The following is a 113,970-nucleotide window of genomic DNA, read 5'->3' as shown; positions in this document are numbered from 1 at the left end:
AGCAGGCAGAAGCATGGGGCTGCCATTGGGCCCCCAGGCGGGGAGGCAGCTCCCCCACTGCAGGCAAAGACAGGGGCTCCGGGGCTGAGGCCTAGCCTGCGGCGGCCTGCACGGTGGCGAGAGCCAAGGGGAGAGGGTTACCGTAACCGAGCCAGGACCCGTCCTTCCTCTCCTCCCCACGCCCAACCGGATCCAGCCTGTCACATCGGCCCCCTGGCCGGGATGCCCCTGGTCAGAGCATCCACACCCGCCACATGGCAATGGAGCTGGTCGCCCAGCTGCAGCACAGCCGAGCGCCTCACCACCCCTCTGCCCAAGGAGCACGCTCTCCACACCAAGGTAAAGAAAGGCACCGCAAACCAGGCAAGTTAGAAAAGTCTCTTTTAAGTTTTAAATTAAAATTTCACCCTGGTGAGATGATTGATTTGGGAACTAAATCCAAAGGCAAGCTCTCCACTCTGTTGTCCGCGGCCGGGCTGCACGGTGGAAGAGGCAGGGCGGCTAAGGGGTTAAGCCCACTGGCAGAGCCTAGGCCTCTAACCCCAGCTGGCTCTTAAAGTCCCGCACAGGCCCTGCACACCTAGATGGAGACACGGGTGACACCGGGAGAGGCGACAAGAGCCGGACAGCCACTGACTGGGGCTGGGGAGAGCCTCACGACGGCGAAGAGGGCCCACACCTTCAGCCACCCGGCACCCCTGGGAGCCCCTCCTGCCGCCATCACGTGGAGTGGAGAGGTGGTGGTCCTTCTCCTGATTCCAGAAGGTATGACCTTTGAGAGGAGGCAGCCGGCGGACACCTCGTGACTGCAGGATCACGCCCCCTGGCTTCCAAGCACCTGCGCCCGGGACCGGGGTGGAGGACGGGGTGCTGGCCCAAGGGGAGGCTTCTCTGGCCCTTCCCCGCTGACCCAACACCCCGTCAGCCAGCCCCATTCTCACATACATTAGTTACTTTTATATATTCATATATATATTATAGTTATATATTAAAAAGAGAAAAAAAACTTGCCTGAAGAGAAAACTCCTGAAGGACCCAAGTGGCTCAGGAAGTTTACTGTCCCCTCCACCCACAAAAATTCTCTTATAAAATCTTCCAGTGCGATCTTCAGGAAACCCCGCCCGCCCCAGCTCCCCACCCCGCCCCGGCCCTCCTGTGTCCCCACGACCCCGGACTGCCCCCCAGCTCCAGCCCAGCGCCCGGCGGCATCCAGTCTCATCTCTGGCCATCCATCGCAGCCACGGCTTTCTGCTGGGTGCCCCCCTGCTGTGCTCCAGGCGGCCACGTGGGCTGCGGGTGGTGGAGATGGTGGAAGCTGTGGGCCGTGGGGGAGGAGGGTGGGATCCAGGCGGCCTGGTGGCTGGGCGGGGACGAGGCCCAGAAGGGGCTGAAGTTTGCTGGGGGGGAGCAGGCCACTGCGGTCATGGGGCTATTGCTGTTCTGCAGGCCCTCGGAGGCGCGAAGCTTGGAGAACATGGCCAGCGCGTCGGGGAAGTTAGGCGGTGTGGCAGGCGTGTTGCTCGGGGTACACATCTGCTGGGAGAGAACACTGGGGTTGCGAGGGCTGCCTGCAGCCCTGATCCCAGGCCACTGTCCGCAGGCCTACAGAGCCTTCCCACGGGGCTCACCCACACCGGGCCCTCCTTCCTCCCCGTTTTTCAGTCCATAAGCGGTTTCAGCAGGACAAAAGCACCCCTTGCACCCTGAGCCAATAAAAACAGAAAACTGGGGGCGGACTCCTACAATTTTTGTCAAAACCAAAGTGTGTTTCCTGATGCTTGGGAATGACGCTCTGAGTGTCAGAAGTAGATGGTTAATTCCGGCAGAAGCTAGGGTGTCAGATTAAAGCCAGGACAAGGGAGGCAGCCCAGGACACCGCTGCTGAGCGCCTCACCCTGGGTGAGAAACCAGCTGGCTCCTCCATAAGCCGCCCTCAGACGTTCTGAGGCTGTTAGCCAAGGGAAGGCGGCCAGATCCAGCATCTCCCTCCTGTGCCAACCCCGGGGAGGCTGCACTTGCTTGGTGCTTGGGCCCATTCCACATCCACAGCACCAGCCAGCGGGCCTCGGGGCCTCAGCCTGCGTTCTCTCACTTCTCACGAGGGTGCTAGGTCATTCTGATTATCCTCTCGGTTACAGATGAGGAAACTGAGGCCCAGAGCTCAAGTCACTAGACCAAAACCACACCGCTGCAGGGCACAAGCTGAGAAGCCGGAATCCCGGGGCTCCCAGGTCTGCAGGCCCAAGCTCTTAACCTCTACCCAGCCCCACTCTGCACTTAAGAGTCAAGTGCAACTTCATGCCTGGGCTCCCTGAGGACAAAAACCGGCGTCTCCTGGCAGGCTGCCCTTGGCCAGATGCTGCCAGTGTCTCGGTCCGCTCAGTCCGCTTTTTGAGGGCAGCTGCCAACATCCCAGCATCTGCTGTCTTCTGCCACTACCCTGAGCAGGGACCCCAGCCAGGAAGGGCAGGGGTGGGCTGGTGGGCGGTAACTGGCAGCCTCCCTGCAAACAGCGGGGACCGCAGGCCTCCCAGGCCTGTGGCGTGGGGGGCATGGGGGTGCCACCCCCCGAGCACTTCACCAGGGTGCGGGGAAGAGGCGGCAGAGAACAAGGCCTGCCCAAAGCCAGTTCTGACCCCGCAGCAGCTTCTCCCTTTCCCAGGAAGCCACGGGAGCCCTTCTTTGAATTTCTCCTAATTTTAGCAACACCGGCCCCTCCCCCAGGCACAGGGCTCAGGGAGCAAGATTCTAGGGCTCCTCACCTTGCTCCCAGGGCTCTTTGCCGGGAGCTTCCACAGCTCTGCAATTAAACCCCAGCCCAGGAGGAGGACAGGCCCACGGGAGGGGGGCAAACCCCCTCTGATTAACTGGGCCGGCTCCACATCAGCAGCTGGGGCGCTCCAACCAGCGTCCTCTCCAGGGAGGCCACAGGACCCAGGGCAGGCCTGGCCCCACCCAGACCATTTCCCTCCTCCCTTCACTCTTCCCCGCCGCCCCCCCCCAGGGCTGACTTCTCGGCAGCAGGAAACAATGAATGGGGGGTGGGGGGGACAGGCCAATTGCATCACAGCATCGTGACCGACTTCCCCAGTTCCCCGAGCCAGTGGAGCCTGTCTCCTCAGCAGCCGCCCTGCCACCGCCCCCCCCCCCAACAGCGACGGCGGCCTGGATCTGGAGCAGGCCTGTGCCCGCCTGCCTGTGTGAGCTCGGGCAAGTCCCTTAACCTCTCTGGAGTTTCTCTCTACTTCTATAAAACCAGGGGTTTGGACCAGGTCCTGGAAAAGTCCCTCCAGCTCTGCTTCTAACAGCTACGGATGGAGCTTCCCAGCTCTCAAGCATACCCAGCATCCACTGCACCCTGCTAATGTCCTACTGCTTCGCAACCACAGGGTCTTTCCCCTCTTCCCGGCCCTTCCCGATCTAACCCAGGAGCCCTCCCTGATCTAGGAAGATGCCTCCGGCTGTGTATGTACAGTCATCTATGGGACAACCATTTATCAGTAACTCTTGGTCTGGGTCACTTCTGGTATTTTTATCTAACATTTTCCTTTGATTTATTATCTCTAAAAAAAATTACCAACTCCTTGAGGGCAGGGATGGCGTTCTGTGCGGTGCTTGGTTAGGAGCACTCATGGATACATACACTGATCATAATGTCTGTTAGAAAACCAGCCACAGCCCTTGAGGGAAGCTTCAAAAAGATTACAGTCCCTCAGGATGTGCAGGGAAGGAGCAACAGAACCTAAAAGGACCATCAGTCCCAGCTCTCTGGGGTGAGCCCCTCTGTTCAGGGCAGCACAGAGTGGCTGTGCTGGAAGCCTGGGCCTTTTGAAACGACCACAGTTGGTGGAGCAAACCTCAAGGCCCCTTTGGGAGGAGACGGAGGCAAGATGGAGGCAAGCTCCAGGCTCACACCGGAGCTTCCCATGGTCCGGTACAGGGGAGGGTCCCCTGGAGATGAACCCCTCTTGGGTTTACCAAGAGCCCAGCCTCAACTGCCACAGCCCTGCAGCCAGCATAATTCTCATCATATTCCGATGCAGTTTTGTTTTCTGATTTATACAAACAGCATGGGCTATTCCAAGAGAAAAACTGGTTAAAAGGGTCAAAACAGACCCCTCTCTACGTGTCCTTTGCAACTAGATGAATACAGAGCACCAAAGACAAGACACAGCAGAGGAACCATTTGCAGCTCCTCCAGGCAAGGCAGCGGCTCTGAGAAGGGAGCCACGGGCAAGGACACCAAGATGCCAAAAATGTACTCCAGAAGCCATAACAGATCTCCTGGGGAATCATGTTTTACAATCCCTATCTTGGGGCCCTCCCCCCACCAGCAGGGCTAACAGGTAACTAGAGAGGTAGAGAAGGCATTCAATCCTCTAAAGTGAAAGGGATGTCCTATGCCTGTGGAAAGCAGGGCAGGAGGGCAAAGGCCCAGGCCTGGGGCCAGCTTGGAAAAGAGAAGAAAGCAAATCCAGGCCTGAACCACTTCTGTTTCCTGTGTTTTACGTATCTTCACCTACTGAGATTAAACGCATTCTTGGCTTATCTTGTCAAAAATCTGTAAGTCTTCCACGCTCAGGGTAGGTCTTTTTCCATGAATAGGAAAGAGTGGACATAACTCTCTGGGTAAAGCCCAGCTCTCAGTCCAGGGTGGATTTATCCCTTTCCTGTTCTCTGCAAAGCTGGGTTGTCTGGGTGGGGGGCTGCCACTCCAACAGCAAGAGGGGGGCTCCAGACAGACAGACATTCCAGGTCTCAGCCCCCTCGGGGCCCTTCACTCGGCCCGGGTTCCCCCGACGTCTAGTTGTCGTCCGAGCCCCCCTCCCCACTCCCTGCCAGCCGGCTACTCCGCCGGCCACCCTCGCCGCCCTCCTAGCCCCTGGCCCAGGGGGAGCGCCGAGCACAAGGCCTCAGGTCGAGCTACAGCAGCCCAGGAGGCCTGACCGCAAAGTTGGGCGAGCCAGCCGACCCTGGGAGCCGCTCTTTCCTGGAAGACATTTTGGCTCTTTGTTTACATCGCGGCTCGGCGCTCCCCGGCAACATGGCTGTCACCGTCGGCGCCTGACAGCGGCCCCCGGCCCGCGCCCTCGGCTGGCCGGGTGGGCTGCGGCCGCGGCGAAGCCGGCCCTCCAGCTCGCCGGCCCTCCTGCCGGAGCCCGGCCACACTTACCATCTGGTGGTGGTGGTGACTGTTGGGAATGTTGGTTTCTTGGAAAAACGTGCTCAGGGCGGTCTGCGGACAAACATAGCGGCAGGGCGGCGGTTAACGGAGACGGGGCAGGAAGCCCACCGGCCGGCCCTGCCCCACCGGCCGGGCTCATCCGCAGTGTCCGCGGCGCCGCGCTCGGGCCGCCGGGCCCGACCCCTCGGCCGGCCGGCCCGCGTCGCTCGAGGGGGCGTCCCCGGGCCGCGCGCGGAGGTACAGGGCGGCAGGGCCCTGCGCCCCACGCGAGACCACGAAGTCGCTGAGCGCCTGACGGGGCGATATAAATAGAGCTTCCCTCCCCCCACCCCCCTCCGTGGCGCGCGGCCGGGCGCCCCGGCCTGCGCCCCTGCCCCAGTGCCGGCGGCCGGGGAGCGGGGCCGGCCGGGAGCACTCGCTAGCTCGGCCCGCACGCACCTCGAACTGCCAGTGGGCCGCCTGCAGCAGCTGCTTCGCCTGGTCGGCCGCGCAGCCTGCGGCCAGCACGAACTGGTTGATCATGACCTGGTGCCGCAACTCATCCATGTTCACCGACATGGCTCCGGCCGGCGCCCCCTCCCGGGCTCGGCGGCCGCGGGAGGCCGGCTGCCCTCCGCTCGCGCTCGCCGCCGCCCACGGCCTCCGGACCCTCGCCCGCCCCGCCGCCCGCCGGGCGACTGTTGTGGTCCGGCTCGCGCGGCCGGCCGACACCACAAACAACAGTGCGGGGCGGGGCCGTGTGTCCCAACGTTCGGGGGCCGCGAGCCGCCGCCGCTGATTGGCCCGCGCCGCTCGGCCGGCGCCCGGCTCCCTGGCAGACGTTCGATTCGAATCCTGCGGCCTGCGGGCCCGCACTGTTTCTCTTTCTGCCTGGCCGCGCCCATTGGCGGACGTCGGCTCCGTGGGGCTCCCCGGCATTGGCCGGACGCTGTGTTTTGGCTCGTCCTGGTTCATGATTGGCCACGGCCCGGCGTCTGGGGCGGAGCCGCGCGCGCTGATTGGTCTCCCTTGGACCTGTTTGAACTCAACTTGAAAACCTTGAGTGCCTGCTGATTGGCCGAGACCCCTCTGTTTGCTGTTGTAGGCTTGGGGGTGGTGCAGCCAAGTTCATTCATTACTTCATTGAAGCTGAACATGCTCAGCTGGAAAAGCAAGACAGAGTGGCTTTGACTCACTTCCTCTGAAAGATGTGGTCATCTCGAGAAACAGAATGATCAAAATAGAAAACAGACAGAGCCTTTGCAGCTGCTCAACTCTCAAAATTGTTTATTTTTTTTTAAAACTTTCAAGCTGCTCTACGGTTTTTTTTTAGCTTTTTATTGAAATGTAACGCACCCCCTTCATGCCTCCTTCCAGCCACTACCCACCCCAAGAGCCCAACAGTCTTTCCCTACGTTTTTAGGACAAAAACTTTGCTCTCTGAAGACGAAAACTACTGTTAATGTACACTATAAATACAATTGCAAGGGGGAAACGAGACTTTCTCGGACACTAATATTCCAAGCTAAAAAACTGTTTTTCCTTAAATTAATTGGCCTAACTGAAACTTTAATTTGTTTCTATACAGGTACCGGCTCTCAACCCTTGACATTTAAAAACAAAGTTTATTTATATGCACTGAGCTTCCATCTTCCGGATTAGGATTTAACCTTCAAGGTTTGTGCCTGGGATTTGTGCGGGTGGGGAAAGAACTAGGAGTTTAAGCAGACTGAAGAAAGGCCAGAGAGTTTAGGAAGGTAAACATTGCTAGGAATTCACTGTTAGAATTTCTGTTTCTAAAAAACTTAGTAAGTTCCGGATCTGAAATACCAGTCAAAGAGTATATAATAATTAGTTAAGAGTCTTCAGAACGGGAGGCTAAGAAGAAAGCAAACCATGGTTCTATTTTGACTTTGCCTAAAGTGGATTTAACTCTCCATCTAAGAAAACTTAACCATGTAAAAAAACAGAATATAAATAAGGAAAAAGTTACACCCAATGTCTATGTTCTGATGAAAAACAGCCTCGGGCACTATAATGAGTTTGTCCCATTTAGTTAGTCTTTTTGTTTGTTTGTTTGTTGTTTGTTTTGAACGGAAAGGAGTCAGCTTTTTGCCACGGCCAAAAGACCCATTTCTCTTCCCGTAATTGCACTTGGCCACCCCCAAGTGCTCACGGGCTGAGACCTGGAGTGTGACTAGAGAGTCAAGTACAGCTTGCAGCCCTTCCCTTCCAGTAATTGCAAGGTGAAAACAAAAGAGAGTATCCAGCAGCTGCCATTGCCAAGGGGCCTGGCCCACGAGCAGCCCAGAACAAGGAAGTACTGTCACTGTGGGGCTCCAGTTTTCACAAGTACATACAGTTGTCAAGCATGCCAGGGCCATGAGTAGTAGGATCTAACTGGGCAGAGGCATTTCAGGCTGCAGGAGCCCTTAGGTCTTATTTAAGAAGTTCTCAAGGAAGGCAAAGGTCCTGAAAACACCAAAATTGCCTAACCTATTTTTTTTCTTGGACATCAGCGTGGTTTATTCCAAAGCTTTCTTTAGTTTACCATTTGCAGGGCACAGCTGTAGGCACCTGGCAGAGGCATGGAAGACAAAGCCCCCAAGCCATTCTGGTTATCTGCTGGGAGCATAAAGTCACCCTGGGCAGAGAGAGCAACAGAGTTCTGCCTCTGATTTGTGGCCGTGAGTAGTGGAAATGCTTAATCAGTACTTTGGCTTCTGAGAATCTCTTTAGCGATGTATGAGGATAGGGCTTCCCCTTCTCGGGCTGGGAAACAGGAGTGCCCCCGTCCTGGGAGCGCAGGGAGAATGAATGAGGTCGTGTTTGTAGAGGACTTTGAGCTGCTGGGATGAAAGCAGCTCCCCAAGTGTAGGGTATTATTCACTGAAGGTATTATTATTTTAATCTGAGAGGACAGTGTGCATCAGGTAACACAGAACAATAAAAACATGCCCCTTAATAACGAATAAAACACAGTAGTAGCCTTGGAAGGAACAAAATCCTTGTTACATCAATGATCTAGGCTACAGAACAGGCCATGTTACAAGTAAGAGAAACAACCTCAGCCAGTATTTCCTCCGGGCCGGGATAACAAGGATGTTGTGAATGCAAGTCATTGAGTTGGTGCAGAGACAGGCAACAATAAGTAGCTGGACCATCACAAACAGCTGCCATTTACCAAGCACTTCGTGTGAGCCAGGCACCTTTTGAAGAGTTTACTGTCTGTTAACTCATTTCAATCCTCACAACAATCCAGAATTCCATTTCACAAGCAAGGCAGTTATGTCACAGAAGAGGGGAGGAGCTTACCCAAGGTCACAGTAATAAGTGCTGGAGTGAAGCATTGGCCCAGTGTAGTTCCAGAACCTTGTGGTTAACCATTACACCATACTACCTTCCTTAATGCTGCAGTGTCACCTCAGTGGGGCTCACAAACAAGAGCTATCAAGGGCGCTGGGACTTGCACAGCAGACGCTTGAAAAGTAGTGAGCCCCAGATGGGGAAAAGGAGGCACCAGCTGTCTTGGGCAATCACGGGGGAGGGGTGGAGAACTGACATTCCCAACCTCCATCTCTGCAGTGCATTCCATTCCTATTCCTTTTTTCTTCCTTTCTACCTCTTACTCCCCAACCCAAACAGATCCAACAAAACAGAGAGGGAGGGACTTCCCTGGCGGTCCAGTGGTTAGGACTCCGTGCTTCCAAAGCAGGGGGCGTGGGTTCGACCCCTGGTCGGGGAACTGAGATCCCACATGCTTTGCAGCACAGCCAAAAAATTAAAACAAAAAGAAAAAACAGAGAGGGAACTTGGGGACTCTTGGTACCCAAGGCCCACCACATGCAGGCTCCCCGTGAAACTTGGTACACCTCTGCACACCTTCTCTGATTTGAAACTTCTAATAGTCTTGAGGCTCAGAGAGGGTGAGGAACCTACTCAAAGTCACACAGCCCCTGCTTGATTTATAGTAGCAATGGGATTAGATCTCTCATTTTCTTCCATCCCTTCCTTCCCTCCCTCCTTTTCTCCCTCTTCAAATTCTTATTTCTTCTTTCCCTGCTGTTGCTTCAAGATGCCAAGACAAAAGGACGAGGTGGCCAGGAGAAGCAGAAAGATGTTGAGAGAAGGAGAGGGAGAATGGGAGAGGATGAAGTGCCAGGTAAAGAGACCAAATGCAGACAAGCAGCACCAAGGTGTGTGGGGCAGCTGGGTTAGGCTGCACCCAGGCACTCCTGGAGGTGGGATGGCTCCCTTCTCCTTTCGTGGACTTCGAATGCTATTGCCAGCCCTTGTTTGTTTAACACAACCTATTTTTTTTTTACAACTACTTGCCAGAGCAAGTTTATGCTATTTCTACTATACGATGGGCAAGGTAAACTTTGCCGCTTTTGAAGCATTCGTTTTTTTCCTAGTCTTTTTCCTTAAAGAAGATGGGGGCTTAGTGCAGAAGTACTTCTACTCCAGGCAAATCCCAGTCCTCCTCCGTGATCGTTGAGATTTTGTCTCAATGACAAAACATTATGTCTGTTGAGAATGTACTCTGAACCCAGCTCTGCGCCATTCTTTATTTGGATTACCTTGTTTAATACAACAACCCAGGGAGGTGGGGACTGTGCATATCCCCAACTAACAAAGAAAAGCAGGGTCAGAGAGGTTAAGTGACTTGCCCCAAGTCACTCAGCTAGCTCAGGGTGGAGCTGAGATCTGAACGCAGGTACCTGTGTTTGCTCCCGGAGCTGGTGCTCTTAAATATCACAATCTACTTTCTAGCTCTGTCCAGCCCCTGGAATGCCCCTCATCTTCTCTCTCAGTGGTACTGAAAAGACACAAAAGCTTGTCTGTATTATTGGAAGTAGTGGGAAGGTCAAAGCCAGTCCTCAGGTGATGAGTTTATACTGCTTTATACCAGATTACGTTTTCACCAAATGTCACATGTCCACAAGGGACAAAGGCCATACCAATCCCAGCACAGCTAATGGCAGTTCCCAGAAGGAGCACTGGTGGCCTGTGCTCTCTGCCCTGTACCTGCCAGGCCCGTGATAAGGCAGCCCCACCTCCCGTTGCCAGGTGTGTCTTATGGTAGGTAAGTCTCTGGCAACACTTTCGAAGGGAGGTGGGTCTTTGCCGAGGGGGACAGGAAGGGAGGGCAGGAGACAGCCTTCTTAAGAGGGTCTTCCTTCTCTGGGGGCCTCAGTCGTCTGCTTGGACTCAGGCACCTGCCACTTTCTCTCTATGGGACGAGAATTGATCAGCCTGGAACTGGGCCTCTCTAGCCCCATCCATGAGTCCAAAACACAGGAGGCCCGTTGCTGTGGCAGCCACTGACTTCAAGGTTTAAGATAGCCTTCCAACCTGACACACCTTTTCTTTTTTTTTTTTTTTTGAGAACTGTATCATACACCAAGTTTGTGTATAACCTATGCACAGTTTGAAGAATAATAAACAATCACCCACATACCCAACATAGAACTGAAGTCCAAGACTAGTACCTTTGAAAACCCTTGCATGACTCTCCCCAAATGCATATTCCTTTCCTCCCCAGACACATAATCCTCAAATCTGCATTAAGCATTCCCTCCCTCGCTTTTTCTTTTTTATAAATTTATTTATTTTTGGCTGCGCTGGGTCTTCATTGCTGCGCGCTGGCTTTCTCTAGTTGCGGCGAGCGGGGGCTACTCTTTGTTGCGGTGCGCGGGCTTCTCATTGCGGTGGCTTCTCTTGTTGTGGAGCTCAGGCTTTAGGCGCGCGGGCTTCAGTAGTTGTGACAGGCACACAGGCTTAGTAGTTGTGGCTCGCGGGCTCTAGAGCGCAGTCTCAGTAGTTGTGGTGCACGGGCTTAGTTGCTCTGCAGCATGTGGGATCTTCCCGGACCAGGGCACAAACCCGTGTCCCCTGCATTGGCAGGCGGATTCTTAACCACTGCACCACCAGGGAAGCCCCTCCCTTGCTTTCCTTGGTCATTTAATCCTATGTGTAGGTGTCTCCAGACAAAGGCGATTGTGGGTCTGAGACATTGATCCCATTAAGTGACTCACCTTTCCCCGGGCCCAGTCCCTCTCTCCTCCAACTCTGCTGGGTGAGCTCAGCGAAGCCCCCTGAGCAATATGGATCACTCGCAACAAGGGCTGGCTTTCTTTTTCTCTTTTTCTCATTTTCATGACCTCAGACAGTGACTCTGATCATAGGATCAATCATAGGAGATTGTCCAAGAAGGCTCCTTGGAGGAGGGAGATCTGAGTTGGGAAGGATTTGGGTAGACAGAAAGGAGACGGAAGGGAATTTTTGGAAGTGGAAACAGTGCAAACTAAAGCACAGAGTTACCTTGAAGGCAAGTTTATAGCAAGACCCGTCGGGGCTTCTGTTGGGAAGTGGGGTGGGGGAGACACTAAGCTTGGAGAGGCAAGGGTTGGAGTGGACCTGCCCTGGGCAGCGCGGGAGGAGGGGGCTGAGTATCACTTCCTTTGTCCACAAAAAATGGTACATGCTTCCTCAAGTTGGTGCAGAGACTCCGTAAATTGGTCAGGTAAGGCTAAGCTATGCTGAGGTAACTACAATCCTACAGTCTTACTTCTTACCCATGCAAAGTTCGCTGAAGTTCGGTGACTCTCAAGAAAAACTGCCCTCTGGGCAGTGAGATAATGATCCAGCCTGTAGGAGCTTCCACTGTCTTGTAGCTCCGAATTGGCAAACTACAGCTCTTGGGCTGCCTCCTGTTTTTGTAAATAAAGTTTTATTGGAACACAGCTATATTTATTTGTTTTTGTATCATCTATGAGTGCTTTCGTGCTACAGCAGAGCTGAGTAGTTGCAGTATGAACCACAAAGCCTAAAACGTGTCCTATCTGTTCCTGTGCACCAGCTAGAACTCGGCAATGAGAGGCTTGGAGGGTTGAGTGTCGGCAAGTAAACGCTTTAGCCCAGAAGTAATACACCTCTGCTCACAGGTCATTGTCCAGAAGAATCACATAGCCTCTCCTGACTTCCAGGGAAAAGCAAAGTCGATCTTCCGCATGCCCAGAAGTAGAGATCCAGGGACTGGTGAACATTAGCAGAGTCTAAACGACCTGCATGCGGCTCTTCCACAGGTACCAGGCTGTTGGGCAGTGAGGATGAACCTATTTTCACTTGCTTATCTCTAAATCCCAGAGTCATAGAGGGAATATAAATGGACCAGGACTCAGCAGAATGGAGAGAAATATTGGAGAGGTCTGGAGTTTCCAATGAGATGCTGCTTGAGGTTTTGGAAATTTTCAGAAACACAGGAAGCCAGGGTACATTGGGGGGCAAAAAAGGGAAGGCAAGTCCTGGAGGAGAAGCATTTGTTTAAAATAAAGCCCCTGGTCGGTTTTTTTTTGCAAGTTTGGCAGTGACAGGTGCCCTCCTGTCAGCAACACAGGGCACCTCGGGTCAAATGATGGATGTGCGCTTTTTCCTGACCTCAAGAGCCCACACCACTCTTTGGAGCAAGCAGGGTGCTGTTAATAAACACAGGGCAGTGTTCCACATAAAGAGGAAGGAAGTCTCTACTGAGAATGAGAGCACTGGGTTGTACACAACAGAATTGGGAAACCACCAGAACGCGCCTTGTCACCAACAAAATCCATGCCCATCACGCCCTGGACCCTGAGAGCAGGCAGAGAAATCCCGTGACCTGCCCTTGGGGAGCTGCCAGACCAGAGCTGTCCTACTGCCTGGGGTTTGTACGGAGCCCAGTCATCAGATGGGATTGTGCAAGGACACAGGATGTCTGTCCAGACCTGAAGGCTGTTACAAAGCACAGGGTTCACCAAAGTGTCTATAGGAGAGAAGTTTAAGGCCAAGAAAGACTTCCATAGACAAGAGGAGACGGGGGTCAAAGGCCCTGTTGAAAAATGGTCCTAATTCAGATGCGGAGACGAGGTAGAAGGAAGTGGGATAAGGAAGGCAGATTAAACTTAGAGAGACAAGGAGAAGGTGAGGTGGAGAGAAGTCCCCATGCGTTGCCCTTTTTCACTGGTGCCGCTACAGAGAGAACTACTCTGCTGGCTCCGTGACCAGCAGGCCTGGCACAGGGACAGGTTTTCCCCACGGAGGCTGGTAGGACAGGCCATCTGTGGGGAAGACCTGGGGCTTTAGGCTCAGGTGAACCTCAGGCAGTTTCCTGCTCTCTGCGCCTGGTGGAGTGAGCTTCAGTTTCCTCATCTGGGAAATGGGAACAATAATCCTACTTACCTCTTAGGGTTGTTTTGAAGATTAAATGAGCTAATGCGTTCAAAAGTGCTTGGATGGAGTCATTGTTCAAAATCGATTATTCTTTGTAAGTATTTAACTAGTCATTTATCTAATGACTCTTACCCATATGGGAAACGATGTGGCCAGTCCTTCTGGGGGATTTGAAGAAACCTAAGGCCAGGGGTGTGCTGGCAAGCTGGCTCTGGGGAGTGCGGGAAGCCCTGATTGGCAGCATTTGATGCTTTCTGTGGTTTAAATAGTCCCATTATGGCCAGTTTCAAGCTACTGGCCGTTTAACAACTTGGCTGGCAAAATTCCGAACAATCAGCTCTGGAGAGCAGGCCCCAACCCAATGGGCTTTCTCTCTAGTTAGCAGATGACACATAAATGAAAAGTTAACAATGGTGGCTCACAGATACACAGCCCAGTCCCCAGATGGCCTATCTAGAGGGCCTTTGAGGGTGACATTCGCCTCCAGTGCAGACACTGGGGCTGCCGTGCGTTGGGAAGAAGGAAGGGGTGCAGGCTGGCTTTTTATCTGGCCATTCGGGAGCCCACAGGCACGATGGGGGAGATGTGTTCCTGGCAGTTTGGGTTCCAATGGCGCAGAAAGGGGGTGTCTCAGGGGATCCAAGCCCTGGGCTCTGCCTCCCTCTATTGTAGTTCTATCATCTGCACCATGAAGGCACGGGTTTTTTTTTTTTATGTTTTGGCCGCGCGGTTTGCGGGATCTTAATTCTTTGACTAGGGATTGAAACTGGGCCCCCTGCAGTTGAAGTGTGGTGTCTTAACCACTGGACCGCCAGGGAATTCCCAAAGGCAGAGTCTTGAATGCACATCCTGGCTCAGAAATCCTGGACCCCTGACTTTAAAAAGTTATCTTTTGGGGCTTCCCTGGTGGCGCAGTGGTTGAGAATCTGCCTGCCAATGCAGGGGACATGGGTTCGAGCCCTGGTCTGGGAAGATCCCACATGCCGCGGAGCAACTAAGCCCGTGCGCCACAACTACTGAGCCTGTGCTCTAGAGCCCGCGGGCCACAACTACTGAGCCCATGTGCCATAACTACTGAAGCCCGTGTGCCTAGAGCTCGTGCTCCACAACAAGAGAAGCCACCACAATGAGAAGCCCGCGCACTGCAACGAAGAGTAGCCCCCGCTTGCCACAACTTGAGAAAGCCCACGTGCAGCAACAAAGACCCAATGCAGCCAAAAATAAATAAATAAAAAACAATGATCTTCTGGAATCCAATTGCTTCATAACGATATTTTTATTATTGAAGTTTAGTTGATTTACAATATGTGTTAGTTCCAGGTGTACATGACAGTGATTCAGTTATATATATCTATTCTTTTTCAGATTCTTTTCTCTTATAGGTACTAACAATTTTTTTAATTAAAAAAAAATGTTAGCATTTATTGAGCCCCTGCTGAGTGCCTGGAACTGTGCTAGGGCTTTACATAGCTTGTCCAGCTGAATGTTCAGACAGCTCTTTGCTGTTCTCGTGTTCATTTATAGAGGAGGAAACTGAGGCTCAGAGAGAATGAGGACATTTCCCAAGATGCACAGACAGTAATATAAGAACTGGGCTTTGGACCTTGTCCTGATTGGCTCCAGAGCCTGATATGCCTTTTGCCTTTGGAAGCTGGGGACATCCTGCATATAAGTACATATCAAGCGAGGTATACAGAAAATTATTCACACAATAAGACTTCTGAGAAAAGAAGAGCCAACTGTGGGCTACGGTTCTCAGAGGCGGCTTCATGGAAAAGGTCAAATTTCAGCTAAGTGGGATTGACTTCAACACACAGGTGTGGAACAAGCCAGGTTTTTTATGAGCAAACACATGAGCCGGAATGACAGCTGTTTTCAGGGTACGAGGGGGGTTTATCGGGACACAGAGGGAGAAAAGAGCTCGGGGATAAAATATCTGTCTTGTGTAGGGTAATAGGGAGCCACTAAAGGTATACGGGCAGTAACATGATGACAGGTGTGTATCAGGAAAGTTAAGCAAAGAGTGATTTTTAGAAGGTATGAGAGGAGAGAGGGCCAAGATGCAGGAAAATCAGAGAGGAAGCTAATGAAATTGCTAGGCCTCTTTTCATACACAGATAGCATCTTGGACTATAAAAGGTAACAGTACATGACGAAGCAATATAATAAATATACACCTCATGGCACATAAAAGAGATCTGAGGCTTCCAGCAGAACCACAACAGTAAGTGGTATCTCCATTTATTACTCTGACAGGCTCAACACACGATCTTTGAAGTGTCCCTGATGAAGATAGTAGGTGTCACCTAAATGAACAAGCAATTAGCTCAGGAATAAATGTGTCTTTGTAAACGAAGTCACGGAATTGGCCAATGCTCAGACTTTAGCAGGGACGCACCGTGAGTGTGTATGTGACACTTTTAACCCGCTTGCTAAGAATCTGATCTAACCCTCGGTGGTGGGTCTCACCCCCTTTTCTCATCTGCCCTTTGGCTCCCATGCCTGGGAGGAGATGGATGACTGAGCTGACCTCAGCTCCAATTTCAGGGGAGTAGAGGGAGTGTGCAGGGAGACTCCAGCTGAGAGAAGTTCCCTGGCTTCCTTATGCCAGCTTGAGATCAGGATTGGATAACTTCCATGGCAGGGCGGTTTATCGTGTGTGGGCACTGGTATCACAACAGGCGAACATGTGTTTGTGTTGGATTTCTGAACTTATTCCTTGAGTTGATTTGTCCTCTTATACCGGCTCTAGAAGTCAACCTACCTTGCAAAAAAAGAAACCAAACCAGCAATACGGGTTTCCCACAGCGAGGCCCAGTGCACGAAGCCTGGGATCCCTGGGTTCTGAGCCAGGCTGCCACTGGCCTGGCCTTGAGCAAGTCCCTTCCCCTCCCCAGGCTGTAGCTGCCTCATCGGTCGGGTGAGGGGGCCTGGGCTAGACGGTCTTCCGGCTTCTTTCAGATCTGATGCTCCAGCCAGGACTCGTGTTGTCAAGAAACCCTGGGAGAAGGAAGAGAATTTGTTCTCAGTTTCTCCCTTTGATTTTCTAAGTAACCGCAGTTGAGCATAGAGGTGTGGAGGCTGTCACCACGCTGCCTCTTCCACATTCTGGTTTCTCTGGGTAGCAGGAGACAGATGCTGGGCTTTTTGCCTGCCTGAGTGTTTCCCCAGGAAGAGCAGAGGGGGCAGCGGATCCAAACTGGGCTGAAATGTTAGTGGCGCCTTCTTTCACGCTGATTTTATCACACAGCATGTGCAGCCCCAGATGGGGCTGAGCTCAAAACCAGAAGGGCAGGGAAGTGAAGGCAGAAGCGAATGTACAGAAATGAGCTTACGGGCTCTAGTGTTTGATAGAAACAATCTGGGAGGGACTTCCCTGGTGGCGCAGTGGTTAAGACTCTGTGCTCCCAACGCAGGGGGCCCGGGTTCGCTCCCTGGTCAGGGAACTAGATCCCACATGCATGCTGCAACTAAGAGTTCGAATGCCACAACTGAGGACCCTGCCTGCCACAAATAAGACCTGGTGCAACCAAATAAATAAGTAAATAAATATTTTAAAAAAAGAAACAATCTGGGACTAAAGTAAAGCAAAATAGAACGAACTCTCCTAATTTCTTGAAAGGAGTCCTTGAATGGGATTAATGTCCCAGGTCTTTAAATGCCAGATGCCTGGGCAGCAGGGCTGGAGCCAGAGTGAGGCACCTGCATGACACTAACAGTGAGTGCCAACTTCAAGGTCCCACCCCAGGCACCTCACTCTCCCCACCCAAGCCACACCGGGCAGTGTAAACATTGTCTTTCATTTCTATCTTCACTTGAAAAGTAGATTAAGAAGCTACAAGCCCAACTGTAGTCTGAACAGTTCTCCTTTGTTAGAGGCACACAGCTGAGCAGGAAATTAACAATGAAGAATTCACACTTGGCAAGAAGCAACATGTGAAAGGCCGATTGCTGATTGCCTAATGGGCAAGGTTATTTTCCTCAACAGAGAGCCTTAGGTTGTCAGAGGAACCGTTTGCTGGGTCTCAAAACATTTAGGATCAGCCCCCTCTGTCAGCGTCAGCCTAGCACACTGATCTGAAGCAGGATGTGAAATTCTCTGCTTGTGCTTTTAGCTTTAATCCACTTAAGCCACCGGCCAAGGACTGAGAAGAGAGATGAGGGGCTGTGTGTTGTGATTGGGCCCATCTTTTGGATACTCAGAACAGCCAGGGCTCTAACTTTCCAGTCCCCCTAGCCCAGGCAGAAGGGCCAAGCAAACAGCCAAGGGGCCTGTCTTAGCTCCTTCAGGTCCCCAAGGTATCCCCTGCTCTGCTGCCTTAGGAGCACTGTGCTACGTACAGGGCAGCGCCCATCAGCTCTTCACCTACAGGCTCTCTCTCCCTCCTGATACAGGAATCTGTGCAAATCTTCGAAAGGAGTGGATGTGTTACGAAGGTGGGAAATGCACATCTGAGCTGAAACCAGGACAGCCAAAATGAACAAAATGAAAAGCTCAAGGGGATTAGCTGACCTAGAAATTACTCATCCCTCTGTTCCCCTCCCCACAGCCTTCTCCTTTCTCCCTTCGACCCAAGGTTGAGAAGAAGGGCGAAGACCTGATAAAATACGTGGCTTTTACCTCCCTGCCTTCCTCGGATGCTTAGAGGAAACCCCTGAGACCTTTAAACGCAGGGCTCTCCGCTGGGATTCTCCGGAGGGCTGCATCCACAGCTTGGAAATGGATAGGATGCCTTGAGGCTATTTACCCAAAGGATGCATGGTATTTGCATGTAATTTCCTTATGCACTCTGCGCCACCCCTCCCCAGACCATTTGTTCAAGTTAAAAGTATTTTTATGGCTCTCTTGATGGGAGTCATTTCTGGATTTTTCCTCTTGTCTGTGCCATCTTCTCCCTCAGGGCCTCTCCTTGGCCCAGATCTCTGGCAAGGGAGTCAAGAGGCACCAAGGAAGGACCTGGGAGGAACGCAGTGGCGGCTCTTCCAAGGGTTTGCTTATCTCGCCTGCACCCTGAGCACCCTTAGAGGTTTTCTTTTCCAAAACTGTAACATTATGTGATTATGTTGTGGACGGTGGGACTCTAATTCAATTCACAGAAAGTCTCTTTGAGCTAGAATTTTCCCTCCTTTTCTCTTCTGTCTCATGACCCTAGGCAGCCCGTTATCATTATCGCTTCTTCTTTTTTTTTTAGACTGAGTCTTGATTCACTAACGGCTTCTTCGCAACAGCCAGTGAGGATTGGGCTATTTCACAGACAAGGAAACTGAGGCTCGCTATGAAGGGCTTAGTCCAAAGTTGCACAGCTGCTTAGGGTCTTCATTTGTCCAACTCAAAGTCCAGTGCTCTTTCTCTGCCTCAGTTTCTCCAAGTGTGAAATGAGATGTTAATAGCACGTACTTCATAGGGTCGCTGTAAGGGATGGATGTTTTACTATATGTAAAAGTGTTTAAAATAGGGCCTGGCACATGGAGAGTGTTTAATAGATGCCCACTAATGTTACTGTGCTAGGCCTTGTGTTTTACTATTCCGAGCACTGGATTCATGACTCATTTGTGGGAGGAGGAACCAACTGATACGCTTGGGGAGTGTTATCCAAGATGGGGAATGAACCCGTTTCCCAAGCTCAGAGCAGGCTGAGATGGGACAAGAACAGATCCTTGCAAGCAACGGGATGGAGCTGCCTGATTGAGCCACATCCTGCCTGGCTCTGGCTGGGACAAAGAAACCTGAAGACGTGGGTAAACCCATTAAGGGGATGGTGCCCCCTTTACCAAATGCTGAGGGCAGGAAGGACAAAGTCTTCTGAACAGAGTCTAAGATTATAAGACGTTTTACCCTGCGATGTGCTGAAGGTCTTCTGCTTTGAGGCGGTTCTAGATGACTTGTATTTTCCCTTTACCCAGTAGTTACAAGGTGGGCCTATGTGTGGTGAAAGGAGTATCCAGGAGGTCCCTTCCAAAGGTATGTCCAAAAGCCTTCTAGTGATGAGGGTCGAGGGCTCGGGGGGAAGGCTCTGAACTCCTCCAGGGAGACCTGGTACTTGGGAGAGGCTGACCATCCACTCGTCTGGGCCAGGGGCTTGCCCTGTCGCTCAGGCCCTCCTCGGCATCAGTCGAAAAAAATGACAGGGGTGTGTTCCTGCCGTCCTGGGGACCTTGGAGAAAACCAAGGCAATTGGGCATCAGTATCATTCTCACCAGGTCTGAAGCTGAAAAGAGGGCGATGAAAAGTACAAAAGACAATCAGGAAAGAGACTCTGTGGAATGGCTTTGCAAACCTAATCCAGGGAACTCGAGGCCCCAAACTGTACTGTGTGTGGAGACCCTCTTGAAATCATGTTCTAGCAGTTGAAGTTCTTGCTCATCAGTCCACCCTCTCAGGAAAAAACACCAGACCCACACACACACAAAATAAAAGGTTTAAAACACAAATGTCTGTAATTCAGCTCTGGAGTGACGTCTTCTGCCCGTCCAAGCGTCCCACTGTTGTTGGGTGTGTGCTGTCATCCAGAGGAGCCCCTGCTCTGCCTGGCCCACTCGCGTCCCACTGGGTTGACTCTCCTTGCTCGCAGGTCTTTCCAAAGTTTCCGAAAGGTGCAGTCCGGGGTTGAATGTCTTGATCTTACTTTGGCTTGATGGTCCCCTAACTTCAGGGCTACATGACCTGCCCAAGGGACCCATAAACAGAGAACATGTATAGCTTTCTGCGCTTTGAAAGGAGCTAAGTGACAGGGATGGCGACCTCCTCCTCGCGGGTCCCCAGCACTCAACAATCTGCCTGTCCCCTGGGAGCCCCTGCTCTGGGGGCGGGAACCCACCCGAACTGCCCCGTCTGGGGGACTGGGGGCGCCCCTCTGCGGGGTTTCTGACCATTGGCTTTGGCAGATGCTGAGGGGTGGGGCTGGAGAAGGCTTCCTCCGGGCGGGGAAGCCGCGTGCGCCTTTCGGATGTTGGGGGACAATGGTGACCGAACTCCCGGCCTCGGCCTGGCGCGCGGCGAGGAGGCGGCTCCCGCGCGGTCACCTGACGGGGTCAGCGGGCTCCGCGGGGCGACGCGTCCTCGGCCCCTTCAGCCCGCGGAGGGCCGCGAGCCCCGGGTCGGCCCCGCGAGCCCGGCCGCCGCTCCGCCGCGTCCCGCTGCCCATTGGCTGGCGCGGCGCGGCCGCTCCCGCCCCGCCCCGCCATTGGCCTTGGCCGCCGCGGTCCCCGCGCGCGAGCCGCCGCTGACATCACCAGGCCTGAGGCGGCGGCGGCGCCCCCGGCCCAGCCCGCAGCCCCCCTCGGCACAGGCGCCGCCGCGGGGCCCGGCGGAGGATGGTGCGCGGCGTGCCGGGGGCTCCCCGCCGCCAGAGCCGCAGCACCGAGGCGGAGCCGTCCGCGGCCGGCAGCCGACCCCCGCATCGGGCGCGGGGCGAGCGGCCGCGGTGAGGCGCCGAGGGCGGCGCGGGCGCAGCGGCCATGGGGGCCCTGACCAGCCGGCAGCACGCGGGCGTGGAGGAGGTGGACATCCCGTCCAACTCCGTGTACCGCTACCCGCCCAAGTCCGGTGAGCACGCCCCGGGGCCGGGAGGAGGTCGCGGTGCTCCCGCGCGAGGGCTCCGGGCGTCCCGGGGACGCAGAGGCCGACGTCGCTGCAGAGCGATCTCGGAGGGTGGGAGGTGTTGGAGGAGGTCTGGAGGGGTGCTTTAGGGCCCTTGGCCGGGTCGCCGGAGTGGGCAGCCCTGCCGCCGGGGGACGGGAGCGACCCCCACGCAGTCGGTCCTGTGACAGAGACGTGCGCTCGGGACACTGCGGCTCCCGAGGGGCGGGGTGTCCGCGGCGCGGGCCGGATCCCCGCTGGCCGCAGCGCTGCGTCCCTTCCTTCCCGCCCGGTGGCCTCTTCCCTTCGGGAGCTGAGGGTTAGGTCAGGCGGGCTTGGCATCCGAGGCAGGCGCCTGTGCCAGGTGCTGGCCCTGGTGGCCTCCGGAGTGGGAGGGACAGACACAGGTTTGAATTAGGTTTCTCAGGGGAAAGCTCCCGTCGCCTGCTGGAGGATGGAGGCCGAAAATGCGTTGGCTGTACTGGTGCTTTTTAAGAGGCTGTCAGAAGAAAGAAGGTGTTTAACAGAAATGTTAGGGAATCTAGTATCAGAGGCACTCGGGTTGCCGCTTTGCCAAAGTAGTGGCAAGCCTGGTTTTTGGAATGAGGGTAGCTCTGGGACAGGGCACAGGTATTTAAAATGTAGAGAAGTATTATGTTTGTTTTCAGAATCATTAAAAAGATAAATATCTCCAGCCTCTGGTTTGTAGCATAAATATTGGAAGTGGAGGAGAATTTTGACAGCACAAGAGAGGCTGACTAGTGGATTGAGTACCAGCCAATTCTGAACTGCTGGCGCATGACCTAAGTCTCTGCTCTTTGTTTTTCCTTGCTTTTCTCAAGACTTCTGGGGACCCATGGCTATCATCTTCTCTTTGGCTTAGGACCTGATGAGGATTTTCGTGATCTTGGAGAGATGTCAGAATTGCAGCAGGAGGATAAAGACACAGTAATGAGATGAGCTGGTTTCTCTGCAGTCTGTCCAGTTTGTGCCAGCCGGAAGTAGGGACCAGACAATGAACCTGCACCCTGCAGAGTGTCTGCCAGAGCTGTGTTGCTCACTGATCTGTGCCAGAGAGTGAATCCTTGCAGAGATGAATGTGCTTAAGAGCTGCTTTAGAACAGTCTGAGATAAAGCCGTGCATCATTAGTGTTTTAATAAAGCTCTAGCTGATTATGACTGTATGAAACCAGTGCTAAAGGAAGCATGCATTTTGCTTTTTAGTAGACAAAAATATGCACAAATATTGTGGATTTTTCTTTTCTGAAATCACTTAGCCTTTATTGCTCAGAATATGGAGCAGGTTTTGCTGGCTTGGAGTTTGCAGTAGAATTTGCTGCCTCAGAAGAGTATTCACCCCTCCTTCACTTACGGGAATAAGCAAAGGTAAATCACTGGAAGGCTAGTCCTCAGAAGATATTAATACAAGTATGAATCTTGGATGATGATAATCAAAGGATAATGGACCAAACTAAAACTTTTCTTAACCAGCACCCTCCATACCTACAGTCTTAAATCATCCTCTCCACTCTATCAATCTTTTAAAAGTTTTCCTAATGGTAACTCTTTTTTTTTTTAAAAATAAATAAATGAATTAATTAATTTATTTATTTTTGGCTGTGTTGGGTCTTTGTTGCTGCGCGCGGGCTTTCTCTAGTTGAGGCGAGCGGGGGCTACTCTTTGTTGCAGTGCGCAGGCTTCTCATTGCGGTGGCTTCTCTTGTTGTGGAGCACGGGCTCTAGGCACGAGGGCTTCAGTAGTTGTGGCCCACAGGCTCAGTAGTTGTGGCTCTCGGGCTCTAGAGCGCAGGCTCTGTGGTTGTGGCGCACGGGCTTAGTTGCTCCGCGGCATGTGAGATCTTCCCGGACCAGGGCTCGAACCTGTGTCCCCTGCATTGGCAGGTGGATTCTTAACTACTGCGCCACCAGGGAGATCTCTGGTAACTCATTTTTAATCAGAGCTTTTGCATGAGAGAAATCTTTGTAGCAAGTGGGCCAAATTATGTATGTTGAAGATAAAACACAGAAAATAGGAATCAGAACATTCATGTCCCAGTCAGCAAATCTTGGTGTAGGTGAAAATATGCTGTAGTCTAGAGGCATCTCCTATCCTTCATCTGATCTTTAGATTTACCTGACTCTTTATTGGATTATAGTATTTTATTTTTAAAAATTAATTAATTTATTTATTTATTTGGCTGTGCCAGCTCTTACTCGCCGTGTGCGGGATCTTTGTTGCCGCGTGTGGGAATCTTTAGTTGCGGCATGCAAACTCTTAGTTGGGGCATGTGGGATCTAGTTCCCTGACCAGGGATCGAACCCAGGCCCCCTGCATTGGGAGTGTAGAGTCTTAGCCACTGGATCACCAAGGAAGTCCCTGGATTATAGTATTTTAGACCCAAAGGAACCTTGCAGAGAATTTGGCCCCAGATCCATTCATTTCACCGGTAAGAAAATGGAGGCCCAGAGAAATCAATTGGTAAGGCCAGGGTTACCCAGCAAGTTAGTGCTCTTCTTACGAAAGCCTCTGCCTTTTTCAAGGAATTGAATTTTGAACTTGTCCTTGGTGGTTTGTGGAATGGAGGCTATTCTGCATCAGAATTGAGACAAAACTCAGAGGCCTGACTCCCTGTTGAAGAATCAGACTGGGTTGATTTTGAGGTCTCCCTATCTTGAGTACGGAAAGTAGAACAAAGCAAATAGCAGAGTCAGTTTTCTCCAGGTGACTAAACTGGCTGAGCTGAAACCGCCCTCTGGCTCACTGGAAAGTCTCTGTTACTCCATGGCCTTGGAGTAGTTATTTCAGTAAGCGCATGGTCATTAGTCCCCGTGATGATGGTCACAGTGCCCAGAAGAAATTGCTTTTTCTTTCTTGTTTTTTTTTTTTTTTTTGTGGCTGCTTTGGATCTTCGTTGCTGCACGCGAGCTTTCTCTAGTTGCAGCGTGTGGGGCTACTCTTCATCGCTGTGCGCGGGCTTCTCATTGCGGTGGCTCCTCTTGTTGTGGAGCATGGGCTCTAGGCAGGCAGGCTTCAGTATTTGTGGCACGCAGGCTCAGTAGTTGTGGCGCACGAGCTTAGTTGCTCCACGGCATGTGGGATCTTCCTGGACCAAGGCTCGAACCTGTGTCCCCTGCATTGGCAGGCGGATCCTTAACCACCGTGCCACCAGGGAAGTCCCTCTTTTTTGTATTTTTAAAGGAACCCCTTAGTTTTGTATGCACATTGAACTAGAAACGTTTAAAAAGTATTGAGAACAGCCGATTTCATGTTGGAACTTGGGTTTACAGCTTTTTTTCTTTTTTCTTTAATAGAGATAGGTGAAAATAAAATAGCCTAGAATTATTTCGAATTATTTATTTTTTTGAATAAGTAATATAGTCACATGGTTCAAAGTTTAAAAGAATGAAAAGGCATACAGTGAAGGTCTAGTTATCACTGTAGCTGTTCATCCACCTAGTTCCTCCCCATACACCTCTCGTACCTACGTAACCACTTTCTGGAATTCGTCCAGAGTTTCTTGTGTAAATACAAGCATAGCATGCTACTTAGACTGCTCTGCACCTTGTTTTGTATTTGTTTTGTTTACTTTCAAACACATTGGAGATCTTTTTATATTATTTCCATATTAGAGAGGGTTTTTTGTTGTTGTTCTTTTTTTTAAAAAAACAACTGTATAACATTCCTTTGTGTGCGCATGCTACAGTTTTTAACATAGTCTATTGGTGAACATTTGGGAGTGGGTTTTTTTTTTCAGTCTTTTACTATTGCAAACAATGCAGCAATAATTAACGTTATACTTATGTTCTTAGGTGATTTTTAGCTTTGTTAATAAATACATAAATATTAATCATTTAAATAACAGAAAGTATGATGGGAGTTTGTTTCTGTAGAGTATTTCTACATTAGCGTAGAAAGCTATTTATAGCACTGTTCTGCATTTGGTCGTGCCTTTGTAATTTTTTTTAAAAAATTAATTAATTAATTAATTAATTTATTTGGCTGTGTTGGGTCTTTGTTTCTGTGCGAGGGCTTTCTCTAGTTGCGGCAAGCGGGGGCCACTCTTCATCGCGGTGCGCGGGCCTCTCACTATCACGGCCTCTCTTGTTGTGGAGCACAGGCTCCAGACACACAGGTTCAGTAGTTGTGGCTCACGGGCCTAGTCGCTCCGCGGCATGTGGGATCTTCCCAGACCAGGGCTCGAACCCGTGTCCCCTGCATTGGCAGGCCGACTCTCAACCACTGCACCACCAGGAAAGCCCCCTTTGTAATTTTTGAGTTAGAAACAATACGTGCTTTTAAATCCTTCTCTGAGATCTTCGCTTCTTTCAAAGCCCACGATCATTGGTTCAGCAAAGTTAGGGCTTTGCTGAGGTGGTTGTTTTTATGCGTGTAGGCCTGACTTTTGAAAGGGGTCCCCATGTTGATAAGAGTCATTAGTTCTGTTTTCTCTGTCCAGGAAGAAATAGACATACTATAAAGACAATTTAATCCATTTTAATTCAGTACCTGATAAATCTAGTTCATTTTTCTCTTACATATTTGAGCAAATTGGAAAATAGGAGTAATTCATTTTGCTCAGGTGTTAAGAGGGAAACCTATTATAAAAATTCAGAATGGTAATCAGAGTCCTGAGCAGCTAACATCATCATTTTCCAAATTTTTGTTACATTGGAGTACACATATGCTTGTCAAGTGGGTCTGTCCTAGGGCATACCACATTTCTAAAGCGTGGGTACTAAGTCTTTGCTTATCAAATAGTTATAAAAGTTTCTCTTAGCTTTTAGGGCCATCAATTCAATATGTTTCGAAACCGGGGGCTTTCAAAGATGGAACTTACTGCAGAATAAAGAATTATTTGGTTCTGGCACATTTTGATTGATACGTTAACTAAAATTAAGTAGGTTTCTGAAATTCATAGTAAATACATTTAATACCATAAAAAATGTAAAGGTTCTTCCATTTAATGATGGAGTCATCAAGATCAGGAGTTCAAATGCTAATATTATTATTATTTTTTTAAATAAATTCATTTATTTAATTTATTTATTTTTGGCTGTGTTGGGTCTTCGCTGCTGCGCGAGGGCTTCCTCTAGTTGCGGCGAGCGGGGTCTACTCTTCGTCGCAGTGCGCAGGCTTCTCATTGTGGTGGCTTCTCATTGTGGAGCACGGGCTCTAGGCGCACGGGCTTCAGTAGTTGCGGCACGTGGGCTCAGTAGTTGTGACTCACGGGCTCTAGAGCACAGGCTCTTCAGTGGTTGTGGCGCACGGGCTTATTTGCTCCGTGGCATGTGGGATCTTCCCAGACCAGGGATTGAACCCGTGTCCCCTGCATTGGCAGGCAGATTCTCAACCACTGAGCCACCAGGGAAGCCCCAGTATTATTTTTGAACACTTAAAAAGTGGTAATTCTTCTCCTTTCGAAACCTCCAGTATTTTTGCTTTATTTGTACTTTACTTTATTAAGAGCAGACTGATTTCTTTCACTTCTTGATTTTGTCTTATGATTTGGGGCCTTTCATTTACTTATATGATGGTGGTTGTGTTCTTTTGTTCTTTAGCATCTCTTTTCTCTTTCTGTTTATTACCATCAGTGCACGCTCTTGGGCACCTGCTATGTATATATCATGCGTTGTGCTGTGCACCAGTGTATAGATTCTGATCCTGTGATTTTGATGCCTATGGCAATCAGCAGGATAAAAGCCCTCAGAATCAACTTTGTAATTCATGATGTGGGTCACAGAAGGGAGGATTAACAATATAAGCTATTTGATGGCTGTATCAGCCAGGGTTCTCCAGAGAAAGAGAACCAATGGGAGATATATACATATAATTGGCCTCCATTATTGTGGGGGCTGGCAAGTCTAAAATTTGTAGGGCAGGTCAGCAAGCTGGAAACTCAGACAGGAGTTGATGTTGTATTCTTCAGTCTGAAATCTGTAGGACAGTCTGCCAGATGAGAAACTCAGGCAGGATTTCTATGTTAGTCTTAAAGCAGAATTCCTTTTTCTCCAGGAAACCTCAGTTTCTGCTCTTAAAGCCTTCAACTGATTGGATGAAGCCCACCCACATTATCAAGGGTAATCTCTTTTACTTAAAATCAACTAAGTATAAATGTTAATCACATCTACAAGATGTCCTCGCAGCAACATCTAGATTAGTGTTTGGACAAACAACTGACCACCATAACCTAGCCAAGGTGACATAAAAATTAACAGTCATAGCGGCTTCTTTTTTTTTTTTTTTGGCCATGCCCCACAGCTTGTGGGATCTTAGTGCCCCAACCAGGGATTGAACCTGCGCTCTCAGCAGTGAAAGCACAGAGTCCCAACCACTGAACTGCCAGGGAATTCCCAGTGGCTTCTTTTTTTTTTTTTTATAAATTTATTTATTTATTTATTGGCTGCTTTGGGTCTTCGTTGCTGTGCGCAGGCTTTCTGTAGTTGCGACGAGCGGGGGTCTACTCTTCATTGCGGTGCGTGGGCTTCTCATTGCGGTGGCTTCTCTTATTGTGGAGCATGGGCTCTAGGCGTGCGGGCTTCAGTAGGTGTGGCACGCGAGCTCAGTGGTTGTGGCTCACGGGCTCTAGAGCGCAGGCTCAGTAGTTGTGGTGCACAGGCTTAGTTGCTCCGCAGCATGTGGGATCTTCCCGGACCAGGGCTCAAACCTGTGTCCCCTGCATTGGCAAGCAGATTCTTAACCACTGCGCCACTAGGGAAGTCCCCCCAGTGGCTTCTTATTTTAACAAATTATTCTTGCTAAATAGGTGCTGAGCTCAAGTTTTTAGTTTCTGAAAGAGTGCTTGTGCTGGGGAAACATATTTTTAAAAGTCTAAAAATTGCAGTCTTTAAAAATCATTATTTAAAAATTACTCTCCTTCCTGGACTTCCCTGGTGGTCCAGTGGTTAAGAATCCGCCTTTCAATGCAGGGGACACAGGTTCGATCTCTGGTCGGGGAGCTAGGATACCACATGCCACGGGGCAAGTAAGCCTGAGAGCCACAACAAAGAGCCCACATGCCACATGAAAGATCTCATGTGCCACAACTAAGACCTGATGCAGCCAAAACTAAATAAATAAATAAATAAAAATTACATTCCTTCCAAAATTTCAGTGCTTATCATCTAGTATCAAAGATAGAATGCAGGCATACAGAGATAAATAAGAATACAGAATATACCATGACCAGGGATCTATCTCAGGAATGCAAGGTTGGTTTAATATCTGAAAAATCAATCAGTGTTAATACACCATATTGGTAGAATAAAGAATAAAAACTACATGATCATCTCAATAGATGCAGACAAAACATTTAACAAATCCAACACCTTTTCAAGGTGAAAAACACTCAGCAAACTTAGAATAGAAGGGTACTTCCTCAGTCTGATACAGGGCATCTATGAAAAGCTCATAGCTCACTATACTTAAAGGTGAGATACAGATGCTTTCCTGCTAAGATAAGGAAGAAGACAGGGATGTCTGCTTTTGCCATTCAGTATTAACTGGAGATTCTAACTAGTACAATAAGGCAAAACAAACACATTTTTTAAAAAATTTAAGGCAACCAGATTGTAAAGAAAAACGTGAAACTGTCTTTATTCATAGATGACATGATCCTATGTATAGAAAATACCAAAGATTCCACAAAAAAACCTACTAAAACTAAAAAATGAGTGAGGAACTTTGCAGATACAAGATCAGATCAACACACAAAAATCAATTGTGCTTTTATATACAAGCAATAATCTGGAAATGAAATTAAGGAAACTATTGCCATTCCCAATAGCATCAAAAAGGATACAGTTCTCAGGAATAAATTTCACATAATAAGTGTATGATTTGTACAATGAAAATTCTAAAATGTTGCTGAGATTGATGCTTTAACTAAAAAAGTTTAAAGAGATCTAAATAAATAGACGTTTCATGTTCATGGAATGGAAAACTCAATATTGTTGAGATGCCAGTGTTCTCCAAATTGATCTGAAAATTGAGTACATTCTCTGGTACAATCCCAACAGACTTTTTTGAAGAAATTGGCTGGCCAATTCTAAAATGTATGTGGACATTCAAAGGACCTAGAATATCCAAAACAATTTTGAAAAGGAAGAACAAACTTGGAGGATTTTCACTACCCAATTTCAAAAATTACTATCAAGCCATGGTGTGGTATTGGTACATCAAGAAACATATAGATCAGGGACTTCCTTGGTGGTCCAGTGGTTAAGACTTCACCTTCTAACGCAGAGGGTGCGGGCTCGATTCCTGGTCTGGTCGGGGAGCTAAGATCCCACTGGCTTGCTGCCAAAAAACCAAAACATAAAAGAGAAGCAGTATTGTAACAAATTCAACAAAGATTTTTAAAATGGTCCATATCAAAAAAAAAAAAAATCTTAAAAAAACAGCATGTAGATCAATGGAACAGAATTGCAAGCCAGAAATAAATCCTTATATTTATGGTCAGTTGATTTTGACAGAAGTGCCAAGACAATTCAACAGGGAAAGGATAGGTTTTTCAACAAATGGTTCTAGGACAATTGGATATTGACAAGCAAAAGAATGAACTTAGACCCTTTCTTCACATGACCAAAAATTAACTCACAATGGATCACAGAATGAAAATACTACCCACAGAATGGGAGAAAATATTTGCAAATCTTATGGATGATAAGGGATTTATATCTAGAATATATAAAGAACTTGTACAATTCAAAAAACAAAAAGACAACCCGATTAAAAAAGGAGCAAAGATCTTGAGTAGACTTTTGTCCAACAAAGATATACAAATGGACAGTAAGCATGTCAACAATGAAAAGATGCTTAACATCATTGGCTATTAGGGAAATGCAAATCAAAACTACGGTTAGATAATACTTCACATCCCCTAGGATAGTGATAATTTAAAAAACAAATAGTAAGTGTTGGTGAGGATGTGGAGAAATTGGAATCCTGGTCCCCCGCTGGTGGGAATGTAAAGCGGTACAGTTGCTATGGAAAACTGTTTGGTTTTTTTCCAGATTTAGCGCTACAATCTTTTATAACCATAGAAGGTAGCTGGAAATACTAGATGCTAACAGACGATATGATACATAACCCCTGGTGTAGGAGTCAGCAGGGAGTGTGACAGAGACCACCTGTTTAGACTAAGAGCCTTTCAATGGACTGCTGGATGGATTGGATCTGCTGCTTCAGTTGTGAGCGTTCTTTCATGGTGACAGAACAGGCGAAGACAGGCCTGGAGACCCCACCGGCTCGCCCCAGGGCCTGCTTGGAGCGCACAAACACACAGGGCGCGTTCTTGTCCTCACACAGCAGTGGGAGGTGCAGGATGACCTCCAGGGGCTCGGGTCTGCAGCCATCACAATGAACTCAGAGATGCCTCTGTTGAGGGTTTTGGTGGCCTCACTGGCTCCTTTTCGAAGCTGCTTGTAGTTACGTGATTGCTGAACGAGGTCCAATAGTTTCTTAGTGAGGTGGGCATCTGTAAGAGGGTAGGCCTTCAGATTTACATCAGCCTCAATCACGGCTCCAGTTCCATGGTGTTGTCATTGGTCAAGGAGCACAGGTGATGTCAGAGTTGGAGCCCTCACCGCTGCAGAAAGCTCTATGGAAAACAGTTTGACAGTGCCTCAAATGTTCATTATAACTCAGCAATTACAGCCATATGTTACACACACATACATAATATATATATGCCCAAGAAAAATGAAAAATAAATCCACACCAAAGCATGTACATGAATGTTCATAGCAGCACTGGTCATAATAGCTAAAAGGTGGAAACAACCCAAATGTCCATCAACTGGTGAATGGAACAACTGATAAAATGTGGTAAATCCATGCAATGGAGTGTTACTTGGCAACAAGAAGGAATGAAGTATTGATATTTGCTACAGCTTGGATGAAACTTGAAAAACACTGATGTTAAGTGAAAGAAGCCAGAGGCAAAAGGCCATATATTGTATAATTCCATTTATATGACATGTCCAGAAGAGGCAAATCCATAGAGACAGAAAGTAGATTAGTGGCTGCCAGTGGCCGGGGGAGGGGGAAATGAGAAGTGACTGCTAATGGGTTTCTTTCTGGGATAATGAAAATGTTCTAAAATTAGATAGTAGTGAATAGTTGCATAACTCTGTGAATATACTAAAAAACCATTGAATTGTACACTTTAAATAGGTGAATTATACGATATGTGAATTATAGTTCAATAAGACTTTTTTATTGTTACTTTTTAAAATATTTATTTATTTATTTGGCTGCTCTGGGTCTTAGTTGCGGCATGTGAGATTTTCGTTGCGGCATGCAGGATCTTTTAGTTGTGGCATGCGGGATCTAGTTCCCTGACCAGGGATTGAACCCGGGCCCCCTGCACTGGGAGAGTGGAGTCTTAACCACTAGACTACCAGGGAAGTCCCAAAGCTGTTTTAAAAATGGACCTAAATTCAAGAGCTAAAACTATAAAACCCCTAAAAGAAGACATAGGAGAAACTATTTATTTGTTTCAGATTGGGCAGAGTTCTTTGATACAGTGCCGAAAGCAAAATCCATAGGAGAAAAAACTGATAAATTGGATTTCTTCCAAATTAAAAATGTTTCTACTTCAAAAGACAACATTAAGGAAATGAAAGGACAAGCCACCTTCTGAATGAAAATATTTGCAAAACACATAAAGGATTTACTTCCAGAATATATCGAGAACTTTTTACAGCTCAATATTAAGAAGACAACCCAATTTACAAATGGACAAAAGAGTTGAATAGGCATTTCACCAAAGAAGATATAGGAATGGCCAATAAATACATGGAAAGATGCTCAGCATCAGTAGTTATTAGGGAAATACAATTAAAACCACAATGAGATAGCACTTCAAAACCACTAGGAGAGCAACAATAAAAAAGACAATATCAAGTGTTGGTGAGAATGCAGAGAAATTGGAATCCTTGTGCATTGTGGATGGGAATGTAAAATGATGACAGCCAGTTTGGAAAAGAGTTTGGGAGTGTCTTAAAAAGTTAGGGACTTCCCTGGTGGCACAGTGGTTAAGAATCCACCTGCCAATGCGGGGGACACGGGTTCAAGCCCTGGTCTGGAAAGATCCCATATGCCGCGGAGCAACTAAGCCCACAAGCCACAACTACAGAGCCTGCTTTGGGCTTACATTGGAGAAATACAAACTCCCTAATTGTATGTCAACGAGGGAGTTTTACTGGCTCTTCAGCTCACCAATCCCTGCCTTCTTCTGTCTTAATGTCTCTTTTCCTCTTACCTCTCCTTTTTTGGACTCTTCTCTTTATTATTTCCCCTGAGAATAAAAACAACTTACTGGGACTTCCCTGGTGGTCCAGTGGCTAAGACTCTGTGCTCCCAACGCAGGGCGCCCGGGTTCAATCCCAGGTCAGGGAACTAGATCCTGCACGCCGCAACTAAAATCCTGCATGCCGCAACTAAGACCCGGCACAGCCAAGTAAATAAATAAATAAAACAAATTACAAAGTAGTTTGAGTGCCATTAACAAGCAACAAAAGCACCCATACTTTTGGTGTGCCATTCTCCATTCTAAGTAGCTCATGAATGTATATTCCAAAAAAAGATCAAGCTTTCCCTAAGAGGAGTTCTGGTGCCAACTCTTAAGATAAAATGCCTTTCATTCCACCTCCTTCCAGAAGAAAAGGTTATTCACTGAGTTTGAGGCAAAGAAGGGATACCCAGGTAAAAAGATACAGCAGGTGGTTAAAGATTTGGAGTGAAACTCCAAAGAAAGATCAGAGACAAAGGTTTGGGAGTTGAGGATGGCAAAGGAAGGCCAACATGTATTAATTGCCCACTGGGCCTAGCCAGCTGCATAAATGTTATCTTATTAGATCCCAACAGCAATGCTTGGAAAGAGGTATTATTATCTCCATTTTACAAATAAAGAAGCCAATGCGGGACTTCTCTGGTGGTCCAGTGGGTAAGAATCCACGCAGGGGGCCTGGGTTCGATCCCTGGTTGGGGAACTAGATCCCGCATGCATGCCGCAACTAAGAGTTCGCATGCCGCAGAGAAGATCCCGTGTGCCGCCAACTAAGACCCGGCGCAACCAAAATAATAAATAAATAAATAAAGCCAATGCTCAAAAAAGTTAAATGATTTGTCCTAGGTCACACAGCTGGTAGACGGCGGCATCAGGATCAAATCCAGCTCTGTCTTAAGTCAAAGCCTTTGCTGTGATTCTGTGAGGAAGAGAGAGAGAGAGGAAGAATGAAAGAAAAGGAGAGGATGGGGCTTTTAGAGACAGATCCATGTTTGGGGCTGGGTGGAAAAGTGGGGCAAGAAGAGGAAGACTCAGAAATTAGTGTTGAAGTCTTCTGAGCATTCACAAGGTGAATGAATTGTGGGAAAAGACAGTTGGCCTGGTTGGTATTCCAGAGAAGAGTTTCATGCAGTGGTGGAAACTGTTGTAAAGATTTGAGGGGAAAAAAAAAAAGATTTGAGGAGTTGTTGGATGTGGGGTAGGAGTAGACAGAGGATGAACTGGTGGATGGGTGGATGGATGTGGGTGGGTGGATGGATGGATGGGTGAGTGGTTGGGTCTTAAGGCATGGCAGATGGAACTTGTTTTTGTATTTGTTTTTTTAGTCAGGGAGAGAAGACATTTGTAGAATGAGGCAAGTAGAAAGCCAGCGGAGAGAGGGGAATAGAAATCTTGAGAAAGAACGATGGTTTCTGATGAGATCTGGAGGACATAGAGGCAGTTGGGAATGAGAACCCAGGTGAAGAAGTTAACCTTGGAATGGAGAAAAGAGGAATATCTTCTTGAGACGGCAAGAAAGTATGAATAGAAGTATGGGTAGGTTGTAAGGTGATGAAACTTTTGTAATGGAGAAGGGTTTGGGGGTTTTTTTGGGGGCTGCGCTGCACGCGGCATGCAAAATCATAATCCCCAACCAGGGATCGAACCCGTGCCCCCTGCAGTGGAAGCACGGAGTCTTAACCACTGGATGGCCAGGGAAGTCCCTGGAGAAGGGTTTTGAGGGAGTGCCACAAAGGAAAAGGAAGACGGGTAGAGGGGTCAGGTTTGGGGACTTGAGAATATGGGAAAGATTTGGGTCCATTGATATGTGCCTTGCTCTAAATACTGTAAAGCTGCAGTTGTTAAAACTATATTGTACTAGTTCAGAATAGAATAGAATCCAGATCTAGGTATATATAGCATGATAAAAAGAGCATTTCAAATTAGTGGGGGAAATGGAATAGTCAGTAAATGGTGTTAGTAAAATTTCCTATTTGGAAAAAAAAAAATTCTTATCCCATACAGTCCATGAAGACAAATTCCAGATGTAAAAACAATCAAATAGAAAGAAAGAAAAAAAAAAAAAAAGCAGGCAAGCAACATAAACTAGAAAGAGTAGGGAGTGTTTATCAGTAGGGAAACAGTTAATTCAATCTGGGCACTCATTGGGATTACAGTGTAATCCTTAAGAGTACACACAGGCTCTGGAATAAAAATAGCTGGATTTGGGGCCTGACACTGCCTCTTACTAGCTGTGTGACCTTGGACAAAGTACTTAAACTGTCTGTGCATTCAATTCCTCTTTGGTAAAATTAAAGAAAAAAAATTAGTAACACCCACCTTATAGGGTTTTGAGGGATAACCTATATAATACTTGTTAGTACAGCACTGGTATAGAGTAAGCCCTCAATAAGAGGTGGTTATTATGTAGTCATTAAGAACAATGAGGTCAGGAATTCCCTGGCGGTCCAGTGGTTAGGACTCTGGTGCTTTCACTGCTGGGGCCCGGGTTCAGTCCCTGGTTGGGGAGCTAAGATCCTGCAAGCTGCTCGGAGCGGGCCAAAAAAAAAAGAACAATGAGGCAATGAGGTCAATCCGTAAGTACAGACATGGAAAGATGCCTACAGCACATTAGGAAAAAAAGCAACATGCAGCTCTATATGAGTAATATCCCAATTAGGTTAAATATCAAAATAAAGCAAAACAGAAAACCTGAACATGTTTATATATGTATAGGAAAATCTGGAAGGCTGCAAACTGATTGTTCATAATGGAGTGACCTTTCATAGTGTTGGATTATCACTTTTTAAATTACGTACTACTTTGTATTATTTTTTTTTTGCCAAAGACATGTATTACTTATATAATTTTTAAATTTTGTTTATTTATTCAATTATTTTTGGCTGTGTTGGGTCTTCGCTGCTGGGCGCGGGCTTTCTCTAGTTGCAGCAAGCGGGGGCCACTCTTCGTTGTGGTGCGTGAACTTCTCATTTGCGGTGGCTTCTCGTTGCGGAGCACGGGCTCTAGGCACGTAGGCGTCAGTGGTTGTGGCATGTGGGCTCAGTAGTTGTGGCTCGAGGGCTCTACAGCGCAGGCTCAGTAGTTGTGGCGCATGGGCTTAGTTGCTCCGCGGCATGTGGCATCTTCCCCGACCAGGGCTCGAACACGTGTCCTCTGCATTGGCAGGATTCTTAACCACCACCTATAATTTTTTTAAATAAGTAAAAAACATGAATAACAAAAGCAGCACTGTAGCATTAGAATTGACTTGAACAGTTAGAGATGTTTAAATACAATTTTGTTACTTTCCTTTTATTTTTGTGACCTTAAGCTTAAAGTACGTTATTGAAATGTCATGTAGATGAAGATTTTTCAAATATATGAAAATGTAATAGGATTTCCATAGCCAGTTTTTCCATATTTTAATTTTTTCTTTTTTATTTCCTTTTCTTTTTATTTATTTAAAAAAATTTTTCCCATATTTTAATTTTGTATGAAGTTATTTTTAAGTACAATTCCATTTTCTACAATAATCAAGGATATAACTCCATTGGTCCAAAAGTAGGTGAAGATTAGTATTTTTCACTTATAGGCAGGATATCTGTCTAATTTATTTTACTGTGACCTCAATTTTTAAAAAAATACCAAAAGAAGGGAAGATTGATTACAGATCTTGCAATAAAAACTCCCAATTAGCATGAGATAGTGACTAAAATCCAAAATATATTTTGCTTCATCTTTTACTCTATACAAATTATCACAATTTTATTGATTACTCAGCGTCTTTGAATTTTGTTAGTTTTATAAAATATAAGGTTTCAAAAACCTTAAAATCTTTGATTTGGAATCATGCCATGACAATAAATAAATTGCTATTACCTAGAGGCCTAAACAGTTGGGTTTTTTCCCCTAACCCTTTTTCTGTAGACCAACATATTTCAGTAATATCACAGATTTGGAAAGAAAAGTTATTTTAAATTAGAATAAAATTAGAGTTTCTGTTTGTTAACATTTAGGGTACCCTTTAAATACAGAGTTGTAGAAAGACGGGAAGGAGGTTTAACTGCCCTTTATTGCGTGATGTGATAATACATAGTGGTTTGGTGGCAAATGTCAGAATATCTCACTGGGACAGATATAAATTCTGGAATTCACTGAGCAACATTGAATTTCATTGTGATGTTAGGAATATGCCCTAATATCTTAATTCACTGGATAAATTATTTAAGTTAGTGTATTCTAAGATTTTTCTCTTTGTTCTCTTGCTGAGTAACAAATAGTTGTATTTTTCTTCATGGATAGTTGAAAAAAGAATGTGAATAGCTCCTTAAAAGTTTTTATATTGATTACCTATTGAAATAATATTTTGGATATATTGGGATATTGGAATATCCAACATTGGGATAAATAAAATATATTCAAATTAATTTTGCTTATTTTTACTTTTTAAAAATGTGGCTATTAGATAATTTAAAATTACATATGTGGCTTGCATTTATGGCTCATGGTATACATATATATATTTTTGGCCACGTCACGAGGCATATGGGATCTTAGTTCCAGGACCAGGGATTGAACCCACTCCCCCTACAGTGGAAGCGTGGAGTCTTAACTACTGGACCTCCATGGAAGTCCCATGTTAGCGTATTTTTGTTCAGTGCTGATCTGGAAGAACAGTGCTAGTGTTAATTTTCTTCCCTTGTAAGTAATTTGCTTTTTGTTTGCCTGGATGCCTTTTTTCTTTAATACCTTCTTAAAAATACTGAAAAAATATTGTATTAGCACTGGTCATTCTGGGCCATACCTTATGGGTTTTTTTTTCCTTGATATTTATTTTTATTGTGGTTAAAAATACGTAACATTAAACTTACCATCTTAACCATTTTCAAGTGTACAGTTCATTAGTGTTAAAATCTCTAGAACTTTTTTTTCTTGCAAAACAAACTCTATACCCATTAAACACTAATTCCCCCTTTCCCCTCCCACTCACACCTTATGTTTTAAATATAATTTGGTTAAGAAATTATAGCCAACTAATAATGGAAAGCTTGCAGGTTATCTACTAGTCATGTGTGTTTTTTCCCATTAGCAAATAGGCAAAGAAGTGTTTTAGTGCAGTTCTTTTTCCTCTGCCATTTCTGATTTTAGAGCGCAGTTCACACTAAGAAGCAAAAATGTGTGCAAATTGTCCAGAAGGCATTTTTTTTCAAGGATTGTTAGTGTGTTTGGTGTTCCCATCTGCTGATGTGGCCACTCTAGGTCACTGTGCCCTGATCCACACCTCTGGGCAGCCTGGGCGAACAAGCAGAACGCTTTAGCTAGGCTGCAGATAGCAAGTTTGCTCTCTCTCTAGTCTAACTGGGGTTATTAGCGAGGTGCATTTCAAAGAGAGGGAAAAACAAAATTTCGGTTGTCTTAAGTTTAATTTTCCTTTTACCTGATGAGGCATTTCTATTTTAAGTGCGCCAAGGAAGATCAGCTTTTCCTAGGAACTTGGCATTGACGCTTCTCCTGAAATGAAAAATCCCCTTTTCATTTGTGGATTATTGACCTTAATTTTATTTTATTTTATTTTATTTTTTAAATAAATTTATTTATTTTTGGTTGCGTTGGGTCTTTGTTGCTGCGCGTGGGTTTTCTCTAGTTGCGGAGAGCAGGGGCTATTCTTCGTTGCGGTGCGCGGGCTTCTCATTGCGGTGGCTTCTCTTGTTGTGGAGCACAGGCTCTAGGCACGTGGGCTTCAGTAGTTGTGGCGCACGGGCTTAGTTGCTCCACGGCATGTGGGATCTCCCCAGACCAGGGCTCGAACCCATGTCCCCTGCATTGGCAGGTGGATTCTTAACCACTGCGCCACCAGGGAAGCCCTAATTTTAGGTCTTTGTATATGTGTGCTCTTGATTTCTAATGCCAGGCAAGGCTACAGTTAGCTCTACACTGCTTTCTGGATAATTTCTTTTAATGTCACAGCTCCCCCAAAAATGGCATTTCCAATAGAACACTGTCATCTTTAACACTTTAACCCTGAAGCCATTAGTGCTCTTCTTTTGCTAGGATCAAATCTCCGTGGATTTCATTGTCCCCGCATCCCTCACCTGACTGCTCCCAGGTACTGGAAACTCAGCGTGTCCCACATTGAACTCAACCTGTACCACTCCAGACACCAAACCTGCTTCTCTCGGTTCTTTATTCATGATTTGGGCAAGCCATCCATCCATCAATGTAAATATCTTTCCCTTTTCTAATTTCACCTAATGTATAATAAATGTATAATGTCTAATGTATAAAAAATATATTTTACTAAGGTTCAACAGTAAATGACAAATTCTTTGAGATGGCTGCGTCTGCTCATGGCAACTAGGCACCTCCCCTCTCTATAAATTATGCACATGGAAAATAGGGCTAGTAAGTGCTAGACATAAATAATTGATAATTAAGCTTTCCTAAATGATGAATCGCACTGCTGTATCACTGCAGATGGCTGCCCTGTGTGTTTTCGTTTTGATGGGCAACTTTCAAGGCTTCCTCAGTGATTGCTTTGGTTTTGGCTGCTATCACTCTCAAACAATGTTTTCCTGCTTGTTATTTAATTAAAGAATTGCCTCACTTTGTGGCGAGTGATTTTATCCACGTTGTTTTGTTTAATAAGTGTTTCTAGACTAAAGCAGCTCCATGTGTAGAAAATCCAAAAAATGAACATTTGGTTCAGTTTTTCTGTTAGAACTTTCTTCTCTGTCTTCCTTGCTGTGGCTTCTTCACAGGCTGAAAGTGCTGAATCTCATTTTTTTTAGAGTTTGCTGTAAACCTAAAACATTGAAACATTTACCTGAGCCGTATAACACATAAAGAAGACTTTTGCAGATTCATAAGTTCTTTGTATTAATCCAAGAACTGGGGTATATGAGAGCATCGATAAAGTATGTTATGGTAGGAGTCGTTCACTTTGAACAGCTTGCCTTTGTGGGAGAATTAGATTATAGAAATGTGGCTTAAGAAGCATTTTTTTTGCTGGAAAGGGTGTGGTGAAAAGGGAACCCTCCTGCACTGTTGGTAGGAATGTAAATTGATACAGCCACTATGGAGAACAGTATGGAGGTTCCTTAAAAAACTAAAAATAGAATTACCATATGACCCATCAACCCCACTACTGGGCATATACCCAGAGAAAACCGTAATCCAAAAAGAGTCATGTACCACAATGTTCATTGCAGCACTATTTACAATAGCCAGGACATGGAACCAACCTAAATGTCCATCAACAGATGAATGGATAAAGAAGATGTGGCACATATACACAATGGAATATTACTCAGCCATAAAAAGAAATGAAATTGAGTTATTTGTAGTGAGGTGGATGGACCTAGACTATGTCATACAGAGTGAAGTAAGTCAGAAAGAGAAAAAAAAATACCGTATGCTAATGCATATATATGGAATCTAAAAAAAAAAAAAAAAATGGTACTGATGAACCTAGTTGTAGGGCAGGAATAAAGAGGTAGGCATAGAGAATGGACTTGAGGACTTGGGGTGAGAGTAGCATTGACATATATACACTACTGAATGTAAAATAGTTGGCTGGTGGGACGCAGCAGCATAGCACAGGGAGATCGGCTCGGTGCTTTGCGATGACCTAGAGGGGTGGGATAGGGAGGAGGGGAGGGAGGCTCAAGAGGGAGGGGACATGGGGACATGGGTATGCATATGACTGATTCGCTTTGTTGTGCAACAGAAACTAACAGTATAGTGAAGCAATTATACTCCAATAAAGATCTATTTTTTAAAAAAAAGCATTTTTTTAATTGAAGTATAGTTGATTTACAAAGTGTTCATTTCTGCTGTACAGCAAAGTGACTCAGTTATACATATACATACATTCTTTTTTCTATTCTTTTCCACTATGGTTTATCACAGGATATTGAATATTGTCCCCTTTGCTATGCAGTAGGACCTTGTTGTTTATCCGTTCTATGAGAAGCATTCGTGTAATCATCAGATTTGGAAAGTGTTCCCAGATGGAATGTGCAGTGTTACCTAAGCCTCCCTTGGTGACTTAGTGCCATCACGTCCTGGCACGGTTCTTCCTTCTATCTGGATAAGGCAGATGGGGATTCTGACCCTGACTGCTGATTGCATCTGTTTAGTGTAGAGTTGAAAATATCCCTGCCTCCTGGCTGGTCAAGGTGGGGCAAAGAGAGCCTGTGTGACTGATGTCCCTGTAACCTTGGCCATTAGCACTGCTAATGAATTTGAGACTAGGGTTTGTGTATGTGTCTGTACCTTTCATAGCACTAAACTTGTCCAATTAAACTACATAATCTATGTGGTAGTTGGTAGGTAAAGCCTGGGGCAGTATTATTTAAATTTGTATTTTCCTATTAAGCAATCATTTTGAAGCAAATATGAAAAACAAAGAGCCTTCACTGTGGAGGGTTATGGAGGTATACACGTAGGTAGGTAGGTGCTGAGACTTCTGTGTATAGGTATGAGCTGGCTTATGAAAAATCTAGGCAAAGAAACGTATGTGTGTATGCACGCTGATACCTGCAGTTAAGATTCCTGAATAGGTGGAGAACAAAGAATACCTGCTTCCAGTGTAAGGAAAAAAATCAGGAACAAAACACATATATATGTTCATTAACATATATATATATAACATAGATATGTTCATACATTATATGTTCATGTGCATTGTGGGGCCTTCTGGTCTTTTGCTTCATGGTATCAGGCAGATCATGGTAAAGATTCAATTAAGAATATCACAAGGAATACAGTGATCTATTTTATATTTGGTATCTTGGGTTCTCACTGCTATGATTTTGCTTATTTTGTGCCATTATCCCCAATCAAGAGAAGAAAATTTTCCTAGGGTTAGAAATTGCTCTAATTGTTTGTTGAAGGGTTAACCTTTTTTTTTTTTTCTGCATCAGCTTTCTCGCTTGGCTTAGTTTGACTGGTTTCTGTTTGATTTTTCTGTCTCTCGCCCTCTAGGAAGCTATTTTGCCAGCCACTTCATTATGGGAGGAGAGAAGTTTGATTCAACTCACCCCGAAGGCTACCTGTTTGGAGAGAACAGCGATCTGAACTTTCTGGGGAACAGACCAGTTGCGGTATGATTGTAATCCGTTTACATCCACGCGGGGCTAAGTGGCCAAGTCGAACGGTCTTGTCAAAATAAGTTTGTAATTGCTGGTTCAGCATGTTTGTAGCTTGGTCTGAGTTGAGAGGGGCCCTGGGAGCCAGACCGCAGCCTCTCTGATGGATCAGGGTCTCCTGGCACTAGAGGCCGCCCCGTGGAAAAGTACAGAGTCTGCCTGAGGGCGAGGGCAGCTCAGAAAACCCAGCTCTCCTAGGGATCTGAAGCTCTGCCTAAATGCCACCTCTGCAGACTGCCCTTGCCCAGCCCCTAGCTTGCCCTCGCCTTGCTTTTCGTTCCTCTTCATAGCACTTAATACCATATAAGCGTTTATTTCTCTGTCTCCTCCTGTTTATTATCTGCCTTCCCCATCAGAAGGTACGTTTCACAGGGCAAGGGCTGTCCTACTGCTGCATCCCAGCACCCAGGACAAAGCCTGGGACATTACGGATAAGCCCTTAATAAAGATCTGTTGAATGAATGACTGAAAAAGTTCCCCTTGATATCTGATCTGCTATCAGACTGTCTCTCTCTCCATTCATTCAACTCATTCCATAAATGTTTATGGAGCATTTTCTCTGCACCCAGCCTGAGGCTTTGTAATAATCGCTTCCATATGGCTATTGAGTGGCTGCTGTGTGCTAAGGAAGACCCTAGAGACTTCTCAGGCGTTATTCCTAATCTTCACAAAGACCCACCTGACAGAGGATTTATTACCAATCCCATTTTGTAAGCGAGAGAAGTGAGGTTGGGAGAAAACTGAGGTTCCGAGAGATGAACAGCGGCGATAGCCTTTATGAAGTGCAGACTATGTTCTGGGCCCTGTTCGAAGTGCTTTACAGAAAGTTTTCCCAAAGTCACATAACTAGATCTGCCTAGCCAGAGATCCATAACCTTTCCCCTGCTTCTCATTGCTTCAAAATATCCTGCCTTTCTCCAGAAACTCCTAGTTTAGTGGGGCAGACAAAACACAGGAACAGGAAATGTTTCAATAGCGCTCAAGGTCTGAAGGGATGGGATTCTGTAGGAATAGGGAGTGGGGGAGGGGAGTGGCAAGGGCAGATGCTTCGGTGGTGGTGTGGAGAACGAGGCCTTGGAGGATGGCTGGGTTTTCACGAGGCGGGTGGGAAAGGGGCCTCCCGGGAGTGAGGTGCAGAGCACAGGCCTGAAAGCATTCACGTTTCTGTTGAATCAGCAACCATTTACTGAGAAACTACTGTGTACCAGGTACTGTGATAGGCGCTGGGGATACAAAGCTGAAATGAGCATGGTTTGTTCCTCCCCTGGAACAAATAAGGAAGCCAGTCTGGCGGGAGTGGACCTTTCCTGATGGCGAAACAAGACTGGAAAGGTAGGTGGGGACTCCATTACCTCGAGACGTTTTCCACTCTCTCCTGTAGGCTCTGGGGAATACTGAAGGTTTTTAGGCACATAAGTGCCCTGGAGAAATTATTTGTTTGTTTGTTTGTTTGTTTTTTAGGAAGGTTAATCTGGTGATGATCTTCCATCTGGAGCTTTAATTAAAAAACATTGTTGTTGTTGTTGGTTTTCATTGTTTTCTTCCTTTCTTTCTGGGATGACAATCTCCCCCTTCAACAGCTTCTAATTCTTAGTCCAGTAGTACTTTAGAAAATACCAAGTCCTTCCTGCTTCAGATTCACTTATGACAGCTCAGACTTATCAAATGTCTGTTCTCTGATTTTGCTGCTACTACCTTAGCCATTAGAGTGGAAAGATCTTTTTTTTCTGATTGAGCCAGATAAGTACTCTTCCTCATTCACTGAGAGTCAGCTTATGCCTGGAAAATGCCCTTTCTTCTCACATGGACTCGCTGTTTGCGTCTATTTCTTCCTCCCTTTTTTCTTTCCTCTGGTGTCAGAATAGTTTATGTACTTTTAAAAAGTGTAGTTGTTTTGTGTTTTTTTTACCTTTTCAGGCCATAAAGATGATTTTATTTTATTTATTTATTTTTGGCTGCTTTGGGTCTTTGTTGCTGTGCGTGGCTTTCTCTAGTTGCGGCGAGCGGGGGCTACTCTTCGTTGCGGTGCGTGGGCTTCTCATTGCGGTGGCTTCTCTTGTTGCGGAGCACCGGCTCTATGCACGCGGGCTTCAGTAGTTGTGACTCGCGGGCTCTAGAGCGCAGGCTCAGTAGTTGTGGTGCACGAGCTTAGCTGCTCTGCGGCATGTGGGATCTTCTCGGACCAGGGCTCGAACCCGTGTCCCCTGCATTGGCAGGCGGATTCTTAACCACTGCGCCACCAGAGAAGTCCCAAAGATGATTTTAAAACAAGGGAACACTTCTTTAGGTTCATTTTGAGGTTTATGCCAGCTAACAAACCTTCGCAAAGTTTAACCGCCTTGTTTACACTTCTCTGTGAGCCTGTGAATGACTGAGCTCTTCCAGGAACACAGGAGAGCAGACTTGACCTTCACTTGCAGGCTCTCTCCCAAAGGAGCATCAACAGTGGCCGTTTTGTTGTTGTTTTTAAGAAGTAATCATTAACTATGCTTCATGTGGCACAGAGCAAATGTTTTCAAAAGACACCATGATTTCATGTTAAGAAAGCAAATCAGGGTCACTTCAAAGAGGGAGGTAGAAGCAGAGAAAACAGAAGAAATGTAGCACATTTCCCTTTTCTTTCCCCCTTTCTTAGTTAATAATAATAATAGCTAACATTTATTGAACACTTACTGTTTGCCAGGCCCGGTTGTTCTAAGCTCTCCGTACGTGTTCTCTCGTTGTGTTCTCACCCTAACGAGGAGGGTCCTGATTTGACAGATGAAGAACAAAGAGACACAAAGAATTGAAACAAAGATCGCAAAGCCTGGAAGTGACTAAATCAGGATTTGATCCCAGCAGTCCAGCTCCAGAGCCTGGGGTCCTCTGCCCTTTCCTGCTGGTCAGGTCAGGTGCGCTCAGGACCCCTGCGCATGTCCTGTCTGTGAGTCTGTCTAAGTAGATCATCAAGTGAGGTTTGTGAGATACGGAGAGACAACCATCCGAAAGTAGCCAGCATGGCCATGACATGTTCTCCTGAGTGTCTCTTGACAGAGTCCACATCTGGTGTGTAATTCCACCTGCCGACCTGACCTGAGGAGTTTGCCGTTACCGCACATCAGCTTGTTTAGGGGAAGGCCCATCGATTGAAGGTTGACTGGTCGCTTGAGTTCTGCAGAACTGACCTCTACTCTCTAGTAACGTATCTCGGTGTCGGTAAATGGGCGTCAGGCTGCAGAGGAAAGAGAACAGCCTTATAAAGCCATCCAGCAGCTTCAGGCAGGAACAGCACCTCTTTCCAGAGAGATGGGGACAAAATATGTTGAAATAAATTGTTAGATTAAATTATAAATGCCATAGACTTCCTGGCTTCTGGGTCTTGTTTTTCCTGTCATTTCTGAACGATCAGACTAAGATGAGTACCATTCAGTTATCGCTCAGCCTGTAGTTTTTACTGGAGCTGATTTCCCACTTAGGATAATCCATCAAGGTCAAATGTATTATCAAGTCTTCAGGTCAGATTTAAAGAACCAGAGTGTGTGTATTTATAGAAGGATGGTTGAAGAGAGGTTGGAATCAAGATTGGAAGTTTTACGTACATTAAACTCTTTGCAACCTTGGCAAGTCCATCACTCAGGCTCTCAAATTACCCACTTGTAAAGTGGAGGCAGTTCTGACTTTATAGGAATGTCATGCTTGAAAAATGCGTTGCAACTGCTGGATGCAAAGAGGTATGGAGCAATGTTAGCTGCACTCACTAGGCTTTCAGGTTGTTTTTTTCTGCAGTTACTGATAGTTCTGGGTGGAGAGAATACCCACTGGTTTTTTTGCTTTTTGTTTTTTGTTTTTTTTAATTTATGGCTGTGTTGTGTCTTCGTTTCTGTGCGAGGGCTTTCTCTAGTCGTGGCAAGCGGGGGCCACTCTTCATCGCAGTGCGTGGGCCACTCTTCATCGCAGTGCGTGGGCCTCTCACTACCGCGGCCTCTCTTGTTGTGGAGCACAGGCTCCAGACGCGGAGGCTCAGTTACCCACTGGTTTTTAAGCAACTGTCTTAAGTAGTGAACAGGGCTTCTGAAGGCCTTTCTGCCCTGGTCCCTATATAGAGGAGATAAGATGGTTGTGTTTGTACATCACAGTTGAGTAAAGGCCATTCCTCCCCTTCTTAGGTGGCAGAAGAGCTGGTGCTGATTTTTTTGGTCCTTTATTGCATTAGATCTTATTTTGTTGAGGTAAATTACTGCTAAAACTCTAAATTATTCGGAGGCTTAGTGACCTTAGGATTGTCAGATATCAAGTGCTCTCTTGACTCTCCCGGAGCTCAGCTCTCTCCTGTCATGTGAGAGGAAGCAGCTGAGTTTTCGTTGGGCCCCTAATACTCCACATCCTCTTGTGTGTTCTGTCGCTTCTTCCTCACGCTCCCTGCAACCAGGCTGCACAGCTGGTGTTAAGAGCCAAGGCGCACACAGGTGGGCTTTCCTTCTTCCTCTCATAGAGATGTACCCCAAAGTTGTGCTTAAATCCAGTTGCCATAAACTGAACCCTTTTATACACATATGGGCAGGGAGAGCAAGTTAGTTAAAAGAACTTGGCGATATATCCATTTATGAAGCAGGATTTTACACACATAGAGCTTTGTGTTAGCCATGGTGCTGTTTATTCATTCCGTAAATATCTGTGAGTCATATATTGTGCTCGCAACTGGGAATGCAGAGGTGAGAAGGACTTGGCTCCTGCCCCGAGGAGCTCTGGTGGAGTGGGGTGGGCAGATTGCCCCTGACGGTGATGGATCGTGGTAAGTTCTCTGAGACAGACAGGGCCAGAGTAATCTGAAAGCACAGGGGAGTGGGGATGCCCTCCGCCCAGGGAACTGGCTCTGAGAGAGGAGTCCTGGAACCTGGAGGGATGAGCAGGACTTCCCAGGTGGAGACTGGGAAGGTCATTAAGGTAGAATTAACAAGTACTGCGAGGAAGCACAAAGATGCAGAAGTGCACATCGGGCTTCCAGAATGGCAGGTAGTCTGTAAGGACTGGATCGTGAGGGATGTTGGTGGGAGATGAGGTTGGAAAGACAAACTGGGCCCGTGTTCGAAGGGCTGTGAATATTGTACTGAGAAGCTTATACTTTTCTATGGCAGTAGAGAAGGTCGTAGTCATGAGTGCCTTTGCCATTGACTAGCTTTGTGGTGTAGGTTAAGGTATTGGCCATCACTGAGCCTCTGTTTCCCCATCTATAAAAATACCCATCTTGGGAATTCCCCGTTGGTCCACTGGTTAGGACTCCATGCTCTCACTGCCGCAGGCCTGGGTTCAATCCCTGGTCAGGGAACTAAGATCCCACAAGCCACACGGTGCAGCCAAAAACTTAAAAATTTAAAAAAAAAAAAGTTTAAAAAAAATCCATCTTGCTGGAATATTTTAAGAATTCAAACAATGACAACTATTGTGATTTGATTTCCATTTTAGAAAGTTAGCTCTTTAAATAAACTCACAGTGTAGAGTGAATCAGAAAGGGAGGAGATTAAGGAGACCAGTTGAGAGGTCGTAGTTTTAGTTAAGAATAAAAAGTACCTGAACCAGGATAGCAGCATTAAAAAATAAGGCTGGTGCAGATTCAAAAGTTGTGGGCAGGGGCTTCCCTGGTGGCGCAGTGGTTGAGAATCTGCCTGCCAATGCAGGGGACACGGGTTCGAGCCCTGGTCTGGGAAGATCCCACATGCCGTGGAGAGACTAGGCCCGTGAGCCACAACTACTGAGCCTGCGCGTCTGGAGCCTGTGCTCCGCAACAAGAGAGGCTGCGACAGTGAGAGGCCCGCGCACCGCGATGAAGAGTGGCCCCCCCGCCTGCCGCAACTAGAGAAAGCCCTCTCACAGAAACGAAGACCCAACACAGCCATAAATAAATAAATAAATAAATAAATAAATAAATAAATAAATAAGTAAGTAAGTAAATAAATAAGTAAATAAATAAGATTATGGCTACCCACCTCTACATAATCAAGTTTAGAAAAAAAAAAAAGTTGTGGGCAGTGTGAGTTGAGGGAAGGGGAGAAGTTAAGGCAGAGGACATGGAGGAGCAGCCCCTGGGGGCAGCTACCACTTAAATGGGATGCTCTGCACGGGTTTTGTCTGCAGGTTGGTTTGTACCCAGGCCCCAGGGTAACCAGACCGGTTGGTCACAAGTACCCCGGTATCTACTGCCTTGGAGCCTGTATTCATCTGCCCAGGCTGCCGTAACAAAACACCACAGGCTGGGTGGCTTAAACAACACGTACTCACTTCTCACAGTTCTGGAGGCTGAGAAATCCAAGATCAAGGTGCCGGCAGACTGGGTTGCTGGAGAAGGCCCTCTTCCTGGCTTGCAATGACTGCCTTCTTACTGTGTCCTCACATGGCAAAAAGAGACTGAGAGTTCCCTGGTTGCCTAGTGGTTAGGATTCCGGGCTTTCACTACCGTGGCCCGGGTTCAGTCCCTGGTTGGGGAACTGAGATCCTGCAAGCCTCACGGTGTGGCCAAAAAGAAAAAAAAAGAGAGAGACTGATATCTCTATTTCTGTTCTTATAAAGCCACTAATCCCGTCTTGAGGGACCCACCCTTATGACCTTATCTAACCCTAATTACTTCCCAAAAGCCCCATCTCCAAATATAGTCACATTGGAAGTTGGGCTTCAACATATGAATGGGGGAGGAGGACATGAGTCCATAGCACAGTGTAAAGTCCATGGAAGGAGTGGGCCTCTTTTCCGAGTGTGTGTGTGTGTGTGTGTGTGTGTGTGTCTGTGTGTGTGTGTATTAGATTGGATTTTTTGCCTTTTGTCTGCTATCTTCTTTCCTTCTTCCTTCCTTTATAATTGTACTACAACTGTTTTTGTTTTGGGCATTCAGTTTGGCAATATTTAGTAAATTTTCAGCTGTGGCCCACCTATTTCACTTCTCTGAGTGTCCATGTAAAGGAAAAACATACTCCTGTGTGTTTCCTCTGCTCTCAGTATTCTACTACAATGCTGATTCACTTTTTTTTAAATTTATTTATTTATTTATTTATTTTATTTTTGGTTGCTTTGAGTCTTCATTTGCCATGCTCCGGCTTTCTCTAGTTGCAGCGAGCAGGGGCTACTCTTCATTGAGGTGCACAGACTTCTCCTTGCAGTGGCTTCTCTTGTTGTGGAGCACGGGCTGTAGGTGCATGGGCTTCAGTAGTTGTGGCAGGCAGGCTCAGTAGTTGTGGTGCACAGGCTTAGTTGCTCCGCGGCATGTGGGATCTTCCCAGACCAGGGTTTGAACCCGTGTCCCCTGCATTGGCAGGCAGATTCTTAACCACTGGGCCACCAGGGAAGTCCCTCCGGATTCACTTTTGACACCAGATGTGTATGGGTTTTCCAAACACATCAGGCAGGAATTGTTAAATAAATTATAGTGTATCTATACTATGAACTGGTATTCAGCCAAAAATAAAGTAGAGCTGTATCCACTGAGGTGAAAATATATCTATGACCACATCGTTTACCAAAAAAAAGCAAGTTCCCATATATAATGTAGAGTCTGGTTTCATTTCTTTATTTTATTTTTTTAATATTTATTTATTTATTTGGTTGCACTGGGTCTTAGTTTCTGCAGGCAGGCTCCTTAGTTACGGCTCACTGGCTCCTTAGTTGTGGCCTGTTAACTCTTAGTTGCGGCATGCGTGTGGGATCTAATTCCCTGACCAAGGATCGAACCCGGGCCCCTTGCATAGGGAGCTCGAAATCTTAACCACCGCGCCACCAGGGAAGTCCCTGGTTTCATTTCTGATAAAAATAACAGTGTATAAAAATATATGCGTACATTTATGTTGATATTTACAGGTGCATAAAAATACATGAGCACAATGCATTTTAACCTGTGACGGGGTAACTCTTGGGGGTGCAGCAGTGAGGGGAGGTACTTCCTTCATATTCTTCTATGTTGTTTGAATTTTCCCCAGTGAACATGTTTTCACTTTTTAATTAAAAGCATTTAAATTTTTTCTAAAAAGAGAGAAGGGATTACTGCTGAGCACAGGAAGGAAATAGAATATATAGAGGAGAATATATAGAGGTAGGAACATTAAGGAAATTCATAGAATAATGGTTTTAATTTTTTTTTTTTAATGAACTGAAAGAAGGGTGTGGTCTGCTGAGTGGTTACGGGCTTGTGGAAAATGAGAAAAACATAGGAATAAGCATGGGAAGGAATGGAGCGTCAGACACCTTTGGGTGTCAGGCTGCGATGGCTCAGCCTTAGAAACGTCAGATTAGGTGTTGATGTGGCCTGCTTTTAACAACCTGAGAGTAAAAGGAAACCCAGATTATAAAAGAGCTAAACTAGGGAATAAATATTCATACTTTTTAAAAAATTTTATTTGTTTAATTTACTTATTTTTGGCTGCGCCGGGTCTTTGTTGCTGCTTCGTTGTTTTTCTCTAGTTGCGATGAGCGGGGGCTATTCTTTGTTGTGGTGCACGGGCTTCTCCTTGCGGTGGCTTCTCTTGTTGAGGAGCACGGGCTCTACGCGCACGGGCTTCAATAGTTGTGGCACATGCGCTCAGTAGTTGGTATGTAGTTGGTAGTTGGTATGCGAGCTCCAGAGTGCAGGCTCAGTAGTTGTGGTGCACGGGCTTAGTTGCTCCGCCGCATGTGGGATCTTCCTGGACCAGGGCTCGAACCCGTGTCCCCTGCATTGGCAGGCAGATTCTTAACCACTGCGCCACCAGGGAAGCCCGAATATTCATACTTTTTAAATGCTTTAAAGCTTTACAGACAGCTTTACGTAAGGATTTTTTAAAAACAGCATTTTTATAATACATGTCTCCCTACTTCTGGGCTCTCCCCAGAGGTGACCACCCTGCTCAGTTCAATAAGTGATCTTCTCAGTCTTTTACTTTCAGTTTTGTAAAAAATTGTGACAAAATACACATAACGTAAAAGGTATCATCTTAACCGTTTTAAGTATATAGTTCAGTACATTGACATTGTTTTACACCCAGTCTCCAGAACTCTTTTCATCTTGCAAAACTGAAACTCTGTCCCCATTAAATACTAACTCCTCCTTTTCCTCTCCCCCTAGCCCCTGGCAACCACCATTCTACTTTCTGTCTCTAAGAATCTGACTACTCCAGGACCTCATCTAAGTGGGTTCTTACAGTATTTGTCTTTTTGTGACTGGTGTATTTCACTGAGCATAATGACTTCAGGGTTCATCCATGTTGTAGCCTGTGTCAGAATTTCCTTCCTTTTGAAGGCTGAATAATATTCCATTGTATGGATAGAGCACATTTTGTTTATCCATTTATCTGTCAGTGGACACTTGGGTTGCTTCCACCTCTTGGCTGTTATGAATAATGCTGCTATGAACATGAGTATTACATTCAGTTTTTAAGGCACACGTGCACACCAGTATTGGCCTAGGGAAGAAATGACCATTCAGTTTTAGGAACTTATTTTAATGAAATTATTGTAGGTCTTCAATTTTGAAATTTAACTTGTTTTTATATCCTTCCCCCCACAAAAAACCCTTATTCTATTTATGTTACCTTTTAATTCTTAATAAAGATGAAGAAATCATTTCAAATACCTTCTTCTAGGGAAAGTTGCTTCCTGACACTTAGTGAATAAATATCAAATACATAAACAAAGACTATTTTGCAGTGCACAGATAACATCCTAGTCATTTTTCCAAATACCGAGAGAATATAACCAAATTGTAGATTTTATTCAAGAGTTAGTTTCAACTGTCTCTTGACTCCAGAGATAACATGAAAAAGCTAGTTACTTTTACATGCAGAGTAGGATAGACTATTTTTTAGGTAAATGAAAGCATAAAATATGAGACTTAACAGTATGTGTAACGTTAGCTCCACCTTTGGATAGTAAGTTATAACATAAAAAAGACAACTTTGGAAGCTAGTTGGTTGGGTCCAAGCGTTTGCTACTTGGCACTAAGAAGAGGATATTTAGTGGCTTCTGTCTTAGTTTTCCACCCTGAGAACTCTCTTTTATGGAGATGGGTTTCTGTAGTAGATGGATCATGGGATGGACAGGGGTCCCATTGGTATGACAGAGGCCAGCGAGTCACACTATCCAGGGCAGCTACACTTCATGCTGAGGTCCCAGTGATGAGAGGGGGTGCCCCCAAAGAAGTCAAATCAGCTGATAGGACTGCTCCTGCCATATGTTCCTTTTTTTTTAAATTATCTTTTCTGGAAACAAAACCCAACTGCTTTTAATTTACTTTCTATTGTTGTTTTTTTTCTTTTCACTTTTGTCTTGTGAATTGTGAAATATTTATATGGAAGTATATAAAGCACATATCTACAGGTAAAGAAACTGCAAACAAACACCCTTGGACTCGCCACCCAGATCAAGAAATGGAATATCACCAGCACCTTAGAAGTCCGCCCTATGCCTGACCCTGGTCACATCTGCAGTACTTTGTTAAAATACAGCTTTATTGAGATATAATTCACCATGGCCTTCTCCATGGTAGAGTTACCATCTTTCCCTTTGTAGTTGATAAGTACCTTTGGGAGGATAGTTTGAAACTGCTGCCTAGATTTCTTTTCTTTCTTTTTTTTTTTTTAATGCTCACTGTATTCTTTTTTTGTTTGTGTTAATATTTATTTATTTAATTTATTTATTTGGCTGTGTTGGGTCTTAGTTGTGACATGCGAACTCTTAGCTGTGGCATGCATGTGGGATCTAGTTCCTGGACCAGGGATCGAACCTGGGCCCCCTATATTAGGAGCGCAGAGTCTTAGCCACTGCACCACCAGGGAAGTCCCAGATTTCTTTTTTTTTTTTTAAATTGCTCCTTTCTTAACTAATAGGACACTGCATATTAGATCTACTGCATTGCTTAGGGATATAAGACAAGGATCATGGTTCTGTCTGTCTGGTGTGTAGGCTGCAGGGTATAGTTTTATGGATTAGAGCTATAGAAAGGGGTTGTAATGTAACCTGAAATTATGAGAGAAAAGAAAAAAAATTCTCTGGAGAAGAAACGTTGCTGGAGAAGATGAGGAACAAGAACAGTGTTTAGTAGCTGTTGACCTAGTGTGTTACCTTCCCGATATAAGAATTTCAAAATCAATTTGGATTATAAAATTATACACTGGGAGAAGAAAGGAGAGAAGGAGAAGGAAACAGTTTCTTCTCTGTTCTTATCATAATTTGGTTTCTGTCCTAGTTGAGAAGATAGTTTTCTTCGATAATCATGAGGCCATGCTCACGTTGATCTCCACCCCCCCAATTACATAAATCATTGATTGATTGACTCATTCAGTCATTCCTTCATAAGGGTTCATTTGACTGAACCCCTGTCATCCTCCAGGCTCATGTTCAACACTGGAGATACAAAGATAAAATGAAATCCCTGCCTGAAGGAACTTACTTTATAACCAGGAGATGTGCACGAGTTGGAGGAGGGGCCGAAGAGCAAAGGCACAGAAGCATCTAACCAAGGTGACAGCTCTGCACTACAGACGATTCAGTAAAACTAAAGTGTAGGGTCCAGAGGGTGCAGGGGAGACACAGCAAGAGATAAGGCTGTGGATCCCGGCCTAGACCAAGGGGCCTTGTGTGCCTTCCTGCCAACTTTGGACGTTTATCCTATAGGCATGGGGAACCATTCTTGTGGTATAAACTGGGAGTCATTTAATATACATTTTGAAAGATCACTCAGATGACAATGTAGAAAATCAATTAAGAGATTATTATTATTACTTGTGGGAACGTAAAGCAGAGCCAGTTGTCCAGATGAGAGCTGATGAGGTCTGATCTCAGGTTGCAGTCAGAATAAAGAAGAGGGCCCTGATCCGTGAGGCAGAATCAGTGTCGGTAACCAACATAAGAGGCAGAGTCTAGGCTTTGGTACTCAGGCTGTATCTCCCGGGCCCTCCCAAAGGATACGGCCAGCTCATGGGTTTCCCTGCTTTATGTGGCCGACCCATTCTAGCGTGCCGGCTTCTCTAAACCTTTTGGTCTTTTCTTCCAAAGACTTCTGTGCCAGTTCTGGAATCGCTTAGTGTGGTCCATTGCTCTTCCAAGCTCCTAAGAGGCCCCCTCCCCCAGCACCTATGAGACCCAGGCCTTTGCCAGGGTGTTAATTTTGAGTCATGAGAGGATGTCCTCGTATCAGCAGCTCTTCCTCATCCTGCTTTATATGCCACACCCATGACCAGTACCCTCAGGACCCACACATCCTTCCAGCTCCTGCAAACGTGTGTTAGCCCGGTCCCCTGGGACGTTTGGAATAATAACCCCTCTCTTAGCCGGCCCAGCTGGCCCCGAGTGAGTGATGCAGCCAGGAGGAAGATGGGGGCAGTCCATTATGGTAGGGCAAGCGTTGTCTTGTAAGAGGCTTGTCTTGTTCGAGACTGCTGCCGTGGTCTTCAAGCAAGGGGGATTCCTCTATTTTCCAAGGAGAGGGAGTTGGCCACTTTGCGGGCCCAGAGAATCTGGGGTTCACAGTTTTCAAGTAAATAGATACAGACATCCCCATCTCAGGCCTTAGAGTTCACCCCTTTCCATCAGGGCCCTGACTTTGACGTAGGAGACTTGCCTGGGGAGTTCAGCCTTCTTAGAGCTGCCACCCCTAAACATCAGGTCCTGAGCCTGAGGGAGGTAAGTGTTTTTAGGCTGGCTGACTGTCATACTCGGCTTCAAGTTGCTGGTGGTTGTATCCGAGACTGTCTTTTTCCGTTTTCACTGGGCAGACGGCTCTCAACAACAGCCACCCAGTTCCACAGTCCTTCTCGTGACCATTTCTTCTGCACCTCCTGTACCAGAGACGTTAGACCAGTCAGTGCGTCCCCAGCCACAGGTCGCACTACTACAGCACCCCAGGGACCGTCACCCCACTGATGGGTCCACGTTGCCATCTGGCTGGTAAGCGACCCACCCCCAGAATTCCACCTGCTGAGTCCACCTCCGTAGGCAACTTCTGATGCCACCTGGTCTAAGGCAGACTCTGGAAGCAAACCTGCGCTGGAGATTCTTGTGAAAACTCTTTATTGAAGAAGTGCTCTTTGGAGAAGGGGCATAACGGAAGCCAGATGGGGCAGGGGAGCAAAACTAAGCAAGCAGCAGTGTGGTCTTGGCACAGACCTGCTCCAGCCTGGCCCTTCGGGAAAGCTCTGGCGTACAGCTTGCACCACAGACTCCCCCCATCTCGAGGACAGGGGGCTGGCCTTTTGTACCCCTCACCGTGCTGTCGTGAACATTCTATTGGGCTGGCCAAAAAGCTCGTTCGGTTTTAAGTAAAACTGAGACAGTTTTCATTTTCACGAAGGACTTTATTGAACAACGAACGTACTCACTACCCGAACGAACGCAATATCCTGTGTATTTTGTTCAGCACGTGTATGCGTATTTGTAGGAGTACGCCCACAGTTGGCAGTGCTGGGGCACACAGTATACTGTAGAAGATACTGCCAAACAGTTTTCCAAAGCGACTATACCAATTTTACTCCTATCAGGAGTGTTTGGAGTCCCCAGCACCTAGTATTTTCCATCTTTTTCATCATTGCCATTCTGGTGGGAGTGCAGAATTAACTTCCATTTTCCTGATGACTCATGAAGTTGAGCACCTTTACATATATTTATTGGCTGTTTGAATCCTTCCTTTGCGAAGTGTCAGTTCAAATCTTTTCTCTTAGCTGAGCTGCTTTTTCTTTCTTAGTAAGGAAATAATAAGAAAAACATGAGTCCTTTCTCAGATAAATATATTGCAAATATCTTCTCCTAGTCTCTGCTTGCTTTTCACTCTCTCTTTTTAAAAATAATTTATTTATGGAGTTCCCTGGCAGACCAGTGGTTAGGACTCAGTGCTTTCGCTGCTGTGGCCCGGGTTCAATCCCTGGCTGGGGAGCTGAGATCCCACAAGCCGCACAGCGTAGCCAAAAATAAAAAATAAATAATAATTAATTTATTTTTATGGAGATATAATTGACATAGAACATCATGTTAGTGTGAGGTGTACAATGTGTTGATTTGCTAAATTTATATATTGCAATATGATTACTACCAATGGGTTAGCTAACACCAGCATCAGGGCCCGTAATTATTATTTCTTTTTTGTGGTGAGAACATTTAAGATCTAGTCTCTTAGCAACTTTGAAGCTTATGCCTTTTCACTCTCTTCCCAGTATCTTTAGTTGAACAGAAGTTCTAAATGTTAATATAGTCCAATGTATCAGCTTTTTTCTTATATGGTAGCACTTTTTGTATCCTATTTAAGAAATCTTTCAAACACCAAAATCATGAAGATGCTCTGGTTTTCCTCTAATAGCTTTGTTTAACCTTTCACACTGAGGCTTGTCACCCATCTGGAATTGATTTTGGGGTGTGCTGTGAAGTAGGGGCCAAGGTTCTTCTCCTTCTTTTTCTTTTGTTTAAACTGACCCAGCACCGACCGTGGAGAAGACCATCCATCCCTTTCTCACGGCACTGCAGGGTCGCCTTCGTCATCAATCAAGTGACGGTAACTAGTTTCTCCAGTGAAGAATCCACTCATGTCCAGCCTGGGGGTGGGGGACAGAGGGGAAGGGGTTGAAAGTCTGACGGCCAGGTTCCAGGAGATGAGCGGGGAAGGGGCTGTGTGGTCTCAGCAAGCCTCCGTATGGAGACCTTGACTTAGCCCTGTGTTTTCAAAGAGCTCCCTTGCCCTTGGCTGTGCCCGGTGTCCCTGAGACTGTCAAATCCTCTGATGGACTCTCTGGTAAACATCTTCTCTTAGAGAGGGGACAGGTGGCCTCCTGGCCACCTGGCGTCTGGGAAAAGATCTCAGAGTCGAAATCCTCTTCATTCAGACATTCCCAGCCTCCTCTTTTGAACCTCAGTGTACCCCGCTTTTAGGACGACCCGCTGCCTCCAATTCCTAAGCCTTTCTGGTATTCTGGGCATAAATATGTTTCTGCTGTTTCGAATTTCAGCCTTTTCTGTTCTCCTAAATCAGTTTCCACTTGTCTGTGTGTGATACAGCTTCCAATTGTTTATTTCCTCTCCCATTCTCTCTGTTCTTATGGTTTTACACATTTTTTTCTTTTTTTTCAATCCCTTTGCTGTCATTTCAGTGGGAATTCAGAAGGGAGCAGAAGTCAATACAAGTGTTTAATCTGTTGTGGGCACTGGAGGCCTATCATAAACCTTTGCATTCATTTCTTCAAATTTTCAAATCTGTGCTGATGGGAGCTGGGAAGCACTGTTTGACTTTAAATTCTCTATCATTTCTTCAAACTCAAACATCTCAAAATTTTTTATAAATGTATTTATTTATTTATTTATTTATTTATTTATTTAATTTTATTTATTTATTTATTTATGGCTGTGTTGGGTCTTCGTTTCTGTGCGACGGCCCTCCCCAGTTGTGGCAAGCGGGGGCCACTCTTCATCACGGTGCGCGGGCCTCTCACTGTCGCGGCCTCTCCCGTCGCGGAGCACAGACTCCAGACGCGCAGGCTCAGTAACTGTGGCTCACGGGCCCAGCCGCTCCGCGGCATGTGGGATCTTCCCAGACCAGGGCTCGAACCCGTGTCCCCTGCATTGGCAGGCAGATTCTCAACCACTGCGCCACCAGGGAAGCCCTATTTATTTTTTATTTTTGTTTTTGGCTACATTGGGTCTTTGTTGCTGCGCGCGGGCTTTCTCTAGTTGCGGCGAGCGGGGGCTACTCTTCGTTGCGGTGCGTGGGCTTCTCATTGCGGTGGCTTCTCTTGTTGCAGAGCATGGGCTCTAGGCGCACGGGCTTCAGTAGTTGTGGCATGTGGGCTCAGTACTTGTGGCACTCGAGCTCTAGAGCGCAGGCTCAGTAGTTGTGGTGCACGGGCTTAGTTGCTCCACGGCATGTGGGATCTTCCCGGGCCAGGGCTCGAACCTGCGTCCCCTTCATTGGCAAACGATTCTTAACCACTGCGCCACCAGGGAAGCCCCATACATCTCAAAATTTGATAACTAACCCCTTATATATCTAATATGAAATATAAGATATAATATAATTTATTACATAGAGTAGAAAGGGAATGAGTAAGCATTATAATTTGGGCTTTGAAATTACAGGGCAAGGATTTTCTGTGTGTAAAAATTTTAAATTAAAAAAAAAAGCTGTCATGTGACCTTGTATTGTGCTAGAAGGTAATTTGCAATTTCCCTCGCTCTCGATTTGCCAGGGAGCTCGTCATTGTCCCTTTTTTTGCATTTATACGTTCTCTGTACTCTGCTTCATGTTAGCCTGAAGTTGTGTAGGAAGCTCTTGAGTGATTCTTAAAGAATTCAGTAAAAGTTCAGTATTTTGCTAGACACAAAATAACTCACTGTGCGGTCAAGCCAAATCTGATGGGCCGGAAGAACATTCTACTGGAACTCAAGCTTTTTAGCTTAACAGAATTCTCTTATTAATCTATATTCTATTTCAGCTACAGTAATTTATGTTTTCTTTTAATACCAAAAGCTCAACCAAACCAGAAGGAAATCTGGTTGTGTCTTGTACCATAAGATCGTGGAAGAAGGAACCCGGGTATTTCATAGAGAGACAGTTTAAAATAAGAGGTCGTTGTCTTTGGATGTAGAAGAGCTGCTTCACAGCTCACGAAGACGCGTCCTGCTCTCTGTAGAGCTTGTGAAGTCATCCACGCTGCAGTGAATGTTGCTGCCCTTCGCACCCATCAGACCCTGCGTTCTCCCCTCCAGATATACACGAGAGGCTCATAGGGCAGCTGAACATATGGTGATCTGTGCAGAGTTCAATGAGGCCTTTGGCTATTTTATTTAAGCATGGAAAGAATGTGTCTTGTCATTCTGGAAAGGACAAAACTGCGGGGATGGGAAACAGATGAATGGTTGCTAGACACTGGGGGTGCAGGGAGGGGTTGGCTGCAGAAGGGAATGAAGGAACAATACGGGGGATGGAAGTGTGCTGTACCTTGATTACAATGGTGGTTACAGAGCTGTATGCGTTTGTTAAAATGCATAGAACTGTACACTAAAATGGGTGAATTTTACTGGATGTAAATTACACCTCGATAAACCTGACTTTAACAAAAAAAAAAAAATGGAATGTGTTGGAAAGAAGGAGTGGTTCACAGACATGCCAGTGCTCTCTGTGGCCTGGTGTCCATGTGGCCCAGGGAGCCCCTGCTTATGGCCATGTATCAATAAGAGGCGGTGGACGTGTGCCCCAGACGCCGTGTGTGCACGTGGCAGTGGGGGGGGGGGGCGGTGGTCAACATTGCTTCTGCATCAGCAGCGCTCAGCCAGAGGGGTCAATCCTAGTACCCCAGCAGCAGGGAAAAACTATAATGGAAAAGAATATTAAAAAACAAATGTCTATATGCGTAAAACGGAGTCACTTTGCTGTACAGAGATTGGCACAGCATTGTAAATCAACTACACTTCAATAAAAAGGTAATAAAATAAAAAACAAAAAACACATGGCAATCTGTTTTTTAGTTATTTTGTGAGTATTAATTGTGCCAACCTGCCGTTTAGGGCAAATATCCACAATCCAGATGGTCACCATGGACACCTGCTGTGCTCTTCTGAAGACCTTATTCATATATTCATTCTACACATAACCTATTTTTATCTTTTATGTGTGCTGGTCTAATCACTCTGGGTGATACAAAGATACCTCTAACCTAGACTTTGCCCTCAAGCTTATAATCTCGCAGGAAGCTCAGACACTATATACACACAAAGAGGGAAGTGATAAATGAAGTGTAGACAGAGCTTCCAGAAACTCTGAGAAAGGAACTTTACTTTGTGACATAAGTTTTGCTGACTTGGAAAGTGCTGCTAAACGCTTGAACTTTTGGTTTGTTGTTTAAGGCTGTGTTTCTTAACAAACCAGGGCACAAAGAACTGCTGCGGTTTTCAACAGTGAAACTAAAGCATCTGTGTTGTAGGAATTTCCTCGACATTTCTTTGAAACCTGCTGAAACTAAGTGTGCACACTCTCACCTCTGTTTCCTGTTGTCAGGGGCCGCCCCAGCTTACGGGAAACTATGTGTATTGGTGTTGCATTTCAAAGAAAAATTTGGTTAACTTTTTCAGCTTTTAAAGACATGCATAATGGCCTTAAATTGTAATGAAAGTGTTCTTACAGAATTCTATAAAAGTCAAAGACTTCTGGGTCAGATAGCCTGGTTACATGTAAATAGCACCCCTGAGCAACACACTTATTTCACACAACTAAAATAGTAGCCCTGACTATTACAGAAATGAATCAGACATATGCTTTATCTTTAGAAGACAGGTCTCACAAAGCGAGCTTTGCGGTAAAGGTTGCTATAATTATAGAATAGAATGTAGTCCCATATTTTCCATTTATTAAAAATTTAAATGCTTTTAACGCCAAAGTTGCATATCCTCTGTTAATCCATACTGTTAAATATTTTTAAAAGAAAGAAGGGGAGAGGACTTCCCTGGGGGTCCAGTGGTTAAGACTCCGTGCTTCCACTGCAGGGGGCACGGGTTCGACCCCCTGGTCGGGGAACTAAGATCCCCGCAAGATGTGTGGCGTGGCAAAAAAAAAAAAAGAGGGAGAGTTAGCTCAGGCACTTAATAGAAGTAATGCAAATAGTAAGTACCAGTGGGTAACATTTACAGTCTACAAAGTTGTTTCACAGTTAACAGTTCAGCTGTTGTCTCCCAGCCCCAAACCACCCTCTAACCTGGGCTGGGCAATGCTGGGGCAGGGACTCTTCGGCCAGGTTTCTCCACTTCCAGGCTCTGCCAACGGAGGGCGCCAGAGGGTCTGCAGGGCTGGAGGAAGAGAAAGGGTGGTACCCAGAGACCAGAGTCCCAGCTCCAGGGGGCCTCTAGGCTGATAGCCCCCACCTCTCCCCTTGATTCCCTCAGCCCCAGGGGTGGTAGCCGCTTCCTGAGGTGACTCTGTGTCAGCTCAGTGTCCCCTTGTTGTGTTTTGGTTCTCTGATGCCTGTTTAACCAGTTCGATTAAATTCTCTGTTAAAATACCTGGTGTGGTTTGTTTTCCTGACTAGACTAATACAACCTTTATTTTTATTTTTATTATTTATTTATTTATTGGCTGAGTGGGGTCCTTGTTGCAGTGTGGGCTTTCTCTAGTTGTGGCGAGCAGAGGCTACTGTTCGTTGTGGAGCATGGGCTCTAGGCACGCAGGCTTCAGTAGTTGTGGCGGGAGGGCTCAGTAGTTGTGGCTCACGGGCTTAGTTGCTCCGCGGCATGTGGGATCTTCCCGGACCAGGGCTTGAACCCGTGTCCCGTGCATTGGCAGGCAGATTCTTAACCACTGTGCCACCAGGGAAATCCCTAATACAACCTTTAATCTCACAAATTATAAGGTAGCTATTATCAAGCACCTTTTACTGGTGAGGAAGTAGAGGCTTAGTAGAGCACAGCAATTTGTGTAAAATTGCACAACCACTAATACAAGGGCCAAGACCTACACCTTCCACTTTGGGATCCTTTGCTCTCCATTTCCTCTCAGCACTTTTCTTGCTGAACTTTTTTTTTTTTTTTTTTTAATACTTAACAGAAGAATTGCAAAGGTAGTAGGGAATTCCCGTATTCCCTCCACCCAGCTATCTCTGATGTTAACGTCTTACACAACCATGGAGCATTTATCCAAACTAAAAATTAGCATAGGTACATTACTATTTTTCAAAACTACAGATTTTATTAGGACTACACCGGTGTTTCCACTAATGTCTTTTTTTAGTCCCAGTTACCTTTGGTTGTCATGTCTCCTTCGTTTCTTCCAATCTTTAACAGTTTCTCAGTTTTTCCTTGTTTTTCATGACCGTGACAGTTTTGAGATATACTAGTTAGATATTTTGTAGAACTCCCATCAATTTGGGTTTTCTGATGTTTTCTTGTGATTAGACTAGGGTTATGGATTTGCGGAAAGAATACCACAGAGGTAAGTACCCTTATTACATCATATCAGAGGCACATAACGGTTCATGACATATTCCCAGTGATGGCAACCTTAATCACTTAGTGAAGGTGGTGTCTGTCAGGTTTACCCACTACAAATCTTTCTTTTTCCATAATTTATTTGTTTAGAAGCCAGTCACTAAATCCTCTTGCTGAACTTTTGACTTTCCACTTAATCCTGGGGCTGTGCTTTCTTGGCGGATTATTAAGTAGTGCTTAAAGAATCTTTGAATTGGCCAGGCTGAGAATTATAAACCTAGGAGCCAGACTAACTGTGTTAGGAGATATGACCATGTATTGCTTCTTGGGAAATTATTATCTGTTGTGCCGTCTTTGTTTTGCACTACGTTTAAACTTGGAACTTGGCTCTTTTTAGTCTCAGAAAGCTTATGGTTAATGCTACGACACCTGTTTTTTTCTTGATGAACTGGAATCACTTCTGACAAGCCTGGAAAGATGATCAGAAGCCCAGGGTCTTAATAACATGCAGGAAATCAGTAAAAAGAGGAAGAGCCACAGAGAAATGTTTGCTGAGAATAGGAAAATTGGAGGTGTTGAAGGATGTGGTTAAAGGCGTGAAGATTTACAAGGATGGACTGAGAGGTGATAGATGACTGGTAGAGGGACATAGAGATGTCAGGTAGGAGGTCAAGGAAGGGATGAGGATGGAACACAGGATGAGAGAGAAGCCAGTGACGTGAATCAACCTTGGGATTGGACTCTGTGCATGATATATTGTAAATATTTGTATTTTGTCTCTGAGATTCACCATCTAGAACATAAGAGTTATACTTCTAGCTCTAGATTTCATTACAGACAGACTTTAAGTGAGCTTAGACTTTAATATATTTAATATGTAAGCCAAAGAAATTAGTTCAGTTGGTTTATATAACCTTGGCTACTCACTGCTATTTTTTTAATTTATTTTTGGCTGCGTTGGGTCTTTGTTGCTGCGCGTGGGCTTCCTCTAGTTGTGGCGAGGGGGGGCTACTCTTCATTGCGGTGCGTGGGCTTCTCATTGCGGTGGCTTCTCTTGTTGCAGAGCACAGGCTCTAGGCACGCGGGCTTCAGCAGTTGTGAGGCGTGGGCTTAGTAGCTGTGGCTCACAGGCTCTAGAGCGCAGGCTCAGTAGTTGTGGTGCACAGCCTTAGCTGCTCCCTGACATGTGGGATCTTCCCGGACCAGGGCTCAAACCCGTTTCCCCCGTACAGGCAGGTGGATTCTTAACCACTGCACCACCAGGGAAGTCCTGTGCACTGCTATTAAGGAGTGAGTGAAGAATAATCAGCTCTCAAGACTTTTGGAAGCTTAGCAGGGCAAAGTGAAACAGATTGGTACCTTGTTAAATTAGCTGCAAATTACAGATCTTTTTTTTCCTTAAATATTTATTTATTTATTTTTGGCTGCGTCAGGTCTTAGTTGTGGCACGCGGGATCTTTCATTGCGGCGTGTGGGCTTCTCTCTAGTTGTGGCGCGTTGGCTCTGGAGTTGTGGGGTGCTGGCTTAGTTGCCCCACAGCATGTGGAATCCTAGTTCCCCGACCAGGGATCGAGCCCCCGTCCCCTGCACTGGAAGGTGGATTCTTAACCACTGGACCACCAGGGAAGTCCCTACAGATCTTAATATTAACAATTTAGAAATTAAAAGTATCATACATATGCTATAGGTTTTTATTTTATGCTATTTTGTTCTAATTATGCGGGGTTTCCATATCTCATGATGAGCTAACCAAAATAAAATCTCATTAGGGTTTTTGAGTTACTAATGGCCTTCTTCCTAGGCCTAGGGCTGTATCTGCGAATAGGTAGCTTAGCCAAAGAAACTGACCTTACCTGGGCTTAGAATTCTGTATTTGATTGGCTTATAAACTTAACTGTTTCTGTATTTCATACTATTCTTTTTCTGAAGCTGAGATTCCTAACATAGCAGACTTCAGAGCATATTTTTTTTAAGATTTATTTTTTATTTATTTATTTAATTTATTTTTGGCTGCATTGGGTCTCAGTTGCGGCACGCGGGGTCTTCGTTGAGGCGTGTGGACTTCTCTCTAGTTGTGGCGTGCGGGTTTTTCTCTTCTCTAGTTGTGGTGCACGGGTTCCAGAGCACGTGGGCTCTGTAGTTTGCGGCACGTGGGCTCTAGTTGAGGCGCGTGAGCTCAGTAGTTGTGGCGCATGGGCTTAGTTGCCCCGTGGCATGTGGGATCTTAGTTCCCTGACCAGGGATCGAACCCCCGTCCCCTGCATTGTAAGGTGGATTCTTTACCGCTGGACCACCAGGGAAGTCCCTCAGAGCATATTTCCTTCCAGAAATATGAGAGATGGAGACTTGAAACTCTTGTAATTGATCTTGGCTCTTACAGAGATAGTTTTAGGGGCAGTATATTTCAGGAGGGGCACAGGTGGGCAGCTTGGAGTTTTTCAACTTGAAGACCAGCTTACAGTTTTTAGTTTTTAAAATATAGACTGGGGAAGACTTCTGTCCACTTGCTCTTCTTAATAACTGGCCTACTGAAAACGCCTCTGTTAAATAAAATGACTGGAAAACTAATACTTGGTGGCATTAGAACATTCATATGCTTCTTTGGAAAAAAAATATATGTTGTGTATTTTTTTTTTTATTTAAAAAAAAAATTTTTAACATTTTTATTGGAGTATAATTGCTTTACAATGGTGTGTTTCTGCTTTATTGTTGTGTATTTTAGAATACCTGTTTTGGCTGATACTGGTGCTTTGGGCATATTCTTTACCTACAGTATTAAGCATCTCAAAATCTCTTACTTAAAACTGGATTCTTATTTGTGAGCTGGGTTACCAGTCTCCTGACCAGATGAAATCTGGAAGTCAGGCATCTAGAATGGGGTGCTGGTCTGAAAGGAGTCGTTTCTCTGACCATTAGTCATTATTTACCAACTTGCTGGAGGGAAAAGATGACAGTGTCTGCTTTACTAAAAGCACTTTTTTCCCTTTTAACTCTCCTTAAAATTAGCTGGTGTTAGGCAGAACCCTTTGTATCTAAAAGCAGCTCATCTTCAGAAAGATACTTTTATTGTAGAAGCACAGGATGATTGGGTAGTGTTTTATCCCGATGGGAGGGGCTTTCAATCAGGGGAACAGGAAGTTGAGTAGGTTTCACTTGTCATCAAAGCAGCACACATAGCCCTGGAGGTGCATTTGATGTCAGAGTGTACGCAACCTGTTACCCGGTCTGAGTACTCCTGAACAATATGAGTCAAGACCCAAACCATAAGGAGAGGGAGAAAATGGGTCTGTGATGGTCGTTAACAGAGACCAGGGCGATTTTGTGATGGGTGCTTTTCTCTGCAGTGGATCTTTCATGCTCTTGTTACCAAAGAGAACTGGTTAACTGGGCATACTCGTAGTAGGGTTTAAATATTTTGGAAAGATCAACCTTAGAGGTGATGTCATATAGCCAGAACATTGGTCCCGTGTGCGCCCTGCCAGGGGACCCAGCAGAGGAGTTAACAGACTATAAATAGACTGCCATCTTGGATGGATTCCTTGGGTAACCAAACCTGCACACAGAGCATCTTTGAGTTAAGGTCATCATGTGACACCCTCGTGGTATCTCCCTCACATCTTTGATTTGAGTGAAAAAAATGTCTTTTCACATCTTGTCAGCTTTGTGGTCACCAGTCTTTCTACACGGGTGATTGACTCCCCACGAGGATTGGATGGAAAATGAGTGAAAAGGGGTTTTACTGCTGTAAATATAGCTCATTGACGTTTTGGTGGACAGCAGGCACAATACAGTCTGTCCCAGGGCTACAGCTGGTTAAATAGGCAAATTTGTATTCATTTCACATCATTCAACCAGAGTAAACTGTTCTCCCTGACGTGGATCTAAGAAAATGTTATAAAGTATCACAAGTCTAAATATATCCACTGGTAAGTCTTGGACGCACTACATAGCTGAGAAGAGGGGAAGTAGAGAAAGCTGAGAAAATAACCAGGCATCAAATAAAAAGGAACTGAATTTTAAATATAAAAACCCTAAAATCTATAAAAGCAAGAGCTTATGTAAATGAGTGCTGTAAATGAGCTATTCATATGATCCCAGATGTTGATTTCCATATTAACTATTATTTATTTCTCTGACACAAATATTACATGACTGCAATGTGTAAAATGAGTACTTTTCTCTTTTAGTCATAAATTGCCTAAAAATAATTTCCTTTCTCTTCAGAGGCAGATTTTTGGCATTTGAGGCTTTTTTCTTCTTAAGTAAAAACTGCATTAGGTCATATTCGTTTGTTTTTCTTTTGCATACCCCCCCCCCTCCTTTTTCCTATTAAGTTTCCTTTCAGGGAATGTTTATTGCATCATTATTTGTAATATTGAAAACTGGAAGCAGAGCAAGTGTTCATTGGTAAAAGATTAGTGAATACATGATGGTCTGAGGTAGACGTCTCTAAAAAGGAACCAGGGATCCTTGGAGACATGATCAATTCCAGGGAGGGGACAGAAAAACACAACATGACCCTGGAATACCTTGTGGTGCCAGAAAGTAAGGAAGTGCTCAAAAAGTGATGGGGCAAGTCAAAAGGACACAGGAGCCAATTGAGGGAGTTCCCAGTGGCCAAATCCAGGATGCTGTGTGTATATGATCAGGCCTGAATTTAATAGCAAATGTTAGCAAATTATGTACCTTAAAAAAAAACTTTTTATTGAAATTAATTATTTTTATGAATGGATTATAGTTCCTTTTACAGACCACTGGGAATTACCCGTAATTTACAACTGAAGTAAGATCCTTTCATCTCGTATGCACTGGGACCATATTTTCTACTACAAAAATGTGAGTGCAGTCATAGGGGGAAGTTTAACAAAATACTTGAAATTAGAATGGTTAGAAAATCTAGGATACATGGTTGATATATACATACATATATATGTGTGTATATGAATATATACGTATGTGTACCCCGCCACACACACACACACACACACACACACACACACACGTCCATATCCATATCCGGTCTATCTAAACCGGCAGTTCCACATTTGGCCACCAAGTGGCACTTTGCTGGTGTAAGGAAAACGAACAAGGAAACTGACGAACACCAGGATAAAAGGTCAAAGAGGCGCTAGCTCTGTATTCATACGAGCCTTGATCGCCTACCCCCTGGGGTCCACTGAAAGAGTTCCTCTGGCTGAGTGGGTACTATACTCCCATCCTGGGCTTGAGGTACTTGGGATTTAAACTATTCTGAGATTTAGGCTTATTTCAGCGCGGACACAAGCAGGCCAGTCCTGGGCTGGGGCGGGGCGGCGGGGGGAGGGGGCGCTGCTGGTACCTGAGTGCAGGGCGCCAGATGCAAGCTCTGTTGTGGGCCCCTTACAGGTGGAACTAAGAGAGGCGTGCCTGGTCCATCACCGAATCCAGGCTAGCAAAGCTCTCAGGGCATTGTGAACGTGTTGAATGAATTGGTAGATGTCTTTGTTCTTTGAAAATAATTTAGAGGAGAAACCACTGTGCTTTAGGAATATCTATCTGTAACACGTATTGGAGCATCTTGGGCAGAAGGTAAACAGTGATGAACATCTCCCCTGCTTCTGCTGGCAGTGTTATCTGACGTCACACCCTGAATGTACCTTTATGTCTTCTACAGGTGCTGTTAGCTCTTACAGACAAAAGGAATTTGTCATGCAGTGCTCCAAGAAAGCTTTCCTCTGAGAAGACCTTAGATACTCCTGTTAAAATTTAAAAGGAGTGTGGCATTAGGTATGCTTTTGTATGTACTGCTGCGTAAGCATAAGGGTGTAATCCAGAGAGTTTCGACCAGCCTCTAGAACCTGAACAGGATTCGGTATCTTTTGCAGTGATCGTTTAACGTTCAGACTCTCTCTACACTCTACTCAGGTACCTGGAACACTCCTGGGATCAGAACAACATGTAGCCTTGCCCTGCTGTAGCCAAGGCAGCTGCAGGACAAACAGCGTGGCTTTTGGATTCAAATCCTGGTTCTGGGTTCAAATCCTGATTCTGCTACTCATAGCCCTGAGACCTTGAATAATTACGTGAATCTTTTGAGTCTCAGTTTCTTTATCTGCAAAATGGGGGTGTTAATACTGATATTCTTCATTTATCCAGTCAGCCAACATATTTCTTGAGGTCCTCCTTCATTTCAGACTCTCCTCCAAGAGCTTACAGTCTGGTGGGCATGGCCGACATGTCTATTAGTGTTTAGAATATTAAGTAAGAATGTATCTAAACCAGAGAACTCCATGGTAGTGATGATAGCACAGGACATGTGAATGCATTTGCTGCCACTGGACCGTGTGCTTAAAAATGGTTAAGGTGATACATTTCATGTTATGTATATTGTATAAATTAAATAAAGTAAAATGAAAATAAAGTCTAAAGAACCCAGCATGATGCCCGGCCCATAGTAAGTTCTCAGTAAACGTTTCCCTATGTTCTCTTTTTTCATGGATGGGCGTTGGCAAGCTGTCATTGCAACAGTTACCCAAATTTTACCCCATTAAGAGGGCTTTCTTCTGGCAGCATTTCTGCTTAGGTGAATAGAGTGGAGGGACCTGAGCCTTAATTCTCTGTCAACACATTACTGACCCGGCAGGTTTGGGCCACAAGTCCCTGAGCAGACCCGATTTCCTTCTTTGCACACTAGTCTTTATAAGCCTGTATTCATTATGAAAAGTGAAAGAGAATTCTGGAAGCTGTTTTTAAGGTCCTTCATAAGGTGGTGGGAGTTTATTTACTCCAGGATGTTGTCTGAGAAATGGGAAGACGTCTCCTAAGCCCATACTGAGCTTGAGGCAAGAAGTGAGGCTACGGCTTTTGCAGAAGACCTGTGGGTCCTCCTCCATCTATGCGCCTGGCGGCATGCTGTGTGCAAGACAGAAAAGGCCACTTCTTCCCGTTTACTGGCCTAGTTGTGCCAGGGCGCTTGCATCTAAGAAAAATAAATTCTGTCTGATCTTTCTTGTCATCACTCATTCCCTGATGAGGTACAACTGGGGCTGAGAAAATTACGGTTCCAAGGTCATAAGAAAGCAAGTGGGAACTGTGGATGTGAACTGAGAAACGGTTATTGATGCTGTTCTGAGCACAGTGGATGACCGGTGAGCGGCTCCTTCAGGGCGGTGCTTGGACCCGAGTCCGTCCTGACCTTCATCTCCTTTGGTCCCAAGAAGATGTTACTTTGCTTTCATGTCACACGTATCTGTTAGCATAGGAGTGAAATCTCTGGTCTTGAATTGAACTAAGATACTTTTTTTTGCTCTAAATATGATACAGTAATGGTGCGTGTGTTAAAGAGGTACTGTAGGCAAACAAAAAAGTTCATCAGTGCCTTGCTAAGAAAAAAGAATGAACAAAGACATAGGTTAGTGTTTTCAGATCTTTTAATAACTGGTACTTCAATCCCTTCGTCATCTCTAGGTTAAGCAGCTGTATCCAGGAGCATCTTAGAGAAAGATGGAGGTAGCATGTGTTCAAACCTCAACTCTTCTCCCTAAAACTTGTGGGACTTTGGGAGGTGTTACTGAACCTGTTGCTATGTCAACATCCTTATCTGCAAAAAGGGAACAACCATCTCTCCCTCACAGGATTGTTCCAAGGATAACTAAGATAATGTATGTAAAGAGCTTAGCATAGTGCCTGGCACCTAGTAAGTGCTCAATAAATGATCATTTTAAAAGCAAAGATCACGAAGAAGCTTAGAGTCACGGTGTGCTAACCTGGCCTAGAGAGGTAGGGGAGGCGACTCTAAGATCAGAGTATTTTCTTTAGCTTGCCTCTGTTCCTGCTGTTTCCTCTGTCTTGCCTGTCATCTCTGAATTTACAAATTACGTTTATCCTTCAAGATCCCAGATCAAATACCACCTCCTCCATGAAGCCTTCCGGATTACCTCAGCCAGAAGCGATCACTTCCTTTATCGTTGCCCTTTTTGTGGCATTTCTGTTTAGTGTTACAGTTATTTGTGTAACTATATCATCTTCCTTATAATGCTGCTTCCTGAAAGAGCAGTACCTTATCTTTTCCACTTTAAGTCTCTCTTTACACCCAGCACTGAGTGTTGCCGGTAGACTCTGATTGGGTATGTGAACGGCCACTAAGGCAGAAGCTTTGGTAGGTAAGAGCCTACAAACAGGATTAGTTTCTCATAAACAGATTTTCAATGGTTTTCTTTTGGCGGGGCAGAGGGTAAAGAGCTAAAAATGTAAGTGTGGATTTATTATACTATAAGGATAGTTTATATATATAAACAATTGATCCCACAGATGCCTTTCCCTGAGCAGTGAATAACTTGTGTTCCATTGCCAGTTACCATCAAATGTAATATTCTAAATGGAAGATGAAGAACACTAATTCCCCCCCCCTTCCTTTTGTTTTTCTTTTTTTTTGCTGGGGTGGGGAGGATATAGAGGGGAAAGGGCAAAGAGTGAAGGGAAAACCTCTATTTTTTTTTGAACTCAGGTAGGAGTTAAGGATAACTCCCAAGTACCCGTGCAAATGAATATGATTAACTTCGCTACTCCAGAAAAAAATTTTAATCCCAAAGTCATTTATTTTGGCTTTAGAATAGACAAGCATTTGTGTTGGGTTTTCCTGCCTAATTACTTTTTGCTTAAGCTTATTTAAAAATTGTTTTAAATTCCTTTAGTGTGACAGCCCAGCAAAGGGGGTCGGGGGGTGTGGAGAAATGGGCCACAGATGGGATCTGAACTAGAATTTCAGCTTTCCTGTATAAAAGCCTCCTGATACGCTGCAAGCAGGAGAGCAAAGTTGGAATCAGCTTTCCGGAGAACAATTTGGCAAAATAGTTTTAAAAGTCTTAAAAATATGCTTACTCTTTGATCCAGTAATTCCACTTCTAGGAATGTCTTAAGGAAATAATCAAAGAGGCACGCAGAAATGTAGGGACAAAGCATTCACCACGACATTTATATCAGGAAAAAAAAAAAAAAGTAAAACCAACTGAAAACACTGAATAATGTGGAATTGATTAAAGTAGGCCCCTGTCTCTAATGTGTGTAGTTATATTGTCAAATTATAGGCTTTAAAACATTTGCCACATCTTTCTAAGTGAAAGAGAGACAATAAAATAGTAGGTACAGTTTGAAACAGTGCAGAGAAATGGGGGGGAGGGAGGGAAGGGGGGAGGGGAGGGAGGGAGGAGGTGGGTGGGTGGATGGGTGCCTATCCAAAAAGACACATTCTGCAAATGTTAACTTTGGTATCACTGAGTGGTGAAATTGTGGCTGATTTTGTACTTTTTTGTGTTTTTCGAGTTTTCTGCTTGAACATGTATTGCTTTGTAATCAGAAAAACCAATTATCATATATTTTAAAAGAATATATGTTTAAGGTGAGAATTCCCTGGAGGTCCAGTAGTTAGGACTCCACATTTCCACTGCAGAGGGCCCGGGTTTGATCCTTGGTCGGGGAACTAAGATCCCGCAAGATGCGCTGCATGGCCAAAAAAAAAAAAAAAAAGAATATATGTTTAAGGTATCAGTGAAAAAGTAAAATGTTGCTACACAATACCCACAAAGCAATAATCCAAATGCACAGCTGATAGCTTGGATTAAATGTATTTTCTTAAGGGTCACATTCATACACATGAAGTATCAGGGATCACCATGAATACACAAAATCAGACGTACCATAGGTTCAATTATGTTTCCCAAGTAAAACAGCAAAAATCTGTGAAGACACAGAGTTTCATCTGGACGTTCTGTTTTCTGAGACCAGCATGAGGGGGTAGACCCTTCAGAGCTAGGAGGACCACGGTTTTGCAAAGCTCCAAACACTAGTAGGTCTTCTGGGAATCATATGTAAAAAATGTTTACTGCCCAAATGACATTATAAGAATAGCGGGAACATTTTAAATCACTCTTAATCTTCTCAAAGCAGTTCCCAATGAAATGTTTTACTGTGTCCCCTTTCTTATCTCCTCATTGTCATCAACTCACAACTCCAAACCCACATGTTTAAACAGGGAAAGAGAGTGAAAGCGTAAGGTAAATGATGGACAACCACAAACCTTTGACGACCCCAAAAGAGCTCTTTGGCTCACGTTTTTTTAAAAAACTCTGCTTTATATGATCAGCTGCGGAGGAAATTTGTTCTTCACTGTTTGCAGGCCTCCACTCTGTACACATGATGGGGTTCTCTTGTGTTTGCAGTTCCTAAATTCCTCAGACACCATGTGGCTTCACTGAAGGAAAATCCTTGCAGGTCCGGCTCCCCGTTGTGTAAGATCAGGTGGAAAAGCCTTTTGTGATTAACTCGGCCACCGTGTGTCCCTTGGTATTTGGAACTTCAGTGAGAGTTTTTATTCGGTGTCCGCATTTTGAATGCTGACTCACATAAGCTTCATCTAATGGGAAAAGCAGATAAAGGTAGCGCTTTGGACACCAAGTCGGATCCCAGCTCTCCCACTAGCTGTGACCTCGAGCAGGTCCACTTACTATGGTTATCCGTCTTTCTAAACACAGTCCTCTCCCACTTTGTTTCCGACACAGTTTCCTTACGCTGCCCCTCCTCCCCAAGAACCAGTGAAGACTCTGAGAAGCCTGATCAACATCCGAAAGGATACACTAAGACTCGTCAAGTAAGTTCAAGTTCCCAGCCGGCCGGGGCCGGGTTCCAGGGGCCCTTCTTCATGAAGGGGCAGCCAACTCCCCAGGGGACTCACAGAGCAGTTTCTGCCAGACCCAGAGCCCAGCCTCTAGGCCTCCGGGCCGTGGGCTGCTTGCATGAGGGGTCTCCGCACCTAGATTGTTCAGAACTTTCTCTGATAGTCAGTGTTTGGGAAGAACTTTCACTCTCCTGGAAGCTGTCATGATTACCCCGATTTGGTGAACCTTCCAGAAAAAGAACAGTTGGAGGAGGAAGTGAATTCTGCAGATACCTCGACAAGCCTGTGTGAAGATGGGATGTTTGAATTTGGTGCAGGAAATCCTTATTTTATTGCCTATATTTCCTTTTTAATTTATTCTTAATCTCATGTGCCCTTCCTCTGGTGCACTGGGTTTGTTGTTTAATCACCACTGTCAGTACTAATTATCATCAACATCTGCCGCCTTTGTGCTGTCCCTGAGATAGCACGATTTTTTTTTTTTTTCTTTTTTTTTTTTTTTGGCTGCATGGCAAGGCTTGTGGGATCTTAGTTCCCTGACTGGGGATTGAACCCGGGCCCCCTGCAGTGGAAGCACGGAGTTCTAACCCTGGACCACCAGGGAAGTCCCAGAGATAATGTGATTTTTAAACAGATGCTGCTCTCCAGATAGCAAGTCTGTCTACTAAGACTCACTGGTTCCCTGGGGAGACAGATTTGGTTAGGGCAAACCAGAAGTCCCACATTTTTCTCAATTGACAAAGGAAGATGGCTCGGAGACCATTTTATGCTTGTATAGATCAGGGAGTTTATTTCTCTCTGATCATCTTTTTAAAATATAACCACTTTGGGGACTTCCCTGGCGGTCCAGTGTTTAAGACTTCACTTTCCAATGCAGGCCGTGTGGGTTCGATCCCTGCTCGGGGAGCTAAGATCCCACATGCCTCGAGGCCAAAAAACCAAAACATAAAACAGAAGCAATATGGTAACAAATTCAATAAAGACTTTAAAAATGGTCCACATCAAAAAAAAAATCTTAAAAAATAAATTTTTAGGAATAAAATATAACCACTTCATTGAGATATAGTTCATATACCATACAGTTCATTCATTTAAAGTGTACAATTCAGTGATTTTTTTTTTTAAGTATTTATTTTTTTATTTGGTTGCACCGGGTCTTAGTTGCGGCAGGCAGGCTCCTTAGTTGTGGCATGCAAACTCTTAATTGCGGCATTTGAACTCTTAGTTGCGGCATGCATGTGAAATCTAGTTTCCTGAGCGGGGATCAAACCCGGGTCCCCTGCATTGGGATCGCGGAGTCTTATACGCTGCGCCACCAGGGAAGTCCCCCGATTCAGTGATTTTTAGTTATTCACAGAGTTGTGCAACCATTACTACTATCTAATTTTAGAACATTTTCATCACCCGGAAAAGAAACCTGATACTCATTATTACCCGATACTCATTATTAATCATCCCCCATTTCCCCCCGAAACCCCTCTTCCCGGCCTAAGCAGCCACTAATCTGTTTTCTGTCTCAGTTTTTTAATATTTTATTTGTCCCTGAGATTTTCAGCTGCCTCAGGGGTCAACCCTGGGGACGGCGCAGCCAAGGGGAAACTCTTTTGCTGCAGAAGAGTCTGCAGCCGGGCGTCCCCCCTCCACCAGGGAGTTCCTGCCGCAGCAGGATAGATGGAGGCTACTGAGGCCTCGGGAGCCTGCCAGCTGTCAGCTGCTCCGGCCACTTGTTTCTCTCATCACATATGGTCTGCTCGCCTATTTGATGGAGACGGATTCAGGGGTCTGAGCCCCCTTGAGGTCCTGGCCTCGGACGTGGCAGCCTGGCTGCAGCTCTAGAATAAAATGAGGCAACTGCTCTGAGCTTCTGGTTCTCACCTGTAAAAGAGTGAACCAACCTTACCTTTCATGGCTGTTGTCAAAATTAAAGGGGATAATGAAAGGGAAAGCACGTGGTGATCAATAAATGTTAAGATGAAGGGTGAGTTTTGATTTTGTTTTTTCTGAGATGGGACTAAAGTAAATTCTGATTCTCAGATTTCCAGGTAAAGATGGAGGATTGAACATGCCTCTCCAAACCCCACTAAACAATAATGAGTATTTTTAAACAGCACAAATCCACAAAAATTGGGAGAGTGGGAAAGGAGCGACGGCAACAAAATTCTAGAGGCTGGGGCTTCCCTGGTGGCGCAATGGTTAAGAATCTGCCTGCCAATGCAGGAGACACGGGTTCGAGCCCTGGTGCGGGAGGATCCCACATGCCGCGGAACAGCTAAGCCTGTGCGCCACAACTACTGAGCCTGCGCTCTAGAGCCTTCAAGCCACAGCTACTGAAGTCCGCGTGCCTAGAGCCCATGCTCTGCAACAAGAGAAGCCACCGCAATGAGAAGCCCACACCCCGCGACGAAGAGTAGCCCCCACTCGCCGCAACTAGAGAAAGCCCGTGCGCAGCAACAAAGACCCAACGCAGCCAAAAATAAATTAATTAATTAATTAATTTTAAAAAAAATTTTAGAGGCTGGAAACAGGTGGTGAATGTTAAATGACTTACTAAACCTGAGAAATCAGGATCCTGAGCAAACAGAAGGAAAAGCTGAGAATCACCAGTTTGTACTATGGTTTCCCCCAGAAAGCTCAGGAATTGGCAGTTCCAGGTACCTCTGGACATCTTGGGGGTGGGGGGGCTAAAAGGAGGGGGGGTTAGTGGAAAGTCTGCTTGAGAGGTATTCAGAACCTCCCTCCCTTAGACTACACAGCCAGAACTGCCCTCCCACACCCTGGCAAAAGGCTAGCAGAGGACGCTCACTGGAAAAGTTCAAACAGAGAATCTCTGGACTTGGGGGACCGAGGCACAGCTAAGGGCTGGACTCACTACTGAAATCAGGGGGTTAAGTGAATTCAGAAACGTTGGATGTTGAGCCCTCCAGCCTGCCCCCCAACCCCAACTCTAAGCCCAGAATGCCAGCAGCCCGGCCATTGTTAGAAGAGAGGGAAACTGTTCTTTGGACAATCAGGCCCCCCCAGGTGGGAAGACCAAAGAGACTGGCTTTGGAGGTTCTGCGCCAGACCCAGATGAGTCCCCAGGGAAGCCTAGCGTCCCCAAGCCCCACCATGCACTCAGTTCCAATCAGGATTTTATTTTTTTGGGCCACGTGCCATGCAGGATCTTAGTTCCTTGACCAGGGATCGAACCCATGCTCCCTGTAGTGGAAGCGTGGAATCCTAACCGCTGGACCACCAGGGAAGTCCCCATGGACCACAGTTAGGGGGTTTAAATGTCTTAGTATGAGCAGACAACCAAAGATTCTCAGATGTATAAGGAACGCCTATCATATGAAAGACAATTGTAAAACAAGCCAACAGGGGAAAAAAGTGGAAATAAAAACTATGCAGGAAAAAAAAAAAAAAAACTATGCAGGAAGAGGAAACCTTGATTTGTAGCCTCAGAGACATAGAGAAGATACTGCCTTCTTATTTCACAGACACAGTGACACAAAGCATTTAGCAAACAAACAAGGCTCTCAGAGCTTAAAAACATAGAAATGAAAAAATCAATAGAATGTCAGAAGAAAAGTTGAAATGTTCTAGGAAGTGGAGCATAAAGGCAAAGATATGGAAAACAGAAGAGGAAAGATACGAAGAATATAAGGTCCGTTTAGAGGGTCCAACAGCCAACTAATGGCTCTAGAAAGAGAGAATGGAGACTATAGAAGGAAGGAATCACCGGTGACATACATAATTTAAGAGTTTCTACAAAGGTCCACTGACTGCCCAGCCCAATCGATGATGAAAGCGACCCTGGGAGCTAAAAGATAATGCAGCAATGCTCTGAAATGACTTTTTTAAAGTATTTATAATCCAGAATTCTTTACTCAGCCAGACTTTTTTGTTTGTTTGTTTGTTTGGCCTCGTGGCTTGCGGGATCTTAGTTCCCCAACCAGGGATTGAACCCTCATCCTCAGCAGTGAAAGCACAGAGTCCTAACCACTGGACCACCAGGGAATTCCCTCAGCCAGACTTTCAATGAAGTGTGATTGTATAATAAAATCTCTCGAAAAGTTTATCCCTCCAACACACCCCTTTTCAGGAAGCTACTGGAAGTTGTGCTCCAGCAAAATGAAAGCGTAACCCAAGAAAGAGGAAGCCAGGAGGTGCAGGAAGCATGCGATTCTCTGGGAGAGAGGCAAAAGGGACACACAGGGAGATGGGACAGGGAGATTCCAGGGTGGCGGCCATGTGCAGGTACGGAGGGATCAGGGTCCAGATGGAGCAGGTCAGAAGGACACTCCATAAGCGTCCTGCTCAAAAAGACAAGGTGCATAGAATACCTGGTACCTCTGAACGTTGAGATGTAGACAGCCGAAGAGTTTGAATTTGAATTAGTGACTAGTGCCTAAAAGACTAAGCAACTGAAAAAAAAGCAAAATGAGCACAAGCTCTAAGAAAAACTCACACAGGAAAGGAAAAATAATTAGAGATTACTCTGTGGCTGAGCTGTGAATAATGTTGATGGACTCACAGTCGTATAGACGAAGATGTACTGAGCTAACAAAATCATGGTGTATCACATGGTGGAAGGGGTGTCCCTATATGGAGCAGAGTGAGGAAAGAGAAAGTCTCATTTCCATAGTAGGAAGTCAGTAGATAATGCCTAAAACTGAAAAATTGACATGCAGATGAATGCCAAAATGGTCAGCTACAGAGGTAAAGGCGGGTTTTCTCTAAAGAAGAGGAAAAGGGACAGAAAGAGACCTGCTGGGTTTTTGTCACGAGCCTTGTGGAAACTATTTAAACTATGTGATTAGTAACTTTGACTAAAATTAAAAACTTTTTTTTTTTAAAAGCCTGGCAAGTGCACAAGGATGTTCACTGTGGCACCGTGAAATATCAGAAATCGCCTAAATGCCCCCTGATAGTGGTAACAACGTGCTCTGCCGTCATTCAAAATGAGGAAGGAAAGTGTATGATCACGGAGGGAAGCCCACAATATGTTCAATTAAAAAAAGAAAACAGGGGACTTCCCTGATGGCGCAGTGGATAAGACTCCTCGCTCCCAATGCAGGGGGCCTGGGTTCAATCCCTGGCCAGGGAACTAGATCCCACATGCATGCCACAACTAAGGAGCCCTCGAGCCGCAACTAAGACCTGGTGCAACCAAATAAATAAATATTACAAAAAAAAGAAAAAGAAAAGGAAATTCCCTGGCAGTCCAGTGGTTAGGACTCTGCACTTCCACTGCAGGGGGCATGGTTCCATCCCTGGTCAGGGAACTAAGATCCCACAAAAAAAAGAAAAGAAAAAAGATTACTTTTAAAATATTAATTTGCTACCCCGAAATGCTGAGTCTTTGTGGTTTTCTAGATGTGCCGAGGAAGTGAAGACCCCGGGGGAAGAGGCCGGCAGAGCAAAAGTCCACTACAACGTGGAGTTCACCTTTGACACGGATGCTCGGGTGGCCATCACCATCTATTATCAGGCCACCGAAGAGTTCCAGAATGGGATTGCCAGGTAAGAACAAAGGACCAGGGGAGCCACGTCCTTCCGAGACAGGTTAGGGTCTGTGCCTGACGTGCTCACCTGTGGAGGAAAACATTCTTTTTCTACACCCAGGTGAGAGCTGGTTCCTGAATTTGGATTTTCTTCTACACAGCCTTACTTCTTCACCTTTCCCCTTCAAACTATGTCATCTTGGTACAGTGACGGATATCAGCATAGTCCTTCAGGTCATCATGATGCTGTTAAAAATCTATTAAGCTACCTTTCTGTGGATATGAGGGTGGAATAGATAACTTTAATAGCATTACCAAGCAAGGGCAAAGGAAACAGATTATAAAGAAGATCTTTTCTTCTCTTTTCTCTTCCACTCTATACTGAGAACCTGTTGATAACTGAAAACAGGCATGAGACAGAGGAAACCGTCAGATAGTAACTTCTGCTTTGCTTCCCACTTTGATCAACAGCTACATCCCCAAAGACAACAGCCTGCAGTCAGAGACGGTGCACTACAAGCGTGGGGTGTGCCAGCAGTTCTGCCTGCCCTCCCACACTGTGGACCCCTCCGAGTGGGCTGAAGAGGAGGTGAGCTGCCGGCTGGCAGAGGGGACCGGCCGCTGGGAGAAAGTGCAGGGCAGGTTCTGCCCACAGACCCACAGGGCGTGGGAGCTACTCAGGACCCTGGCCAGCAGCAAAGGATAGGCCCGGGTACTCGAAGGCCATGCTCCCCTTCAGCCTTGTAACGTCTTCATGCCCTGGGAAGGATACATCTAGTTTTTCCATCCCAAAGTAGCCCATTAACCCAGGATATTTTGAGAAAGCCATGCCCAAAGGAAAGACCTGCAGGTTAGAAGCCTTTACATCTATGAGATTTTTTACAAAGAGACTGGTGGCCTTCAATGCTATGGACTTAGGTCGTTACCAGGTTGATGGATGAGGAACAGAGATGAGGTCCAGGCTTCCTGACGGGCCCTCCCTTTCTGACGGATTACTGTGCCCTTTAAATGTGTTAAGTCCCTTTTTTTTTTTCCTTTTCTTTCAGCTTGGCTTTGACCTGGACAGAGAGGTTTACCCGTTAGTGGTCCATGCTGTGGTGGATGAAGGAGACGGTACGTGTGCTTCCTGTCTTCTTTGGCTGCACACGCGCCCGTATGTAGCGTGCAGGCCTGGCAGTGGCTGCGGCCTCAGAACAACACGCCTCCCCCATGGGTATCAGGCAGTTCCCACATCCCCACGCACTCCTGCTCCCACGCTCCTCGGGCAACGAGAGTCCTATTGGGTGACGTAACCTGCCCCTTCCCGTGACAGCCAGAGGGTTCGTTTTGCCAGACTGTGGGACCCGGGGAAGGTGAGTGGAATCGAGGTGTGTTGTTGGCTTTCTTCTTCTTCATCCATGTGCCTTTATTTGTTTCAGAGTATTTTGGCCATTGCCACGTCCTGCTGGGCACTTTTGAAAAGGTCAGTGGGTAATGTTATAGGGCCTCACTTTGGTACATGTTGCTCTGTCTTTCCTGTGAGGACACGTGGAGCCCTGTTCGCTGGCTGCCTGGGCTCGGCAGAGTGGGTCCGGCTCGGAGGCTGTGCAGGGAGCTGGGGGAAGCACCACACCGGGGGCTACGCCACCAACTTGCTGCATGACCTTCAACTCCTTAGGCCTCATTTCCTCTTCTTTTTTTTTTCTTAATATTTATTTATTTATTTATTGGCTGCGTCGGGTCTTATTTATGGCACTCAGGATCTTCGCTGTGGTGCCAGGGCTTCTCTCTAGTTGTAGTGCATGGGCTCAGTAGTTGCGGCGCTCGGGCTTAGTTGCCCCACGGCATGTGGGATCTTAGTTCCCTGACCGATTCTTAACCACTGGACCACCAGGGAAGTCCATCGTTTCCTCTTCTTAAAGCAGAAGGGCTAGACTATGTGCTTGAAGACCCTTCCCGTATGAGGAGTCTGTCATTCCACACTGGCAGGGTGTGGGGGGCTGGGGGGGCCTCCAGGAGGTGTGTAGTTGAGAGAAGTAACAAAAGAACAGCTGATCCTCGTTGCCCTCCTTCATAACTGTTGTATTTTCGCTCCAGCACACAGATGGGACTTTCTGTGTCAAGCCCCTCAAACAGAAACAAGTAGTAAGTATTCGAGGGCCAGGGACTGTTGGTGTATCCCCTTCTCTCTCTCCACTCTTTTGCTAAAGCACTCTTCTTTCCCTTCCACCCCCACCCCCCTTTTTTTAAATCAAAGAAGAAAAGCAAACAGGGAATGCTTTTCTGTGTTGGAAACTACTTGGGTGGCCTGAAAGGAATACTGATTTTTGGTGTCTCTGTTGTTCCAGAATTGTTGGTGGTGAGGCAGCCATTATCTGAGCAGAGGACTTTAGAAAATGAAAGGACAAGATTTATCTCCTGAGTTTAGGTTTAGGGAGAATGTTTTTATTTAAAATGCCAGGGTGAGAAACATTTCCAGCTAAAGGATAAAAGTATTGGGGTCCAGTTCAAGGCCAGTTGGAGCTCTTGGCTTAATTTATCCCAACATTCCTTTTCTCACATTCCAAGTTTGCTGACCATCTGCCCCCTTCCAGAATGATCAGCAAGTTATGCATATATCTGCTGGAAGTCCTAACCCCCGCTGTGTGCCAGCACTTTCGTTCCACTCTTGCAGAGGCAGGAGGAGGGTCATGGAAGACAAGGAGGGGAGAGGTGTCAGTGGCATTGCCAAGGGAAGGTGGGTCATCACACAGAGGTTGTGGAGCAGTCGGGTGGGGGACAGGGTAGGCCTCGGGTTGAGATGCAAAGAAAGGGTCCCCCCCGCAGATGGGTGACAGAAACCTGAAATTCTACATCATTCATTCTTTCAGGTATTAAGTGCTCTCCACCCTTAGTGAGGTCAATAGTAGTCAGTAATACTTTAGTATAAATTTGTTGATGATGTCCTTTCCAATATAATCACTGTGTTAAAGCAAGTTTTAAGAGAGGCAGAGGAGATAACAGATCCTGAGCCCAGGGTATGGCCTGGAAAGGCCTGGCCTCAGTGAGTTGCCTCATGGGAAGGCCTGGTTCTCCAGGGCTCCTGGATGGGATGGAAAGGCTAGGGTAGCTCAAGGGAAATAGTTTATCTCTTCTTCTGTCGCAAGATTGGCATCAGCAACAGCCTTTGTCAGACTGGAGAGTGGGATGGGAAATCGGTGAGAGGCTGGGCCTTAGGGGCGGGGATCACTGGGACAGGGTGGGGGGCAGGGGAGAGGAGTGGGCAGGCATAAAGAAACAAGTGAGGGGCCAGCTTTGGCACCAACATGGCCCAAGCTAGTGGGAGTCAAACTGGGCATTGAAGTTGAGGTTCTAATTTTTTTTGGTTTTTTTGGGTTTTTTTGGCTGTGCCTCGGGGCTTGCGGGATCTTAGTTCCCCAACCAGGGGTTGAACCCAGGCCCCCTGGCAGTGAGAACGCTGAGTCCTAACCACTGGACTGCCAGGCAGTTCCCAAAGTTGAGGTTTTAAGAAGCAGGGCCAACAGGAGGGTCATATTTTGCCACGTGTTGGAGATGGGGTGGCTCCGTGGCCGGGGAGGGGGCGCAATCGGCCCCTCCTTCAAGGTCCTGCTCTCTCTTTGCTTCTGCATTTTCCCTTCCCCTCTTTTCCTTGCCCATTTCTTCTCTTTCTTTACCATTCCCATTGCTTCCCGTTTATAGTGTCTAAACTTAGCTTTTATTACATAGCCAATGCTTCTGACACATGGTCTTCCATCCTTTTCCTAGTTTCTGCCTTCCTTGACTGTCCGTGATAGCGGTCTGCAGTACGAGTGTTACTGTTGTATTGGCGCACGTTCCCTGTTGGGGATAAGGGCGGGTGAATTAAGCATTTGATTTTCGTTCCCCTCCCCAAGAGAACACATAAGTAAATAAGAGCCTCCTTCACTCTTCTAGGCCTTTGATTTTTTTCATTGTGAATCAGTAGTCCTTGGTTACCGAAGGAGGTGGGGGGGTGGGGGGTGAGTTCCCACTCATCTCTCGGTAGAACCAGCCTGCCCTTGAACTTTTCCATTTGCTCTTCAGGTGGATGGGGTCAGCTACCTCCTTCAGGAGATCTATGGAATTGAAAACAAGTACAACACGCAAGAGTCTAAGGCAAGTTCCATCCACAGTTCTGAATGTACTCTTCCCAGGAGGCAGAGTGAGAGCTTCTCTGATTCAGCCAGGATCTAGGAACTCAGCATGCCGAACTCTGGAATCCATTTGGTCCTAGAAGGGTATTTCTTCTTCCTCGTTTCAGATGATTATACTTACATAACTTTGGAAATGAGAATATAGGCTGGTTTGGATCGGTTCTTCGGCAGGGCTCTGCTCACTCGGTTCATTGCTCCCCACTTCCCTGGGTGGCCTCCCGGGCCCCTTCAGCTCCCACTGTCAGACAGGACCAGATCTCAGCCTCAGAGGATGTGCTTGAGACAAACAGTTGCCAGAAGAAGTGAAACTGAGTGTGCCAGTGCACTTGGTAAACTACCAAGTTCAATGTAGTTTACCAAGTGCATGGTCTCAGCTCTGCAGGCAGGCTACCTTCTAAAGAAAGTATGTGACGTGAGGGTCTCTGTGACGCTGGCTAAATTTCTGTCCCCCGGCCAGGTGGCTGAGGATGAAGTGAGAGATAACAGTGCCGAGTGTGTGGTGTGTCTCTCGGATGTGCGGGACACCTTGATCCTGCCGTGTCGTCACCTCTGCCTGTGTAACACCTGCGCGGACACCCTGCGCTACCAGGCCAACAACTGCCCCATCTGCCGACTGCGTAAGCCCCGGAGGCCCTGCTGGGTCCCCGAGGTCAGCCCTCGGGGGAGAAGGGGTCGTGGCTTCCGTGCGGGCTCTTGTCCATCCTGAGTCCTGCCTCACCGTGTCCTGATGGCCTGTTTTCTTCTTCACAGCCTTCCGGGCACTGCTTCAGATCAGAGCCATGAGGAAGAAACTGGGCCCCCTGTCCCCAACCAGCTTTAACCCCATCCTCTCATCCCAGACATCCGACTCAGAAGAGCATTCAGTAAGTTGGGCTTTTTTCACCTTTTGTCCTTCTTCACGTGACTTTGTGGCAAGTAATTAAACCTTGGCATTCTGAAGTACTGAGTAAGCTGGCCGAGATCACGTTGTGTTAAAAACCAGCCGATAGTACAGTGGAAAATGAGGTTCTGATCATTAAAACCTCCCCTTTCCACCTTGGGGACTCAGCGTCCAACTAACATTTACCATCCCTAGAGCTGTCAGCTTGCCATTTCACTCCGTGTCCGGGCGGATGGGGGTGGGGATGGGGTCCAGCTCTGGAACGCCCCCAAGCAGAAACAAGGGGATGATTGTTTGGGATTTAGATACAATTTACCATTTTTATCTGAATCCTCCGAGAAGGTAACTGTTTCTCTTTGTCTCATTTCGTGGCCTCGGGGACTGGGAGCAACGTAGATGAAATAATTCACCTCTGTCTCGTGGTGTAAGTGATGGTGTCAAACCTCCACGCTTTGTAGTTATAGACCAGAAGGTCTTGTCTTTAGGTTAACACGCTAGTGGAAGAGATTAATTATCAATTATTCAGTAAATGGTATTGGAATGATTAGGTAGTGCTTTAGGGAGGAACAATCAGTTTAGCACTTCACTCCTTACCAGATAACAAATTCCAGGTGGGGTAACTAGTTAACTGCACTAAAAACAGAGCAAGCCAAACATTAAAAACCTAGAATAAATTATAGATGATTCTTTAGTTGACTATGGATGGGAGAGGGCTCTCTAAGCTTGAAAACAATGGAACACTGCCAAAAAAAGAACCTGCAGTTTTTTTTTTGGCCATGCCACGCAGCATGTGGGATCTTAGGTCCCTGACCAGAAATCAAACCCGCACCCCCTGCAGTGGAAGTGCGGAGTCTTAACCACTGGACCGCCAGGGAAGTCCCGAACATGTAGATTTTATCGCATAAAAATTTTTAAACTTTAGATGTGTAAAAGATGACCAAAGTTAAAACCAAACAGCAAATCATCTAAAGAAAAAAAATGTACTCACAACATTTGCATCAGAGGAAAGGCTAGTATCTTTACCATAACTCACCTGAATGAAATAGTAGATAAATGGGCAAAGGATATATAAAAAATTTCTCAGAAGAGGAAACATAGCTGGTCAGCAGTCATTTTTTAAAAAGTCAACCACGTTAAAAATCAACAACATGCAAATTAAGATGAGAGACCATTTTTCACCTTTCACATTTAAAAACTTCCTTTTTTAAAGATACCCCATGCTGGCCAAGAAGCAATTAAAACAGGTAATCTGTACTGCTTGTAAGGGTGTAACTAGAAAGATCACTGAAAATAAACAAAACAAAACAGCTGTGTATATTAAGAGCCTTAAAAACGTTTGTACTTGGTAATCTAAGGTCTTAGAATTTAACACCCAGAAGATGATCTGAAAAAAAGAGATTTGTGCACAATAGACGAACAGATGTTCATCAAAGTGTTGTTTACGGTAGGAAATGAACACAACTAAATAGCCAGCAGCAATGGAAGAGTAAGGAAATGTATGGTATCTATGAAAAGGGATGCATGTGAAGGAAAATATTTACGTTCTGTGAGGTAAGCAGGGTATAAAATTATCATTAACACATTGATCACAACTGTGTAAACGGTACAGAGGAGAAAACTTTGGAAGAAAATAACACTAGAATGCTAACAAAAGTTATCACTTTGGGTGATTTGATGGTTGATGACTTTTTTCCTTCCTTCTTTCCACTTTTATGTATTTTCCAAATTTCCTGTGCTTAACATATATTTCCACTATAATCGGAAAACATAAACAGTATTAACAAGAAGTTCATCTGTAAGCAGAGTCAAGGAACATGCGGTTCTCTGATATTTTATCTTTCTTCTGCTTCTAATACAGAAGGTTTCCTTTGCCAGAGCCCCAGACTAGATGTAAAAGAAAGCGTTTTTCCAACGCAGAGGAAGAAACACGCTCATACCGTAAAACGAAGAGTATTTAATTAATTTCCCAACCTGTCTCTGATTCCCCTAGTCCTCAGAGAACATTCCACCGGGTTATGAAGTGGTGTCTCTTCTGGAGGCCCTCAATGGGCCCCTTACCCCATCCCCGGCAGTCCCCCCACTCCACGTGCTTGGAGACAGACGCCGCTCGGGAATGCTGCCTTCCTACGGCAGTGACGGCCACCTGCCTCCTGTCCGGACGCTCTCCCCCCTCGACCGCCTGTCCGACTGCAGCAGCCCAGGACTCAAGCTCAGAAACAGTCTCTCCAAGTGAGTAGCCAGCATGCAATAGCGTTGGCCCCGGGGTCCTTGATGAGATGCTTTCAATCCATCTTTCACCTCCTCGGTGCTGGCTCGAGTCCCAAGTCCCAGGGCAGTGTAGACCCTCTGGGCTGTTCCCAGAGCTGCTCATTGCACTGAAGACCTGGGCTAGCACCTGAGGGGAAGTTATCCCATCCCTTGGGAGAGGAAAATAAGCTGGTACCTGGGTACTCAGGAGGATCCAGACGGACGAAGCTCTCACGTGTTCCGCTGTGGGAGGAGAGTGTGGGGCATAGGGACGATGACAGGCATAGGGACGATGACAGGTATAGGGACGATGACACCGTTCGGGTCATTCAGGCCCCTGGGAGCATCACTTAGTCTGAGGACCGAAGGAACCTTGTGATCTGTATTTCTTAGGCGTTTACATCCAACTAGGAGCAAGTCATAAGTTTCCGCGGCAGAGGAAAGGAGGGTATTTTACAGATGAAAATATTGAAACCCTAAAAATGTCAGTGGTTTTCCCCCAGTTCAGACACAATTGTTTGAAGGAGCTAAAGGTAAAACTCCGATTTTCCGACGCCCAGAAGAGGTCTCAGACCCTCTGGTGCCCTTTCTCACATCCCCGCTCCTTCCTAAGATTTAGGTTCCCTTCGGTTCCCCTCAGGGCCCTCTTCTCCCTGTGACGTCTGGTTAATGGGAGGGCAGGCGAGTTCTGTTCTTTAAGGGGCATTGGCTGCAGGTGCTTCTCCCTCCGGGCTTATGCAGGTCCATCTCCCAGAATTCTTCTGTGCTGCACGAAGAGGAAGATGAGCGTTCATGCAGCGAATCTGAGACGCACCTGTCTCAGAGACCGTCAGCCCAGCATCTCAGAGAGGTAATGTGCGTTGTCCTTCCTTGTTTGGTTTTGGACTCCAGGTGCTCTCCTTCCTGCCTGCTGGCCTCTTCCGGCCCGTCTGCTCCCATTCATTCATCAAACGCCTTTTGAACACTCTCTGAGACAGCAGCAAAGGTGTCACCAGACTCAGTCTTTTATCAGTGTACGGGGCCTGTGTTAGTGACCAGGCATGATCCTTTACGCTGAGGACAGCAGCAGTGGGGAGACACAAAAGTCCTGCCCTCCTGGCGCTTACAGGCTTCGTGGTTGGGGTGGGGTGGACACAAAAGACAGCCAGTACAAAACGTATGTGTCACGTGGTACCGGGGATCCGTGTGTCACGTAAGGGTGGAGATGCTTGCTTTAAAAAGTGGTCCAGGGCTTCCCTGGTGGCACAGTGGTTGAGAGTCTGCCTGCTAATGCAGGGGACGCGGGTTCGAGCCCTGGTCTGGGAAGATCCCACATGCCGCGGAGCGACTGGGTCCGTGAGCCACAACTACTGAGCCTGCGCGTCTGGAGCGTGTGCTCCGCAACAGGGGAGGCCACGATAGTGAGAGGCCCGCGCACCGCGATGAAGAGTGGCCCCCACTTGCCACAACTAGAGAGAGCCCTCACACAGAAACGAAGAACCAACACAGCCATAAATAAATAAATAAATAATTTAAAAAAAAAAAAAAGTGGTCCATGGGGCTTCCCTGGTGGCGCAGTGGTTGAGAATCTGCCTGCCAATGCAGGGGACACGGGTTCGAGCCCTGGTCTGGGAAGATCCCACATGCCGCGGAGCAACTAGGCCCGTGAGCCACAACTACTGAGCCTGCGTGTCTGGAGCCTGTGCTCCGCAACAAGAGAGGCCGCGATAGTGAGAGGCCCGCGCACCGCGATGAAGAGTGGCCCCCACTTGCCACAACTAGAGAAAGCCCTCGCACAGAAACGAAGACCCAACACAGCCATAAATAAATAAATAAAAATTAAAAAAAAAAAGTTGTAATTACTAAATGAGATTAAAAAAAAAAAAAAAAAGTGGTCCATGGACAGGGGGACTCCCCTGGCAGTCCTATGGTTAGGACTCCGTGCTTCCACAGCAAGGGGTGTGGGTTCGATCCCTGGTTGGGGAACTAAGATCCCACATGCCACGCAGTTGCAGGCAAGAAAAAAAAGTGGTCCATGGACAGAGGAGGTGAGACGAACTGGGCAGATGTCTGAGGAGGGCGGGTTCTGGACGCAGGCGCAGCCGGTGGAAAAGCCAGGCGTCCGAGTGGAAGATGGGATCCTCTACCCTGTGCGCCCTCACAGGCTTTATGTAACAGAGGTCAGCGGGCTGTCGAGCCCACTGCTGGTAAGGCAGTGGGCTAGGTGCAGCGGAGCATAGGAAGGTGAAAAGCGATTCCTGTCCTGAGGAGCTCATGGTCCAGTAGGAGACAGGACATGTACATGAATAACAGCACCACATCTGGCACATAGGTGTTAGTAAGTGTTTGTTGAATGAATGAATGAATTTTAACCAGAGAAAAGAAGTGCTCCCAAAACAGAGACACTGACGTGCCGTGGAGGATCACGTTAAGTGGAGGGAACCACAAGTGTGATGGCGGAGCAGCGTTTGAGCTGAGTATCAAAATTTCTTAGACACGAAGAGACAGGTGAGAGAAACATTCCTGGTGGCAGGGACAGTACACATGAAGCACGGAGCAGAAGTGGGGGCCCTGAGCAGACCAGTGGTACAGTGGGAACGTGGCTTCACGAGGGCCCACCTGGCGGAGGTGTGCAGGCTGGCTTAGGCAGGAGACAGACCAAGCCAGGCAGGAGGGTTGCCTGAACTAAGGTTTTAAGAAAAGAAGACCTGGAAGAGAGAACACAGGCTGTAGAGAGAGAATCAGTAGACCTTTGCATCTGCCCTGGGCTGCACCGAGGTTGCGAGCCCAGTTGACTGATGGGGGTGCCGGGCGTGGGGTGGGGGGCAAGCGGTGTTTGTATTAGATCCATCGAGCTGGAACTAACCCTCCGTCCCAGAGGAGAAGCCCAGCAGGTACCGGGGCCTCCGCTGGTTTTGTGTTCTCTCCCTTCAGAAGGAGAGCTGTTTGTAATCCTGGGGAAACCTGGGGTGTTCCCGTGTCACAGCTGCTGGATGACCTGTGTCACCTGAGCTGCGGTCTTTGTGTGGCTCCAGCAGCTGCTGGGCCTTGGGCAGGATGTGCTTGCACCTCCCCCCGGGAGACAGCCACTCCGGGTCAGGGCTGCATAGAAGTGACGACGAGGAGAAACCGGCCCTCCCTCTGCATGTCGCCTCCTGCCGCCCCTCTCCAATGCCCTTTCCTCCTCCTCGCCCAGGCCCCCTGCCCTGACCCCTCCCCTCTAACATGTTTGACTGGCGCTTACTTCTTTTCCCCCCAGGAATGTGGCATCACCCCAGAAAGTGAGACCCTGACCTTGTCATCGTCAGGAGCTATTGACCAGTCGTCCTGCACGGGGACGCCTCTCTCCTCCACAATTTCCTCCCCAGAAGGTACATGATGGGGGGCGGGAGCAACTGCAGGTCCTTCCCCGTCAGCCGAGTCCATAGTGCTCCTAATATTTCCTCCCGGATGGACTGGGGAGCAGCAAATTAATACCTAAGCGGCAGACAAAATAGGCCCTGGCTTGAGAGGAAGTGAGACTCGCTCTCTTGCAATGAGAGGGCGGCCTAGCGGCTGAGCTCGGGGGAGAAGCAGCTGTCTCACTCCCAGTCCTGCCGTCGTAAGGTTTTCTTTAACATTATGACAGGGAAAAGCAAATCCCTCATCCCTGAGGCTGAGTTTGGAGCTCTAAAATGTAAAGGAGCCAAACCTTGGAAAACCTTCCATCTAAACCCTATTTGGTGAGGGCCAGGCCGGGCCGCTGGTGTCCTTGCTGCCCGGGTGCAGGGAGAGAGCTCTGCTCCCGGTCCGCTCACAGCAGCCGGGCCTGACCTCCGTGTCCTTCCTCCAACTCCTGTCTCCAAAGACCCTGCCAGCAGCAGTCTGGCCCAGTCGGTCATGTCCATGGTGTCCTCCCAGATCAGCACCGACACCGTCTCCTCCATGTCCGGCTCCTACATCGCCCCTGGCACGGAAGAGGAGGGGGAGGCTCTCCCCTGCCCCCGGGCCGCCAGCAGGACCCCCTCGGAAGAAGAAGAGGTAAGAGAGGAGCATGGGATCGCCCTCGCCGCTCTGCTCTGCTCTGTACTCGAGTCCCAAGGAGCTCAGTCCGGGGCCTGCCAGGGAGATGGGCAAAGCCCCCCAGTGCTCGGGAGGGGAGCCCCGGAAAACAGGGTACCGTGTCGTTGAATCAAAGACTCCCTCAGATGTGATCTTCCGTGTGGCACCACTTCTGTCCTGAGGACTTGGTTTGGGTTTGCTGCCAGGCGAGCTGGGTAGGAGAGCCGGTGGCATCTGCACCTTGACTTTTGTTGCTCCTTTGCAGGTGACACCGGCGGCGTCTCCAGACTGCAACTTTGCGGGCCTCGCCGCCGCCGCCGCCGAAGAGCAGGATGCAGAGGTAAGAGCAGGGTGGACGGTGGTGCCCCCGCCCCGGTCAGAGGGACTGCCGACGCTGGCAGAGGATGCAAATAGGACGGGGGCTGTTCTGGAGGAAGCCTTCCAAGGTGGTGCGCTTGGATCTGTTAGAGGCAGGATGCAGAGCAGAGGAACCGTCCGATTAGCAGAGGGCGCTGGTCTCAGCGTAACAGGCGTGGGGTGAGTTCTAGAGGCAAGTCTTACAGGCCAGACCCTTGAGAGGGTGTTTGTCCTCCAATTCACTTAGTATTTACCTGGGACAGGCGTCTCACACCTTCATGGCACTGGGGGACACAAAGACCGAGTGACACGGCTTTTGCCTGCCCACCCCCCCAATCCACCCATCCCGGAGCTCCGTCTGATGGAGGAATCAGAGTTATAACTCAGCGTGAGAAGTGCTCTGACGGAGGTGTGGCCCAAGTATATGGAATGCCCAGCTCACAGTGGGGACTCTACGACTTTCTCTTGAGCCAGATGTTCTCAAAGGAGTATCTGGATAGGGTTGGGGATCCTGAAGGATTTCTGAAAGTTTTATGATCTCACGGTTTGCTTTTTCATTTGACAACTTTTATTTCCACCTGAGAGAAACAGTGTGAGCTAAACTATTACCGAGGCTATTCCTGACAGTCCTAGGGTCCCTCTGTAACGGGCCTGAGACCCGGTCCCTACAGGCCGATCCTGCCTCGCCAAACAAAATCTGCCTCTGCTGGGCCTCCTAGCCATCTCACGCGGACAGGAAATGTATAGATACCATGAGCGTGATTAGTTCTGTCTTCTGCCAATCAATAGACTCATTTCACTGCTTTATGGACTCATAGTGCCTTCCTTCTGTCCTAGGGAAATGATGTTCTAGAAGAAGAGGACGGATCACCCACACAAGAAGATGGTAAAAGACCTGGTCTTTTGCTCCCTTTTATTATATTTCTTTCCCGGGTATTCTCTAAAGGGTACAGAAAGGGGCACTGGTGTGACTTGGTGGCACTGCTCAAGGGTGTGGCTTTGGGGAAAGGTTGTCTTCTTGATGGAATATCAAAGCAAGCAGAGTATCTGAGGACCTCAGCAGCCTTCCCGGCTCTTTCTGGGCCTCTGAGCCAAGGCTGCAGAAGATACATGTGGTTCTCCATTTACGCTGAGTAGATCCTGAAGCTTCTTGGGCAATTCCCATCTCCTTCCTTCCTGCTTCAGCTTCTCAGCTGCGTCTCACGGAACTGCTCCAGCAGCCCCAGAGCTCAGCAGCAGCAGGAGGACAGCTTGCTCCCCTTGGGGGAACGACTGTTAGGCAGTAGGTTTCCCTGCTTTAGTGAAGAAAACAGCTGATGTTACGGTAGCAGAGGGATCACAGCCCCGGCGGCACAGCGAAGGTGAGGGGAAGAGATGTTAGCAGCTCAGCGTAGACTAGTGTCTGTAGGCTCTTGGAACGATTCTCTTTACCATCATTCAGGCCTCAAATATATACTTTTTTAAATTAGAATCGTTGGTTTACAGTGTTTGTTAGTTTCTGCTGTACAGCACAGTGAATCAATTATACATATACGTATATCCACTCTTTTTTAGATTCTTTTCCCATATAGGTCATTCCAGAGTATTGAGTAGAGTCCCCTGTGCTCTACAGTAGGTCCTTATTAGTTATCTATTTTATATATAGTAGTGTGTATATGTCAATCCCAGTCTCCCAATTTATCCCTCCGCTCCCTTCCCCCCCCCCACCATAACCATAAGTTTGTTTTCTACATCTGTGACTCTATTTCTGTTTCGTAAATAAGGTCACTTATATCTTCAGTCGGAAGAATTTTGTTTCTAGTAAGCCGAGAAGCAAAGGAACGACCTACATATAGAGCAAGGAAGCAGTGGGGGCGGGCTGGGAATCCCACCTGGGAGTGCAGGACCAGGCGTCCCAGGAACCGCTGTCTCTTCCCTCTGCTCCTCTGAGGTGCCTCCGCAGAAGGGCAACCTCCAGAGCAGACCTGGATCCCAGCCTGGATGCAGATGTCATGCTGGTCGCTTCTGCTTTGGCGCTGGCAGCTGCTTGGGGGCGGTGTGGTGTGCAGGGGGTGCGCATGCGCACTTGACCACTCGCGCCTGGCCAAGTAGTGCCGGAGGAGTGGTGGTCGCCCAGGCTGTGCCTCTGCCGCACTCGCGCGCCAGCCAAGCTGGGGTTGGGCGCTACCTCCCCTCGGTTGATGTCTTCAGGGCTCAAGGCTCCGACTTCTCCATTGTGATTGTCGCCCCCCCGTAGAATATTTGCTTCTAAAAGGCACAGGGCAGTACGTGGTTTCCGCCTGACATTCCTTACGTGGTTTCCGCCTGACATGCCGTAAGCACTAGATGTATGTTTCTTCCTCTCCCTTTCACCAAGAAAAAAAAGCGGGGTGGGGGGCTTGAAAAAATAACATCTAAAACTGTCCCCTTCCCATCTTACACGACTGTAGGTTTCTGGTCAGCCCCTTAAAACATACTCAGAATAGCAAATTAAGTCTCATAAGAAAATAAATCATAATTTTGCGAACGAAGTGATTCTTTGATTTGAGGTGCAAAATTATGCAACCAAAGAGCTTTAATTGCCGTTTTATGTGTTAGTCATTTCGCAGAGCCTTGTGGTCATAAACACACCCCGCGTGCACCGACAGACACAGGCCGGAGCCGGGATCGCTTCCCCCGTGGCTCTGCTAGCTCTTCCAGCCTGGCTTAGCTCTGCTCTGGGCCCGGGTCTGCGTGTCCGAATCCCACAGCCCTCCCCAGGGTCTGATTTCCCAGGAACGAAGGCTGGAAAGGGGCCAACTAAGGAAACAGAGCAGAACAGAGCGAGAACACAAACATACCCACACAGTTTCCTTTATTGTCCACTCTTTACCCACTTAATTATTGTCTTTTTTTTAACACATGATTTGATTTTTTTTTTTGTCTCCATCCTTAAGATTTTTATTTTAAGGACAGCGAAGCAGAGAAAAACACAGCCAGGCCCTCTCTAACTGCCTTAACTCCGTTACAGGCCAGAGGACATTCGCATTTCTAGGTATGGCGTGTGACAATAACAATGACTTTGACATCGCCAGCGTGAAAGCACTGGACAATAAGCTGTGCTCTGAGGTCTGCTTACCCGGTGAGTGGCAGTCTGCCGAACATGAACTTGGTGGGAGACGCTCCCCTGCTCGCACCCCTGCTCTCACCCTGAGACACCCATCTCCTGCCCTGCAGTTCCTGCAAGAAGGCATGGGCTTTGCTAAGATGCTGGGAGCCAGTTGCTGAAAGGAAGTGAGGCGGCCTCGGGAGAGCCCTTGGGCAAAGAGCGACTCTGCTCTAAGTGAGACCATTTGGGCATGAAGAAAGGCGCAAAAATCCCTCCAGATCCTTCCGATTTGGCCTGACCGTGCCCCCTCCATCATGATCTTGCAGATCCCATGGCAGGGGGCCTGGTCTTGTTTCCATCAACAGGCAGTTTAAGGCAGACACGGCCTCTGTGAGAAGGTCTTGGAAAGAGAGCCTGAGCCCTTTGAAAAGGGAACCTGTAGCTCCTCAGAGGAGAGTGCTTAGTTAGGATCAGAGAGGAATTTCAAAGCCAGCGTTTTATGGACTAGCTCTGTGACCCAGTGAGCCCTGGGTTTCCACCAGTTGCCTTGCGCTCCCTAGATTTGTATCCCAAAGGAACGATCAGGGGTCGAGGGTGACTCTTCTCCCTGGAGCCCTAACTCTATAAATTTGATCAGGGCCATCAACGCGCCCTTTATTCCTTCTCATGACACTAAACTGAATCTGGGATGAGTTCTCAGGAGGAGCCCACCTGTCGGTCACACGCTGGGCACTGATGCCCCTCTGCTCAGTGCTCACCAAGGGCTCCACCAACCATGGCTCTAAAGCCACGTCTTGCCCGGTGGACCAGGTCGAAATTGCCCCTCCTGGGTTCACGGCAGAGACTGCCTTCATGTTGCGTGGTTTGTAATCCCTTAAACGTGCCCTGGACATGTTTAAGCTTCAGGACAGCCACGTCTCGTCGTGGGTCCAGTGCTTTACTCTCTTGGCGACGTGGCTGCAGGTGCTGGAGGGACACAAACTCCTGTGGTTGCCACTCTCCATCAGCTTGCAAAAGACCCGGGTCCTCACCCCTCTGGCCCCATGCAGGCTTGTGGTGGAGGAAGCCGTAATCCCCGGAGACGCCTCCCCCGGCCTTCCCAAGGGCTCTCCGGTCCCTTCCCACTTAGCGTTGACCCAGCCAGGCCTGGGCCAGAGCGGCTGGGGTCCAGGGTACGCTTCACTTCCTGCCTTCCCACTCTACCTGGCTTCTGTCTGTCCATTTGTTTCTCATGTCTTTTTGCCAAATGTACGTCTGTCTGTCCGGTTTGTTTATTTTGAAACTCATTTATGTTATCCAGACTTCGTGTGAAAGTTCATGTTCACCCACACCCAACCCCAAGCTTGCTGGGCGTGCGCACATCCGAGGGGCTGTCGCTGAGGCTTCCATTCCTAACTGGCAAGAGCCTGTATTCTGTATGCTGAAATTTTCCAGGAAAAAAAAATATTTGTGAGAATAGATTAATCCCTGTTCCACAAAAGCAGGGATGCTTCTGTGGCAAAGGTTACAGGCAGGATCTGTTTTGCTCACTAGCTGGGGAAGATGACATCTCTGCCCCCACTCCGCCCTGTGTCTGTGGGCAGCTGTGCCAGCCGGCCGCTCACTGGGCTTCAAGAGAGGAATCTAGGCTCCTGCCTCCCCCCAGCGGCTCCCCACCAACCCCCGTTTTTTGGCAGAGGGAGCTACTGGGAATTGTTTCAGCCACCCGTGCTGGTGGAAACTGACCCCAGGCCTTCTGCTTCCTCCTCTCCTTAACTCCCTCTGGCCAACCTGCTGGTGGATGTTTATTCCACTCTGGGATTGCGGCAGGGAAACGAGACCTGGAAGGAAAACAGTGCCTGGGCTTCCTTACGGTGATCTTGGGAGCCAGCCATTCTCAGATTAAACTGGCTTCACCGTTCAGGCCAGACATGAAACCGAATGACAGTGGCGGCTGCCGGGAGAGGGACTTGAGGGTCCCATCGTAGCCTCACCCCGAGGTCTCAAGGGCTCTTACGGGAGAGGGAAAGTGCATCTGCTCTCTTGGTGAAATGTTTCTTGGGTTCTGCCGTTAGCGTCACACTGGTAGCAAAGTGCTGGGGAACTCTCTGGAAGCATCTGTCGGGTTAATGACAGGAGTATCCACTTTGGTAGGTCCCGTGGAATGAACAGGCCTCACCACGCTCAGCTGTAAGTTCGAAGTTCCATTCTGTGACTGAGGTGCCTCAGGCTGGCTTGGCCGTCAGGACAGCTTCTCAGGCACTTGGTCCCCCTCTCCATGCCGCTTCCCTCCCCACACAGATGCCACTCCCCTCACGGAGCGCCCACACGGAGGGAACCCGGGGAGCATCCCATGGTCCACCCTCCCCAGGCCCACACGTGCTCTGCCAGGAGCCCCAGCTGGCGGCAGGGATGGCTCAGGTCCCCATCCTCGCTGCTCTCAGCACCCTTGTGGGAGTGACGCTGACAGAGCACCTGTGTCATTCCAGCCCCTCTTCCCCTAAGAAGCCTCTGGGTCTTCTTCGGCCCCAAGACTAAGGGGGGCGATGGTATGTTCTGAGATTGTTCTGCAAGGTTCTCAAAGGGAGGAAATCTGAGTTGACCATTGTAGGTGGTGAGCCGATTAGAATCGCGAGGCCGTGCTAGGTAGACGGGGCTCCAAGGAATCTGATGGAGTATCACACAGGCGGCAGGATAGTGGTCAGGGGACCAGTGACAATTCTGTGAAAAGGCTCTGGGGAGTGTGATGGGAAAAAGCAAAGATAATTTGGGTTTGTTGGTGGAAATACAAATGTTTTTAAATGATGGCATTGGACAGGAGTGGGCATACCGATGAAATCTAAAAGTACTTACGGAGGGAATTCCCTGGCGGTCCAGTGGTTAGGACTCAGCACTTTCTCTGCAGTGGCCTGGTTCAATCCCTGGTCGGAGAACTAAGATCCTCCAAGCCACTGCGCAGTCAAAAACAAAACAAACAAAGAAAAGTACTTATGGAGACCTGAAATAACCCAAGACTAAGACGCCACTAGGAAGGGTTACGCTTGGCAGATACTAAGGAAAAATCTGAATTAACTTTCTCTCTTCCTGGAGAGAAACTCTACAAGATGGAGGAACTGTTACAGACGTTAAATTTAATTAGTGGCTGGGTAGAGGCAGGAAAGAGGTGTGCGGAATCCCCCTAGATGTGTTCCCCAAATCTGCCTCTAGAGGTCTCTTCACTCTCCCATTTCTGAGCCTGAGGATGGAATTAAGTGGGAACCACCTTCCTCTACCTCCCGTGAAGGATTTTGAATCTCCAGGCTCCCTTTTCTGGCTGAGGGCTGGACAGAATGGTAGCACTCGCTCAGGAAGTCCTCCTGCGCCTTCCACGCTTACCTTCTGCATCCAGGATGCGCGGAGCAGCGGCAGGGTTTTGCCGAGGGTCTGGCAGAAGCCTTTTTAGAGGAAAGAGCACCGCCGACTGTACCAAGAAGCCGGGGAGAACAGAGACTTCAGGTCTGAGTCTTGAGGCTGTTTCAGAAGGAGCCAGTTTTCAGCCCTGGCTCAGAATCTGGACCGGTGGTGTTTGTAGCAAGGACTGATGAATTCCAAGCCAGGCAGCCTGGCAGCCAGTGATGGTGGCGGCGAGGCTGCGGCGGTGTTTTGACTTTGTGTGTGTGTGTGTGTGTGTGTGTGTGCGTGTGCGTGCGTGTGTGTGTGTGTGTTTGTGTGTGTGTGTGTCTTCTCCCCTGTTTACCATTTGCTTTTGGTCTTTCCTACCAAACAGCCACAGTTCCGGAGTCCTTCCCCATAAACATTGAGGAATAGGTATGAGATCTACCAAATTATATAAAATGAACGAACAACTTACTTTATCTGGGGGTTCCTAACTTAAAAGGGCAATCTTGCCTGCTCTTCATCCTGTCACCCTTAGAGGAGAAAAGCACTGTGGACCCATGTGCCGGACTCCGGTACCCCCAGGGAATAGAGATCGCCACATTCTGTCTGGCTGTGAGAGATACCTAAAAATTTCCTGTCCCACTCACTCCCCTTCCCCTGGGGTCCACCTCCACAGACTATTATTAGAGCCTTAGGGCGGATTATCGCGCCAGGACATTTATGGGAAATACACAGTTTATACCCGCTTAATCCTAGTGTTTCTGCCATTAAAGGGTTTCGTGTCTTGGGCTGGCCTAACCTGAAGCTGACCCCAGACATTCGTGAGTGGCCTCCCTCAAACACGAACACAGTGAGCCTCGCGCCCACCCTCCAGGGTCGGCCAGCTCCATCCACGAACTGAGCCCTCTGATGGGCCGGGCATGGCTCTCGGCTCTGCCGAGGAGGAGATCACAGTGTGATGGAGGAGTCCGCAGTTTCCACACAGCGTGAGAAATGGGGTGGTGGTACAGGCCGTGGGGGGCACTTCGGAGCACACTGGACCCCATCTGGCTTGGCGGGCGGCCTTCTGGGGCAGGTGCTGGGAGAGGCAGCTCAGCAGTCCTCGGCCAGAGGATGGAAGGCTTTCCCCAACCTCAGGGGCTTAGGGCTTCGTCCTCTCCCCTCGGAAGGGGCATCTCGCTGCACTGGAGGGAATGAATCAGATGGAGCCAGTCTGTGGGCTGGGAGGACGACTGCGGGGAGATGAGTGTGGCCTGAACAAGGCCTGGGGGGCGGCTGGTTGTCGCCCACATTCTATGAGTCAGGCGCCCTGCTCAGCGCTCTCCCATGTCACCTCGCTTAGTCTCACAGCACCCCTGGGGGGTAAGTACTCGTCTCCCATCTGATGGATGGGAAAACCAGGGCTCCAAGTACAGTGACCTGCCCAGGGTCACACAGTCAGTACGTTACAAGCTGGGGCTGTACCCCGGTTTTCTGACTACAGATTTAGACATTACTAGAGCTTGAACGAGCAGGAGGTCATGATGGATTGGATACAGAGCACAAAGGAGAGAGAAGCACCAAGAGGGGGTTTCCAGCATGGGCAGCGGGCGCTTCTCGTGCAGGAACTGCATCACTGGGGGGAAGATGATGAGTTTCGTGGATGGTACCCGGGGGACCCCAAAGGTCTGGAGCTAATGTCTCCTGGGGTTGGTGGCACCAGCTGATAGCAAATCTCGGTGGGCTGTTCGGGTGCAGAAAGAGAGGAACAGCTGTCACTTTGTTCTCCCCCATGCCATTTGGTCCCTGGCACCCTGCTGGGCAGCCAGTCACTTCCTGGCCCCCACAGCAAACACTAACTCTGAGCCCAAACTAACACCCTCTTCTCCCTCCCTCCCCTTCACCTCCTCCTGCTCTCGTGAAAGTCTCAGCTAGACTCAGTTTCTTTTCCTGGTCCGCTGTAACACTTAGGCAAACTTCAAGACCAAATAAAGATACAAAAGTGGATCCTAGGGCAAGCTCACAAAACAAGGACCATCCTTCATGTCCCTCCATCAGTGGGCCACAGTGGCCATGACTGTCCCTAGCCCAGTGGGCGCCACTGCTCCCAAGTTCCACGTGCTGTGGTTTGCACCCTGTGGGAGTTCCAGGTAATGTGCATTCTGCCAGTTTTCGTGCCAAACTCCCAGGCTGTCCTGCCAGAGACACCATCTGGACCAAACCAAAGGTCCGGTAACCTTCCTTTCCTCTTCTCAGGTGCCTGGCAGGCTGATGACAACGTGGTCAGTCGTCGGAACACGCAGCGCCGACGCTTATCTTCTGGCAGCCTGGAGGACCCCGAGAACAGGCTCTGCGTGTGGGGTCCTTTGGCCATCTGAGAGCCCTAGCCCCTGTGCCAGGGCTCTCCTCCCGTCCTCACATCCCATCCTGGCCTCACGGCACCACTGACCTCCTGGGCATCCTCAGCAAGACACATGGAGACTTTTTAGACCCACGTGAAAGCTGGATGCTGAGGGCACCTGCCCCTTCTCCCAGACTCATCTTCTTCCTCAACCGTGATCCTTCCCCTCTCAGAAGGGACCGGAAGCCTCTTTTCTCCTTGTGGGCTAAAGCCACTCAATGAACTGCAGCTCATGAGACCCTTTGCAGAGACTCTCTGGAATGCTTCCACTGTATCTTGATCTTCAGGTGGAGCTGTGGTCCACGGACTGGTTAATTTCTTGTGCATCTTTTTTTCTCCTTAGGAGGTAGACCAAGAAGACTCAAGAGTTTGGGTGACTTCATTACAAACACCCATCTGGCATTTTCTAGTCTCTGGGACATCATAACCAATCTGAAACCTGCAATTTGGGGTGGGGTTGGGGGATGACTCCTGTGAGAAGGGAAAGCCGTATTGCACTGTAAGTGGGGTTTCCCTCAAAACGCATTAGGAGCTCCTTTCTCAAGGACAAGAAGCAGTGGCAACCATCAGAAGGCTGGTTGGGAAAACAGTTCTTGCTTCTGGTAGCAGAGGCTGTGCCTCGTGTGTCTGTCTGCTTAGGAAGGAGGCTTTGAATCTGAGAATCCCTCAGTTAAAGGATTACCTACCGGGGAGTTATTTATGATCAGGTGCACTCAGGAAGGCCTGGGGCTCCATCCTAAGGTGACACTGCAAAAGCATTTTTGACCCCCTCTATGTACCAGGCACTTGTTAGGAACTGTCGTATATTATCACGTTTCATCACTACCACCCTGTCAGGTGGCATTCTTGTCCCTGCTGCCCCAGTCTCCACCCCGCTTTTCTTAAATAGTTAAAGAAATAGGCTGAGAGAGGGGTGGACCGCTGGTCCTCATTTGGTGCCCAGGAACCCCAAAGGAGGTTGGGGGAAGGGCTGAGCTGGGGTCAGTGGTGGTCTGGGAGGCTCCCCACCCCGCCGGTTTTCCTCCCCTGTCCTCCCGATCAGCTGAGCCTGATGGGGGGAGGGGGAGGTACTGCCTTCCATAGGCTCATTAGAGATTTAGAGATGTTGTTGTTCAAATCACATGTCCACCCCACCTCAGTCCAGTGTAGGGCATATAAATAACAGCCTGAAACAGCAAGACCGTAAGCGGTTGGCTGTTCGTCTCTCAACACTAGTGATATCAGTGGATTCCTCTTAGCTCTCCGATAGATGCATTGTCTGCTGGCTTTCGGAAGAGGTGGTTGTGTAGTGGAGCATGAGATTGAGAAGCAAAGTGGGATCCAACAGTTTGTGAGGCTGAGATGTGACAGAGCCCTAGGCTGTGCCCACCATGATGGCCTGAATTAGTAGTTGGAATTGCTGCCCTAGAAGAGCTTTTCAGGGTCCTTCCCAAGGCCTCAAAGAGAGCCCAGTGCCGGGGGATCTTTTGCACCTCCTGTGTGGCTTCTTTGCGCCGCCAGGTGGGTGGTGACCCTCACTGCCTGGTGGTTGTGCTTCACATCCTGCCCTGGGGGTGGGCGGGTGGGGGGGGAGGCCTGTGGTCCTGACAGACACTACATGAGCCAAGCCTGAATCTCAGCTTCTGCCTTGAGTTCCCGTGTCCACCCACTCTGATATCCTGCAGTGGACTCTGCTGTTTCAGGCCCCATTTAATGTCCTTTCTTTCCCCGAAACATTCTTACAGCCCCTTTCATATTGAAGGTTCAAGCAATAACCCCACTTCCTGATTTCCTTGAAGTCTGAGCCTGAGAAGCACTAGGGAAGGGGGCGCTCCCTTAGCCTGGGGTGGTGGCATACTGACCCACCTCCTCTCCCGGCAGGTAGTATTCACAGCGTGGTGTTACCTGACATGAAGGAGATGCAGGTAAACAGTAGCCACAGTGGCCAGGAACCCTACGAGGAAGCCACTGTCTTCACCCTTTCGGGAGGGTCTGTCTTCTCCCAGGAAGAGGCTCAGAGAGATTCCTCAAGGCCTTGCTTCCATAACCAAGACATACCTGGGTGAGAAATGGCCCTTCACTCCTGTTTCTCAGACAGTTCCTGCTCTCTCCCCCATCCCCTCACCTCTTTGCCCTCATCTAGCTCTTTGGCAAGCAGAAATATCCCATCCAAAAGGGCTGGGATCAGGGAACAGGGCACAGAGCCTGGTCAGGGAACAGGGCAGCTGCCCCAGCCATCTTCTGGAGACAGTCATGTTGTTAGCAGCTGACCCAGAGAGAATGTGACGGGGCCTGGCTTCTCACACAAGGACACGGACTAACCGGAGGCCTGGGGCTCCTTCCTGCCACACTCAGGTCGGAGCTCACCTATGAGCTCACTTCCGAGTGGTGTGATGATCCCAGCCTTCTCACAGAGCCCTTTTTCCTTCTCCTCCCCAGTCCCATCCCACCAGAGGTCATGCCCACGCTGGGGCATCTCCTGGGCACAGATCCACACACATTAAGCCATCTCACCTGGGGAGAGTTTGTGTCCTGTTCACCTGACCTTGGCATGCTGGCTGCTCACTTTGCTTTAGGATCTGCACACCTAGTGTGTGTAAGTATGTGTGTACTGTTGTGCCATCTGTGTACCCCTCACTCCCTGGAGTACACTCATGGGCACACTACAGTGGGGACGTCAAGGATGCAATATTTATGGATTGCTGCATGATTCTTAAAAATGAATAAAACTGTTCACAAGGGAAGGAGAGCTGGTAACTGTGCAGTTGGCTTATTTGTGAAAGTTTCTGTCCGACGTTCTCCAGCACACTTTAATACTTTTACTCAAGACAAGCTGGACATGGAGGAGTGAGAGAGGGCAAGGGGTAGGGAAAGACATGTTTCTGGGTGGGAGTTGGTGTACCATCCCCTGGGCACAGCTCCTGCGCAGAGGCCTGATAAGGAACCCTCACCCCCCCCCACCCCACCCCCTCCCCGCTTCAACCGGAGAACTTCCAAGTGCAGCTCCTCAATAATTGAAGAGCAGGAAAGCTGGTGACTGGAGGGCGGCTGGGGGAAGGGAGGAGGACAGACCACAGTCCACCGTCAGTCCGTCACTTAAAGGTTGGTGAAATTAATGGGGCAAATGACCCCAGTAAGAGAATTTGGCAAGTCCACGGCTTTTCTGGGTTTCACCCACCGGCTCTGCTTCCTCGGCTATCTGGAAAGGAGGGAGAGCACTTCCGAAGAAGCTTCTGGAATGTCAGCTTCTGGGAATTTTGCTGAGGACGGGGCGGGGAGGGAGCGCTTACCGGGAACCACTGGATTACCCTAGCCACCTTGGGGTGTCTGCGACCGGTGCTGCGATTTCTGCGGACCTGAGCGGCAGGTGGCATCGGAGAGTCAGACCTGCTTGCGGGCACCAAGACGACACTCGGTCGGGAGACAGGGACAGGCCGCAGAAACGTGAGGAAGTGCCACTCGCAGCCCAGCGGAGAGGAAAGGAAACCCCCAAGCATGCACCCAGCCTTGGCCCCCGCGCCACGGGCTGCGTCCCAGGAGCCGTCGGCACCTCTGAGCAGCCCAGATGGGAAGGGGGTGGGGCGGGAGTAAGGTTCCCGCGGCGAACTGCTCGCCGGGGGCCCCGGGGCCTCTGCGGGAGCGCCGAGCCGCGCGCCTCTCCGAGCCCTGCGCGGGGCCCTCGGGCGGGAAAGCGCGGAGCCGGGACGCGGTGGCGGTTAGGGGGCTGGGTGGCGCGGGAGAGAGCGGCAGGAGGGAGTTCGAAGAGAGTTACCGCCTGAGAGAGTGGTAAGAGCCCGCGGTCTCCTTGGAGACACCCTGACCAATGGCAGAAGCGGAAGCTGTTTATATGGGCGGAGCGTCGCCATGGCAGCAGGAGAAGCCTTCCGAGCGGCTACTTAATGCCCGTCCCCGGGCCGCTGGCGTTCAGAGAGGCGCCGTCGGGCGTGGGGGGCGACGAGGATTGCTGGCTGGGCCCTTGAGCTGGGGGCAGAGAGCCGCGGTGGGGGTGGGCAGTGGGAGGAACTTCTTCGAGAACCTTCCTTTGGCCCGGGCTGCGCTCTGAGCCAGGTAAGGGACGGGGAGGGCTGCAGGCCGTGGGAAGGGAGGGCGTCGGTACCAGCCCGCTCTCCCATCCGTCCCCGACGGAAGTGGTGGGCCCGGGGACTGACATCAGAGGAGTTTGGGGGACACTCACTTCCCGCCCCCTTATAACTCTCTGTTTTGTTTCCTTCCTTTCCCTTGATCCCCATCCTAATATCCCTTTTCAAAGATCAGACGACCTCCCCCGACCCCCGGCCCGTCGTACTGCCCTCCTGGACTCTCTCGCCCCATTTCCATTTGTTGTGGAGGGAGAGAGGGGGGTTAATTTCCCGCTTTGAGGGAGAAGGGGGTGGCCTCGCATGCCCCTACACTATTCCTTCGTTTGGCTAATTAAGTCTCCTCTAAAAGATCAAAGAGGAAAAGAGCGAGGCGAACCCCGTGGGGGTCGGACCCCCGGGCACAGCTTCTGTTTCCCAGACCTCGGCAGTAAAAGATCCTCCCCAGCTGCGGGAACGATTTTAGTAAGAGCCTCCCCCTTCGCACACACTCTCCCCTCGGGAGTGGGGAAAGAGGGCTCAGTTCCCGCTATGGTCCCCGCAGGCACCACATTCAGTTCGGAGGAGGCTACCTCCGGATCGCGGGATGGAAGCACGCTTCCGGGAGGCTGTGTAACTGAAGCCGCGGGAGTCAGCGGGCCGGAGAGCTCGGCGGCCACCCTAGGCTCGGCTCGTGGATGTTGACCGCCCCCTCGGAGAGTCCCCGCAGATATGGCGGAGAGCTGGCTACGCGTCTCGGGAGCAGGGGCGGCGGAGGAGGCCGGACCGGAAGGCGGCCTGGAGGAGTCCGACGCCCTGGATGACAGCCTGACCAGCCTGCAGTGGCTGCAGGAATTCTCTATTCTCAACGCCAAGGCCCCCGCCCTGCCTTCGGGGGGCACTGACCCCCACGGCTACCACCAGGTGCCAGGCTCGGCCGCGCCGGGGTCTCCCCTGGCGGCCGACCCCGCCTGCCTGGGACAGCCGCACACGCCCGGCAAGCCCACGTCCTCGTGCACGTCGCGGAGCGCCCCCCCGGGGCTGCAGGCCCCGCCCCCCGACGACGTGGACTACGCCACCAACCCGCAAGTGAAGCCGCCCTACTCATATGCCACGCTCATCTGCATGGCCATGCAGGCCAGCAAGGCCACCAAGATCACCCTGTCGGCCATCTACAAGTGGATCACGGACAACTTCTGCTACTTCCGCCACGCTGATCCCACCTGGCAGGTAGGGGAGGCCCTCCCTCCCTCCCCATGCCCGCGCGGACTGGATTCACATCCCAGATCCGCAGGCCGAGTAGGCGCGGTACAGCCAGGGCCCCGAGAGAGGAAGGCCGTCGAGGAAGGAACTGAGGGAGCCCAGTGCTTGGACTGCCGCCCCTTTGACCTCAGAGGGGGAGGGGGAAGGATGTGCAGAGGGCTTTAGGGGCGCCGACACAGAGGTGCAAGTGGGAAAAACTTGTCACTCATCCAGCAGGCTCAGCCCAAAGAGCAGGGCTGAACTATGCATGGACACAGCCCCCCAGGGTAGGTTGATGGACTGAGGGACACATTTTTGTCCCGAGTCCTAGAATTCCTAGACACTGCCCTACTCCAGGTCAGTTTGTCAGGGCCTGACTGGAGGCAGGAACAGAAGCATTGTTCCTGCTGGGCTCTGCATCCTGCCTGGTTTCAGTCGGCTGGAGGGGGTCTGGGAGGGGAGAGGGGTGTGCTGTGGGGTGTGAAGGCCAGCTGTGTCCCAGTGGAAGGGCTACGGGGCCTTCCTAAAGCTGCTGTGCCAGCCCCCACCCCAACCCCTCCCTAGTTTCCTGCCTACACTCCTCCCCCTCTTCTCATCAACCTTCCCGGGGGGACAATTACCTCAGCCAGGTGCTTTCCACAGGGGCTCTTGCCTCCCACACTGGCTTCATGTTCCAAGTCTCCGGAACCTGGCACAGAGCAGCCAAGGGGCCCAGGCCACCGTGTAAACATCCCAGTCTTGCCAGGGGGCACTAGTCACCTGCCGGCCCCACCGACAGGCCCCAGACCCCTGTGCCCCAGCGTGGTTTGGCCTGTGCACCCGGGCATGAACAAGGCAGGATGGTGATTCAAGGCCGGGCACACACTGCCCTGAGCATCTTCGACCATCAGGATCAGGGGCTACTTGGGGGCAGAGACCCTGAGGATGCACAGATCCTTCCCTGTGGCACAGGTCACAGGGTCACAGTTCCAAGCTATTCCACGTTTGCTTGGGCCCTGACCCTGGGGCAGGTACCATTTGTAACCTTGGTGAGAAAGCAGAGACCCTCCACACCCCCCCGACCCTACCCCAAGCCTGAGAGGCCCCAGGAATGAGCGCTATGCTCTTGGCTGGGTAATAATCAACTGAGGCCTCAGAGCCTGGGGTGGGAGGAGGGGGACATGGGGGGTGAGGGCCCAGGCCAGCAGCCGGCTCTGCAAACAAGGAAAGTCATCAGATCCTCCCACACTCCACCCCCCCCCACACACACCCTCACACCCACTCACTCATTTCACAAACAGAGAAGGCCAGCCAGGCCCAGGCAGAGGGAGATGGCCGTCCAGGCCCTGGGGGAGCCAAGGCCTTTGGCCAGTGGCCGCAAGCAGCGGGGTAAGGGAGGGAGGGCAGGACAGGGTGGCAGTGAGAGCCACCCTGCGGCTCAGGGCTCGGATGACTGAGCAGGCAGATATCCTGGCAACAGGGAACAAAAGCCCCCGACAGCACTCCCAGCTCCCGGTGCCCCGTGGCTGGTGTCCCAGAGCCTCCTGGTAGGAGCAGCGCCTCTGTCTCCCCTGCCCCCATCGGAGAGAAGGTGGTGGCGGGGCTGGCAGTGGCTCTAGGCGCCCCCCCCCCATCACTGACCCCACCCACTCACCCAGCCGTCTTCCTTCTCTCCTGTCTCCCTGTGTCCAGAACTCCATCCGCCACAACCTGTCCCTGAACAAGTGCTTCATCAAGGTGCCTCGGGAGAAGGACGAGCCAGGCAAGGGGGGCTTCTGGCGCATCGACCCCCAGTACGCCGAGCGGCTGCTGAGTGGGGCCTTCAAGAAGCGGCGGCTGCCCCCAGTGCACATCCACCCGGCCTTTGCCCGCCAGGCCGCGCCGGAGCCCAGCTCCGCCCCGTGGGCCGGGCCACTGACCGTGAACACCGAGGCCCAGCAGCTGCTGCGGGAGTTCGAGGAGGCCACTGGGGAGGCAGGCTGGGGTGCAGGCGAGGGCAGGCTGGGGCATAAGCGTAAACAGCCACTGCCCAAGCGGGTGGCCAAGGTCCCGCGGCCCTCCAGCACCCTGCTGCTGACCCAGGAGGAGCAGGGCGAGCTGGAACCCCTCAAGGGCAACTTTGACTGGGAGGCCATCTTCGACGCCGGCACGCTGGGCGGGGAGCTGGGCACGCTGGAGGCCTTGGAGCTGAGCCCGCCGCTGAGCCCCGCCTCGCACGGGGACGTGGACCTCACCGTCCACGGCCGCCACATCGACTGCCCTGTTACCTGGGGGCCGCCGGTGGAGCAGGCTACCGACAGCCTGGACTTCGACGAGACCTTCCTGGCCACATCCTTCCTGCAGCACCCCTGGGACGAGAGCGGCAGTAGCTGCCTGCCCCCCGAGCCCCTCTTTGAGGCCGGGGATGCCACCCTGGCCTCTGACCTGCACGACTGGGCCAGCATAGGCGCCTTCCTGTAAGAAGCCACGCCCTGCCCCGCCTCCAGACAGCGCCCAAGTCTGGGCCCAGACTGCCCCCCTCCCCCCAGCCAGTGCAGGCCCATGGACACCCTACCGCCCAGGCAGGGGCTGGGCCAGGTCACCCCACGAGGCCACACAGCCCCCAGCCCAGGCCATCCTCAGATTCTAGTCCAGCAGGCTGAGAATTGGGGCCCAGGACCAAAATTGCTGCCTCCGCTCCCCAGCCCCCCATACACACAGTGTTTCATTGATCCACTTCTTCCCTGCCCCAGGGACACGCTAAGGGCCCTGCACTATGAGAGCTGCGGCTTGCAGGGGCCCTGGCCAAGCTGGAAGCATCAGTACAGGGCCCGCCCCAGAGCATCTTGGCTTCGAAGCTTCTCTCTCTCCCGCTCTCCTCCCCAGGTCTCTATCCAGAGAAAGTTCCCAGGTACAACAAATGCTGATTAGGTGACTGCGAATTAACACCCTAGAGGCCTCTCCCGGCAGAGCTTCCCTGGGGCTGGGGCCGGCAGTATGTGGGGCGGAGCTAGGGGGAGGGGGGAAGAGAGAGGAGACAGAAACAAGGCCGGGGTGCCGGGTGGAGCCAGGAGATTTTCTAAGGCCTCTGGGGTCTTCTGGCTTCATCCCTAGAGGTGGGGCAGAGGGTATATATCCCTAATCTTTGAGCCCAACTTGAGGCTGAGAGCAGCGGGGAGTTGGGACTCTGGGGGTTGGGGGCTGGGGCAGCCTAGCTGCAGAGGGAAAGGGGACAGACAGACTAACGTAGTGAGTGTAGCTATAGCTGAGGCTTAACTGGGAGGGACGCAGTGCTTGCTAGAACCACTGGGACCAGGAAGGGGGAACGGCCCGTGCCCTTGCTTGCACTCCTGCGGGGGAGTGTCTTGCTCCACCCTAAGCCCCCTGGGCTGCATCCCACATCCACCCTCCTGCCCCATTGGGCAATTTAACCTTTTTCATGGAAAGTTATTTACAATAAAAAAATTTTTAAAAATAAAGTTTTAAAAAATCTCAAAATGGACCTGCTTGCAACTTTCTCTGGGGAAAAGCATGGGCCAGTTTTGGGGAGGCCAAGGCCCAAGGGGGAATGGCTGGGAGGAAGATGGGGGGCACCAAAGGCCTGCAGAGTGCCCCCTGATGCACCCCCCATGATCTCTGGGTCCCCAGAGAGAAAGGGGCTGAGAGGCAGCCCTCGGGGGTCCCCTGCAGCCAGGGCCTCGGCACCTCTGTCTGTGCAATGGGGAGACTGTACCCATAGCCCCCAGCAGCGGGTGGCATAGGAGGCACAGCCCCCTCCCTGGCCCTGGGGACTCACAAAGGCCGAGCTTGCCCAGGGCTCGGCTCACGTCCCCCACCTCGCCCACCTCGAGGGCCTGCCCAGGCTCGCCTGCGGTCCTCGCCTGGGCCTGTCTCCAGCTCCTCCCTCCCTTGGTCCCTTCCTGAAGGGACAGGGTGTGAGGTCAGAGGGCCCCAGCCCCTGGGGCCCCACTTGCCACCCTGGGGTTCATTCACCCCGCCCAGCGCCTTCCCTCCAATGCAGGTTGGGGCTGAGGGAGGCCATCAGGGAAGACGGAAGACGGAGTGCCTAGACCCTATAGCTCCAGCCTGTGAGGAACCAATGTACCAGAGTTCTGATGGGGAAACTGAGGCACAGCAAATATGTGACACTCAGCAGGCACCTTTCAACCCCCTCACCCCAGCTTTGCCTGGAACCCATCTCTCCCCCAAGCCCACACCTGGCCCCGCCAGCACGCCCTTGTGGTGCACAGCCCCTTCCCCCAGCACTCACGCGCGCGCGCGCGCGCACACACACACACAGGCACTGTCCTATACAATCCTGCCCAGCCTCCACGGGCCCCTTTCTCCTGAAGCCCCTTTCTTTCCTTGCACTCGAGGCTGGCTCCAGGCCAACCTGGCATTCCCCCGCCAACTTGCTGCTTTCACTTGCTAATTATTCCAAATATTTCAGAAGGGTGCACACACTGCAGGGCCAGCCGGGTTGGGGCCTTACTGAGCTCAGAAGCCAGCCCATCCCCTTCCCACCGCTTGCTGAGGAGGCTGCCCCAGCCTCCCTCTGAGACTCCCTTCACCCCCTAAGCAACGGCTCCCTCCCTCTCCCCACCACCCACCGGCCTTCCCCCCCACCACGCTCCCCAGCACTGGGGGAACATGGGGGCTCCAGCCTCTCCACTGGCCCCCAGGATCAGCCTCCAGCCCCCGCCCAAAGGGGTATACCCTGGATTGACAGGTGGGGCCTGTCACTGTCTCCCCTCCTCGCCCTCTGCCTGGGCCCATGCTGGGGGAAGAGGGGCAAGGTCAGGGGCTGGCAGAACTGCCTGCGAGGTAAGGAAAGGCTGAAGAAGCTTCTGGCTGCCAGGAAGAATCACCAGGAGCTCCTGAAAATGCCTGGGACTAGCGTCTCTGGGGGCGGGAGCCAGACACTGGCACTTTTAAGGGTCCATAGATGCTGCCAACGAGCAGCCAAAGCTAAGAGGGGGCTCCGAAGGGGCCGGAACACGGGGCTTCACACGCCCTTTCAGCAGGCAGCGTCTGGGGGGTGGCGGTTGAGGGGGCGGGAAGCGTGAGTGGATCCCGTCCCTCCTATTCATCCCTGCCCTGGCCCTTGTCCGGGTGGCTTTTTAAAAAAGACGTTCAGTGACTCCGTATTTATTTATAGATTCAATGTAATCCCAGTCAATATATATTTTGCACCATTAACAGTAAGTTGCAGACAGGATGTCCCATTAGCACTAGGTACTTTAGTGTGTATTTCCGTAGCACAAGGACACGCCTCCATCATCCACCATCACAATCAGGAAATTAACATTGACCTGGTAATCCCATCTAACCGCAGACCCCGTGCACATCTTGCAGATCACCCCAGTACTGCTCCTCTCCATTCCAGCATCCCAATCCAGGACCCCATGTGGCACTGAGTTGTCCTTTCTCTTTTGCACTGAGTGGCTTTGAGCCCATGACTCAAGCTCTCTCTGAGCAGGTTTCGCATTTCCTTTGATCTCCACTTTTGAGGTGAGAAGCCCTTCAGCCACTTCACCCTCAGGTGTGGTACAGTCCCTTCCCAAAGCAAGAAGCCACCTTTCTGTCTCCTCACTTTCCACCTCTTCCCTACCCTCCCTCCCCCATGTATCCCCAGCCAGGAAAGGGATGAGGGGGGAAAGGGCAGGAACTCAGGCTTTGGGGACCCTCCCCGTCTGCCCAGAGTACATCCTGTTCCACGGGACAGGCCACCCCCAGCTCCAGTGACTGGAAGGCCCCCGGGATGGGATTCCATGCTGGCCTGAAGCAAATGGGCCAGGCCTCCTGGAGAGCTGAGCTGCGGGCAGGAAGCACTCTTCTCCCCGCCTCCACCCCCGTCAACATACTGGGGACCCAGATTTGCAGAAGGAAGCAGGTGAGCTGGAGGGCAGGAAAGCAGGCCTGTGAGGGCGGGTGGGAGGAGATGGTCAGGAGTCAGGCGAGCTTCCATCCCGGGCTGAGGCCCAAAGGTAAACAGGTGTATTTGGACTCCCGGCAGGGGGGAGTGGGCTGGCCCTGCGGGGCAGGCCTGGGCCTGTCAGGGGTGGGGCTGTGGAGAGGGGCTGCATTAACAATGGGGTGGGAGAGTGGCCCCAGGTCCTGCTGACATTCTTGTGTGATGAAGAGGAAAACACAGGTGACAAGGGAGGGGAGGCACCGGGACAGGGGAGGACGCTTTGTGAGGCCACCCAGGCTGGGCCTGCGCTGGCCAGTGTGAGCCAAGGAGGGGCATGGAAGCCCTGGGGGGGTCCCCTTCCTCCTGGGGCACATGTGTCCAGCCCACTCTGAGGCTCCCAGGTGGGACAGGTCAGAGCCACCGTGACTGGCGTGCTGGGGCCTGAGCTTTCCCTGTGAGTGCCAGGAGCAGGGAGGGCGCAGCTGAAGGGCACGGTCCCCCAGAAGCCAACCAGGCTGAGCGGCAGGGCAGGGGAGGCGGGGTACACATTAACCAAGGCGGGAGACGGGGCCTCAGGTCTCGCTGCTGCCCCCCATTCCAGCTCCCAGCAGAGCCCTGTCACCCAGACGCTGATCTGAGGGCAGGACAGCAGCCTGGGTCCGAGCCCCAGACCCCTTTCCCCTTGAAGGAAGCAGCTCGCTGAGCTCCCCGGAAAGCGAGAGTTCCAGGAAGTGGGGAGCGCAGGCTGCTTGCATACATTCCACCCTACCCACGGCCCCCGAGACCCTTCGAAGCCGCAGTGGATTGCCGGCAGCCCTCCCAGGGCTGCTATTCGCCCAGGGAATTAAGCTGAGGCTGAGAGGCTGCCAACTGTTCTCCCCCCTTCACCCAGCCACCCGCCTTCTGTCAGTGGCTCTGCCCCCTTGCCCAGACTGCCCTGCGCCCCCTTCCTGCCTCACTCTGGTACCAAGCCCTATCCCCCACCCTAGTGGCATCCCAGTTCCCTCCAACTTGCCTGAAGTGAACTGTGGGCAGGGGGAGGTGGGGGGGCAGGGGGGCGTGCAGACCCCGCCTCTGAGAGTTTCAGTCTCAGAAGCCCACGAGTCTGCAGACCCCTGTGGGCAGGTAACCTGCCGCATTCCTACATTTGCTACATCCAGCACAGGGCCCAGCGTTTTAAGTATTGAATGAATGAATGAGCTGCCGAGCAGATCGTCAAAAGGTAGAAAAACAGCCAAGTCGCCTTGGAAAAATGTGACTGCAGACAGTAAACATTAAGGGGTTCTCGGTCACTGGGCCCCGGGTGCTTCCTGATGCCCCCAGGGGTGCAGAGCATTCAGCCAGGGGGGCCTCTGAGGAAACCCCATACTGCCTTGTTCTGGAAACAATTAAGAGGCCCCCTTGCTGACTCTGTGGGCTTGGGTGAGGTAATAAAAGAGGGAGTAGGGCCCCGAGTGCCAGCTGAAGCTTGAGTGGGACATGTGGCTGGTGTGAGCCAGGTGAGGGGGGAGGGAGAGGGGATACGGGACAAGAGGGAAGGGATGGAGGGCAGGGGAGAGGCCTGGCCTTTCTCATTCTCATCTCCTTCTGGTCCCCAACTCCCCTGGAGCCTAGGCCCTGGGAATAAGGATCACAGAGGCCCGAGATGCAGGGTCGGTGCGGTGAAACCAGCATTCAACCACTTCACACACATATCTTTTATTACCCCACCCAAGTCCACAGGGTCAGCAAATGGCCTTTGACACGTTTGCACCCGACAACAAGGTCACCAGGTCAGAGCTGTGCCCACCCCACTGTGCACCAGGACAGGCCCTGGGGCCACTGAGCTTGACAGCTGTGGAGCCCAGCTACTCAGGGTCCAAGCTGGGGCTGGGAGCTCTGTGAGGGGCCCGAGAGCCCCTGGTGCCTGCTGTTTGGTTAAAGATGAAGCCTGGCCTGATGGAGACGGCCCGGGAGGCTGGGCCCAGAGCTGGCACTGTGCCACAAGGCCGGGTGGGCTTGGGCCCACAGTTCAAGGCCAGTTTTGGAGAGAAGGGTGGGGTGTCCAGGTGTGGCGGGCAGACCTCACAGGGGGCCAGGGCTCAACCCCCAGCCACATTCCCCGGCTCTATTTCATGTGTGGGTTCTATTGCGAGGGGGATTAATGGTCTCCCAGGCAAAGAGGAAGAGAAACAGCAACTAGGCCCAACGACCTCCATGCAGGGAGAAGTGGGTCACGAAGAGAGGGCAATCCCCACCCTGGTCCCCCACCCAAACGCTCAGCTCAAAGGCCCTGCCACCCTTGGGCCCAGGAAGCTTTTATCTGAAGGACAAGTCGCCTCCCAGACCCCTCCACGAAGATGACCCGTGGTGACCTCCAAAGGGACTTGGGAAGAGACAGGTATAAGTGACAACCAAAGACGTGGCTACAAAATGAAAATGAATCCCACCTGGAGAGATGGAGGACAGTGTGAAGGAGTGGAGAGTGACAGGCATTTGTTGAATTCACAGGGAATGAATAACCATATGAATTAGTAAATGAAGTGGAGCCATTTGGGGGAGGGGGGAGATGACAGTGGCGTTAGTCCTGTCCTGTGGAGGTCACCCCGGGTTATGCAGTGGAGACGGTGGAATCTGTTGGTGAACAAATATGCTGCTCAAAACCGGAAGGAGACAGAGTCAGGACTAAGACACAGTCCCAAGGGACCTGGTGAAGGTAAAGGCTGCAGCCCAGGTGCACAGACTCTTCCAGAAGGGAGACCAGAGAGGAGAGCAGAGAGTAAGGAGCCTGGAGAAGGGCCACCATTAGGGCAGGAGGGAGCCCCCTACCCCCCCCCCCTCCTCGCCCCCTACCCCACCCCCTCCCCCCCTCCTCGCCCCCTACCCCACCCCCTCCCCCCCTCCTCGCCCCCTACCCCACCCCCTCCCCCCCTCCTCGCCCCCTACCCCACCCCCTCCCCCCTCCTCGCCCCCTACCCCACCCCCTCCCCCCCTCCTCGCCCCCTACCCCACCCCCTCCCCCCCTCCTCGCCCCCTACCCCACCCCCTCCCCCCCTCCTCGCCCCCTACACACACCTACACAGACGCACCTGTTCCTGGCTGGCCCCGCCCCACGGAGCCTGCAGTGAGAGTCAACAGGCCAGAGTGGGCTCCACAAGGAAGGAAGCCGGCATTCGCCCAGGAAGGCCTGTGGCCTCCCACAGGCATTTCATTAGCACGACAGGGGTAGAACCCAGAGTCTGGGAGCAGGCAGCAAACTCCGAGCTCAGATCAGGGTGAAAGGAAGGAGAGGGCGGGCAGTGGTTAAGACAGGACCAAGGGAAGCTTTTTTAAGATGGAGTGACCTGCGTGTGCTTGAAGGAAGGAAGGGGCTAGCCCGGGGAGAGGGTGAATTGCAGATCCTGGGAGACGGGATGCTGGGAGAGCAAGGACAGACCCTTCTGGTGGGAGCAGGAGGAAGAGGGTCTCAGAGGAGGTAGGAAGGGTGAGCTCTGCCCCAGCCCGGGGCAGCGGTCACTCTGCAGTGCCTCTTGCTTGTAGAGGGAAGAAGAAGGTGGCAAGGCGGCGGTGGGGTGAGGAGTAGGGGGGGCAGGGGCTGTGCCGGGATGCGCAAGAGGATTGTGGGGACCTCTGATTCCGGCTCCAGCTAGTGGGCAGCGCAATGGGAGTAAGGAGGGAGGAGAGATCTGGAGGGACATGGGAGGGCACTCAGGAGCCAGGGACACGAAAAGGAGGAACAGGAACAAGGGGAGGCCAGCCTTGGCCCTTGAGACTCTGCAACGTGCCGGCCCTGCCGGCACGTCTGCCTCCAGCTGGCAGGACTCAGGGGGATTCCCAGCTGCGGGGAGGAAGGCCAGGGTTCCAGGTGCTGGAAACCCTGGTCAGTCATCACCTGGTTGCTTGGTCAATGTTTCCTTTCACCTGTGGACCTGAGTCTGCATGGACACAAAGATGGGTGAGACCTGTTCTTAGAGAGATTTCCCAACCCACTGAGCTGGGTGGCGGGGTGGTCTTGCCAGGACAACTCTCCAATTTCACTCCAACAATCAGGCAGAGGGGTTTTCTCAGGGCTCGGAGGCCACAACAAGAGATGACTGGTGACTGGTGGCCGGCGGTGCGATCGTCCCCTGAGTGGGGAATGCAGCATGAAAGAGAAGGGAAGTGGGGGAGTTAGGCTGGGGGTACAGAGAGTTTGAGGCACACATGGCACAGCTGAAGGGTGGCTGAGAGGCTTCTGGGTAATGAAGGATGGTTCTAGGAGACTCAGCTTGGAAAAGGAACCACACTGTGTGAGCAGAGCCCAGTCAGCCCCTCCTGGCCCCTCCACTCCCCAAGCAACAACCACTAATTCGATTTCTACCGCCATAGGTCAGTTTTTCCTCTTCTAGAATTTCATATAAATGGCATCATACACTTTTACTCTGTGTTTGGCTTCTTTCACTGAACACATTATTTTTGAAATTTAACTACGTTGTCACATGCATCAGTAGTTTGTTCCTTTGCACGGCTGAGTAGTATTCCATCAGATGACTATAGCAATTTGTTTATCCGTTCTTCACTAGATGGATACCTGGGCTGCTTCCAGTTTGGGGCTACTGTAAATGAAGCTGCTATGAACACTCTTGTACAAGGTTTTTTGTGGGGTTTTTTGTTGTTGTTTTGGTTTTTTTTCTGTACCACACGGCATGCGGGATCTTAGTTCCCCGACCAGTGATCGAACTTGTGCCCCCTGCAGTGGAAGTGTGGAGTCTTAACCACTGCACCGCCAGAGAAGTCTCAGGGTTTTTTTAAAAAATCCTTTTCATTTGAATGGGGCTTGGGAAGAGAAGACATAAACATGTGTGGCCCAGCTGCCATGCTTCACTGGACTCTGCTGAGTTGATTCTTAAAAGGGTCAGCAGGGGTATCCAGCAGAGAGGACAGGAGTTCCGGGCAGAAGGAGAGGAGGTGGGAAAGGGCATGCAGGTGGACACCCAG

At 48.9% G+C, this 113,970-nt stretch overlaps 3 protein-coding genes, 1 long non-coding RNA gene and 1 pseudogene across 10 annotated transcripts; 2 read left to right on the top strand and 3 right to left on the bottom strand.

Annotated features, from left to right (window-relative positions):
- Positions 1-364: 364 nt before the first annotated feature.
- On the bottom strand, positions 365-6,031 carry UBALD2 (UBA like domain containing 2). Of its 2 annotated transcripts, none has more exons than XM_082440250.1 (3): positions 5,624-6,031; positions 5,174-5,236; positions 365-1,536 (listed from the first exon to the last, which is right to left on the bottom strand). In XM_082440250.1, the coding sequence occupies exons 1-3, from the start codon at positions 5,741-5,743 to the stop codon at positions 1,216-1,218; spliced, it is 504 nt and encodes a 167-aa protein (XP_082296376.1). In that variant the 5' UTR covers positions 5,744-6,031; the 3' UTR covers positions 365-1,215. The 2 variants fall into 2 exon arrangements, with proteins under 2 accessions (XP_082296376.1, XP_082296377.1); XM_082440251.1 differs by having other exon boundaries at positions 365-1,533; positions 5,624-6,028.
- A 14,564-nt stretch (positions 6,032-20,595) lies between these two features.
- On the top strand, positions 20,596-100,581 carry RNF157 (ring finger protein 157). Of its 5 annotated transcripts, none has more exons than XR_014257313.1 (20): positions 20,596-20,915; positions 41,202-41,320; positions 71,785-71,873; positions 77,259-77,405; positions 77,858-77,975; positions 78,433-78,499; positions 78,805-78,848; positions 79,463-79,510; positions 81,428-81,499; positions 81,995-82,154; positions 82,288-82,400; positions 84,408-84,646; positions 85,406-85,514; positions 87,903-88,014; positions 88,491-88,663; positions 88,950-89,024; positions 89,879-89,927; positions 92,031-92,141; positions 97,416-97,594; positions 97,701-97,799. XR_014257313.1 is itself a non-coding variant. In XM_082440242.1 (20 exons), exons 1-19 carry the CDS (start codon positions 20,828-20,830, stop codon positions 94,253-94,255), a joined length of 1,947 nt encoding a protein of 648 aa, XP_082296368.1. In that variant the 5' UTR covers positions 20,596-20,827; the 3' UTR covers positions 94,256-94,277; positions 97,701-97,832. The 5 variants fall into 5 exon arrangements, 4 of the variants coding, with proteins under 4 accessions (XP_082296368.1, XP_082296366.1, XP_082296367.1 ...); XM_082440242.1 differs by lacking the exon at positions 97,416-97,594 and adding an exon at positions 94,242-94,277 and having other exon boundaries at positions 97,701-97,832; XM_082440240.1 differs by lacking the exon at positions 97,416-97,594 and having other exon boundaries at positions 97,701-100,581.
- LOC309650203 (NHP2-like protein 1 pseudogene) lies at positions 24,945-30,481 on the bottom strand (annotated as a pseudogene). The gene has a single exon. The product of its transcript is annotated as an NHP2-like protein 1 pseudogene (transcript).
- On the bottom strand, positions 89,926-92,024 carry LOC309649817. The gene is made up of 2 exons (XR_014257317.1): positions 90,913-92,024; positions 89,926-90,336 (listed from the first exon to the last, which is right to left on the bottom strand). It is a non-coding gene; the product is annotated as an uncharacterized lncRNA (long non-coding RNA).
- A 1,193-nt stretch (positions 100,582-101,774) lies between the features above and the next one.
- FOXJ1 (forkhead box J1) lies at positions 101,775-106,598 on the top strand. The gene is made up of 3 exons (XM_082440248.1): positions 101,775-101,892; positions 102,466-103,130; positions 104,814-106,598. The coding sequence occupies exons 2-3, from the start codon at positions 102,633-102,635 to the stop codon at positions 105,579-105,581; spliced, it is 1,266 nt and encodes a 421-aa protein (XP_082296374.1). The 5' UTR covers positions 101,775-101,892; positions 102,466-102,632; the 3' UTR covers positions 105,582-106,598.
- Positions 106,599-113,970: the final 7,372 nt, after the last annotated feature.

The sequence above is a fragment of the Balaenoptera physalus genome (assembly GCF_965194825.1).
Source record: "Balaenoptera physalus genome assembly, chromosome: 20".
Taxonomy (NCBI): Eukaryota; Metazoa; Chordata; class Mammalia; order Artiodactyla; family Balaenopteridae; genus Balaenoptera; species Balaenoptera physalus.
Note: the sequence above shows the minus strand (reverse complement) of the source record. Positions and strands in the feature narration are given on the sequence as shown.

Coding starts and splice junctions, on each gene's coding strand:
- FOXJ1 (XM_082440248.1), top strand. CDS start 102,633: ATGGCGGAGAGCTGGCTACGCGTCTCGGGAGCAGGGGCGGCGGAGGAG. Junction 103,131..104,813: donor ACGCTGATCCCACCTGGCAG/GTAGGGGAGGCC, acceptor CCCTGTGTCCAG/AACTCCATCCGCCACAACCT.
- UBALD2 (XM_082440250.1), bottom strand. CDS start 5,743: ATGTCGGTGAACATGGATGAGTTGCGGCACCAGGTCATGATCAACCAG. Junction 5,237..5,623: donor CGGCCCACTGGCAGTTCGAG/GTGCGTGCGGGC, acceptor GTTTGTCCGCAG/ACCGCCCTGAGCACGTTTTT. Junction 1,537..5,173: donor GTCACCACCACCACCAGATG/GTAAGTGTGGCC, acceptor GTTCTCTCCCAG/CAGATGTGTACCCCGAGCAA.
- RNF157 (XM_082440240.1), top strand. CDS start 20,828: ATGGGGGCCCTGACCAGCCGGCAGCACGCGGGCGTGGAGGAGGTGGAC. Junction 77,406..77,857: donor TTCCAGAATGGGATTGCCAG/GTAAGAACAAAG, acceptor TTTGATCAACAG/CTACATCCCCAAAGACAACA. Junction 92,142..97,700: donor CTCTGAGGTCTGCTTACCCG/GTGAGTGGCAGT, acceptor TCCTCTTCTCAG/GTGCCTGGCAGGCTGATGAC.